Genomic DNA, 144,179 nt, shown 5'->3' on the forward strand with positions numbered 1-144,179 from the left:
TGAATATATACTATTTCAGGTTTGTCAGTCAAAGTGTTTCATGTTCTAGATATATTAATAGATTTGTGTCCCCCACCTCCTAACCCATCCCTGGGGGACGGGTAGGGGCTTGTTCTACCAATTCGTCCGATACTCCACTATGAGTGACGGGTAGGGGCCTACACGTGCTACCAATTCGTCCGATACTCCACTGAGGGCTTTGTTTGACGGGTGGGGGGGGCCTACACGATTATACTTTATATATATATATATTGAACATAGACCGATTTTATTTTGACCACTGTATGTTAAATCATCCATCCATTTAATATATTGAGCTTTAAACAATACGTTTTAAATGCCTTAATAATACATTTTATATTCCTTTGAACCAGTGAATATATTTTGCCTTAATCCTAAGTTTTAAATTCTAAGTTTTAAATTCTTTTAAATATTTTTAATATAAGTTAAACTAATAAGTAATACTAAGCCCAGTCAGGATAAAATATTTCTCATTCCAAAATTAGTTTGTTGCTGAAATATGTATGTTCGGTATGTCTGTGTGTATTAATGAACGATTGTTTTTTTTTTCTCTCTATCTCTCTCTCTCTGTGTGGGTCCGCCAGTGCTGTCTTCTACGGTGTGTGTGGGTACTAGGGAGTGAGAGAGAGTGAAAGTTTTTATCTTTCTCTTATCTTTTCTATGTGTGTGAGTACGAGCGAGTGAGCGAGCGTGAAAGTTTTCTATCTCTGTTTATCTTTCTCTCTTATCTTCTATCTGTGTATGAGCGATTCAGCTATGCAGGCATGCGTGATTGTTTGAATGCGCGTTTGTCTGTCTTGCTCGTTCTCTAACAATCTTAGTCCAAATTTCAGTCATTCTCCAGTCAGTTAAAATTAGTTTGCCACTCTGGTCTCTAAAACTTCAATACCCATAATTCCTTACAGGAAGTGTTAGTTCTCGTAATCCTAACTGCCACGTTGCTTAGCAACGATTGCCCCTACAGCCTCCATTGTTCAACTTCATTCAACCCATCTCAGTTAAATTAACCCTAATACGATTCAATATGTTCTAATATCAATATTGGAAAAAATTAACTATAATATTAAGTTTATTATAAAGTCATTTTGAATTATTTTAAAAGTTTTGAAAATATTTTATCATTTTAACTTAAGATTTTTTTGAGCTGGTAGATCTGCTCTTTTTGGAAAAAAATTAATTTCCATTTATTTTGGTGTACTTTATCTAACTCTAATATACTCTTCAGAACAAAGATGTTTATTCCTTATTTTTCATTGTTATATTTTAATTTTAAATATTTTAATTATAACTTTAAAAAAATGTTTGTCATTTTTTTTTTTTTTTTTTCTTTCTTTTGATTTTCAGTTGGATTTTTTTCTTTCTCATCAACAAATTCGTCCTCTGACACACACTATATTACAGATATATGAGTGTCAAATAGAGGGGAGTTTGATGAATGATTTGATTTAAATGTTTAATATGCTTTGTTTGTGTTTGTTTCATTTTAGAACGAGAATGTAAACCAATTCCTGGACAACAATAAGGTCACAATACCTGCGATTTGTGACATACAGGGCTAAAACTCTAATTTTATATTTTGTTCCAAACTGTTTTAAACTCTGTTTCATACTATAGTCAACTGTAGGTCTCATGCCAAACAGTAAATTTGATTTCCATCTATCTTACAGATTTCAACCAATGTCTTGGATAGATGTTTGATGCCCCCATGCCTACATGATGCAATCTGGAAGTATTTCTTGAGTTTTAAGACCATTCCACGTGAGTTTTTCCCTAAATAAAGTGTAAAGTGATGTAATAAATACAGGTATCAGGAGTGTATTGTTCCATTTTCAAATACTTTGGACCGACAGGTCGACTTGTTAAATAAAGCACATGACCGCAGTTTCACACGAGGAGGGTAACTTTTCCATGGACATGAAAACGTCAGGCTGGTCAGTTTTCTCTCACTCTCAGGCTAAGCTGCCAATGTCATTAACTGTGCTGAAAATTGATCAAATCTAAACATATTTTGAAAAGGTTTGTTTGGGACAGTACATTAGCTGAGTTTTTGAATTATAATAAAGTTATTTGCAAATTGCAAGGGAAAACTTGTGTGGTGTCTTAAAATGTCATGAAATATAACCATGTTTTGCTTCCTAGGTGAATAAATAACCATTATATACAGTCCTTTTGAAGAAGTACAATTTTGAATTAATATCTGAATAAATTATACAGTCCTTTTGAAGAAGTACAAATGTGTATGTTATCTGAATAACTAACCATTTATTTTTGCCCTTAAGTCATTGAAATCTCTGTCACAATGTTAAGTTTGCCTGTCTGTGTCTGATTTGGTTTGAATAATGTCACAAGGTACAAGACCTGATCAGCTTGCCCTTTGACCCTATCCAAATCATGATAAGATGTAGGCTTGATGGAGTTATTTTGATTGATCATAATTTGTCTAGTGCCCTAAAACTGCTTTAAATGTCAAATTAATATAATGCTGTCATATTGGCCTAAACTCTGTCATGTACTATTCTGCTATTTCTCTGTCTATGCAAGGTCAAAGTAGTTACAGGCCTGTCTGTGGTTATCTTTGTTTTAAGAACACTGTATCTCGATGTTCTCCTCTGCGCTAACAATTCCTTCAGCGCCACTGAAGTCATCACTGACCAGTGACAGGTCAGACCCGAGGTCAACGTGTTATCCGAGACATGTGGACGCTGTTTGTTCAAAGATAAACTGTCACACCATCTTCATCATCTTCATCATCTACCATCATCATCCTCATCTGACGACGACGTAATCATCACTATCCACCAATAGTAGGAGGACACCTCTGACGGCTGGACGCTCGATGTATCTTCAATGATGTCATATGTTTATGTTACTGGACGCTGTTAAAGTCCAGTGCTTTCTCTGTTTAACGGCAGAGAGAGGCGACGACCGATGATGCGTGAACCTGCTGATACTGTAACCTTCCATTCTCTCTCTCTCTGAATAATAGACTTTCATTACATCCAATGGCTGCCTGTGTCCTGAGTCTGGTTTTTTTCTTGTCGCCTTTGATGAAAGTTACCGGTACTTATATACATACTGATGTGATGTTTCTGCCATGCATAAGTATCTATACATATGGTTGATAAGGAAAAATAACAGCTCTATCAATAATAATAATAATAATGTAATTATAGAGCAGTAACACACTGAAATAATAAGGGTAATAATAATAATAATAAGGGTAATAATTGAATGTAGAGCAGTAACACACTGGAATAATAATGTAATGTATAGAGCAGTAACACACTGGAATAATAATAATAATAATAATAAGGGTAATAATAATAATAAGGGTAATAATAATAATAATAATAATAATAACATGTGTGAGGAAAGTTATATTGGCGCGTTTGAGCTGAAGAGCTGATAAATAATCCATTGTCCGATTCGGCGCCCCCTAGTGGCCAAGTTATTCTAGAAGGACCGTAACCCTAATTTTCAGAACCACATGTCTGTGTGAGAGGAAATTTATATTGGCGCGTTCGTGCTGAAGAGCTGATAAATAATCCATTGTCCGATCGTGTTCTCGCCCCCTAGTGGCCAAGTTAATCAACAAAGCACGTAACCCTAGCTTTCGCAACCACATGTCCGTGTGAGAGGAAACTTATATTGGCGCGTTCGCGCTGAAGAGCTGATAAATAATCCATTGTCCGATCGTGTTTTCGCCCCCTAGTGGCCAAGTTAATCGAGAAAGCGCGTAACCCTAGCTTTCGCAACCACATGTCCTCGTGTGAGGAAACTTATATTGGCGCGTTTGGGCTGATTAACAGATACGGAATCCGTTGTCCGATTGTGTTTTCGCCCCCTAGTGGCTGAGATAATAGCGAAAAACTGTTCAAAAATAGTAAAAACAAAATCGGACACCAGTATATGCATCAGCGCGCCACCCCGAACGTGCTCGTATAACTGTTCTCGCACACGGCCTTACCGTTCTCCTTAAATGGCTGGGGACTAATCTCAACTTATTTCGCAAAATAACACGACATATCTCCTTAACGATACGTTTTTAGAATCCGTCGTTCGGATATGTTGTACAGCTCGCCGAGACGCACGTATGGATGTCTTGTTTGTCCCGCTACGACACTTCTAACGTTTGCTTCTGACAATGACATAAGGTACATGGAGTCGTAGAACTCCATGTACGACACTTTTTCCATTTACGGCCCGTACATCTACATAAACGTCTAGATTTCAACTATAAAGTGCTTACCCCATGGCCACGGACGTTAAAATTATGTACGATCCCTCAAAAATACCCGTATATTCCGTGTTGTTCAATAAAAAGCATTTTAATCCGATTGGCTGCCATTTTCGTATAGAGTTATAATGTGCAATACACCTCCCAACCGATAGGATCGCATAGTTGAAAGCTGATGAAAAGACGGAGAAAATGGCCGTCGATCGGATTAAAAGGCTTTTTATTGAACAATACTGAAGATATGGGTACTCAAGCTGGAACGTACACCATTTTAACATCCATGGCCTTTAGTTAAGCACTTCATATTTGAAATCTGATCGTTTATGACCTGGACGTTAGCGTTGTAAATGGAGCAATCCCCACCACACCCACCACACCATGTTGAACGTTCCTTTGCACATGCGCAAACCACATAGTCCCGTTTGGACTTTTTAGGGCGTTAGGGATTGATTGATTGAATTGATTGATTGAAATTTTTATTAGGCAAAATAATGTAAAACAACACAGTTACATTTATAATGCTTTTGTCTAAAAGGTCCGGCCAAAAAAGTCCTTGCGGGCTTGTTTCCATTGGGGTCCTTGAATTAATTTCATAGACATATATAGTAGCAACCAAACAGTTCAAAAATCAACATAAGAATACAGAGGGGAGAAAAAAAAAATACCATTATGTACAAAAAAGGTCATGAGAAAATAGTGAAATATATACAAAACAAAACATGATCAAAATACAATAAAAAGTATGTACAAAAAAGGGGGAGGGGGGGGGCAAATAACCAGGGAGAAATAACCAGGACTATATTTATGCTAAATAGTAAAGAAAAAGCCTTGTGATGAATTGCTGTAGCAGTAAAATAGAAACATCAACAGAATGAAGTGGTATAAGTGAAATTAAACTTATTTGAAATTAAACAATGAATTGACTTCATGTGCTAATGCAATGGTTCTCCAACTTTTTCGTGCCAAGGACCCCCAAATAGACACTTATTAGACCGCGGACCCCCATTTCAAAAGATAAGCCAGGGACCCCCATAAGAGAAGATTTTTACGGCTCTCTAGCAGTGATTTCAACATTTTAATTTCAAGGACCCCCAGTTTGACATGCATTAGGCTACGGACCCCCATTTAATGGCATGTAGGTCTCTGGGACCCACATTCATATTGTAAAATCAATGTTAATTTAACTCTGAGAGTGTACAAATGGAACCAAATGGACCTGTTAGGGTCCATTTGGTTACATTTGTACACTCTCAGAGTTACAAACCCATAAGGGTCCATTTGGTCCCTGTCCATCATTTAGCTGGGGACCCCCTGGAACCCCCTCAAGTACCCCTGGGGGTCCCCGGACCCCACTTTGAGAACCAATGTGCTAATGGTTATCAGCGGTAGGCCTGAAAGATGACGGTCATGGACATTCTTCAACCTGGTGTGATGAATTGCTCAATTTACAACTGTAACGTCTACACAAACGTTCAAATTTCAAATATGAAGTGCTTACCTAAATGCCCAGGATGTTATACATGCCGACGTTTCAGCATGAGTACCCATATCTTCCGTATTGTTGGATAAAAAGCATTTTAATCCGATCGTCAGCCATTTTCGCATAGAGTTATAATGTGCAATACACCTCCCGACCGATAGGATCGCATAGTTGAAAGCTGATGAAAAGACGGAGAAAATGGCCGTCGATCGGATTAAAAGGCTTTTTATTGAACAATACGGAAGATATGGGTACTCAAGCTGGAACGTACACAATTATAACATCCGTGGCCTTTAGTTAAGCACTTCATATTTGAAATCTGATCGTTTATGACCTGGACGTTAGCGTTGTAAATGGAGCAATCCACCACACCCACCACAATATGTTGAACGTTCCCGTTTGGACTTTTTAGGGCGTTAGGGAGAAATAACCAGGACTGCAAAATCGGACTTTTAGGGGAACCAGGACCTTCATAATCGGACGTTTAGGGGCTACTGACGGTTCTTCATTAAGTGACTAGTTGGGATTTTTCGTCATTTTTCGTCACCAGCATTTTTTCGTCACCAGCATTTTTCGTCATTTTTCGTCACCAGCATTTATTTTAGGAAAGTTTTACAAAGCATGTTAAACATGAACAAACACATTAACAGACAGTTGTAAATGATGAACTGTCTTCACTTTACTATAGGGCACATAATAACATGTATTAAGGATTTATAGATACTTTAGGAATGTTTAACAAAGCATATGTTAAACATGAACAAGCTACCAATAGCTTGTATATATTATGTAACATCAGTTACAAATGATTTAATAATCATTTACAGATGTATTATACATGTCTTATGTCTTATTAAAAATCACCAGCATTTTTTCGCCACCAGCATTTTTCGTCATTTTTCGTCACCAGCATTTTTTCGTCACCAGCATTTTTCGTCACCAGCATTTTTCGTCATTTTTCGTCACCAGCATTTTTTCGTCACCAGCATTTTTCGTCACCAGCATTTTTTCGTCATTTTTCGTCACCAGCATTTTCTCGTCACCAGCATTTTTCGTCATTTTTCGTCACCAGCATTTTTTCGTCAGGGTTAGGGTTAGGGTCATTTTTCGTCACCAGCATTTTTCGTCATTTTTCGTCACCAGCATTTTTTCGTCACCAGCATTTTTCGTCATTTTTCGTCACCAGCATTTTTTCGTCACCAGCATTTTTCGTCATTTTTCGCCAACAGCATTTTTCGTCATTTTTCGTCACCAGCATTTTTCGTCATTTTTCGTCACCAGCATTTTTTCGTCACCAGCATTTTTCGTCATTTTTCGTCACCAGCATTTTTCGTCATTTTTCGCCACCAGCATTTTTCGTCACCAGCATTTTCTCGTCACCAGCATTTTTCGTCATTTTTCGTCACCAGCATTTTTTCGTCAGGGTTAGGGTTAGGGTCATTTTTCGTCACCAGCATTTTTCGTCATTTTTCGTCACCAGCATTTTTCGTCACCAGCATTTTTCGTCATTTTTTCGTCACCAGCATTTTTCGTCATTTTTTCGTCACCAGCATTTTTCGTCATTTTTCGTCACCAGCATTTTTCGTCATTTTTCGCCACCAGCATTTTTCGTCATTTTTCGCCACCAGCATTTTCTCGTCACCAGCATTTTTTGTCATTTTTCGTCACCAGCATTTTTTCGTCACCAGCATTTTTCGTCATTTTTTGTCACCAGCATTTTTCGTCATTTTTCGTCACCAGCATTTTTTCGTCACCAGCATTTTTCGTCATTTTTCGTCACCAGCATTTTTTCGTCACCAGCATTTTTCGTCATTTTTCGCCACCAGCATTTTTCATCATTTTTCGTCACCAGCATTTTCTCGTCACCAGCATTTTTCGTCATTTTTCGTCACCAGCGTTTTTTCGTCACCAGCATTTTTCGTCATTTTTCGTCACCAGCATTTTACGTCATTTTTCGTCACCAGCATTTTACGTCATTTTTCGTCACCAGCATTCTTTCGTCACCAGCATTTTTCGTCATTTTTCGTCACCAGCGTTTTTTTCGTCACCAGCATTTTTCATCATTTTTCGTCACCAGCATTTTTTCGTCAGGGTTAGGGTTAGGGTCATTTTTCGTCACCAGCATTTTTCGTCACCAGCATTTTTCGTCATTTTTCGCCACTAGCATTTTTCGTCATTTTTCGTCACCAGCATTTTCTCGTCACCAGCATTTTTCGTCATTTTTCGTCACCAGCGTTTTTTCGTCACCAGCATTTTTCGTCATTTTTCGTCACCAGCATTTTTTCGTCACCAGCATTTTTCGTCATTTTTCGTCACCAGCATTTTTTCGTCACCAGTATTTTTCGTCATTTTTCGTCACCAGCATTTTTTCGTCAGGGTTAGGGTTAGGGTCATTTTTCGTCACCAACATTTTTCGTCATTTTTCGTCACCAGCATTTTTTCGTCACCAGCATTTTTTCGCCACCAGCATTTTTCGTCATTTTTCGTCACCAGCATTTTTTCGTCACCAGCATTTTTTGTCACCAGCATTTTTCGTCATTTTTCGTCACCAGCATTTTTTCGTCACCAGCATTTTTCGTCATTTTTCGTCACCAGCATTTTTTCGTCACCAGCATTTTTCGTCATTTTTCGCCACCAGCATTTTTCATCATTTTTCGTCACCAGCATTTTCTCGTCACCAGCATTTTTCGTCATTTTTCGTCAGCAGCGTTTTTTCGTCACCAGCATTTTTCGTCATTTTTCGTCACCAGCATTTTTCGTCATTTTTCGTCACCAGCATTCTTTCGTCACCAGCATTTTTTGTCATTTTTCGTCACCAGCGTTTTTTCGTCACCAGCATTTTTCGTCATTTTTCGTCACCAGCATTTTTTCGTCAGGGTTAGGGTTAGGCTCATTTTTCGTCGCCAGCATTTTTCGTCATTTTTCGTCACCAGCATTTTTTCGTCACCAGCATTTTTCGTCATTTCTCGTCACCAGCATTTTTTCGTCACCAGTATTTTTCGTCATTTTTCGTCACCAGCATTTTTTCGTCATTTTTCGTCACCAGCATTTTTCGTCATTTTTTGTCACCAGCATTTATTTTAGGAATGTTTTACAAAGCATGTTAAACATGAACAAACACATTAACAGACAGTTGTAAATGATGAACTGTCTTCACTTTACTATAGGGCACATAATAACATGTATTAAGGATTTATAGATACTTTAGGAATGTTTAACAAAGCATATGTTACACATGAACAAGCTACCAATAGCTTGTATATATTATGTAACATCAGTTACAAATGATTTAATAATCATTTACAGATGTATTATACATGTCTTATGTCTTATTAAAAATCACCAGCATTTTTTCGTCACCAGCATTTTTCGGCATTTTTCGTCACCAGCATTTTTTCGTCACCAACATTTTTCGTCATTTTTCGTCACCAGCATTTTTTCGTCACCAGCATTTTTCGTCATTTTTCGTCACCATCATTTTCTCGTCACCAGCATTTTTCGTCATTTTTCGTCACCAGCATTTTTTCGTCAAGGTTAGGGTTAGGGTCATTTTTCGTCACCAGCATTTTTCGTAATTTTTCGTCACCAGCATTTTTTCGTCACCAGCATTTTTCGTCATTTTTCGTCACCAGCATTTTTCGTCATTTTTCGTCACCAGCATTTTTCGTCATCAGCATTTTTTCGTCACCAGCATTTTTCGTCATTTTTCGTCACCAGCATTTTTTCGTCATTTTTCGTCACCAGCATTTTTTCGTCACCAGCATTTTCTCGTCACCAGCATTTTTCGTCATTTTTCGTCACCAGCATTTTTTCGTCAGGGTTAGGGTTAGGGTCTTTTTTCGTCACCAGCATTTTTCGTCATTTTTCGTCACCAGCATTTTTTCGTCACCAGCATTTTCCGTCATTTTTTGTCACAAGCATTTTTCGTCATTTTTCGTCACCAGCATTTTTCGTCATTTTTCGTCACCAGCATTTTTTCGTCACCAGCATTTTCTCGTCACCAGCATTTTTCGTCATTTTTCGTCACCAGCATTTTTTCGTCAGGGTTAGGGTTAGGGTCATTTTTCGTCACCAGCATTTTTCGTCATTTTTCGTCACCAGCATTTTTCGTCATTTTTCGTCACCAGCATTTTTTCGTCACCAGCATTTTTCAGCATTTTTCGCCACCAGCATTTTTTGTCATTTTTCGTCACCAGCATTTTTCGTCATTTTTCGTCACCAGCATTTTTTCGTCACCAGCATTTTTCGTAATTTTTCGTCACCAGCATTTTTCGTCATTTTTCGCCACCAGCATTTTTCGTCATTTTTCGTCACCAGCATTTTCTCGTCACCAGCATTTTTTGTCATTTTTCGTCGCCAGCATTTTTTCGTCAGGGTTAGGGTTAGGGTCATTTTTCGTCACCAGCATTTTTCGTCACCAGCATTTTTCGTCATTTTTTCGTCACCAGCATTTTTCGTCATTTTTCGTCACCAGCATTTTTCGTCATTTTTCGCCACCAGCATTTTTCGTCATTTTTCGTCACCAGCATTTTCTCGTCACCAGCATTTTTCGTCACCAGCATTTTTTCGCCACCAGCATTTTTCGTCATTTTTCGTCACCAGCATTTTCTCGTCACCAGCATTTTTCGTCATTTTTCGTCACCAGCATTTTTCGTCATTTTTCGTCACCAGCATTTTTTTGTCACCAGCATTTTACGTCATTTTTCGTCACCAGCATTTTTCGTCATTTTTCGTCACCAGCATTTTTTCGTCACCAGCATTTTTCGTCATTTTTCGTCATTTTTCGTCACCAGCATTTTTTCGTCACCAGCATTTTTCGTCATTTTTCCTCACCATCATTTTTCGACATAAAACATGTATAATACATCTGTAAATGATTATTAAATCATTTGTAACTGATGTTACATAATATATACAAGCTATTGGTAGCTTGTTCATGTTTAACATATGCTTTGTTAAACATTCCTAAAGTATCTATAAATCCTTAATACATGTTATTATGTGCCCTATAGTAAAGTGAAGACAGTTCATCATTTACAACTGTCTGTTAATGTGTTTGTTCATGTTTAACATGCTTTGTAAAACATTCCTAAAATATCTAAGACTATGCATTATTATACTCTACCAGGAAGGCTGTACTTGTCAGCCATCTGTTAGCTCAATGGGTTGAGACGCAGCATTCATGATCCAGAGGCCATGAGTTCAAATCCCATTGATGTCTTTCCTATGATTCTTTCCTTTGCAGACTGGCTTCCAGAAGATCAACTGAAAACTACCAGGAAGGCTATATTTGTCATCCAACTGTTAGCTCAATGGGTTGAGACGCAGTATACATGATCCAGAGGCCATGAGTTCAAATCCCATTGATGTCTTTCCTATGATTCTTTCCTTTGCAGACTGGCTTCCAGAAGATCAACTGAAAACTACCAGGAAGGCTGTACTTGTCAGCCATCTGTTAGCTCAATGGGTTGAGACGCAGTATACATGATCCAGAGGCCATGAGTTCAAATCCCACTGGTGTCTTTACTGTGATGCTTTCCTTTGCAGACTAACTTCTAGAAAAATAAGTTAAAACCACCAGGAAACCTGTAACTCTCAGCCAACAGCATAGCTCGACTGGTAGAGCGTCTGTCCAATAACATGACTTGACTTGACATTAGTGGGTTTGATTCCCACTCGAGTCAAGTGTCCCCGGTATCTTGGGGCAACGGATAAATTGACTGATATCCTTAGTGATGCTTCCCTTTGCAGACTAACTTCTAGAAAACAAGTTAAAACCACCAGGAAACCTGTAACTCTCAGCCAACAGCATAGCTCGACTGGTAGAGCGTCTGTCCAATAACATGACTTGACTTGACTTGAGTGAGTTCGATTCCCACTCGAGTCAAGTTTCCCAGGTAACTTGGGGCAACGGATAAATTGACTGATATCCGTAGAATAACTTGTAGGAGTGTGCTGGTTCAAATCCAGTTCAACCCACACTCCTACAAGTTATTCTACGGATATCAGTCAATTTATCCGTTGCCCCAAGTTACCGGGGACACTTGCCTCGAGTGGGAATCGAACCCACTCAAGTCAAGTCAAGTCATGTTATTGGACAGACGCTCTACCAGTTGAGCTATGCTGTTGGCTGAGAGTTACAGGTTTCCTGGTGGTTTTAACTTTTTTTTCTAGAAGTTATTCTGCAAAGGGAAGCATCACGAAGAATATCAGTCAATTTATCCGTTGCCCCAAGTTACCGGGGACACATGACTCGGAGTGGGAATCGAACCCACTCAAGGAAAGAATCATAGGAAAGACATCAATGGGATTTGAACTCATGGCCTCTGGATCATGAATACTGCGTCTCAACCCATTGAGCTAACAGATGGCTGACAAGTACAGCCTTCCTGGTAGTTTTCAGTTGATCTTCTGGAAGCCAGTCTGCAAAGGAAAGAATCATAGGAAAGACATCAATGGGATTTGAACTCATGGCCTCTGGATCATGTATACTGCGTCTCAACCCATTGAGCTAACAGTTGGATGACAAATATAGCCTTCCTGGTAGTTTTCAGTTGATCTTCTGGAAGCCAGTCTGCAAAGGAAAGACATCAATGGGATTTGAACTCATGGCCTCTGGATCATGAATACTGCGTCTCAACCCATTGAGCTAACAGATGGCAGACAAGTACAGCCTTCCTGGTAGTTTTCAGTTGATCTTCTGGAAGCCAGTCTGCAAAGGAAAGAATCATAGGAAAGACATCAATGGGATTTGAACTCATGGCCTCTGGATCATGTATACTGCGTCTCAACCCATTGAGCTAACAGTTGGATGACAAATATAGCCTTCCTGGTAGTTTTCAGTTGATCTTCTGGAAGCCAGTTTGCAAAGGAAAGAATCATAGGAATGACATCAGTGGGATTTGAACTCATGGCCTCTGGATCATGAATACTGCGTCTCAACCCATTGAGCTAACAGATGGCTGACAAGTACAGCCTTCCTGGTAGATTATAATAATGCATAGTCTTAGATATTTTAGGAATGTTTTACAAAGCATGTTAAACATGAACAAACACATTAACAGACAGTTGTAAATGATGAACTGTCTTCACTTTACTATAGGGCACATAATAACATGTATTAAGGATTTATTATAGATACTTTAGGAATGTTTAACAAAGCATATGTTAAACATGAACAAGCTACCAATAGCTTGTATATATTATGTAACGTCAGTTAAAAATGATTTAATAATCATTTACAGATGTATTATACATGTCTTATTCATGAATAGTCATAAAATACTTTTATAGATGATTTGATACCGTAGTTATAAAGGTTTTAGTAATCATTTACGAATGTCAATAAACAGGTTGTTAATGATTTGTTAATAGTCTACAAACTGCTTATAAACGTTTATAGATGCTTTAGAATGGGTCGTTACAAATGATTTAATAATCTTTTACAGATGTATATGAATGGCTTATTCATGAATAGTTCACTACTTACTAATACTTTATAAATGATTTGTAACTGTAGTTATAAAGGTTTTAGTAATCATTTACGAATGTCAACAAACAGGTTGTTAATGATTTGTTAATAGTCTACAAACTACTTATAAACGTTTATAAATGCTTTATAACGGGTCATTATTGTAAAGTGCTACCCAATTTTTTTTTCGTTTCGGTAGTGACACCATTGTGTCACTACCGAAACGGAAAAAAAAATACTAAGTCCAGAGCTCGATGAATGTTAGGGACAAAAAAAAAGTCACTACCAATCAACTTTAAATTGCCTGAAACGTACTCCTAACAGGTTTTTGGGGGAACATTTTTTTTTTCGTTTCGGTAGTGACACCATTGTCACTACCGAAACGGAAAAAAAATTACTAAGTCCAGAGCTCGATGAATGTTAGGGACCAAAAAAAAAGTCACTACCAATCAACTTTAAATTGCCTGAAACGTACTCCTAAGTCTTCATCATGTCAGTCCACATCACACATGACCATAGGCCCTGTATGTGATGTGGATTTATGTGTTGTCATTTGCGGGTAAAGCTTCATTATTCACGCCGGTCAATAGGCGTGGCACTGACGATGGTCCTTTGACCCAAACGTGGGCTGCTGCACTTTTCACCTTTAGCACATAGAGCACTTTATGAGAATGAAAAAATAAAACACTAATATATTTGCTTAGTCTCGGTCTAAGGAGTTTTCCTTTAAGGTTTTTGGGGAGTGAAAACATGGCTACCTATTTATGGTCTGTTCATGAATTTTCCATGGCCGTCATTTGGGATCAATATAAGTAGGAAAAAAGGCTGTTATTTTAGTCAGGACTTGTCCTTTAACATGGCAGCCGTGTTAAGTGGTTAAACTAAATTGGTAAATGGATGAACTGTGACGGGATATATGAGGGAGGTCAGCAAGAGTTTTTTTTTTTGCAAATATTAATTTGAATATCTGTTTTATGATCTGTTGTATCCATTATCTGTGTTTTGTTTTAGTTTTCCTCCTTTTTTATTGTTGTACTGTTAATTATTGACATGTATTTTGTGGTATTGTTTTCCTGTTTTCTTCTTGGTCGTCATGACTTCATAGGACTGTCAAAATTACATAACAGCGTTAGTCTTTATTTTTTTTTAATTTTTATTTATTTTGTTCTCTTTTTTTTATAAAAGGAGCCATATCACTAAACATTACCGTATCTAATCTCATAGGCTCATTATCTGTAACTGTACAGCTGTGCTGCTTCAGTAGTACTTGTAGTGGAGTAAAAGTACAATATTTGCCTCTGAGATGGATGGTGGAGTAGAAGTAAAAGTACTGAAAATTGGAAATACTCCAGTAAAGTAAAACAGAAATCAGATGCTGGGTTCATTTGTTGACCTGGCATCCTATAGGTTCTATGTACTGTTATTATTTTATTATACTGTTTAGACTGATGCTAGGTTCTTGGTTTACCTGTGATCCTAGTCTACTGAGATACTACACTGTCTCTGCATTCTATGTATGTGTTTACCTTGTTTATTGTAAGTCACTCTGGATAAAGAGTTTACCCTTTTGGCAGTACTTTTGGCTGAGGGGGCGGAGCCAAAAGTACACCGTGCGTATGTCACTGATCACATGACCTCAATCAATTACCCTTTTCTAGGCAACATAGAAGGGGGGGGGACTTTTTTCTTATTTCCACACAACAGCTCTAAGGTGTATTAAAGACATAGTTCAATGTTGAAAATGAGTGGTCTTCCCCTTCAAGGGGTCTATAGATGCATGAGACAGTTGAAACAAGAATAGTAGCCTGCTATCAAATTAAAAAGCAAAAATCAGAAATGATGGGACACAAGTACATAGTATGGAGTCAAAACATTTCTACAATGTCCCTTTACTGTAGAGAAGGAAAATGCCACACAAAGACCTTTATCCAATTTATTGAACAGTTATTGTGATCAGACATGTCTGAGGTACATTATGTGATTGTATTGTGGTGGTAGAAAAGGGAGTGTGGCATAAAAAAAACTGGCAGTCCCACATCCTCTCTCGACACATGAACATGAACAATAATGAATGCATGAACAATTCATTAACAATTTACTTCTGGTGACTAAAACGTAGACTAAAATGGGTACCTCACACAAAAAAAAGATCAATGTTTCACTTAATCCAATGCACTACTCTTAAAAATGGCAAATTCTAAGTAGGAAAAGAAAAACAATAATATAGATGTTTTCTGTCTTTGAAATACAAACGATATACACTGTATAGCCTGTCTCTGATTTAGCACCAGATGAGACATGAAAAACAATTTTGTAGGATAGTCACTAATGAGTGATCACTTGAATCTGTTTGATTCAAAGGAGGTGCATCATGCCTCTCATCCAGGAAAATAACATAACCCGTCCCAACAAATTCAGAGTCAAGAGATGACCCCCGCTCCCAGAAGAAAACAAAAAACAAAACAAAAACTGCCCAGTTGTGATGAGGTAATGGCAAGATGGAATCTCGCTCTTTCTGTCCAATGAACCTGAGGTACACAAACAACACAGGAAGCAGCAAGAATATCAGATAATAGGAATATAACATAGACAAGAGAATAAACATGCTATTCAAAAAGGTCTGCAAACACAAGTGCTTCCAGTCCCAGACAAAACCTCTTGTTACTTGCCCTCCAGTACGCATAAGGCAGAAAAGCAAGGAGAACGTTACATTTTCAAAATGTCATAATATAGCAGCACACTCAAGTGAATCACAATAAGGCAATGTCATCTTTGTGTAAGACTAGAAAAAGAAAAGCTTAATAGCAGCAAGAGGAAGATGTCTATAATATAAACACTTTGGAATTATATCTTTCAAATTGTTCACAAAAATAAAACTTTAAAAGCATCAACAATGTTAATGTTTAAAGCAGGTGTGTTTTTTTCTTATACAAAATGTTTTTGGCTTTTTGCACCACTAAACATGCGAGAAAATAATAAAATAAAGTAAATTTCTGTCATAAATGTCAAACCGAGTATATCCTCTCATGGAAAATTTGGTTATATATTGAAGAGAAATTTTCATATCAACCCCTGCCCATGACTTTAAAGATGATGGAATCTTGAGGCATTTCTTTTTTCTTTTAGTTTTTTAACTCAGTTTGGAGAACATCTTACATAAACAAGCAAAACACGTACAAGAAAGTAATATTTAGGACACAGAATGTATGCAATTCTTTCAAAGAACCATCGCAAAGTTTGGCTATGAATTAGGCAAACCAAAAATTCAAGTAAGGTTAAATGAATGAATGTTATAAAAAATAAAGCTTAATTTATACTTCTTCACACAACGCTTTAAACAAGCGTTTTGTTTTTTTTACAAAAATGACGCTAAAAAAAGAAAAAAAAATACAATTTTGTCATTTTTGTCAAGCGCCACGGTCGTATGACGAAATATAAATTAGCCTTAAGTCTATACGTGACTTGGCTTTCGTAGGTTTGCATTGCAACTGATTTGGTTCCATAGTTCAACACAACTATAAAATGGAAAACCACATCTAACCTGTCGTGGGATAGCTTTCAATACAATGTGCATCACCCCAATTGGGAATCCAGCCCACAGAAAAAAAAGAATAACTTAAGAGAAAAACAAAACATAACATAACCCTAATACCCCACCTGAATCTCCTCAACTACCATCCCCTTTCTATTCTTAAGGAGTGTTTTAAAAGTGCATTTAGATTGATCCGAGCCCCTTCCCCGCAAACAACCACTTAATTTAGTTTTCTTCTAATCAATGGTTAGATTGATACCGGAGAAAATGATGGGTTAAACTCTGTGCACTAGTGATGCTAATCTTGGGGGGACGACCCGCTTATTTGTGAATAAATTGACCCGCCCCGCTAAAAAAGTGAAATTGTCTGACTCGACCCGCGGGTTACGGGCCAACCCTTGCATCACTACCGTGCACCCAAACTGTGTACTGCACCCTCTTCATCAGAAGGTATCAGACAATGGCAGACACCAGGGAACTTGTTATGGTGTGCTGCTCAAGTATCGTGCAGCATTTGAATAACTAAATAGATTAAGATAACGCTCCGCTCAACTGTCTGTTAATCATTCAGCACTATCTCCCATTTTCTTACACTTTCTGTATACTTTCCTTCTCAAACCTCCTGATATCTCTCACAAACATTTAACCACTTATCTCTATTCTCTATATGCTTTGTTGTACGTCAATAGTGACGATAGAAGATCTAAAAGCTCACAAGCTTGTAGATCTGCTATCATCATGGAATGTTCGCCGGATGTTCATAATGACATGCCCACTAAAGGGACTCTAGGGTTCCTGTGGTTAAACCTGCTTCCCGTTCATCTCTCTACCGTCCAACCATGGCCAAACCTGCAACACTACTTAGCACGACAAAAACTGTCCCCCAATCAGTACAGTTAAACTACTGTATACACCCAATCTCTTTCTAATTAACATATAGGAGCTACACTGAGAACAAGGAACAACCGTTATTAAGAGTCTAGGGGTCAAATGCAAATACAATAAGGTGAATATTGGCCTGTTGACTTGTTGACATGGCAGTGAAATCAAGACCTCAATAAACAATGCTGATCTTGATGATATTAAGCACCCCCCCCCCCCCCGCCCAAATCCCTCTCTTGAGTGGGCCCAGCCCACTTCTGGCCAGCACAGATGAGCATAAATAGCAAGCAGTGCTAAGAGGTGCACAATACACTAAATAGCAGGAGTCACTACTGTATCTAGCACTCCCCCTATTGGACAACAGCTTGGTTTAAATGCCATGTATAATCAGCACATCATTTATATGCACGCACACGTGCACACAGACACACACAACTACTAGACATGTTTCCTGTACATTGGAAACTGAATACAAATCACAGTTGAGAAGAAACTGTGAAAATGATAAATGCTTATTCAAGATAAATGCAACTAAGTCATATCTTAACTGTAATAATAACGAATACATTATTTATGATACATTTATTTCTTGTTATGCTAGATGTTATGAAAAGAAATATGTATATATCATATAATAATGCTTTTTTTTCAAGTAAGAAAATATATTTAGGTTTCCATTCTGGCAACCTAAGGAACTATCAAGTTTTCAAAAATGTACTGTTTTAAATAGGCTGTGTGATTATATGTGGCCCATATAACAGGTCAAAGTATGACCACTCAGTACTAAAGGGGAAAAGGGAGAAAAACAAAACCTATCTTCACTGTCATTTCAAAAAGTTATCAGTTGCTGGTTCAGCAAGCTCAAAGACTGTTACACCGTCCATTGTGGGAGCCAACATAATGTAATTGCTGAATCACTGGAGCTTATAGGTTGACTTGACATCTTTAATGGCAGCTCATGACTTGATGTTTACGCCACGTTGCTGCCGCAAGCTCTTTGTTCAGCAGGGCGATTGGCAGGGCGAGTTCATAGGTTCACGTCGCGTACATCTGTAGGGGTGCTTGCCTGGTCTTGCTGCTCCATTGCTTTGTTGCCTGCTCGGACACTGCTCTCCTGCCTCTGCTGTTGGTCCTCCCGCAGAGTGCTGGCCAGCACGCGCTCGATTTGCTCCTGGCACTCCCTCAGGCAATCCTAGAACAAAAGGGTCAAAGGTTATTATTTGTTATTAACATACACGCGTGTCGCTCCACATGTACAGATTAATAAATGATCTGATGCATACACTCTGGACATTTGCACACACAACTGAACGGCTTTGGTCACATGCATGGCATACCAACAGGGAATTATGAGTCTTAAGGTAGGTGGTCCCGTCTGTGTAATGAGCGGAACAATGGGTACCAGCACACTCCCAATACCAATGACACGGTGCACCTAGTCACTTGGTGGGCACAAGAATCCTCTCTAACATGGGGGAGGTGGGGGGGAAACATTCCTGATAGATCTAATATGGAGGTCAGTACCAGAGCTCAAAAGTGTTGCATCCGCAACATGTTGTAAACTTGTAGATCGGCTATTTTCGGTGTGCGACCATGTATAAATTCGGCTTTATATGTCAGTTGAATACTTCACAGGCCGCGGTTGAAAGTGATTAGCCTATGCTGCCCGCACAAAGTTTACAATGGCTCTTTTACTGATACAAAATTAAAATAATGACAATACTTCCAAATGTTGAAAGTATGCATGTGTACATGGCTAAGGTTTTGAGCCACATTCGGAGTAACACTGATCTGCGCCAGACCCCCGACCTGCAAGTATATTATAACTTTGCGCAATAGCGCATGCTTAAAAAGAACCGATCTACAAGCTAACATTCTGTACTATCAGTGTTGATAGCTTGTAAATCTGTTCTTTTTGCGCATGTGACAACCTTATACTCTGCCGTTTAAATGCGCTGCTCCACGGATCTGCAGCTGCCTGACAACAGACAACTGACAACAAAGTTTTGCAGCGTTACTTGAATCAGTGATACTGTATGTAACCAGTAAGACTCCCTAATCGGGAGATAAGCGACCGTAGGTCACATGTATACAGAAGAGGGCTGTAACGGCGATTAAGCCCCCGAGTTACGGCATTTTATGTGAGCTGCAGTGGCAGGGGGTCCTCCACTGGGGGCGCCACCACTTTTGCATCCGTTCTGGAGCACCAGGAGTGGGTGGTCCCCGGGAATGCCCCGTGAGCAGCCCCGTTGGGGTGGTCATTTGGTAATTTGTCCACATGTGCTCATTTTTTACACTTGGGGGTCCCCGAGGCAGCTGGGGGTCCCTGGAGCTCCGGGGGTCCTTGGAGGGTGTAGTTTGGCAGGTAAGGAGTGTGTGTGCAAAATGTGGCATGGATGGGGGCAATGGGTGCGGAGATATGAGCAGGGCAAAAGTGTGACGTGTGTGACGGAGTGACGGAGTGACGGACGGACACCTCGAGCAGCTTTCTGTAGTAAGTGCGACCTACGGTCGCAATAATATTACTGTTTTGGCAGCTGTAATAAGTTACACTACTCGTTACTGGGTAAAGTCATAATATTACACAACATACAATATTACTAAGTAATGCGTTAATGGCCAGCACTGCTGGTGCATGGTGAGTAATGTTGGCTAGGTGAGCAATTAGCAAATTGAGCTAGACTGGGTGACAACCACGAAGAGAGTGGTGACATCTGGAGAGACAGAGGACGGGCGGAGAGACGGCGACCCCGGGTGGAGTGGGTTGGCAGCCCAAACCACTTCTTCCGTGAGGAAGAACCCAAAAGCTACAGATAAAACCTGCAAGGATGGTTTAAAAATCCACCAAGGCAGAACGAGATGTTCTTGTCTAGCAGCAATGATGAAGATGCAACGCACAGAAGAATGCCCACTTCTGGTCAGACGAAGGAGGAGCCAAGCCCGGAGTCAACCCACAGTGCCTAGAGCCTCCTAGTGTCGCCAACACTTGCTGCTAACATCTCACCTGCCACCCTAAACCCTTACCCCCTAATTAGCACTGTCTCTTACTCCCCTCAAGAGACAGTGGGGGCAGTAGCATGCCACTCGGACACAGGCCGGGGTCTGATCAGTCTTGGTCGGGTCGCCTGGTGGAGGGTGTCTGTTGCAAGATCCAAAACACCCAGTGACTCCAGGAAACAACACTGATGATGTGTCCAAGTCCACCAGTAGATGTGTTTTGTTTACAGCTAATCAGTTAAAAATGTGAGTGAAATGTAAGTGCTATTAATATTAATTATTCATTGTTTTAACAATCATCAATACTCAATTATCAAAATAATGTGTTGCAGCCCTAAAGGGAACCCTCTTTTTCCATGTCCTCCTCCTCTTTCTATTCTCCCTGCCGATCTGGAAGAGATGTGGGAGGTCTGCCTTAGCAAGCCGACAGCGGGGACCTTAAAGAATGTACCGGGGCTCGCAAAGAGGCCAACATTCCTTTGAAATGTACGGATAATTAGAACCTGATGGGCCGCAGTCGGAGCGCCTGTTGTGACGGCTGGGTTGCGGGGCCCATGATGCCATGGCAACATAATAACCACAAGCCAATGGGGGAGTGTTGTTGTTCCTCTGACTGGCTATGGCCTTTATAGACTTTTGGGCTTGCATCAGTCCCTTCCTCCATCAGGTTGTGTAGTAATGCAACAATGCATGATGGAAGATTTTTCTACACACATTTTACACTTACTGTACATTGGTCAACCTGAAGGAGCGTGCAGTATGTAGGTGTGAAGATAACTTTGGAGAGCTTTGTTTATCTCTCCACTGGCCTTTCCCCTGGAAAGATGGCCCTTGGCTTCAATGCATTAGGAACATATTCCTCTACCAGGAGGGGCACACAGCTAAAGTGGGAGAAATTTGAAGGAACTGCCTGTATCCTACCACAAGAATGTGGGCCCAGGGTTCTAAGAAGACATTCCCTCTGCTGTTGCTCTTTATAGCAAGCAGTCATGCTCCCCAGCCAAGAGCCACAGGCTCCCCCTCCCTTTCTCTCTCTCTCTCTCTCTCTCTCTCTATGAAAAGTAAATAGCTTCAATCTGCGACAATGGCAGCCATCAACAGTGTTTACTAGAAAGTTCTCTATGCTCCTAACCTGAGATGTTATGAATACCATTGGTAAAGTACTGCTGTGTATGTAATAATCAACACTGATAAGTAGCAACTATATCAACAGATGTTATATTTCCACACTCCCTATGGTTACTCACCACCTCTGTGTTGGTGATCTTAGCCAGCAGGTCTGTCAGGTTGTCTCGACTCAACGTCTGGTCGGTGTTGTCCAAATGCAGGCCGCAGACGGCCGCTCCCACACTGCCGGTGGCAATCATGGAAGGTGGGTTCATGGCGAAGCGGAAATCTGGTGGGGAGGGAGAACCAACAGAAATACTTTAGTTTATCACATGTCAATCACTGTCATGGTAATAATTCGAGGCAATAGTGCAAGATGATTATCACCATTTCGATCTGTGTGACATAGCATAGTGCAGTTTCACTCAGCCCAAGGGAAGAAAGAGGAGCGGATGATGAGTGCAAAGCATCTGAATCACCTACAAAATGCATCTATCCCAGCTGAACCTGATTTTCCCACAGACTTTTGAGTTTCGACACAACCACACCGGTGTGGAACCTGTGTGGTTTTCTTAACCAAGAGCCTCAGCTGTGATTAGAAAAACAGAGCATGCATCCTCCTACTCAGACTCCCTCTGGTCCCCCGTCCCGGCTCAGAGATTTAAGTGACAACAGGCTTGGATGGAAGAGGAAAAGGAAGCGATTGACCACATTCACATGGCAGCCGTTTTTCTCTTATATCATACTGGGTGGTAGGGGGTGTATGATGTAAGCTGATGATGTCAATTCACCTAGTTAGTGTCTCTGAATAGCACCATACTGTAGATTGTAGACGCTGTGTACAAAGACCCAGTCAAACATACAAACTATCTAGATCCACCATATACCCAATAAATACCAATACTGGTTCCACAACACAGGCACACTTTTATTAAGTGCTGGATTACTGCAATCCCCAAGGCCCTACACAAGCCAACCCAGTGAATAACAATAGTCAGAACATTGGCTTGGCTAACTCCTACCTTCAAAGAGGATATGACCGATAGCTCTGGCTAGCTCCTGGAGAGTAGCCCGCCACACTATGCTTATCCTCTCCTCCAAGGCCCAGCTGTCCATAGGAGGAGCTCTATCTATGTTAAGAATAACATCTCGACTCCATATAAAACTCCAAACATTTACGTTACAGCACAACCACCGCAGGCCTTGCTTTTTTTTCTCTCCCTGCGGCTGTTTTGTGCTGGGGTATAACCAGCTGCTTATGAATAGCGGAGGCGACCACTGAAAAACACCCAAATAAATAAATAAATAAAATAAGACTAAAGTGACACAAACCCTAAACGCATTCATCAACCAAAATTTTGTCTTGTGAGTCTAGGTGGCGGTGCGCTATATACACTTTCTAGGATATAAAAACATGTTAATGGAATTTAAATACCAGGCAAAGGGGAGCCACAGAAGGGAAGATGCAGGGGACATCTGAATTTGTGCTGCAGAGCCAAAATAGTTTGTTTTAGAAATGCACACAAAGGCAGTGAAGGAAGGAAGGAAGGAAGGAAGATCGCTGGCCCGCTGCCCTGACTATTTAAACCTGCTAGCTTCTCTGTCAACAAACAATACAGAGAGAGCAGCCCTGAAAATCAGCTGCACCTGAGTCATAGTGCACTGCTTGTGCATGGGTGTGTGTGTGTGTGTGTGCGTGTGTGCGCATGTGTGTGTCATCTGAGTGGGTGGCTAATCTAAACACTGCACTGCAACAATTCTCCCAGGCTCTTTGGAATGAGGGCTCCTGCTATGTCCACTGAGCAAAGCAAATGTTTCATTGGCTAAGTACATTTGCACATACCTCTGCGTTTAACCGATCCGAACTATTAGGAGCAGTGGACGGCTGCTGAACAGTCAGTTAGTGCGTAGTTCAAGAACACTTTGACACGATACTTGGGAGGAGCCAGGAACAAACAGGGGGAACCTTTCCGATTCCCCCTGCAACCGCTCTACCCCCTGAGCAACTGCTGTACACCGCCTACTGTAAGCTCTAAAACACAGCTTTTAGCAGCTGTTCCATAGCTAAGACAATCCACACTAAAAGATAGGCTCTGGTGTGGAGACTGAGACCCGCAAAGAGGATGGGGTAAGCCCAGCCAGAAGACCTTGTTCAGAAAAGGAAGAGGTCAGCAGCGTCATCATCACAGATGACTCACAGTGGGAAAATGTGCGTGGTGAATGTGGGAACAAAAGCAAGTAAAAGAGCAAGCGTGTGAGCGAGTAAGAAAGTAGAAGAAAATAAAATGATATGTGAAATGATACATGGCTGTTTTACCTGTGGCACAGAGGGCAATGAATGTGTGTGTGTGCTTGCGGACCACATCCAGCTTGTCTTTGGGCAGGGGAAGTCTGCGAATGATGTGCTCCACAAAGTCATTTGGAATGACCGAGGCCATGTTCCACTTCAATTTCCCCAGCACCACCAACTCCCATTCCTGCAAGACAAGGACAGAGAAGAAGGCAATTTAATGGAAAAACACTCAAAGTATTAAGAGAAACATCTTGTGTATTAAGTAGGCTATAATGGTCAGTCAGTATAGAGCTAACTCTATTGGTTTGTGATATGTACTAAATCAGAGGGTGAAATGACATGATGCCATGCATTCACCATTAAAGTTCACAGTCCAACCCCATTTTCAGAGGAAATGACTCTGTAATAAGAGTAACATTTCTCCCTCTTTATCTCTCCTTGCTGTCTCTCATTATCTGCATGCCTTTCTCATTCCTCTCATCCTTTGTCCTCATACTGCCGGCATGTGATGAGCTGCTTAGAGTCTCTGCCAAACAGACAGCTAGCCACTTACTTCCTGTCACAAGCCTCAACCAGCTAAAATGGCTTTTGCACCAACTTAAGTAGCTGTGGGGAGCCAGTTTTGCAAATAAGCCCCAAAACCCTAGAGGAAATGGTACTGCCAGTTATTTAGTGTTTCTAACACTAACCCCATAAATCATAAGTAATCCATCCCTGATGTGTTCATCTTAGCATCCTTTAACCATGTACTATCAACACCTGATGTGGCACACTACAACATGGTTTAAAATATGTTCTTCCTCCAGTGAATGCACTCAATAGAAAGGATAAGGTAAATGGCATGCCTTAGGATCCATATCGTAATAACCAGAATTACATTTTTAAATCAGCCACTGATTGTGTATAGTTGATTTTCTGATATTGCTATAAAAGTGAATAAATAAAGATTTGTGTGTTATAACTCTATACTGATAGAACTGCGTGTGTAATCAAATTTTACAGGTGCAGAAAGAAATACTTGGGGTAATCATTTTGTGAAGGCTACATCCTCGGCCTTCACCAAAGTTAATTAAAAAGTAAAAAAAATAGCACATCTGGACACATACAGACATACTCCCTTTTGAACAGAGATTAAGAAGCTCCTTCATAGAATACGAGCTCAAGGTCTCTTAGATATGGAGAGAAACTTTATGAAACGCATGCCTGTTATTCACTCTCAACATGGATAAAAGTGTTATTCAGGTGGGGGTCAATTCTCTATTTGGACATTATAGTCCAGTGCTTCTCAAACTTTTAAATACCCAGTTAGGTATGCAAATTTAGGTCATAGAGACCCCCAAATGAGTGTACAAATCCATTTGGTTCCATTCGTACACTCTGCGTTTGCCGGGCCAGATATCACTGGCGGGCCCATTTAGGCCCTTTTAACGGCACATTACCGCAGCTACAGTGGGATAATGTTACTTTTTTTTTTTTAAATATATACAATTTTAACTATTATTCTAACTTATAGCATTATTAACTAATTTGTTGTATCAGAAAATCAATGCACTTCCCTGCTCTGGTATGCAGGGCAGGGTTGCAATGCATTTCTTGACATGAGATACATTCTAATCATTACTGAACAGAACATTTCTGGATGAGATTATAATCTCTTTCTGCATTTCTCTTTTGATGAAGTGGCGTCTCGCTCCAAGGCATGAGTTCTCGCCTAATGGTATGAAGAGCATGGCATTGATGTTAGCCATGTGCTAGGGGTTTCTCAATCACCAGATATGATCCCCATTGACATTTATGAAACATTCTGGCACAGTGTCCAATACATCAGTTCCTCATCATTATAAAGACAGACAACCAAAGTATCACTGTATTACTCGTGATTAGCATGGACCTTGCCTTCTAACAGATGACTGGGTTTGAACTATGCCAGACAAACATGACTGACGGAAAATACTTTTATTTTGGCCCATTTAGTGTGTGTGTGTGTGTGTGTGTGTGTGTGTGTGTGTGTGTGTGTGTGTGTGTGTGTGTGTTGTGTGTATATGTATATGTATATGTATATGTATATGTATATATATATATATATAAGTTTCACTTCATTGGAAATTATCATGTACTTGCAAATGCAACTGTTAAAAGGGCCTAAATTGGCCCGCCAGTGATATCTGGCCCGGCAAACGCCGAGTGTACGAATGGAACCAAATGGATTTGTACACTCATTTGGGGGTCTCTATGACCTAAATTTGCATACCTAACTGGGTATTTAAAAGTTTGAGAAGCACTGGACTATAATGTCCAAATAGAGAATTGACCCCCACCTGAAGAACGCTTTTATCCATGTTGAGAGTGAATAACAGGCATGCGTTTCATAAAGTTTCTCTCCATATCTAAGAGACCTTGAGCTCGTATTCTATGAAGGAGCTTCTTAATCTCTGTTCAAAAGGAAGTATGTCTGTATGTGTCCAGATGTTCTTTTTTTAAACTTTTTAATTAACTTTTGTGAAGGCCGAGGATGTAGCCTTCACAAAATGATTACCCCAAGTATTTCTTTCTGCACCTGTAAAATTTGATTACACACGCAGTTCTATCAGTATAGAGTTATAACACACAAATCTTTATTTATTCACTTTTATAGCAATATCAGAATGCCTTTGAATGTGTTCTGGCCTATCATCTAATGCCTTAGAAAGAAATTGGCCAAACTTACTTAGTGACCCCTGCTCTAGACTAAGTGAAGCGAACCCGAGTTGGATCTTTTTGTGACGCGTTGTGAGCTTGTAGATTGGCTATTTTGTTGTTCCCCCCGGAATATTGAAGCTGGGATTCAAGTAGTTAATGAATTCATTGTATAACATTAGTAGAAGAGGGTTCTGGTTAGGGTGAAGGTGTCAGTTTTTTTCTCCCCTTCTCACAGTGATACGGAAACAGTGACTAATTCAACTTCTCATTGGTTTCCTCTTTTTGGAGATGTGTCAGCCAAAAACACCCAAAACCCAAGGCTGGGAGGGACGTCCCCCCATGCCCGCCTCTCATACGGGGCAGTCCAGGACACAGAACGAGGTGATGTTCACACACAGTGAACCCATGTGACTCTCAGTCATTCATTATGGGCTTCCTACTTACCTCACCTACCACACATATGCTAACATTTAACCTCTGCTAGCCCCTGTGGAGAATCTTAAAACTAAAAGACGAGTAGGGTGGAGGACCAAGTTGCTGGGCTCGCTTCCTGGCTAGCTGCCCCCACCACCCGGAACCCTTGCGTTCCAGCTGTAGCACCGGCAGCGATGGTGGTTATTTGAGAGGAACTACCACTGTGTCTTCCCAGCGACTATATGCATCCTGTGAGGACATCCTGGAATCTAAAACATTACGATGTATAGCATCAAACAGACTGAACATTTCCCCCTCCCCCCAAAAAAGCTGGAGTTAAGAGGAGAGGATGTATGGTTCCTCAGGAACCATTAGGTCTGATGAATACAATCTCATTGTCTCTCTGTGCAAGAAATGCATAAATACAAACCATTATTGTGTAATCCATGTAGGATCAGATAGGAGAAGACGGAGATAATGACATAATGGTCCGATAAAACTAGTCCCTTTTCTCCAAAACAACTAGCAGTTACTGACAAGGACAACTTTAGTGAGCTGACAAGATCATATATTATATTATGATGACAATCATAATTGCCACTAGATGGCATCACAGGCCACTTCAGTTCACATAAGTCATTTTAGTTCTGTTCAAAGAAGGGATGTTGCCTGAATTGTATGCAGTTTAACTTATTAATGAAAATGGGACACTTCCTGTTAACCAATTCAGTTATTATCAAATAATGTATAGGAATGGTACTGCAATTTACGCCATCATTAATATGGCCATTGAAACATAAGCCTGTATACTTCTTACCAGCAATTCCCGTGGTGTGATGGAGTTGTCTGTGTACATGCATAGCTTTTCTGCTGATAGTGGCCGACTCTCCTTTAATTTGAAGGCAAGGAACATGCAGACTGCTGCCAGAAGTTGTAAATAACACTTTCTGGTGGGCATCACAGCTAAAAATCTGTCCAAATAATTAATGGCCAAAGGAAAGACATCCTCTTCACTCTTCTCCACTTCGCACACCTATCAAAACAGGGAGAGAGACAGAGAAAAATAAATCATTGCACCATTATTGCATAGGCCAACCTTGGCAAAACTAACCTCAAAACTTGCCTTAGATTAGGCCTTGAAGCAAAGGACAGGTTTAACATGCGGCTGATGGTCAAAGTTTAAATCACATCACAATTATTCGAAATGTCTTTGGTCAAACAGGCAAAGTAAGACACGGCGCAAAACAAAACTCATCAGCCGGTGTGTAATAGGAAGTGGTGCCATTGGCCTCTTACACCCACGCTATTCACCTCGCCTGCACCATCTTTTTCAAAAAATGATTATAATTATAAATAAATTATCTAAAAGTCGGGAATTGCGTGCAAAATGTCAACGTGTTATTCAAGAACCGTTTCCAACAGTTGCAAAGACTGTCGGACAACATTTAGGCTGATGTTTATCTCCTCAAAAATGAAAGTGGTTTTGCATGGCATGCTGTTAGGAGGCTCGCGTTTTCAGAAATTCACTATAATTATTGGGAACGGAGAATATGCATCATTATTTGACGTAAATTAACCTCAACCCCTCTTCTATCATACAAGTAAACCAGTTCAACAAATCCCCCCAGATGTCTAGCTTAAATCTATAATGTAAATAGGCCTAATAACCGGAAAACTCGCCCCAAAACACGCTCTCCCCCATTTTTTTTCGCGGACCGCTCACTTCCAGTTCTTGTATTCTTGTATTTGTTTTACTGAGGATAACGTTAGAAATAAGTTCAGGGTTAGGCATAGTTTTACTGAGGTTACGTTTAGGAATACAGTTAGTTTGTGACACCGTTTTACTGAGGTCACGTTTAGGAATAAGGTTAGGCTTTAGGCATAGTTTACTGAGGTTACGTTTTTGGAATAAGGTTAGCTTTAGGCATAGTTTTACGTTTAGGAATAAGGTTAGGTATTAGTCATAGTTTATTGAGGTTACGTTTAGGAATACCAGGTGGCGACCGTTCCGAGGTCGCCGGATTTGCCCCGGGGCGACTGTGTTTTGGGGCGAGCGTTTTGGTATTCGACTTTGAAGCTCAGTATGTTCACCATGGTGGAATTTCCGACGCTCCCACGCCTTTGGGTGAGTCATTTTCATTCAATGGTTAAAACACAAGTTGTGACAGTTGTGCACTAAACTTCACTGCACTAAAACAACGTAATGCCCATATAGACCCCCAACATTATGTGTATGGTTTAACACAGGTTCTCAAAGTGGGGTCCCAGGGGTCCTGGGGGGGGGGGGGGGGGGGGTACCAACTACCAGGGGGTTCCCAGCAAAGTGAGTTCATTTTGCATTCATTTCAGTTTAACCACTTGAGCCCTGTATATACATTGGCTATATGACAATAGCCGATCTACAAGATTACAACGCGTTGCGATGCAATTGTGAGCTTGTAGATCTGCCTGTTGGAATATTTTTATATTTTAACACAAAACTTGTGTGTTGTGGGGGTCCCTGCTACAAAATGTTTTCAGATGGGGGGAGGGGGGTCCGCGGCCAAATACATCAATGTGGGGGTCCTTGACATGGAAAAAGTTTGAGAACCACTGGTTTAACATGCAAAATGTCCCAAAACAGTCCCTGGTCCAATTCCATTTCAGTTATTAGGCATTCAACGTGATCAGTGCATTAAAACGGCCAACAACAAACCTCTTGCATCCACCCCGCAACCATTCGTCTCATAAAAGGCTCGATGTCCTTCTGGACACACTTGAAGTAGGAGCACTGCGGTAAGAACCTGTCCTCGATTGTTAGTAAACTTTGCAACACTCTCTCGTCATAGTAGATGTTGGGGTCGGCCTGGCCTCTCCTAACCGCTGTGTCCGACTCGAAGCAAAGCAGTTCCATGGTGGTGGTTCTCTTGCTTGATCTTCTCCTCTGCGACAAATAATAAAGTACAAAATAAGTTAACACGACAACGATGTCGCCAGGATCATGGGGACAACAGTGTGCACGGGGAGGAGAGGTGGCTGCTGGAACGCAGCATTACATGAGGAGATCTGCAGGGTTGTTCCAGCCTCTAGCTTTCAGCCTCTTCCTCTAGTCGTCAGCAAACATAGACACTCTGCAACGTGCTGCTTTCCTCTCGTTGGACCAGGGCTCCACTCTTTGAAGGGAGAGCCTCTTTCTTTGGTGTTTCGACCGGGTGGGAGTGGTTTTGAGGCATGGTTTAGTGAGGGTTATGGCATATAACCACGCCCACCTGGGCGAAACACCAAAGAAAGAGGGAGTCCCCTACTTTGAATCCAGCGTTGCCAGATTCTGCGACAGAAATAAGCAACCAGGTCTATGAAAAAAACAAACCCAAAAGAAGCGAGTAGGCAACAACAAAAATAGCAGATCTACAAGCTTGTAGATCTGCTATTTTCAAAAAGAGAAAAAAATATTCTTGGAGAAAAAGAAAAGACGTAGCCTAATTTTGGAACATTTTTGAAACATTTTAACAACACAAATCTTGTATGGGGTCCCTCCTTGGTATAACATATTTTCAGATTGTGGGTCCTTCACATGAAAATGTTTAAGAACCACTGGTTTAAACGACATTAGGAAACAAGCCCAAATAAGCAACCACACTTTAGTGCTTTTATGAGCGATCCAGTTTAGAGGACCTATTGTAAATTGTACTTCCATGTACTGTTTCCATGTCTTTCTAAATAAAGTGCTTCAATCAATCAATCAGAAACAAGCCCGCAAACTACCAATATTATTTACAAGCGACTTAAAAATAAGAAAAATAAGCCCAAAGTCGCTTAGAATAAGCGGACATGGCAACCTTGTTTGAAGCGTGCACCAACGCTGGATGTGACGCAGGCATTCTGTCCCAACAGTTGGCTTTAGTGTTAAGTTTGAACATTCGGCGACAGCAACACTGACATATTATGTAGTTATCCACTCGCTGTATGGAGAAGAGCGAACCCGGATGAATGCCACCTCACTGAGCTACGAACAGTGGTGGAAAAAGTACTCACATTTTTTACTTAAGTAAAAGTATCAATACTGCAATGTAGAAATACTCAAGTACTCAATTACAAGTAAAAGTCCGGAATTCAAAATTTACTTGAGTGAAAGTAAAAAAGGACTGGTATCAAAATGTACCAAAAGTAGAAAGTACTGGTAGGCCTACTCATTATGCATAATGTCCCAATTCATATGTATAAAAATCTTTTGAAAATAGCAGATCTACAAGCTCACAATGCCTGCATCAATGTGTGCTTGTAGATCGGCTATTTTCAAATGGCCGGAATGTATAGGGCTGAAGTGAGTAATGTATGTTTTGTAATAATAATCAAAAACTTGTGTCTAAAGTTTTCAAATAATTGTAGTGGAGTAAAAGTATAATATTTGCCTCTGAGATGTAGTGGAGTAGAAGTAAAAGTACTGAACATTGGAAATACTCCAGTAAAGTAAAAATACCTCAAAATTGTACTTAAGTAAATATACTTGTTACTTTACACCACTGGCTAAGAAGCAGCCCTTTGTACTTTATCTCCACCCCAGCTGGCCCCACGCACACATGCGCCGATGATGCAAGCAAATGCACAACTGGAAGAGTGTCTGCATGAGCTTGTTTAGTTGCTATTATGAATAAACCAGAGAGTCTCAACCTTTAAAAATGTAAGGGCCCCCGGTTTGAGATGCTTTAGGCCTCGGCTCGGACCCCCAGATACGATTTTGATATCTGCAGGGACCCCAATTTGCACTGTTAAAAACTCAGTGTTCATCACTCTTAAACCAAATGAGTATGGGTCCATTTGCTTCCATGTTCATTTGGTTTCTCCATTTAGACCAGAGGAGATTTCTGAAAAACGTCAAAATCTGGATTGAAAGATGTATAGGTTAAACACTTAATCCTTTAGCTATGGGACACACTGGGACACCCTCCTCAAGGCCCCCTGGAGGTCCCCAGACCCCACATTGAGAAGCAGTGCAATAAACGCCACAGCATGTAGCCTAGTCCAATGCAAATGCGCCACACAGTTTATATATTTGTCATATTTTTTATTAGTTAATAAAAGGTGTGAGTCATCATGGCCAATATTGTCAATCCTAAAAGGCTATCTGCTTTACAATATTATTTGATCAACTGAAGCTAAATGCAACACTGCATGCTCTTCATTCAATGACATTTCAATTACAGCTTCACCTTCTCATTTGCGTTACTAACTTTAGGAAGCCTGCACATGCAATACATTTTCTTTAGTGTTATACAGGTGCATAGGAGGTGAATGTGTGAAGAACTAATGATTGTAGGTGCATTAGGCTACTCTATACGGTAAGCATACTGCACATGTGCGTGAAGTGTAAACATTTACCCATAAACAGTCTGGAAATGAACACTCCAGATATTACTGTGTGGCATTCAGCATTTAATTTCTTCATTCCTTTCCCAGATCACAGTTGGGCATGAAGCCACAGGACATGGCATGATATTCGCAGACATCCTCACAAAATGCTGTAGGTGTGGAGGGTGGTTTTCCATAAAGGATGTCTTCTGGCATTCCACCGTCCATCGTCCATGAGCATCGACACGCAAGTCAAGAGGGAATACTTTGCGATCTGCCTAGGATGTCTGTGAGTGTGTGTTACATTTTCCTCCCAAGTAAAGAGCTAATCTATAGTATGATTATCCTGGAACAGTGAGCCATGAGGCTGTCGATTATAACCTACCAATCACACTGGGCCTCTGCAGGCCAGAGTTCACTTCCTTGGTTCTCCGTGCCACTCCTTGAGCTAACTTCCTCAATAAATACATAAAAATACATAAGAAGATAAGGACATTGGATATCATTGTTCTGAAATGTTTTGGTTATCAGAATTAAACTTTCTGTAAAGCTGCATGCTTAGAACACAATCTCACACTGTTACACGTGGATCTAAATCTCAGTGGAACAGCTACACAAACTTCCCTTTTCACAAAGACTGGCCAAACAGCTGAATGAAAGGTGCAGTTTCATTGAGAAAAATGTAAATAAAAGTGCTGCAGAGTTGTTCTGTTAGCAGATTGTGAAGTGAGAGTGAGAACTGTCTCCAAGGGAATGTCAAGGTTAGCCTTATTAGTTCTACTTCTAAGTGGGGGGATGTTTGAATGCTTTCATTTCAGTTTTCATGTCAGTGGGCTCTCCCATTGACCCCCATACAGAGACGTTTATAAAACCCTGGCCCCAATGTTGGCGTCCAGAGAGGGTCTCTTGTCTCTCTGTGACCAAAGGATCCTGCCATACCAGACAGGCAAAGTCTGACACTTGAGGGAAACAGAGGTGTGAGCTAGATAAAGCTGCCTTGCCCTGTCGCTGCTGTTTGTGCATGTGTCCAATGATAACACATGTCAGCCACTATCACACACTCCGAGTCGCACAGAGGTAACAGAAAGCGCCCAAAGCCCTGGGAAAACGTGGAGGAGCGTGAAATCACCTTGATCCAAAGATTCCTGCCGCATACCAGTCCACTGAACCCACCAGAGCACAGGGGCCCTGAGATGGGCAGCCTGCACACTACAGGGCCACAGGTCGGGAAATAGAGAACAGACACACAGAGACGAGACAAGAAAGAGAAAAGGGTTAGCGTGAAGCTTAAAATCGACTTATGTGTTTCCTGCACAAGAGCAGGTAAATCATTTCTTGAGGGTGGGGGGGCTCTCCGGGGATATATACACAGGATTTACTTTGACATGCCACTTTCAAGGCCAGACTTGATTACAGGTTGCCCATGTGCTGTGAGTCAGGCCTGCCTGTTTGGGTTTACTGACAGTAGAAGAGGATGCTATGGCTGGAATGCTGTGGTGTGAACAGTGGTGAACACTCCTCCCAGTGCTGAGTGATAGCTGGTGTGCTTCAGCCAGCGAGCAGATAAAGTGGCCTCTGTGTGTCACATGGCAGCATACTGTATGCTTTCACATCAACTGATTACACCCTATTGCCCTGCGAAACCCAGAGTGTCAGTTTAGCTCAGATTGTAAAAATTCACCCGCAAGAGTACATTTTTACACTCCGGGGTAAAATGTACACTCAGGAATTTACAGTGTGGAAGGAGGCGAGATGTCCATTCCCAAACATGAAATGTAGGCTACATACATAGATCATGGGTGGTTCTTGCCCTTTCACATGCTATTCTTGTCATGCTATCAGCATCGCGGAGCAGGCCTCTATCAAGAGTGTCACACATCAAAGCTAGCCTGTCAGTGCCACTTCACCACACTGTGGCTAAGCAGAAGTGGGAAAGAAGGTGTTTTTCAAGAGAATATGGCTACACACATGTAGATGGTCAGACAGAGAAAATGCTCGCACATGTCCCCTCAGAGTCTTGTTGATCATCTGATAATTTGATAATGAATTATTGGGTTACCAACACGACACAAATAGCACTGAAGTTTAGAAGTGACATTAGGGTTAACCAGTCTTAAGGGTTATGGAATACATGGACAGTAAACATTCCACTTGAGCAATCCCAACTCCTTACAAGCATAATATAAGAAAGAGTGCAAGATAAATGTACCATTAGCTGCAATACACCAGGGTGCAGTTATTTGCCTTTTGTTCATTTAGTTGTCGACTGTCTGTTGTTGTATTATTTGCTGTTTGCATGTCTATGTCTTTATACTACAGTAACCCCTGCCATTGCATCTTGGAATGTAATCATGAGAGTACTGCGGTGCAAACAGTTAATTCGCAGCAAAACTGCAGAGCTAGATCGGAAAACAAATGGAAAGTCATCGAATCGGCACAGGAAAACGAGGGTGTTTCCCCACACTGTGCCATTGGAATGTTTTGGCTAAAGTGAAAGCCATCATTCAAACCCAAATGCCAACATTTGAAGAGACAATGAAGGGACAGATAGAGACATCCGGGCCTGGTCTTTAGTCTGGGTCTGGAACACAAGTGCGTTTCTTCTCTGTATCTTGGGCCTGGGTCAATGGCTCAGTACCCCCCTGCCTCCCACCCCATCCCATCCCCCACCCCCCCTCCCCTCCTCCCCAGGTCGGTATACAAGTCGTTCGGGAGCTTGCATCTCTCACTCCTAGCAGAGCTTCAGAGAACATTTTGCCCCATTCTCTTCTTGAATGCTTAGGAGTGAGAAAAAGGAGAGAAGACCCAGACAAATTAATGGTGAGGGAAGGGAAGAGGGGAGGAGTGTAATGAGTGTGTGTGTGTGTGTGTGTGTGTGTGTGTGTGTGTGTGTGTGTGTGTGTGTGTGTGTGTGTGTGTGTGTGTGTGTGTGTGTGTGTGTGTGTGTGTGTGTGTGTGTGTGTGTGTGTGTGGGGGGGGGTCATTTAGCACAAAGGGGAAGCCTGGATTAAGTCATGAGCTGTGAGAGACATAGGTTGGATTTTTAGTGGGTGAGGTCACATCCTCTCTGTTGAACAGCAGACAAACTCATCCTTCTCACGTGTCGAAAAGAGTGCACTCTGATGAAAAATATGATCTCTGGCGGTTAATTTAACTGTATGTGTACTGTATGTTGACACCGGGGGGCCACTTGTTCTGCCCCAGCAGTCGGCTCTGAAGTTTCCCTATACTGTAGCTTTCCTTCCTTCATTTGCCTAACACTGCGCAGATGGCACGTTGTGAGCTTGTAGATCGCTATTTTCTATTTGCGACACCATCATACGACAAAGTATGAATCAGGCTTCAAGGCGGTGGAGGACAGAGGGACTCTGGGCCTGGGCCAAGAGGCAGCGTCTGCCTGTCACAAGTGAGTGAGTGTGTGCGGTCAGAGATTAGGGAAGGAAAGGACCCAAACACCAAATTCCGGTGGAGGCGCTCCTGTAGCAGCTGTGGCTTTCTGAGTGGGGAAGGATGCCGGACAGCTGGAGGGACCCGATTGGCTGGCGAGGCTGTGGAGAGGGCGTGTCCCTGGCCATGGCCATGGCTTCTTCTCTGTGAAGTCTTAAATGAGACGAGTGACAATTCATCAGGGACAGGATGTCCAATAGGAAGACGGACCCCTAGGGGTAGATGGAGGGGCCTTGCAGCTGGCCACACGGTGACCTTGGTATCAAACCAAAGCTGAGTCGTTCCCTTTCTCCCTCTTTTTCTCTCTATCCCTTTCTCATAAGCACACTGTGCCTATAGAAAAGAAAGAAAAAAAGGCATTAATCAGCAGGAGAGAGCAGAGCAGTTTCCAGTAAGTCATTTTCTGTACGTTTATTTTAAGGCGACGGGGCCTCGCCGGTCCACAAATAACATTGCTTTCTTCGTCTCTCGACTTCCCCCGGTCTTTGCAACATTTCCTCTGCAGCACACTTTACATTTCCCTCCTGAGAGAGAAGAGGAAACGGGGGCCCTCGCCATGTGAAGGAAAGTGCTTTGAAAGCGGCTCGAGCAGTGCCATACGCTCCTTATAAACGGCGAGCAGGGGAGGATTCAGAGGCAGACTTGCCAGGGGCCCCAGTCTGTCTGGGAGCTGCCTGCAGCTTTCCTGTGTGTGATGCATGCACACCACTGGGCCTCCTCAGCTTCAACGAGCAGCATAAAGAGGCCTCTGTGAGGCTGACTCAGCTCTACTCTTAATTCACCTTATTGGTCTCATTGCTTGATTCAATTCAGAGGGAAGGCTCAAGAGCGACTGGTCCCTCAGGGACCGCAGCCCCCCCCCCCCCCCCCCCCCCCCCCCCCGTCAACAGAAGCCCTATCCATTCAACCAGAAGGATGGAAAATGTCCTGTCATTGGCATGGAACTTGGAACCCGCCTCAATAAACAGCCCCTGTGTAGCTATTACAATTAGAGTGACCATCCATGACCTGTCCTGTAGCCATGGCAAATACAGTAAAAAGTTGTGTTCATTTAACTAAACTCTGTGAGTATGAAAAGTGTACCCAAATGGACTGGGAGGGTTGAACACATAAGGGTCCAACCCTTGGGTTTTTATTTATTTTACATTAACACTCAGGATTTTACTGTGAACCGATAATTCAATAAAGCTACATAAATGTAGTGTCTCCCTGAGGTAATTGCTTTTTCTGGCTCCACAAAATGTCATTGTCTTGAAATTGAAACCATTCTAGGAATCTTGGCTGACTACAGTACAGCGTTGCGGCACAGACTACGTTTACAGAATATGGAGGGCAGAGCGGAGGAACGTCCGAAATGTGGGCAGCCGGGCCTATTCAGCGCCACATTGTACTGCACTGACCCACAAACCACTAACCAATTCTTTACCAAATGCATGCCACTTGATCTCACCACTAGCATGCTAGAAAGGCAAACAAACTCTCTGGGTGATGGTGAAATCAAACAGATTCCCTTGTGCGTTGCGTAATTTAGCATTCCAAAAGAGCCCCAAAAGAAAAGCAAGGCAAAAAGCAGGGCATACTGGCCTTATCTGGAGGAAATGCCATGATAGGAATTAGAGCGATGACGGTGTGGCTGGCATTGCGACGGCATCGCTCTCCTCCGCGTTCCCCTGGCTCATAGCCCGGCTTTGATCTTCTCGTGCCAGGAGGCCTCCGTGGAGGTCCAGTGGCACAGAGGTGTGGTCTCAGTAGGGCTCCAGACCTGCTTGTCAGCCTGGTAAGCTACATCAGTACGGGGCTGTATCTGGGCCGTGCTTCGCTTTGACCAGTCGAGGGACTTCGTATACTGCCCACCATTACTGTTATCAGCTCATCTGTAAAGCTAAGTGGGCATTATGACACACAACACGCCTACAACGGAGCCAGTATGAGGTTAGCTGTTGCCCCATCCCCAGATATAAAGATTAAGTCTGTGTTCTTCATGAATCCTCCCCCTAAAAAAATACTAAAAGTTTTCTTTTGGCCATAGTTGGCTCTGTGTCTCTTCAAAACAATATGGTGGTCACCATTTCCCTTGTCTTTTTCCCATGACACATTACTTTGGGTGCAGCCCTTTTTTAGCTCAGAGAGCTTAAAATCCTGTTCAACGGGCTGAGCCTTAGAAAAGGAGAGGGAGCAAAAAGTACTTTGGCGGTAGTGAAAACCAGTTTGAATCCAAGCCTGGAGATTAGTCTTAATCAAATGACAACCTTGAAGGACTAGATACTTGTGTTTCATTATTGAGCTAAGGGTCCCCCCAAGCTACGAGAGGTGGATTAGGGTGACACATGACACAACTTGCTATGCACCAACTATGCATGCACACAGACACACACACACACACACACACACACACACACACACACACACACACACACACACACACACACACACACACACACACACACACACACACACACACACACACAATTACACAATTACACGATTCACTTCACACTCAAGCGATACACACGATATACAATACGATCCATCTAAAATATTCCCACAAGGACTGCCCTGTTCAGTCTATCAGGCCTATTAATAACAGATACCTCCCAGAAGAAAACTTTTTCCTCTTGCCTGAGGTCAGTGAAGAGGAAGTCATCAATTCTTCCCACCGAAACTCTGGGAGGAGTGGGACCCATTCTTTCCAACTCATTCTAATCGTTGTTATTCAGATGTCAGCCTTGAGCCAGCCCACACCGGTCCACTTGTGTGAGATCAGGGAGAGGGGGGTTCACAGTACTTCTGGCCCTGGGCTGCGATGCTCAGGCTGATCCTAGGCCAGAGCTTCCCAGGCTCAAGGCCTTGTCCCTGGGGAGCGCTCGTGCAGTTCCGGCCATGTCGCTCTGAATCCTCCGCAGCCTCCAAAGTGGGAATGTAGCCAAATTATAGAGACCCACATACAGCATCCATCCAGAGGATGTGCATCTAAAATGTCAAACATATAGCCAAGAAAAAAGTTTAGGTCGACTGTCTGGATGTACATGGATCAGACTCATAACAGACCTACAAGGTTTGTGATCAAAGTATATTTTAACTGCTTTATAACCTGATGAGAGTGTACACATAGTGGGGTGTCTCCCACCTGGATTATCTGTTGAATTAGCACCCTGTAAATTTATATATCCAGTAACAACTGTACCTACAGTATAATAAACTATAAACTGGCTATGAGCAGAGACGTCACTCTTCAGTGTGGCTATATGTTTTGAAACACTCAGCAATGGCATTCTCATGGAAATGGAAGCACCCGGTCAGACTGATTCTACGACAACCTTGGATGTCTTTTGTTTCCGTTGCTTATGTAATTGTTGATAACAGGAAGTACAGAGGCATATGTTATGGTTGGAGCTCCGGCCTGAGCTCAAGTCCTTGGTCAGGATTCCCACTGTCACTGAGGAAATGAAAGCAAAGGGAGGATCTCTTTATGGTTAGCCCATGAAGACATAAATACTCACTGGGAGAAGCAAGACTTTCAATGGGCCTGCCGGAAAACTGATGAACAGGCAAAGAACATATTGCACAAGATGAGAGAGCTTGTCGCAGGCATTGAAACCTCTCAAAGCACACAGGGACACAAATGTTGCATTTGATTCATTGTCCTCCAGTTGTGCTGTTGACCTGATACAAAAAAAAAAGGAAAGAAAGCAAACATGCTTGAGGAATCTATGAAATGCAGAGCGTGGGAGGAGTGGCTTGACACATGTGGCTAGACATGAAAACAACCAGAGCTTTCAAGGTGCGGCTTCTCTCATACAGCCTGTTGCAGTCTCGCCTGTCAGTCTGATATGCGCTCTCAGATGTGACGGAACTGAGTATGTTTGTATTCCATAGGGTTTCCAGAGTTCAGTCTGTGCCCCCGGGGCATGCAGATATGGGTAACTGTGAGGGGCCATTGGAAGTCCCTCGTTCCCACACACAGTCGGCTGCAAGACATCACATCTTTTATTCACGATCATGACGCTATGGGACTCTCATGTCAGTTGCTACATCGATTGCAGCACATGTACAAACAATATGGAGGAATGCCATTCTTTTTCTCAAGCACACAGGTTAATATTCAGAGGACCAGCCAGGCGCGAGTGTGCACTTTGTATGAAAGCCCATGCATGCTCCTAAACACACGGGAAAACAGATTGACAGTACCATCAAGACGCAAATAAATTGAGGGAGACAGGCAGACAGACAGACAGTGAGTTAAACAATGTGCAGTGAACAAACAGGGTGGTATAGAGATAGGCAGCTGAGGTCATGCATGCAGCCTCTATTGCATTCCGCAGAGAGGAACAACAAAGGTGTCAATGACCAACAACAGCTGGGTCTGCTTCCTCAAGAGAAGAGAGTGGTGTCTGCTGCATGGGGAACATGATACAGTCCTTTCCCTCTGTGCACTGACTACAACAGCTTTCATGACATCTGATATTGCAACGCACATGGCCACGTCCAGTCCGATCGTCTTGACATGACATCAGGAAGCACTCAAATCTAGACGGACAGAGGACATATGTTGCTCTCGCCCAAGTCGCAAAAAATGTGCTTCTTCTCATCTGGCAGATAAGAAACACAAATACATGACATGCAGTGGTAGAGAGAGCTTGTATCTACGGGAAGGGAGAGAGAGAAAGTGATAACACATTCTCTCATGCTACAATCATTTCCTCCCTCCGGCATCATGGTTTCTGCCTCGACAGCGAGCTCACCAGCTGAGAGGAGGATGTGCTGGTGAATATGCCTCGGCAGCAACATACAGTAAATGGAAGATAAGCGACACTGGAATTTTTTCCAGTATAGCCAGTGTAGCCTGTCAAAGGCTGCGTGATCAAACCGTCCACCGGAGGTTGCAACGTCATCCGTTTTGTTCAAGCTGAACATTAGTGTAGGAAGTGAAGATGCAGGGTCATCTAAATCATCACAGTGGGTTTCACAGTATAATAAGCAACAGCTACTGTACTTGACACTTCACTCTATACTTCACACCACAGACTCAACATCCGAGTTAAACATTCACACCACACAAGTCCACAGCCCTGTCAGTGTGCTACCATAGAACCTATCACAGGGTCTCACAGATCGTAGATACCATATACAGTAGAGGTGCAATTGATTATATACTTTCGTTTTTTTTATACCAAAAATGGCAGGTCTACAAGCTCACGACGTGTCACATTGCGTGCTCGTACTTGTAAATTGGCTATTTTTGCACAACACAGTTGTATGATGAAGTATAAAATAAGGCTTACGTCGTTAATCAGAATAATGGATATAGATTATAAAAATCTATAAAATATTTTTGCGTTGTCTCGTTGATCTACTTACTGTATACATATACATACATCAAATTATTATCCAAAAAAACTTGCTTCTCGATTATTCTATTAATCTAAAAAGTAATAAAAAGAATAATAGACAAAATCTGCCATTGCAAAAAACAATTGCCCTCGGCAGATTAGGTCTGACCCCTCTCAATAGAGATTGTATTTCTCTGCCTCCAAAGTTGTGAGGGACCAATCGGGGCCCAGCATGCAAATATGGGACGGGTTTATCACCAGAGGCATTTTTGGAATTTGCCCCTCGGAAATGCAGGTTCCACACATCGATTCCAGACTAATATCTACGCAGTGATATTAGTCTGGCCATGCCAGGCTAGTTTCTATGACTGCGGTGATCGCTCAGCTCTTAGTTTGCCCACAGACGCTGACTTATGACTGGGTCAGGAACTCTGATGTTCTCAGCCACCTATATGTTCTCCTTTGACCTCTGTTCACCGCTGAGACCCAGCTCTCTCTCCGAAATGAGGTGACGACGGCAAACGGGCACGTGCCAACACGTCCAGCTCTTTGCCCTCTCCTCTCATCATACCGAGCATGTTTTCTCACTCAGGCTTTAGGCACCGAACATGTTCTCACAACTTCTTCTTTCAGATGATAATAGAGATTTGCTAAGTTTTATGTAACCCCTTGCCCTCCGAGGAAGAATATATCGGAAAATCATCATCCCTCCAGTGTTATGTACAAGTTCAACCACATAGCAGGAGACATGGTGGCATGACTGAGCAGCCTTTCTATAAAACATATAAATGCCTTGCTTTATGAGAAGAGAGGTATCCAACATGTCTACCCGGGCCCATATGCTGGCTGTGTGTGTGTGTGTGTGTGTGTGTGTGTGTGTGTGTGTGTGTGTGTGTGTGTGTGTGTGTGTGTGCGTGTGTGCGTGTGTGTGTCTGTGTAGACTGGCCACAGGGTAGACCCCATGCTTCAGTCAAAGATATATTGAAGCCAATTAAGCTTCACTCATGTTGCCACATCAAATGGCTGCTCCCCAAGTTAATGGGACCAGTTGTTTTTGCATGTTATTGTCCCGCCGATGTGATTTAAGTCTGAAAGACACACATCTGAACCTGTAGAGGTTTAATCTTATTTCCAGATGTTTCATCCTCTGGCCATCGCTCACATGTGCAAAGAATTTCAGAGAGCATGCCTTGTGGAGCTTTACATCATCTGACATAGGAAATGCATTCATGTTGCAAGGCATATGAGCCACTTCAAAACTGAAAGCTGATGTGAATATTGCATACAATCACTGGCTGTGGCTCCTCGGCAGCCCAGAGGTGCTGCAGTTCAGTCTGACTGTAATGGAAAACTGTGTGGGCCGAGGGCTTATTGACGTCGCATCTCAGAGAGTGTCCAAGAACACATGAAAATGCTTTTTGCAATGTCATAACACGGAGAAGAGGGACTGCTATGCCGTCGACTACAGCAGCGGATTGTGCTGCAGATCAAACGGGCCTGGCCTGGGGCACGTTATATCAGATTTCATTTTGGGTTGAGGCCCTTCATTCATTTCTGACATTTACAGTTGGATCAGTGAGCCCCTCTTCGAGGCCTCTTGGCTCTCACTCTGCACTGAGGCCCCATCAGCCACTCTGGAAAAACCCAGTGCATCTGATTCACATTGCCTGGCTCCTCTTGTGTGTTCCGTTTGGCCCGTGCCGCTGGAGGAGGAGAGCGGGCCAATTACCAGCCGCCACTCCGAGACGACCATGATGTCATCCTCCCCTCTCCGCCATAACAGGCTGCAGATGAGAAGGCGGCTTCTCCCAGCCCTGTGAGCTTAAGTAAAGCAGAAGACGGATAAAAATGGCATTGAATATCTACGAACAATTGCATCTTTCGGAATCTGCTCTCAATTATTGCCAATTACAGCGGTCCCTGATGCGTTACAGCCTGCTAACAGTGCAGCACTCGTCCTAAAGTCGGTGTGGATAATATCATGTCATTTATCTCATGAGAGAGAGAGAAAGAAAAAAACACTTAAGATTGATAACAGCCCAAGAGAAAGTAATGTGAGAGAAGGCTCACATTAAGGCTTTTAAGGCCTGTTGATGTCATAGTTGTGGGACAGAAGTGAAGCCACTAAGGCAGGACCTCCGTATGGTGTAAATGGGGCCACGCCCACGAGTACAAAACACCTGTGTGATGTAGTGTGGCCCTCTGGCCTCCTACACTGCCCAAACTGACACACCTTCATTGTGTGGAAAGCCACAGTCAGCCAACTGTGTCCTCAGATATCAAAGGGGAGGTCTTGACAATGATGCTGGGAGTGGCGCTCACAAACACTGTGTTATACACACACACACACACACACACACACACACACACACACACACACACACACACACACACACACACACACACACACACACACACACACACAGACAGACAGACACACAAATCCCAATACGGGAAAACACACGCACGCTCTAATGACACATGGGCATACACACACGTGCACCCTTCAGTGAACGTCTTAAGTACAATCCCAGAAGGCCTTGCATTTTCGAGGAAACGAGCGTGGAAGCCACATCAGTGGATCTCTCTCCTCCCTGCAGGGACCTGTGGGCTGTGACAGACCTCCTCTCATTTCCCTATGTAATCTATCTCAAACGCCCCACAACCACATACTTCATATAGACTGGGCTTCTGCAGAGGACAGCTATCCTGAATTTGTCAGTATAGATTCAATAAGGAGCGAATCTCCCACGTAAATTTATAGTTGCATGAGGCTGTGATTATGTTCCGCGTAAATAAAATCTTACAATAAGTCCTCATATAAATGTTTTGTGAATGTTGATTTTATCACCCGAGAGTGCTGTCGACCACCGGCAATTGTTTTTTATTTGATGTAGAAGCAAAGATTGTGTCAAAATGTGGGAAAACGATAAGTGAACCCTATGTCAGACGTGAAAATTATAGGTTCATACAGATGGTATTCCTACACAGTATGCTGAGCAGAAGTCTTACATTTCACAAAGTGACACCAGGTGAAGTCCACTGCCAGCTGACAGATGTCCGAGGTGTATTTTGTGTTTTGCGTTTTGCAGTTGCTCTCAAGAGCAGCCAAAGTCAATTAGTGAAGTCAACAGATGCACTGAATAAATAGAAATACAATCTCATTCTGCAGAGGATGTGATGAAGAGAAGAAATGTACAGTTTAATTGAGCTGATGGGCGCAATCTCGAGTCCCCCCGCACACGCAACTGAATATGCATTATCAAGAGTGCACAGCCTTTGCTGTGGGAGAGGAAAGAGCTTTGATGGTAAATTCCTCTCTAAATCTTCACAAGCCATGGTTCAGTTATAGCTCAGGGGAGGGTCGGTGAAGTGGGGTCAGGCACCCAACCTCAAGTCACATACTGGAGCAGGTTGCATGAAAGGAGGCCCCTCCCTTTATGTATAAGGCAAAAAGTACATGCTTATGTATAATACTTAATTATAATAAGGTAAGTTAGCTCTAATTGTGTCCATTTTCAGCTGAAAGTGCTGACATTACAGAGCAAAGCCAGAGGAGAGTCTTGGGTTCAAGAGGAAATGACCACAGCTTCAGCCTGGAAAACATGCCCAAGTCTCGTCAACCATGCCTGTTGAACGGATGGTTAACTATCTGTTGGTACAGTAAACACCCATGGAACAATACATTTCTCTCAATGAGCTCTGTATCATGTTCTTTTCTGTGGCGTAGCGGCTCACTCCATAAAACCGCGTCACCCACAAAATGTTGACACATCACGTCAAATTAGGCTTTACTCTGCACTCTAAGAGGATCTGAATCTTGTCAATGTGTCTTTGGGGCTGTGTCATACAGACTGCGTGAGCTATGCCCTGTTTCGCATTCCTCTGCCATCCAACCTCTGTCCTGCCTGGACTTTCCCACAGAACCCTAAACCCTGTGAATGAGAGTGGGCCTTTGTTTCAGGCATTTTTTATCCTGATCCCAGCAACTTCCCCATGGTGGAATGCAATAGGAATGCCAGCGCCAGCTACCTGGCATTAGAGAGTCTTTGTCCGGAAATAGGAGAGGCTGAAGCAGAGAACAGGTCAAAGAGGTTTGACAATGGATAGCTCACTCTCAAGGTGCCCAGCCCATATTACTGTGCAAATGAACAGCACAACCCGGGTCAATTTCTGAAACATGGCAAGGTGCACCATGGAGAAGCTAAAAAAGCACTTTGTCTGCAACTAGGCCAGTTTCCCTAAGAGCTCACTGCAGTACCTGTCACAAGACTTTCTCCCACTGTACAAATCATTAACTGGCTTGCCGGTGTAGCAACTGATTGTTATGCATACACAAGCACAATTGAAAATGTGTGTCGGCCGCAGTTAACAGGTTGCAATGAGCTTATCGCTGGCTGAGAGCTGGAGCAGAAAGGAAGGGGTTAACCTCAAGGTGTAATTCCATTCGTTCCTGTATACTGACACATTGATTTAGTTGTGGGAGGCAAAGGGTTCCACAACAGGGATTTTGTATGACACTGATCAGAGTATTAGTGTAGTGTTATATATTTTGCATCAATGTGAAGAAAAGGCCCGCACATAGCCACACTCATCCCATAGTCAGGGATCCCTAAAGACCTTTCCAGGTCGAAATGTTGGTATTCCTTTTTATAAATTATCCTGCATCATGGATATGAGTGTGCAGCCTTTTCTTCACTTTTAAACTTATTTACCAAGGTCATCAGCACCTCATCAATACCGGTGTGCGCCCTTCTCCTGTTTGTTTGCCATATGTTTTGCATCAGCCATAATTTGTGATGTATCATCCGAGCTTGGTGACATCATAGCAGATATGTGGGTTATTAACCACTTAAGCCCTAAATACGTTGTCATACAACAAATAATGAAAATAGCTAGTCTAAAAGCTCACAATGCATGGCATTCTATTCCACATTTTTCACATTTGTGATTTTCTTTTTCTTTCAAAATGTTTGGCCTATAATAACATGTCCAAAATAGGGATGCCAGGTTGAACGTGGTTAAATGACCATATACCCTCAGGCTATACGGTCAGTTACAAACCAGGATTTTACCAAAACACAATACAAAACGAATCTGCTGTAAGCGTGGGAACAAGCAAATGGCGGTCTACATGTCAGAGCAGGATTTTGCTTTGTGGCGGTATGCACCGACAGACAGTTAACTGGGCCCGTCAGTAAAGCCATTTCAGCTGTAATGTGAGCAGGCCTATCTCTGAGACTAGGGCTGATCTTGCCTGAGTCCCACAGTCTGATGATGAGGACCTGAGATAAGGTGCTGAGGGGTAACGACAGGCTCAAGCAGACATGGCTGGGACATCAGGTCACAAATTCTTACATGTATTGGCTGCAGTTACCAAACAGCCTCACTTCCTGGGAGAACCACCAGAGAGAAAGCTATTACCTTTGCCAACTGGTCAGTTCAGTCCCCTGGATCAAATACATTTGTTTGTTCAAACAAATCAAGACACACATTTTAAGTAAAACAAAACTGAAAGATAAAGGACTCTTCAATTATTAACAATTGAATTACTGTTTCACTTGATATTTGTATTAACCATTGAATTACTGTTTCACCTGATATTTTGGATTGATTTAACGGAAGGTGTGGGTGAATACGTTGAGGGTGAATAGACCTAAACACTGACCAAAACTCAACCAAATCTGAACCACGCTTTTCCTTTAGTGTTGTAATTTAGCTATGGCAGTTGGACTGCAACTTGCTCCCTAGAAAACCCAGCAGATGTGCTCTTTATTACCCACAGGCCGCCTAGAGTCCAAGGGAGTTGAAGTGAACAAGGGAAGAGAGTCTGTCGTCCAGGCTCTCTCGTTCTCTCCAGAGAGGAAATTTATGAACTCAGTGGGAAAAGATAAGGCCAGTTCCTCGACATGACAGCCCATAAGGGTAGATAAAGAATTCCGCCGAATTCCACACCAGTTAAGTATATCCATAGACAACAGCACTTTTTTGCCGTCTGAAATTCCCAGCCTATCATGGAAACACTAGCCTGCATTCAGGCCAGCTGGTGCTGGCCTGAATATGAACTGAGGTTGACCATCTTGAAAGTAATGACATAGCCATGAGGTCACCAATCAAAGTACATCATAGTCATGCCTTCCAATACTACCATAAGGTTGCAACACCTGACTGCACGGCTGAAGTTGAGATGAAGTTATAATGGGTAGAAATGTATAATTGGCCAATGTTTACCCCTAGTAGACCATATAGAATTAGGTCATTCCAATCAAGGATTTTCATTTTATGAGCAAACACATATAACTGCATTCTATTATCTGATTGACCAATTCTTTGACTAAAGGAGGAAAAATCTAAGTCATGCTGCAGACATTTGCCTTCAGTTCTTGTTTGCTATTTACAACGACTTCGACTTCACCATGGTCACCAGGCCTTCAGAGAGCGTGCAGAGAGAATCATTTCCTATTCGAAACTACATTATGCAACTACAGGACGAACATACAGTATGAGCTGGTTTGCCACCCCCAAGCATCCAGAGATCTTCTGATAGATAGGTTGTGCAGGATTAAAGTAGATTAGGACAGTCATGACAGGGCTTGTTAGTGTATCTTGGGGGGTAAGTCAGTCTCAGCATTAAAGCGGGACATCTTCCCCTCCTTACTGATCTCATAAATACAACTGAAGGAGCATTCATCAATTCATCCACATCAAACAGGCAAGTCTATCTTCCATTCAAAACTGCTGTTCTGAACGGAAGAAACGGAGGCTGCTTGGGGAACAACAAACAAGTGTATTTCCTTTCTATTGTTGTGAGAACAAAAAGAGAATGTGGAAGAACTCTTCTGAACTAGACAAGCAAAAGCAATAATATAAGGCCTCTGACTATTCCTGGGCAAGTGGAAACAAAATGAGATTTTGAAAAGACATTATCTAACACAAACTCCACTTTCGGGGGGCTGGAACGTTGGCTGGTTAAGAGATATGTCACTCATATTCAAGTCTCTCAAAGTTAAGCACAGCCATTGATCTAGGCCTTAAAATCCACAACGTAAAAGTGGGAAAATATAAGAGTTGTTCTCAAATAGCCGAATCCCATTTTCTCCAAGACGCATCATGGCTTATACTCACATAGTAACTGGTAAACACACATCAACAAAACTCTAAAAAGTATTAATGGCCCTCCAAACTTTTATCCAAATAAAACAGGGGGATTCTTAAGTGTTGCCACATTGCTACTTCTATGGAATATCTGCCAAGCTACTCGCCTACATGCCTCCTGTCTCTACGATCTCAAAGGGACACCACATAACCACTTGGAATGTAGTTGTCTTTACCTCACTTTTTCTCTGTCAATCCCTGCCGCTACTGAGCAAATGGCATGCCCCAAGGTGCATTGAGGTGCCTTAATGCTTAGGTAGCCAACACTAAAAGCTTCTGCAAAGACTGTTATTGACCATCCATACAGTGTTCATATCCAGGGGTCAGACCTGAAGATCACACAATAGAAGTGCAGACATCAGGCAGCTGTGACTTATACAAACTAAGATGTCCCTTCAGTCAGGCTTTAAGCGTAGCCTCAAGGTGTGCTACCTGTATCATGTGTGTGTCTGCGTTGTGCCAACGTGTGGCTAGACAGCTGGCCATCTAAACTGTGGCACATGCCTGCCATCTCCAATAATAAAAGAAAATCACATTGTAACACTTGGTTAGTGTTTCAGCCATTGATAAAAGGCCGTGAATAATTAATAAACACCCACAGAATCAGTTATTGTATCCAACTGAATTCAATGTTGTAAGTATATTGTCCTTGGGCTGTGCTTTGTGTTAAGATCATTGTTTAAAGTTTCAGCTTCATAATATAGGGCAGTCTCTCTGGTTCCTGAAGGCATACACCAGCTGGGTCCCTTACAAAGATACGTATTTTGTTTATATGGACCTTCTGAACATCTGGCCATCTTACTTGCATGATGAAAAATACATGAACTTCGCATAGATCTGGGTAGCGTATTGTGTTTTCACCATTTTCAGGATACATTTTATTTTTGTACTAATAAGAGACAACATAATCAGAGACTTGGGAATAAGGTGACCTCATGCCAAAAGCCAAATGTACAAATGTGCCTAACAATGACCCTGAACCAAATTTAGCGTTAAGTTGTCTTGTCCATATACAGTATTGTCCATCATCTTTGTCCGTTGCGTCTGTGATCGAGGTACCGGAAGTAGTGATGCCATGTACTCATATTGGATGGTGAAACAGGACTAAAAAAAGCACACTTTTAGCACAATGCCATCAAAGTAGACTTAATTTGGGCAAAGTGAAATAGCTGAATTGATTATGTATAACCCCTGGCAGAAGTTCTCTAGTGCAACAATTTATGGATTACCAATATCACTGTAATTGTAGTTCAACGTCACTGTAATACTGTAGCATCTGTCAGACCAGTTCCTATTTCACCCAGCAGAACCAGTGCTGCACAGTAAACATGTCAGAAGGAGTTAACCACTTAAACCAAAAACTTAGTTGATCTGGGTTCCCCAGGTGTGTATAATTGTACCCTCCTCCCCCGTAAAAAACAAATATCTTCATCGAAAATAATCTACAAGGTCATAATGTGTTGCACTGTGACACGTTGTGAGTTTGTAGATTGGCTATTTTTGCTGAACGTTTGTCCCCAGAATAGGGACACAAGTGATGAGGATTTTTACTGTGTGCATTCCACAGGACATAAATGTATATATATGCAGTCGCACCACTTTAGTTTGACTCTGGGAGGGATATACCCCTATAGAGCAAGCAGTGCTTGTGCTTAATGGCATCAGGATGACTAAGCATGAGGCCCACTGCCTGTGGCAGCGTGCAGACATGTTCCATTCTGTCAGTGCCCCAGCAGCACACAGGCACCATCTAACATGGTCCCCCAACTCTTGGCTAGGAGAGTGGGAACAATCAGCAAAATCCTTGTGAAACTCTTCTGCAAACAAAGTCCCAAGCATCCACTGTGGCTGTAGCCTAATCTGTCCCTTTACTCTGTAAATCTGTGTTAGTTCGTTTTTTTTGCATTCACATTTGGTGCCATGTGGCTGTTGGCGCAATGGTGTCAGAGGGCCGAATTATCAATAGCAGACCAATGATCATGTGACATATCTCTGCTGTTTTCTGCCAGCTCCAACTCCAAAATGTTCATTTTTCAGGAAATGAAAAAAACAAAACAAAAAGTGGAGGTTTTGTTCATCATTGATACAGGAACAGCTGAATGGACCTCCAAGCTCACAATGAGGTTGGAGGTCAAAAGGGGTTGGAGCCTGGAGTCAGCAAAACCAGCTAACTCCACCCCCTTTGCTGGAGTTCGCTGGTTTAGCAGAAAGTTTGAGGATCCAATGGAGTTAGCTGGTTTTGTAAGAAGCACTTTTAAATGCTTTTCGTTGATTCAATATTAGTTTAACCAACACAAAGACGTAAAGGGTGTACAATAGCACTGATTTATGGGAAAAAAATGCAAAAGCGGGAAAATGGAGTTGGCTGGTTCCTGCCGGACAGCAACGATATATAGTATAAACACTGTAAACGCGCGCGCGCGCGCGCGCGCACACACACGCACACACACACACACACACACACACACACACACACGGGCTAATGGTCTTGCAGCATGTGAGAAATAACTGCACTGGGAGATCTTTTTTTTTATTGCTTTGCCAGCAAAAATGGACATAATTTGTTTTCCAAAGTGTGTCATATTTCCCATCAGTGTCAGGAAAATGTACTGAGTCAATGTCTTCCTGCAGGTATTTCCACCCAAAACAATGAATATCTAAGCTAAGCATTCTACTCAAACCATTCAAACCAACTCCCAGTATCATACAGTGGTTTCACAATGTGTGTGGTCTGGTCTCCGAGAGAAGCCGTCACCAGTGCTTTTGAATCTTTACCTCCACCTAGTGGGCTTTGCTAGAAGAACATTAACTTACAATAACCCTTGCTTAGGTTTGGCCTGCAAAATCTCAATGTGAAGAATGTAAAATAAAACAACAAACTCACAAACTTTGAAGCTGAAGACCCAAATTGAATAAAAGTCTAAATCAAAATACAGTACATTCAAATTCAATTAACCATTTTGAGTTAATCTGTTTTCCTATTGGGATCAAGTACAGTACATCGGCACTGTGTCAACCCTGTAGTGACTGAGTGGTGAACCCTTGTCTTTGTACACTATAGACCACTGAAGCGTGATGCACATTTTCCACCTAATTAAGGGATTCTGGTTCCATCACCTTGCCAGACTAATGGGGAAATTAATAGGGGTATAAGATGATTGCCTTCAACTACATCCGGCAACAGCACTATTTTGCAAGATCTTTTGGTTTAATATGGATGTGTTTTATTTTTTAACGTAGTATGGAGATGTTTTATGTTTATCTTCTGCTTGTCCTGCAAACTGAAGAATGCAGGACAAATGGCTTCCTTATCTATGGAACAGTTTTGGACCTGTAGTTAAGTAGATGTATTACATAGCCAAGCATTTCGGCCCCAAAATGACAACACTTCAGTGGTCTATTCATGTAATTCATGCATCAAACTGGAACCAAAAGTTAGATAAAACGCATTGAACGTTAATAATAACAAATAATATTTCAAAATGATTCAATGTCATATAATCGGTTCAGGAACATAAAAGAAGATATATCTCACAATGTTTTCTGATCACTTGTTTTTCGATGTGCGCAATATGTAATTTTATTGAGGTATCTAAACAGCACCAGCTATCGTTTCTGTCTCGGCAGTATCACGAGAATTGGTTGACAGGCTGTCAAAGATTGACAGTCTCGCGATAACAGCCCATTATTGCTGCACATTCAGAAACGTACTCTGGGTTATTATATACCTCAATGAAATCATATAGTGTGCACATCGGAAAACGAGCCAGCGGAAAACAACGTGTGATAAGTCTTCTTTTACTATCCTGAACAGATTGCCAAAAGAAAGACTTTATTCATAAGCTTTTCCACATGGCTCTCATTGACTTCAATAACTTCATAAGCTCCAACTTCTCCGAGATGTAGTGCTGTGATATCATGTAAACAAGCACAAGAATCAACATGGCAACATTCATAGTGTAATATCCAAACAAGAGCATGAAAGCATGTTTCATGCTTTTAAGCAGAATTTCAAGTTTATGTTTACGCAAAAATAAATAGTGGGATAAAGTTAACAAGCGCAAGTTTCTTTCAGGTATCAGTTATTTTCCGACCTCAACCACTCGAGCGCTCTGAGGTGGGAAGCAGGAAGTTCCAAGTCGGAAACTTCCCAGTTCCCACTTGGCATGAACGCACCATATTCCATGACTCCAGTATGTCCATTCATCAGCCTGAACACTGGGGCTGCTCTTCTTCTTCTCTGGTACTTCTTCTATACAGTAACATGTAGGCTGTGTCACTGTTGAAAAGTTTTTAAAGGCTTTTTTTAAATGATACTTTTGACATTAAAGGTAGTGTGTGACTGTGAAGTGATCTGTTTTGGTTAAAACAAAAGGTTAAAGCTCTATATTCAGATAGTTATAATTGCTAAAGAGTCCTTGTACAACAGCAGGGGTCTCCCTGTCTCTCCATCTCTTTAATAAAATGTATCAACTTTTTTTGTGTTCCAATTCAAAATTTGTCTTCTAAATTCTTTGTTTCACAACTTCCACATTCTCTCTCCTGATTGGATAAAATTGGTATCCCGACATGAAAATACATTTTCTGTTTACGTAAGAACTGGAGAGACAGGGTGACCTCTGTTACTGAACAAACACTATAGCAATTACTGTTATCATCAGCATACAGTATACAGCTATTCAACACTTATTTTAACAAAAGAAAATCACTTACTGCATCTTTAAAATAATAGCAACTGAAATATTTCAGGGTGAGTAATTTACCTGTGTCCTCCATATGAGCTCTGTACCTCCTCCCAGCTGGCCTAGTTAGTTAAACATTAATCAGAGAATAAGAAAGAAATCAGACAAATAATTATATACATACTGTACATACACACGCACGCACGCACACACAGACACATACACATACACACATACATATATATATATACTGAGTTACTTAAAGGCCAGAGAACAAATGAGTTTATAATAGAGATATGAAAACATCAATTTACTGGGCAGCTTTGATATGTAGGGGCAAGCTGTTCCAGAGCCTAGGGGCGGCCGCCACAAAAGCTCGGTCAACCAGCAAATGGTTGGCCGACCTCAGAGCTCTGGATGGGCTGTGGTTACAAACAAGTTCTACAAGGGATGGAGGGGCCAACTCATTTTGAATTTTATAAACAAACATTAAAAGCTTAAAATCTATTCAGAAGCTGAAGAACCAACCTGTTTTACATGGCTGTCATCTGCATAGTGCCAGTTATGGTCCCCCTTGTGACGAACATAAGCAGTGTAGTGTCCACACATTACACTACCAGAGTGCACTATTACCGCATACAAACTATATCTGCCTTCAGTCTGAAAGAACACCAAAAAAATTATAATAATGATGCAAAAAAGGTAACACCACACTGTACATACAATCTCCAGGTTGCACACCCGCCCACTGTGCATATCTTATTAACTAGGCCACTACTAATCTATATACTTAGTTGACCGGGGTCCCCCAGGGCCCTATACTAGCCTACTACTACTACTCAGAAAATAGCTGATCTAGTAAGCTCACAATGCGTCACAACAACGCAACAGGTTGTGAGCTTGTAGATCGGCTATTTTCAGCAAATGTTCACCCCAGAACAGGGGCACTAGGGTTCATGTGGTTAAGTACCTTGATAAAGTTCCTCGAAAATACCTCTTCTGTCAGGATCTGCAAACAGTCAAAGGTTTCCGGAAAACTAACTCTGCAGTGAAGTTTTGTAATGTTGCCACGAAAATGACGAAATCTCTTCAGGTGCACACACAGAACAGAGGGCATGGAGAGCAGTCTGAGACCCTAAAGAGACAAGTGTTGTTTGAGCATGCTAGTCAATAATTATATGGCTACACAGTACAATCCTGAGTGTTCATTTAACTCTGAGAGCTCTCAAGAGTTACAGGCCGATCTGGTTCCATTTGTAGACTCTTTGAGTACTTTCCCCACCCTTTAAATTTAGAGTAGCCAATTAAATTACCCCGTCATTATGCCAATTAATTCCTCCCACTGCCCACGGCTCACCTGTCAGTGAGGAGCCCCGAACCGTAAAGACGTAGAGCCTTCGTCCTGCTCCTTGCGTTAAACATTCCCCACTGACAGGCGCCGCCCTAGCCCGTACTAGGAGTACGTGCAGTGAAAAATATCAGACTCCCCACCCTGGAATCTGCAGTGATGGGCAGGTACTTTACCCCTGCTGCACCCGAGCGGCCCTCAGAGTTAAATTAGCACTCAGGATTTTACATTTTATCAATGGAAAAGAACGCACCTGTTTAGATGGAGTCTTTTTTGCACACTGTGCACAATAGCAAATGTTACTTCCCCGAAGCTCCTGGAGTTTGAAGAAAGATGCCATGCAGCTTTCCTGAAAATGTTAGGCAAGACGTCAGGAATAGTCCCAGCTGAAAAAGGTATTAAGTGAATTATGGCTAAATCAACTGAATCCCAGTCATATATGTAAAAAATAATGGTCTCACCAGGGTGTTGTGACCCTCACTTATGTGCAGAGGGAGACTGAGGAGGTAGCTGGCCTCAGACTGGATGTGACTGCATTCTAAACACTGAAGGTGATTTTCAACTGAAATCTTGTATAGACTCTGGATATCAAGAGCCTAGAGAAGAGCAGATAAAGTTAAATACAGGGGGTATAGTAAGCTAATGCTAATTAATAGCAGTTGCTAAATGTAAATTAACAGGGATATATGTCATAATAAAAAATAAAAAAAACAACCAACCACTGCTTCATCCATCTGTTGATGCATTAAGTTCAGAATAGCGAGGAACACCTCATCAGCATCATGCTGGATATAAACTACAAAGTAAAAATGTTGATAAATGTAAACCTTAAATAGCAAAAGCCACACTATGCGACAATGACAAGCAATATACTTTATATACCCAAGTAGATATATATATACAGTAGATAAGTGCTCATACGTCGAATGTGGTTTTTGTCTAGGCAGCGCAGGAAATCTGCATGAGGAGTAGGCTGAGACTGGTCACTCTGCAAGGCTCGAAGGACTCTCTTTAGTTGTTGGGGGACATTATCACCGTCCCCTTCAGTGTCCCCTGGTACCCACCTTGTAGGATATGAAATTAATTATCATATCTATGATGATGATGTCTCTGTTACATACTGTATAGCCCTGTGTTTGTTATTGTCTAATTATCCAGGACCATTCTGGTCTGAGGATGGGGATATTGTGAAGATCTGTGGACTTACTTGTCTAGTATGTGTGTCAGTTCCCAGGTGGCAGAGAAAGACTGCAGTAAAGCGTTCACACAACAGGACAGACCATAGTTCCCGAGACCTCGTATCCCTGCAATTTCACATGTCAGTAATAATAATAATAGTCAGTGCATCTTTCGTCTAGATAGTATTCTAGACAAATCATTTCAAGGTATCGAGTGGATACCTTGAAACACTGCATTTTATTCCAAAACACAGTATATTACATTATTCTTTGACCAGATCAAATTATATTTTCTGACTGAACATCAACATAACATTAAGTTATTAAGTTAAGGTAGGGTAAGTGATTTTCTTTGGTAAGTGTTAAATAGATATATTCTGATAGTACTCATTGCTATAGAGTGTTTGTTCAGTAACCAGGGTCTCCATGTCTCATAGCTCTATATTAAACAGAAAATGCATTTTCAGGTCAGGGTACCAATTTTATCCAAACAGGATTGAGAACTCAGACAGGATACAGATTAAACAAGTGAAATTCGAAGTGATGACAAGAAATTAGCAAACACATTTGGAACTGGAACTCTATTAACATTAAGCTGATAAATGGGTACTCTCTCCTGCATTGGCTGAAGTTTTGCAGCTTCCCTGAACATGTATTTTCTGTTTATTGAAGAGCTGGAGACACAGGTTGCTGAACAAACACTCTATAGCAATGATTACTATCAGAATATAGTGCTTTAACCTTTTAACACAAGAAGTTTAGTTTTAACCAAAGAATATCACTGACCCTACATTTAAATGGTTAAAGCACTATAATCTGATTGTAATCATTGCTGTAGAATGTTTGTTCAGTAAATATGGGTCTCCCCTAACCTGGTAAACCCCTCCCTCCGGATATCTCATTTCCATTTGATATGAAATCAAATGCAAATGAGATTTCAGCTCATTTATTTGTGTGATCACTTCCAATTTCACTTGTTTAATATGTATTCTGTGTGAGTTCTCTCTCCTGAATCCTGATTGGATCAAATTGGTATCTTGACCTGAAAAAGCATTTTCTGTTTAGAGTTGGAGAGACAGAGATCCGTCACTGAACAAACACTCAATGATTGTTATCAACTTATCAGCAGAATGTAGTGTTATTTAACATTTATTCTAACAAAGCAATATGACTTTAATAGGCTACCTAAGCCTATTGGTTCTATAGCCATAGCCTTGGTTCTAGCCAGTGGTGTAAAGTAAGTGAGTACATTTACTCAAGTACTGAACTTAAGTACAATTTTGAGGTATTTTTTTTACTTTACTGGAGTATTTCCAATTTTCACTTTCCTACTCCACTACATCTCAGAGGCTAATATTGTACTTTTACTCCACTACAACTATTTGAAAACTTTAGTTAGTTACTTTGTAGATTTTAATTATTATTACAAAATATATATAATAAAATTGAATTCCGGACTTTCACTTGTAACAGAGTATTTATACATTACAGAATTGTACTTTTTCCACCACTGTTTATTCTAACAAAGCAATATCACTTAAGTTAGGATACCTATTAAGCCCATTAGTTCTAGCTAGAATCGCACATTCAATAAAGGAAAAGACAACATTACCAGAAGATCTATAGTATCGACCAGGATCATACGTTGAAGAGCCACTTCCTCCCATTATAGTATAGTATGAATACCAACGTGACATGTCACTGACAACGAAGAGCAGGCAGCTAGTGTAGAGCTGCAGCAACACTAAGTTCACTTTCAGTTTCTATTCTGTTTGTTGCCAATATCCCGAGCTTCCCTGTAAACGAAACTTACCAACGAGAGGAGGATGAGACCATATATACAGATAAAGGCTTTCTTTTATATATATATATATATATATATATATATATATATATATATATATATATATATATATATATATATATATATATATATATATATATATATATATATATATATGTGTGTGTGTGTGTGTGTGTGTGTATGTATATGTATATGTAGATACAGGCATGCAAACAGCCCCGAGGTGAAAAAAGTGACATGTTGTTTTCTTTCGGGTCAGGTGTCACACAATTGCCGTATTTCGGTTCAAAAAGGTGACTGTAGCTGAAAAGTGACACTTTTGCATGTCTGAGATAGATAGATAGATAGATTTTTATTATAGTGTCCTGCACCACATGATGCCCAGCCCGCACGGGCTTATAAGACACTCACACAATGTACATATACACCAAGATACACCACAGACAGAATACATAAACATTTTGATTGTCCAAGTTACGGGTACATCGTCCTCCATCTCAACTGCCATGCTTTCTCTATGAATTTTCCTAAAACAAAAACTTCCTTATTGAACAGCCAACTTAACATATAACATTCATACATCCAAAACAAATCTGGATTCTTATCCTGCATTTTTTCAAATAAAGAATTTCGTACATCATTGTACAGTGGACAGTGAAAAACAAAATGAACCTCATCCTCCACAACTCCCAGGTCACACAGAACACACAATCGCTGCTCCTCAGGAATGCCAGTATATCTACCCACCTCAACTGCCAGAGGCAATGCACCAGATCTTAACTGGGCACAGAGAGACCTCTGTCCTCTCTTTAGATTGAATGCAACATAAGGTTCAGTGATATAATTCTCTTTATATTGAACATAATTTCTTAACTTTGCTTTTTTCCAAATGTCCACCCTCCATTGCTCCTGATGTAATATTGATAATTTATGTTTGACAGTATTTATGTTACAATGAAGGTTGTTCATAAAATATGCATTTAAATCAGAGAGTGAAAATATTGAAGAGACCTCTCTTGTCCATGGATGATTACATCTTCTATTCCAATTAAATATACTTTTCGTAAGCCTCTCTTCTGGCAGTTGGGTAAGGCGGTTCCACAGTCTAATCATTTCACATCTCTGCCTTATGAGGCAGCTTTCCCAACCTGTGTCACCTTCAATGGCCAACTTAGTGGTATACTTGTGCACCCCGAGAAAACACCTTAAAGCTCTACTCTGAATATTTTTACATTCGGTGGCCTCCTCAAAGCCCCATACACCTGCTGCATAAAATAAAATGGAAGAAACCATAGAGTCAAAAAGCTTGGTAAATGTAGCAAAACCTAAATCAGGGCACATTTTCACTTTACTTAATATGGCACCTAATGCTCTACCTGCTGAGTCAGCCATATGTATATGTATATGTATATGTATATATATATATATATATGAGACTGAGGTGCAATCGGATAGAAAAGGCGCTGATCGTTGTCGTAATGCTGGATCCAGATGCAGGATAGTATTAACAAAAAGGGCACCCTGTACAGTGGTTCTCAACCTGTGGGTCGGACCCCCAGGCGGGTCCCCACAAGATTTTGGGGGGTCCCCAGATGATAGTAGAGTGACAATTTAAAGACTTTTTAATATCTAAAAGGGGGAGGGAGACCATTACTGCATCGAAAGTAATCATCAAACTATACCATAAAAACTGGTAAAACACTGCCCAAATTGTCAAATAATGTAAGAAAGCAAACATTGTGAAAATAGCCGATCTACAAGTTCACAACACCTCACGTTGCTTGCGAGCTTGTAGATCTGCTATTTTCACAATATTTATCTGTGTAACCGAGTCAAAATGCCTTGTCAGGCATGCTTGTCAGGGTTGGGGGTCCCCAGTTCAAATATATGATTATTTAGGGGGTCACAGCAATAAATAGTAATAAATTAATTCTGGACCAAATTACATATCATATCAGATCAGACCAAATCATGTCTACAAATGTTCTTACTTTTTTGGGTCCCAATAAAGTAAAAATACCAAATGGGGGTCTATGGGTTAATGCAAATAAAAATGTGTGTGCTTGAAATAGAGGTTGAAATTCACTGGTAGGCCTATAGACAAATAAAACATTAGTCACAAATTATCCGGTATTAGGCTACTTATTTCCATAACCAACAGCTGTATCTTTTTAACACTTGTATTTTTAAAAAAAGAGAGAGAGAAATAAAGACATGTTACAATATCAATGTGAATAGACTGCATAAGGCAAGCCAATTAATCCTCTCTTCATCACATCCGTTTCACAGTTTTAACCAAGTTATGAAAAGGAGCATTCAACTGAGCAAGGGAAAGGCAGTTTCCATCTGGTTTACTGCATTGTAAACACATTTTTCTTGGGGAGGGAATCATAACCCCTCCAAGGGATTATGACAAATGGAACACTTCCTAACTCACTTTGTTGCTATTGAATAGAATGGCAGCCAAACACTCGACATAAACTACACATGTAATATCTCAAATAGGATAAGTGGTGCTATGAAGTTTCATATGCTCTGATTCAGAACTGAACAGGTCTTGCCTGGCACATTAAAATTCACACCTATGACAAAAAGAGAAGGGATGTTGGCAACACGATGTAGTGAGAACATTCTCAAGAACTAATTGGGAAAGATGGAAGATTACTGCGATCGAACTGGCAGCAAGGAATTTCTCATATTATGGACCAACTCCTAAAACAGAACAAAGCTTATGTTTGTGGCCCACAAATCCATCTCCCATTCGCTGTCGAGGAGCCCGATATACAAACTGATGCCACAACCATTACTAAAGCTCTAATGGCTTCTAGGCTTTCAGAGAGATCAACAATACTTTAGATTGTTTTAATAAAAATGATTAAACATGACTGATATTTGTGCAAAGTGGAGTATGCATATTCTCACACACCAGTTTACAGAGTTTTAACGTACTTCATAAAACAATATACAAAATTGGTTATTAAAATAAACAACATACTTATGATTTTGAAATGTATTTTACAATTTCTTTTGGTGAGTAACAGCCTGATAGTATGGGGCAAACACGGCATTCCACATCTGTTTAAGTAGTTGCAGAAGTTTGGAAATCCAGAGGAAAGAGGAAGGAAGAGCTGTGGGCAAAGAAGAAAATACAATTACTCTATTGTTTCCAACGAAATATTTAGCTCTTCAACAGAACTGTATTCAGGCCAAGTATGGCCTCAGACACACTGAATAATTTGACTAACCTGGATCCAGTCGAACAAGAAGCATGTAGAGAAGGACAATAGCCAAAAATAATTTTCTGAGAGGGAATGACTTGACACTGGCCGTTGAGAGTTTTGTGTGCAAAAACCTTAGTATTGCTTTGAGTTTGTTGATCACAGCACCTGAAAAACACCATCAAATACAGCAACATTGGTACTGCAATCTTTATTTAGATTATTTCAAAGGATTTATTAATGTGTGGTTACATAACTATGTGTAAGCCATAGTTAGCGTTATATATTGAGATTTGTGACCTTGTGGTGTGGTTGTGAGTTCGGTGGTCTCTGGGACATGGCTGGGACTTGGGGGTGGTTCTAGAATTTGATGCTCTTTTTCCGCTATAAAATCCAGCGCTGTCTGCCTCTGCACCTCTGTGAATGCAACATTTCCCACCTCGCCTAAGATCAACTCTCGTGCCTCTTCCATGTGTCTAAGAGGCACAAGGACATGCACCAGGTACAGCTCTGTAACTGATCCAAACTCTGCTAATCTTCTGTTGGAAGGGCAGTGAATCCAAAGCCTTGATGCCTCAAGCATTGAATCTTGATCACCCACTTTGGTATAGAGAAATATGCTATAAAAATAAGAAATTGGGAATTAAGAAAGGGATTATTTTTGTTATTCTAAATGAGTGTGCAAGGTAGGGCTGGGCAATGTGCAATATACATACTATATCCATATTGTGATATATGGTCTGGGATTTTGAATATTGTGATATTGTAATATGTGTGTTGTCTTTTCCTGGTTTTAATCACTTAAGCCCTAGTTTAGTCTAGTGGATATGCTATTTCTTTCACTATTTTTTAAAACAAATTGAAAAAAGGAAAAGCAAAGTCTTTTACACACCGTGTCAGTTTAGGGAGTAGCAGACGTGTAGAATAAAATAGAATGGCCCACACACTGCATGAAGAAGGTGACTGATACGTTGCCTTTATAATAAATGCTTTCTTTATTGTGCAAGTGTAGACAGTGTGCTGGTCATTCTATTTTATTCTATACAAAAAAAAATGGTAGCAATTATGAAGTATTATAATACTTGAGATTATAAGTCATTATAAAATGCTGTATAATGTGTTATGATTGCATTATACGTTGTTATGAATATTTATAACTGCAATCATCACTTGTTATAAGCATAATGCAATGCATTTATACTTGAACTTATAAGTCATTATAATAAGCTTTATAATGTGTTATGGTTATGGTTATAAAGCATTATGATTATTTATAAGCTCTTATAAATATGATTATAAAGGATTATGATCAGATTACAATGCCACAAGTATGTGTATAATGTGTTATACACATGGGATGCATAGCAAGTGCTACCAAAAAAATAATTGATATTGATATTATCATCACAATATTGATATTGAGGTATTTGGTGAAAAAATATCATGATATTTTAATTTTGTCCATATCGCCCAGCCCTAGTGCAAGAAAACATAACCATGTGTCTCACCACAGCTGCATTATTTTAGCAGGTATCTTCTCTGGGCACTCATAGTGCTTGAGGATCCAAGAGAGTACATATCGCCACTGATTAAGCTCAGCCAGTGCTTGCATCCCAATAATGCAGAGGCCTGCTTTAAACTCTCCATGCCTGGGGAAAAGCAAAAGTTAAAGCTAGACTTAGTAATGCTAAAATAGTTATTTCTTTACACACAAGTCCATTTGGTTCCGTTTGTACACTCTCAGTTAAAGTAATTGAAGATTGATGATAATGATGATGATATTTTGATTATATTTATTGATCCCCAAAGGGGTCAGTTCAGCCCATCTAAGAGTGTAGCCAGTCCTAAAAAATAAAATAATCACAAGACCATCAGCACAGTCTAACAAATTCAGTGGTGAAAAGTAACAACGTACATTTACTAGTAAGTACTTTACTTAAGTATACTTCTACTCCACTACCATCTCAGAGGCAAATATTGTACATTTTACTCCACTATAATTATTTGAAAACTTTAGTTACTTTGTAGATATTGATTCTAATTACAAAACACACATTAACGACTTCAGCCCTACATACTTTGGCTACTTGAAAATAGCCGATCTACAAGCTCATAAAATGTCGCATTTTCAAAGGATCTTCTTTTTTTTATTACACATTCTACAAAAATGTGCAAACCTGTGAAATTGGCCATTCTGCATAATGAGTACTTTTACTTTTGGTACTTTTAGTACATTTTGATGCCAAAACTTTTGTACTTTTACTCAAGTAAATTTTGAATTACAAACTTTTACTTGCAACAGACTATTTTTACATTGTGGTATTGGAACTTTTACTTGAGTAAAGAATGTGAGGAGTACTTCTTCCACCACTGAACAAATTAGTGTAACTCACCTGCTGCTGTCCTCTGGCTCGATGCTGGCCAGAGTCAGACTGTCCAGCCCTCCTTGGCATGTGTCGAAAGCTGCTTGGAAGTCTCTATGGACACACAGTTGTTCTGCAGCTGTGTCCAACGCGTTGGTGGTTTGTGCTAAATAAGACATGAGTGGTGGGCTGTGATCATGATGGACTGACCCACAGTGGCGAGGATCACAGGATGCTGATGAAGTTGAGGCGTTGAACTTGTTCATCATCTCTTCCACCTTTGATGATAACTACAATAATGTTATATTAATATATTACTTGAGTATTTCCAATTGTCTAACCACTTGAGCCCTATTTTATACATAGGCTATTTGAAAATAGCCGATCTACAAGCTCACAATGCGTCGCATCGCGACGGGTTGTGAGCTATGTAGATCTGCTATTTTCAAATATTTTTGTACTTTTACTTTTGGTACTTTAAGTACTTTTTGATACCAATACTTTTGTACTTTTACTCAAGTACGTTTTGAATTTCGGACTTTTACTTGTAACACCTCTACATCGCAGTATTGATACTTTCACTTAAGTAAACATTTAGGGACTTTTTCCAACACTGCTTGAAAATAGACAACTAAGTTAAAGCTCATAAACAACAACAGGACTTACTACTGACAACAACTAACGTTACACAGTTATGGTTACCTTGATCACTTCTGATTGGCTGAATGTTTTGAATGGTTCGCTCGCTGCAGCAGCAGAAGATCCTCACATGTATTTATTTAATCTCCTCAGCATTTTGTTTATACTTCTTTGTTTACTCTGATGAGAGTGAACGTCGACCTTCCGGGTTTGGACGTGACATCCAATCAGATTATTGCGTCTTGGGCAAACATCAACCAAGCCAATCAGCTTACTGCTTCTTCCTCTGCGTCACAATCAGTGTTGCCATGTCGGTTTATTATAAGCTTCTTTTTCTGTCCAGTTTGATTAATTAATTGAATACTTTATTAACAGTTAACAAAGAAAGCACTGAAAGTACAGTTCAATACACGGTCTGCTTACTCTGCTAAAAGGATTAAACCCAAGAAAGCACTATGGCTTGTTTCCATTGGGGTCCTGTGTATTCAGGGTTGGGGCTTATTTCTAAAGTGTAGCTGCTTTAAATGGCTTGCTTTACATTTTTTTAAATTATCTAAACCAGCGGTTCTTAAATATTTTCATGTCAAGGACCCCCAAATTAATTTGTCCCCTAATCCCCATCTGAAAATGTTGTGTGCCAGGGAGCCCTGAGCCCTGTACCAGATTTGTGGTGTTAGAATGTTTTTAAAAAATCTTCCAAATATTCCACATTTATTTCAAGATTTTTTGAAAATAGCAGATCTTGTAGATTGGCTATTTTCATATAGAAGATGTATATATAGAAATAAAGTGCTAATGGCCTAATGTAGTGGTTCTCAACCTTTTCAGGCCGCGACCCCCCAAAACAATCATTTTGAACCAGGGACCCTCCAAAAAGATCTTATTGGAACTGGGGACCCCCCACCCTGACAACCACTTGGAAATGTAGGAGTTGAGGCATTACATTTAGTTTGACTCGGTTCCACAGATAAACATTGTGAAAATAGCAGATCTACAAGCTCACAACGCCTCCCAACGTGAGGCGTTGTGAGCTTGTAGATCTATTTTCTATTGGCTATTTTCTAGCCAATATTTTTTCTATGGCTATTTTCAAAATGTTTGCCTCTTTCTTACATTTTTGGACAATTTGGCCAATGTTTGACCAGTTTGTATAGTACAGTTTGTTGATTACTTTTGATCAGTGGTGGAATTTAAAGTAACTAAGAACATTTACTGTACTTGAGTACAATTTTGACTTCTACTCCACTACATCTCAGAGGCAAATGTTGTACTTTTACTCCACTACAATTATTTGCAAACTTTAGTTAGTTACTTTGCAAATATAATGACTACATTATAAAACATACATTAACCACTTTAGCCCTATATTATACAGAGGCTATTTTCAAACATTTTAGTACTTTTACTTTTGGTGCTTTAGTACATTTTGATACCAATACTTTTGTATTTTTACTTGTAGAGTGCTTCTACATTGCAGTATTGATACTTTTACTTAAGTAAAGAATGTGAGTACGTTTTCCACCACTGCAATAAGCATACAAACCAAATCTCAACTAAGGTGTCCTTTTGCTTTAAGTCATGGGTCTTCAACGTTTTCAGGCCAAGGCCCCCTAGCTGAGAGAGAGATGAAGCAGGGACCCCCTCTATATTGTAAAAAATTGTGTTTTTTTTTTACTTGGTCTGCTCTTTTTTCCCTCTACACCTATATACCTCTTTCACAATGCCTCACACTGTGAGGCTTAAGCTTGTAGATCTGCTATTTTTGCCTAAAGTTCTCCTCAGAAAAAGCGACGCTAGGGTTCAAGTGGTTAAGGTAAAAAAAAAAATTCATAGCACTCAAAGATTTGGCGGACCCCCTGTAGTAACTCTGAGGACCCCCTAGGGGTCCCGGGCCCCCTGTTGAAGACCCCTGCTTTAAGTGGTTAATGTCGTAGTTGAAGGCAATCAATGAGTTCAGTATCAGGTGTGTGCTTGAAGCTGCCTAAAGTAATTTTCCCTCTGAAGCTGTGGTTCACAAACTGGTTTCCTTGGAGCTTCCCTTCTTACATGATCGGACTAAGCTGAGACACGCACGTTTTCCAGGCATTGTAACCACTTTTTTTTCTTTTTCAAACTACGTTAGTGTGCTGTGTGCAACATGTGGGAGTACGCTTGCATCATCATTGTACTCTTCATCATCATCATCCTCATAATCGTCGTCATCATCATCTTCGTCGTCGTGTATGGTTGTGGGTGATGCAAGGTGAGCAGGGCGACGCCACAGCAGTGGTGGAAAGTACATTTACTTAAGTACAATTTGGAGGTTTTTGTACTGAACTTGAGTATTTCCAATTCCCAAAACTATTACTTTTACTCCACTACAATAATTTGAACACTTTAGTTACTAGTTACTTTTAAGATATAAATTATGATATTATAAAACATACATTAACCACTTTAGCCCTATTTTATATTTGAAAATAACCGATCTACAAGCTCACAACGCATCCTGTGAGCTTTTAGATCTGCTATTTTCTAATATTTTAGTACTTTTACTTTTGGTACTTTAAGTACATTTTGATGCTAATACTTTTGTACTTTTACTTTAAATTTTGAATTCTGGACTTTTAACAGAGTACTTCTACATTGCAGCATTGATACTTTTACTTAAAGGACGACTTCACCACTTTTCAACCTATCTTCATATAATAGGTCCTCACCAATGCTCATGATAAAATTATACAATTTTTTTCTACTTGGTCTGTGTCTCATAGACCAATTATTTGTTTACTAACATTGAGCCTGGACGCACAGGTGATTGTTTCACGCAATCAATTCCCAACCTGTTTCGGGGTGCACTGGTTTCAGCACACCCCAACCCCCTCTTGTGTGTGTTGGCTAGTGAGACGCGTCCTAACAAGACCTGATATAATGGGTTTCGTTGCGCGCATACTGGCTGCACGCAGCCAGTATGACGTCGTCTGTTAAGGGGTCTATAGGAGGGCTGTGGACAGTCCAGAAACCCGTCTACCAGTGACATCATCGTTAGGCAGGATTTTCCCCCCAAAAAAGATTACAGTTTTTTTTTTTATTCAGATTTTTATTGAGGGGAGAACAATGGGATCTATTATTGCATTGCAACTTTCCAGGAATACAAAGCCTGCAGTTTCTATTAGCTTGGATTCCCCATCGATGATGTCACTGGTAGACAGGTTTCTGAACTGTTCACAGCCCTCCTCTGAGACACAGACTGATTAGATTATTTTTTTTACCATTTTATCATGAGCATTAGTGAGGACCTATTAGGCCTATATGAAGATATGTTGAAAAGTGGTGAAGTCGTCCTTTAAGTAAAACATTTGAGTACTTTTTACACCACTGCTTTTTGATGCAGTAATGTCTTTTTACATTTTTTTTGTTGAGGTGTTAAAAGGTCTTAAAAGTCCTTAAATTGTCACTTCACTATCATCTGGGGACCCCCTCAAAATCATGTGGGGACGCCCCTGAGAACCACTGGCCTAGAGCCCTTTAGTTGCTGATTTCGGATTTGTGTTGCTAGACCTGGTTGCTTATTTCTCTCACAAAACCTGGCAACATTGGTTTTGTCTGCGTCTGCGTCATGATGCTTTCACGTTGTAAACACGTGTGCACTGTGCAGACTGGTACAGTGAACTGTATGTGTGTGACGGAACATTTCAACAAGGATCATTATTACTTGTAAGTTATAATCCGACGTTTTTACGTCATCTTTACAGTCGGCATGATGATGGTGTTAATATGCGCAAAACAGTGACTTACACCTTTAGACCTTCAATCGGATTGTCTGATGAATAGTGGGTCAGTTGGGTATAGCTAACAAGCTAAGCTCGCTAACGTTTAATAGACATTCCTTTTATAGCGTCCATGCGATTAATTAAGGCTAATGTTAACCGCAACTATACATACAAGTTTATATTTAGTGCTAATATAAAGATCTGTATACGTAAAGATAGTATACCCCCAACCCCCTTCAAATAATAATCTAACCTGGATATCGTCATCATGCCACCATGTGTTATGTTGTTACACTAGTGTTACACTAGTGCTACACTAGCTCTAGTGAGGCTGTGATATACATACATTTCATGCAGTGGTGGAAAGTAACTAAGTACATGTACTCAAGTAATGTACTTGAGTAACGTTGAGATATTTTTTACTTTACTGGAGTATTGCCACTTTTCAGTACTTTTACTTCTACTCCATCTCTGAGGCATATATTGTAATTTTACTCCACTACAATTATTTGAAAACTTTAGTTACTTTTGTAGATTTTGATTATTATTACAAAACATACATTTAACCACTTCGATCCTATGTACATTTTGGCCATTTGAAAATAGCCTATCTACAAGCTCACAATGCATCCCATTGGGAGCTTGTAGATCTGGAATTTTCAAAAGATTTGAAAAGTGAAATGGGATATATTCTGCATAATTACTTTTGGTACTTTTAAGTACATTTTGATACCAATACTTATGTACTTTTACTTGTAACAGAGTATTTCTATTTTTTTTTTTTGCAGTATTGGTACTTTTACTTAAGTAAAAAATTTGAGTACTTTTTCCACCACTGCTTTCATGTATACACAGCCATTGATCACTCCCATACTCCCGTGACAAATAAACCTTCTTGTATGTTCTTCAGCACATCCCTGAAATGGCAAAAAGCTTAAGAAGCAAGAGGAAGAGGAAGATGCGAGCGGAGAAGAGGAAGAAGAACGCTCCAAAGGAACTGGCCCGTTTGAAGCAAGCTCTAGGTAACGATGTGAAGGGAGAGGCCATCATGAGTGACATCCAGGAGGTCGCCACAGTGGTGTCAGCAAAGAAACTAAAGGAGAAGCTGGTGGATGTTCCCATGGCGGAAACGGAGGGTGATGGTGAGTGAGAGCATTTTTCAGGAATCCAGGAAGTCTTTCAAATCTAAGTCAGGCTGATTCTACAAATGTTTTCTAAATCCCAACAGTTTTCTAAAAAAACCTATGTTGTCAGTCGTCCTCAAACCTTTTCATTTCAAGCACCCCCAACATTATATGTATTGGGCCACGGACCCCCATCTCAAATTATTTTGTTCCAGGGACCCCAGAAACGAAGATTGGAGTTGAAAATGTTCGCTTTAAAAAAATTATTTATTCAATTCAAAGATTTGCAAAAAAATTCGCGATAAAAAAAAAATAGGAGATCTACAAGCTTGTAGCGCGGGCGCCATATGCTTGTAGCCTGATATTTCTGAATAGCCAAAGTATAAAAGAATGCTTTTCTTTTCAAATCTAAAATAACACGGCTGGTTTCCTGGTCTTAATGGGTAACAAACAAAAAAAAAACTTAAGGATTTGATTTAAATGCCCAGACAAGAACTTGGTAATACTGTTGTTGACATGGTAGAATAATACACCCAGTTACACTTCTAACCAACGTTATCTCCCTTGTTCCCTTTACCTAAGACAATTGTTGCATTTCTATTGCAGAGGGGAAAATGGATTTGGACAGCACACGCAGCAAGACCACTCTAATGAACGAACATGGACAATACCCTGCATGGATGAACCAAAGGCAGATCAAGAAAATGAAAGCTAAACGTTTGGCAAAGAAAGGACAAGCTCCTAAGAAGAAAAAGCACATTGCCTGGTAAAACAAAAGACCCCCAAAGGACCTTTTACTACTTAAGTTAATATCTTCTGACACAGATGCATATGATAATGTCATATATTACTTTCAGTGTGTATACACAATAATAACCGTGAACTTGCAATTGAACCCTTTTTGTTCTTGATCTTGGTTGGAGAAAAGTCTATTCACGGGCGTACCACAGAATTTATGTCTGAAAAGCAGTTCACTAGAGAGAAGCTGTTGTGTTCAAATGGAACAGGGATGCCTTTTTGATACTTTCTTTTTTTTATTAAAAGAACGTCAGACTCTTGTAAATACATACATGTGGCCTCAGAGTGGGTTGTGACATTGTGGCAGTTAACATGTAATATTTGACTCAATAGAAATGTATGAGTAAATAGATGCATAGTATTCCCAGGGATTGATCTAATATTCCACCATGTGCTCTCTCTATTATTATTTTGTTCAGTTACAGTATGCTTGGTCATTGACGGACCATTATAAGTTGTCAGTGATGGAGGACATTAAAGCAATGTATTGATTGATGCAAGTGTGATTAATTGAATCTGTATTTTATTGACTCCATCAGTTAGATGCAATTATACGTGTAATCCTTATGAAATATGAATATGACGTTGACAATAGTGATTGCACAAATCTGAAAAGAACAAGAGACAATATAAGGCATCAATTGCCTTCATACATAATGGAGTATAGCCACGTAAATGACCTAATCATTCAAAGACTTTTTATCCTACTTTGACATTTATTCTTCTATAATATCTTATTGATCCTCCAGATTTTTTTTTTTAAATTGTATAGATGCGCAACTTATGTGCACTATATAGGCAATATGTGTTAAAAAAAAAAATTACAAATGGGTCCCAACCCAGTGTTTGGAACCACTGAGGAAAAGCCTGATCCTGGCACTCACTGCATCTTCACAAAGGCAGCAGGGAACAGACCGAAGTCTCCATGGCAATGTCCCTTCCACCAGCCCTCATCCACCATCTCTATGTTGGTAATGACATCACCTTGGTTGAAGGAGACCTCATCATCATCCCCTGGATGAAGGGAGGAATAAAGAAAGAATGTCCTTAAAAGTGAGAGGAAGGCAATTTGATGGGGAAGGAAGTAAAAAAAGAGTATCCAAATAAATGAGCTGTATACAGCGTTTTATCCATACCTCCTTCATAGTCATAAAGTGCCACTGCAGTCTGGCCACCTGACAGGTCCTCATAATCATTGTCTGTATCTACTTCTAAACAAAAAAAGGACATTTTGGAAATCTAAATATTCATATGCTGACTTTGTATAATTTTTATAATATAATAATCAATAAAATATATGTAATAAAAAAGTGATGCTAGTTGAACCAGTGCTACAACCAGACCTGGTGGTGGAGGAGGTATTACTCCGATGTCTTCATACTCTGACTCCTCTGTGATGTCCACATACTCTCCACCATCTTCGATGTTCTCATACACTTCACCAGGTTCCTCTATCTGTGGTGCAAATGCCTGTGGCTCATCTAGCTCTTCGAGGTCATCTGAACGTGGGGGTAAGGATGGAGGCTCTTCATACACGGGTTCCTCCTGGAGAAATCAAACAAGATTGTGGTTTCATAAGCACTCTGTTCTCCAAGTCTTTGGAGATGAGCAATAATTATCTGGTCTTAATCCAGAGAGGAGATATCACTTATTGAATGATTCCCAAAAATCTGAATTTGATTGACTATTATGAATCAGAGGCATGTACTGTACATCTTGATCAGGTTCCTCTGCTGGTGGCTCAGGGAGCGGTCGGAAGACTGCTGTTTTCCTACTGTCCTCTGCATCCATGTTTGGAACGGGTGGAGGACACACCGTTTCCTCCCTATTGTCCTCCTCCTGGAAGAAATGAAACGGATGATGGATTGGCATGGGAAATAGTCAAACATGGCCAGCACACAGAAAGCCGAATTATCTGCCTGTACACAAGTTGTCGGCAGGTTGCATGTGTTGTGGATATGTGTTACCTCTTGTCTGTGTCTGGCCTCCTCCCGTTCTCTGTTCTCTCTGGCCTCCTCCCGTTCTCTGTTCTCTCTGGCCTCCTCCCGTTCTCTGTTCTCTCTGGCCTCCTCCCGTTCTCTGTTCTCTCTGGCCTCCTCCCGTTCTCTGTTCTCTCTGGCCTGCCTCCTAGATCTCTCCTCTTCTGCTTTCTTTTTGTTGTCTTCATCTGACGCCTTAGCCATATTCTCAAAACGAGCCCTTAATTTCCCTGCACCTGCACTGGCTGTATGTGTACAGAAAATACAGGAAGAAAAGTATTGTATAGACATCTGGTCTATATGCAATTCTTACACACAATTAAACAAATACACCTGGAGATCCCACACCAACATATCTTGTTTTCGTGATATGATCAATTACGTATGTATGCTAATTGTAAACTTTTACTTTGATTGGGACCTTGACCAATCAACCCAAAAGTTTCATTCATTCTCGAGTTATTTTGCTCATAGTCACACCGTCAGGAGTGATTACAACACCTAACTGCCACACATAGCTGCTGGCAGGGTAATGACATAGCCTCCTTTTTTTTTTTACATTAAAACAGGAAAACAGTCCAGTTTTCATGTATTAAATTACTAGCCTAGTGCCTTGACTCTCATGATAAAACAGTAAAACTTACAAGCCTCCAGTGGCTGTGTTTTTTCATAAGCAGATGTAGGAGATTCCATGTCTTTGAAGTCAACAGCACTCTAGAGGAAATCAGTAAGAGGGAAAGGGTATTTATTAACCACTTGAACCCTAGCATCCCTATTCAGGGGGGAATATTTGCCATAAATAGCTGATCTGTGAGCTTGTAGATCGGCTATTTTTGAGAGATTTGGTGTGGAGGGAAAAAAGTGAGTACAGAGAAAGTATAGAGGGTTTAAGTGGTTAATAAAAATGCATACAAACAATTTTTCATCATCATCAGTCTTTCAATACTAACCTTATCCATGCGATCTTCCTGAACCCCATAGCGCCCTCCAAAACCTTTCGAGTAATCTGTACAGAGAGATCATCACTTTAATCCAGGGCCTTGTAATAAACCTCAATGTCAATTTATGGGCATTCGCTCACCTTTTTGTGACTGATGCTTCTCAGTCTCTCCTTTATAATCGTAGCCTACGGCAGCTTTATCGACTTTCTCCTTCTCAACTCCAAACTTGCCACCAAATCCCTTTGAGTAATCTGTTGGAGTGATGATCAAAAGATTTAGCATAGATCGACTAGAATATTGACATACATGTTGACAACATTTCATATATTGTCAGAACGAAGTATGAAATGCAGTTAATACTCTGATCTGAACTCACCTTTCTGAGACTGGTGTTTCTCCGTTTCTCCTTTATAGTCATAACCCAATGCAGTCTTGTCCACCTTTTCTTTCTCCACCCCATACTTTCCACCAAATCCTTTGGCATAATCTAAAACAGTTAAGCAGCAGGTTTAGATACTATGCTGCAGAAAAGCATGACAATTTTGTTATGTAGCTTCTAGTAAGAGTGAACAGGGCTTTTTTCTGCCTACCTTTCTGAGAGGAATGTTGTGCCACTTCCCCCTTGTATTGAAAACCCACAGCCGACTACACACACAAAACATTATGTGTAAGGTTTGAGTGACTTTAGGAAACTTTATTTCTTAACGGTGGTCTGAGGACTGAAACATTACATTTTCTCTAATAAATGTTTTGTAATCTACTAACAAGTAGATTTCCCTTTTCTCACCTTATCGACACGGTCTGTCTGAACACCAAATTTGCCACCAAAACCTTGAGCTGCGTCTTTCTGAGAAGAATGTTGCTCCACGTGTGCCACATAGTCATGCCCCTTGGCCACCTGAGTTGTACACAAGCATACATCCTCAAACACACTACAAGAGCTACTGTATGGATTACTGTCACTGGTTTTGGAGACAAGGAGCACTGACTTTCATTTTATTGACTTAAACCCTATTAAATAATCTTAATCTTCAACATTAGGCAATCTACATGTTGCCTATTGCCTAATGAGCTTGTAGATCGGCTAATTTAGAAAATATTGGAAGATATTTTCGCCTATGACAAAATTGGGATGCTGGGGTGAAAATGGATCCATAAAGTAAAGTAAAGAGTAAAAGCAAAGACTCATTTGAGACATTAGAATAAGGCATTGGAATAAGGGTTATGACATAAACATAAGATAACATTTAGAAATAATATTATTGATTGTTGTTCGTCAACCTTGTCCATGCGGTCTTTCTCCACTCCAAACTTCCCTCCGTACCCGTAGGAGGCTTTGGGAGCCTGGGAGAGTTCCTTCTGCTTCACTGTGTCATGCTCCTGAGACACCTTCTGTCTAAGCTCTGCAATACTGGAAGGTTACACAGAATTCAAATCATACTATTAGGCCCATAACAGCAATGATAATGTGTTGGCACTAGGGCTGATACAAGGTATTGGCATGAGTTTGATTAATTGAGAAATACTATCTGATGACTCATCAATTACATTTAAAAGATTTGATTGACCTTTACAGCATGTTGTGCAGCCTATTGGTTTAATATACCGGTACTCGTCATCTTCCCATATTGCCCATATTAGGAAACACACAGGGCTTGATACCCTGCACACTTAGTTTCACTTCCTTTTCCTCTTTCTACACAGCACTGTCTTGTCACGGTATGACCTGGTCTCTATTTGCAGCTTGATGCTGTTGCATTCTCTTCAATTAGCTATTCCTTAGTAGTCATTCATGTACAGAAACAATATAATTGAAAAGTAATAGTCACCTGATGGGCGCTTGGTGCCCTGACCCCTCAATGGTCTTGGCACCCCACCTCTGTTCCTGTTCTGAAACGTCATTCTGAAACACAGAACACAAAGCCTGCTCTGAAAAACCAAGTGAGCTATACAATAAACAAAAGCAGAAAGACTGTGTTTCAGTGCCAAGTAGGCTACACAGTAAAATCCTCAGTGTTCAATCAATCATTTGTAACTTTGAATATGTACAAACCCTTACAGGTCCATTTTATTACATTTGGACACACTCAAGAGTTAAAATACAGACGTGACATGACATAATGTAGGCTACTAGATAAATAAGCGTTTTATCTGATCTCGTTAGGAGGAACTGGAAGTGATGAGTGGTGAATGGTCTCCACAGTCGAGTGCCTGATGGGGAAAGGCCTACACTGATTTTGACACTCCTGAATTCATACCTCAAAGTCAGGGTCCGTCTCCCAGTCATCGCCCTCAGCAGCCACCTTCATGCTCACATCGTGCCCCACCACCGACTTCCACATCTGGGGAATGGCACAACACATAAGCAATGTTTATATCTATTAAAGGATCTCCATTAGAAACACGTGAATGTGCATCCAGAATCCCTGGGGTCCTGAACATCATAACCACATACAGACATGCAAAAAAGTACAAGACACATTAAAATATAAAACAATGAAAATGTAAACATAACATAACATAACACACACACACACACACACACACACGCACACGCACACGCACACGCACACGCACACGCACACGCACACACACACGCACACACACACACACACACACACACACACACACACCAGAAATCAGGTTAAACAGATAGGATGAGATAAGAAATTAAGGATAAAGTAGCGACCGACACCACATTACAATTATGAATTAAATGACTGCAAAAAAATAAAAACAGAGGCAGTTATATATCTGTGAAAATAGACATTTAACATATAAAATTACATAATAGAGAAGAATGGTAGCCTAATAACAGCAAAGTATGTAAGCATGATGATCAGTGCATATTTGACCAGTGTTAAGTGGATGTAGGCTACATGTTTGTTTGCTAGGTTTATTTTTTAGGTCACGGAAATAAGAAAAAAAAGGTGCAGAACCACAAGCCCTATAGTGACAGTCAAAAATAGCAGTGGTGTAAAGTAACTAAGTACATTTACTCAATTACTGTAATTAAGTACAATTTTGAGGTATTTTTTACTTTACTGGAGTTTTCCAAATGTATTTACTTTTACTCCACTACATCTCAGAGGCAAATATTATACATTTCTCCACTACAATTATTTGAACACTTTAGTTACTAGTTACTTTGTAGATTTTGATTATTATTACAAAACATAACCACTTCAGCCCTATATACATTTTGGCCATTTGAAAATAGCCATCTGCAAGCTCTCAATGCTGCCACCATTGAGCTTGTAGATCTGCTATTTTCAAAAGGTTCTTATACATTTGAAAACTTGTGAAATGCCACATTCTGCATAATGAGTACTTTCTACTTTTGGTACTTTAAGTACATTTTGATACCAATACTTTTGTTCTTTTACTCAAGTAAATTTTGAATTCCGGACTTTTACTTGTGACAGAGTATTTCCACATTGCAGTATTGTATTGATACTTTTACTGCGAGTACTTTTTTCCACCACTGAAAAATAGGAAGTCAACAGAAGTTATTTGCAGCACTGCATTTCCTGCACCATAAAAACACTATCCTCTCAAAGTGAATTTAATATAGAAGTAAAACTAAATAAATCATGATAGGATAGAAAACATTTCATAATGTAGGCCATAACCCTCTTTAGAAATATACCAACACTAATGCCATTTTGTTTATCTTGAAACGGATAATAAACCCAAAATAATGTAATTACTATTATGATTAAAAGTTATTAAAAGTTTAAACATCTATCTAGCCAATTTATTCTGGTCTTGAAACACTGAACATAAAGATTAAAGATTAAGTGCACAAGTCCTTACACTGTAAACTCGTAGAGTTAAACAACTTCCTTAAAGGAAAAACTAAACTAAACACATAGATCATGGCAAAATAAGAAAACTAAATCAGAAAAACAAATAGTTTAAAGAGGAATGAACTTACCTTGAAATGGTTTAATGTGTTTCCAAGATATTTAAGTCGAAATGTTCTTCTTTGGAAATGAGATGCATGCGACAGACGGCAGGGAACCTGTTGTGGGACCCGCTATACGATACAGCAGGCGTGTGTACGGGGATGTAAATGTATCACTATGCTTAACCCTGATACATGGATGAACTTCAACCTGGCTTTTGCACTTTCTCTATTTTTGGTCCGCACATCTACATTGACGTTCACATTTCAAATATAAAGTGCTTACCCCATGGCCATGGATGTTACAATTCTGTACGGGCCCTCAGAAGTACCCGTATCCTCCATATTGTTCAATAAAAAGCATTTTAATCCAATTGGTGGTCATTTTTTCATAGTTATAATGTATCAAAGTGCAGTACACCTACCAACCAATAGGGTCGCGTAGTTGAAAGCACATGGAGGAAATACGGTGAAAATGGCCACCGATCAGATTAAAATGCTTTTTATTGAACAATACGGAAGATACGGGTACTTCTGAGGGTGTTCAGTGTTACTTCTGATTGTAACATCCGTGGCCATGGGGTAAGCTCTTTATATTTGAAATCTGAACGTTTATGTTGATGTACAATGGAGAAAGTGCAAACATCAGGTAGAAGTTCATCCATGACACATGTCACGTACGTGGTGCATAGTCGACTAGTTATAGTTAGTGAACAATGTAATACTACACGTTGAACACTTGAGGGCAGGCTGACAAAGCATATCTTACCACGAGATGAGTTATTAGTAATCATCAACTAGCGTTTATGATTCTCTTTAACAGCTAGGCGTCAGTCAATATGATATAATCACTTCAGTCATATACTATTTTTTGATGATTTATTTTGCCTCGCCCCCCTCCCACCACTCCCCTTGCCTGCCCATTGATTTATTGGATAAGTTTCACATCCACCAACTAGGCTGCTATCTGCCTGTCTAGTGTCTACCAATGGAAACACAAAATTAATTTTAAAAAAACTTTTAAAAAGTCAGGCAATTCTACACCATTACAAACTTCATTACTTTATTTTTATACAGCCCTTATACAAGGTATTTTACATTAAACTTTACTTCAGTGAAGCCAAATTACAAGATAATGTGTTTAAGAATAATGTCATTAAACAAAGTGATTCATTAAAGATAACACAGAGGACGGTCTGACAGAAGACATTTAACCATTTTAACTTTGGGTAATAAATTAGGCTGAAGAATCAACACAAAGGACAAAATGACAAGAAAAAGTTTTTTGTTTTCTCTAAGGAACTGGAATGGATCCACACTGGTAAAATTCCACCTACTGGAACCAGTCAACCATAATAAAAGCAACCAACCTAAACGTGTGCAACAAAAGCATGGATAAGAAACCTGACTGGATAGAGAAAATTAAATTAAAGCCTAAGATATACTAGTGAGTGTGTGTGTGTGTGTGTGTGTGTGTGTGTGTGTGTGTGTGTGTGTGTGTGTGTGTGTGTGTGTGTGTGTGTGTGTGTGTGTGTGTGTGTGTGTGTGTATGAAGTATCACATTTTTATGTTGAAAATCAGTTATTTTCAATGAGCAACACGGTCATACAACAATGTATAAATGAGGCTTAAGTCCACATACATACAGAAATACAAACTGTAAAACAGCTGTAGAACCTCACACTCCTTATGAGCCCATCATCATGTCAACAATAATCTTTTTGAACTATTTGCAAAGGAAAGTAAAAGAAAATAAATTATGGTCGGAATGTTGTTAGTCTAAAAAGGAAAATTGCACTGTGCTCAAGTGTTGTGCATTACACACGAGTAAAAGAGAAAAGGATGGGTGCAATTTCAACCACATCCTAAACCTCAAGCCATCTAAGTATATTAATTGACCCCTTTCCATCCGAATGCAATGGCACATGGAAAACGCTGTTGGCCAAAACACTAGACCAGATTGTAAATCTAAACATTATCACACACGTTAAAGCTATATCCCTTTATAGCATAAAACAAACATCTTTTCAGGCTCATAACTGCACCTTGTACAGTATGCTAAGAAATTATTGACAACTGCGCTCAGCTATCTCTGCAAATCTACACACTTTGGTTAAAAGTTTAGGACACATTTCCTGTAGTGTATAAAAAAAGTGCATCACTTGTGTTTAGAATGTCATCCCTTTTGTTACTATGTTTACTATGTAACGTATGATATGGTGATGGCTTGGGTTTAGTCTATGTCATTTTCATGTTCTCTCTTTGTGTGTGTGTGTGTGTGTGTGTGTGTGTGTGTGTGTGTGTGTGTGTGTGTGTGTGTGTGTGGTCTCATAGGTAACCTCCCAGGCACAGCAGCAGTAGGACGTGCACAGTGAGCAGGTATAGGGAGAAAAGGAGAGGAGTGCGTTGGCGGGAACAGAAGGCCACGCGGAGCATCCGCATCAGTCCTGGGCCACCTCTCCGACTCTGTGAAAGGACAAGTTGAGGGTGATGTTACAGGGAATATTTAAAACATACACCGTTATCACAAGAGCAGGGGTTCTCAATGTGTGGCCCATAGACCAATGAAAAAAAAACATTTTAGTGCGGCTCATATTACGTCCATGTGAAAATAAATATTTTATTAGAAATAAATAAGAAATTAATATTTTAATGTATACTGTACTTTCCCTTTAAATCAGAGGTTCTCAAAAGAGAGACATGAGACATGTTTGTCAAACAGCTTTTTAATTCTGCCTTCCCTCCAATGTAGGCTCCTCAAATTGGCCCTCAGTCACCAAAACTTTGAGAACCCCTGTACTAAAAGTGGTGACAACATCACAGAGATATAAAAAATGACTGGTCCTTACTCGAGTGACCACTCCCTCTGGTGGCTCTATGAGGACAGCTGTTTCTGAGTGCTGTCCTTCATGTGCAGCTTGCCATTCACCTTGGGTATAACTGATGACATCAAACAGACACAGTCATAAATGTCCTATTATAAATGTGTGTTTAGACAGATAATTGACTATATTCACACAGTGGCTGTTTCACTCTTGGGGTGCCCCAGTATGAAGTAAAAGCAAAATGGCTGCTGTGTGAATACGGCCAACAGAAAAATCTGAGAGCAACACAGGATATGGGGGGCATAAGTTGCAGAAGAGAGAACACTGGGTTTATCTGACGTAAAATGATGGCCTCATACCGCTTTAGAAGATCCTGTGAGGCCATCAGTTGCTCCTCGATTAACATCCTCTGTTGCGTCTCCTCATCCAGCCTGACAGAGGAAAGTTTAACGTTTACTTTGTTTCTAAGAGAGCACATGCAAATGTTAAGTCAAATGTGACTACATGGTAGTAGGACTCGTACTGCTAGCTACTACCTAGTCCATCCTCCTTAATGATCAATTACCTCCTCTGCAGCTCTTTCACCTCAGCTATGTAGGTATGGCCCTCTAGGGAGCTACTGCGCTCCTGTGGGGCCCCAGGAGCGCTGTCCACTTCCTCTGTCCCCTGGAGGAAAATTATAACAGGAATCAGGCTTCACAAATTCATCTCAATTTCAACCCGATTTTGCCAACACCGTCAAGTTTCCTGCGTTCGGCCTGAATATGAAGGCTGGGAACGACAAGTGTGCGTCTTTACCTCTTGTATTGTGACCAGCGATGTGGCATCTGCAACGTCCCGCGACATCACGACAAAAACGTCTAGCATGTAAGATTTTTAGCGGCGCTAGCCGCTCTATACCTTTAGGTATAGAGCGGATCCTGCTCTATACCTGACTTTGTCCGTGTTCACCGTCAACGTTCTGATTGGTCAGACCCGTCAACGTTCTGATTGGTTAGACCCGTCAACGTTCTGATTGGTCAGACCCGTCATTTTTAGCGGCGCTAGCCGCTCTGTACCTTTAGGTATAGAGCGGATCCTGCTCTATACCTGACTTTGTCCGTGTTCACCGTCAACGTTCTGATTGGTCAGACCCGTCAACGTTCTGATTGGTCAGACCCGTCAACGTTCTGATTGGTCAGACCCGTCATTTTTAGCGGCGCCTCCTGCTCTATACCTGACTTTGTCCGTGTTCACCGTCAACGTTCTGATTGGTCAGACCCGTCAACAAAGTGATTGGTCAAGCTTCACGTGACACGTGGCTATAAACACATTATAAACACATATCGATGACAAAATGTATCAAAGGCGCCGCTACCTTCACACAGGGTGTGATTTTTTATTTTATTGCCTAGCTGCCCTAGCATGACGACTACGTGTATTGGTCATTCTATTGTGTTTACCAATAGAATGACAGCTCTCTGGTGCACATAATAATCACAGTGAAAGAGAAGAGAATGGGGGATGCTCCTGCTGCCGTCATAGGCTACTTAACACCAGTGTGCTCTTAAAACCAACATTAACTGTAGGTTTTGATTACAACATTACCATCCACAATGAAATAATGGCAAATAAGCAGGCTGCGCTATACACAGTCATAAACACCACTCTGAAACAGGCCTCTGAATGGCAACATCCTTACTCAAGACTTATTTATTTTCCCTGGCTTTTAATTACATCTGAGGTTTTTTTTCCACTTTACTTGAATTATTTTATGTTATTTATGTGTATGTCAAGTGCATGTGAGTGCAGTGCACTTGCTTGTGTTCTTGTTGATGCTCAATTGTTTCTGTGCAGCACTTTGGTCAACAGTTGTTGTTTTTGTGCTATATAAATAAAGTTTGATTTGATTTAAAAGCATGAAATGCAAGCAAGGCTAAACCAAAGTGAAGATGTCTTTTGCCTATCTGACAGTTTTTATCCTTGTTTCTTTTGTTCTTTCTTTCAATCTCTATTCTTCTTACCTTTCCTGAAAACTACAAATAGTGCTTGTATGAAAAAAAATTTGACACACTTCTTTACACCTGAAAACCTGTCAAGTGACATAGTTGATTCTGAATTCTATCTCTCCTCATTCCTCACACAAGCACGCACATCGCACGTGCATAAAGAATATAAAATCTATTTTAAAAATAGGTGTTTTTATACATGTACTCACAGTCCATGGACAATTGTTTTGATGCTTACCTGTCTCTGGTAGTGCTCCTGTAGGAGTTTGGGCTTAGGAGCCTGAGCTTCCTCCAGCATGGCAGTAAGTTGGCGTAGCTGTTGGTCACGCTCTGAGAGGGTGGCAAGGGTCTGTTGCTTCAGCTGTTCTGCCTGAGCCATCCAGTCAATACGCTCCAGCCTGCAATGAGAAGAACACACAGTATCCCACGTCAAACATTTCCTTGACATGCTGCTTTGTTAGCGACATAATGATAGCATTGTTTCTCACTGGAGCGTTTCGATGTCCTGCTTGCCCATCTCCACCATGTCCTCCAGTTGCTTTATGATACTCAGTGTTTCCTCAGCTTTTGTCCTCTCCTCAAATAACTCCTGGCTGACTTTAATCAGTTCTCCCGCTCCCAGTCGAGCCAGCTCTAACTTCTTCCTCTGGAGCTCAGAGGTTTGTTGCTGTAGTTGTTCCAGCTGCAAGTTAAAACACACAGAAAAAAAAGCCCCGCGAAAAAACGTTAAAATTAATGTAAGCAGCTATGTCGACATGAACTGTATCAGTAGAGTTGCTATGAATGTAGTGAATTTGACCCAAAGCAGGCATTTAAAGTTCAGAACACGTCTCTTACCAGTCTTTCCCTATCATTCTGCAGGGCTTGTAGTGCATTCTTCAGGCCCCACACTTCTCCGGTGGAGCCTCCCGGGCTGCTAAGTGCTGGTAGGGCCACTGCCTTGCTCATCTCATCCAGCCGAAGGCTCAGTTCCTGGGCCTTATTTACCGCCTGGTCCCTGCTGTCCTGAAGGGAGGCCATGGCCTTCCCAAACGACTGGTTCTCTGCCCTCAGTTCAGCCGTCACTTCCTTCTCCTCTACCAGCTTCTGCTCAATCACCATCAGGTCTCGAGCCAACTCTGCCACCCTCTCCTGGGCACTCTCCGACTCTGTCCGCATCACGCCTCCCTCCCAGCGCAACTCAGCAAGTTCTTTGGCCTTGGAGGCCTGCTCCTCCCTCTGGTGCTGCACGTTGTACTCCAGGGCCTCCGCCTGCTCCCTGGCAGCCTGTAGCTGCTCCCTCAGCTTCTCAACCTCTGCCCCGGGGGCGTCTCTCGTCTGCTGGACCCTGACGCTGTCACTGGTTTGACTGAGGGTCTCCCTCTCCACCCTGCCTAGTACAGCCCCTGCCTCTACCTCCCTGTCTCCGCTGAGGTTCTTTACTTGAGTCTCCAGGGCATCACACTCACTCTCCAGGGAGGTGATGCGCTCTCGCTGTGCAGCCAGGAGCTTCCTGTGCTGCGACTCCTTCATGCTGAGGACTTGGTTGAGTTCTTCGCGGTAGCCGTGAAGCTGGGCCGCCAGCTTGGCCTTTTCGGCGTACAGGTCATCTCTCTGGACGAGCAGTGAGCGCAGCTCCTCCTTCAGGCTGTTGTTCTCCCCTGCGGCCTCCTGGATCAGAGCATCCTTCTCCATCATTACCTGAGAGTGCAAAAGACTGAGTTGACAACATTGCCGACCCTAAAGAAATTCAGCAATGCGGAGGCTAATTACCTCTGCAGTTTGCCTCCGTAGAGTGCATTATATTTTGATTATCCCACTTATACTATGCTCACTTACCAACTATTAAGATATTTGTCAACCACTTCAGGGCATAACAGTGGCGGCCATTTTGTGGTGCCGCAGACAGAAACCCCATTCATTTTTCCCATAGAGATTTCCGAAAATGTTTATATAAATTACTGGTGAATCATGACCATAAAACATTTGATTCTCTGTCAAAAAATATTTCTCGACACAGAATCAAATATTGTATGGTCATGATTCACCAGGAGCCTGGATGGCTTGGTTAAAATAATTAAAACAATTAATATAAATATTTTCGAAAATCTCTATGGGAAATATTGATGGGTTTTCTATCTGTGGCACCACAAAATGGGCGCCACTGCTATGCCCTATATTCATGGTATAAACATTGCCTTACTTGGCAACTGAGACAGTCAGGTGACAATAGACATACTTTAGGCTTTTACCACAATATCAACACATACAGTTAGTTGTACTGTACATACATTTACGTTCAGGTGTTCTAGTATAAAAATACATGTTTTTAAGGATGGCTTGTAGCTAATATTAGCTTAAATTACGGTTAATACAATACACTTCATTAATTTAGAACAGCATTCGGCTTATCAGAATCAAGTATTATGTGTGGCCATGGAATAATACACTATAGAACATACTGTAGTGTATGTAGTGTAACATTTTTATTATCCATATTTTACCTGCAGGTGTTTCTCTTCCAGCTGTTTGTACATGTTGAGAACACGGTCTCTATCATCCTGCAAAGAGCCCATGGCCTTTGTAAAGGAGTCCAGTCTGGCTTTACTGTGGTTGCCGTCTTCCTTCGCCTTCTGTAGTTTAGCTTCCAGATCTCGCAGTTCCTCTCTTCTCTGCTCCAACTCTGTTTCTGCTTCCTGTGCCCTGCTGTCAGCCTCTCTTCTAGCCTCTTCTGCAGCCTGAGGGAATCAAACGCAAACTGTGAGGAACAAACTGTGACGAACAGTTGCTGCAGCAATATCATTGCAAAAATAACATCGTACATGTTGCAAATAAAGTACCTGAGTGACAGCCTGCTCCTTCTCTCCAAGCAACTCCACCTCTCTCCTCTCCTTCTCACTCAGCTCTGTCTGCAGGCTCTCTGTCAGGGCCTTGGATGAACGTAGGTCCGTCTCCAGCTGCTCCACAGTTAGACACAGCCTCCTCTCCTCGGCTTCCCTCTCCCTCAGCTCTGTCCTGGCCTGGTCAGCTTCACCCTGAAGCCTCCCAACAGCCTCCTCCAGTGCTCGGACCCTGTTACGGAGCCCCTCCACCTCACTTTCCAGGGTGCTGGCTTCAGCCTGTGTGCTCTGTATTTGGGCCATAGCTTGCTCGAGCTTCCCCTTCTTCTCCTCCAGCACAGCCATAGTTTCTCTTAATTTCTTTTCCTCCTCGTCCATTCTAAGCACCCAATCTTTGTCTACTTTCAGCAGTCTATAATGAAAGATGTCAATCAATGTCAACATTTGAAATTCATGTTCTCACGCACACACACACACACACACGTAAACTAAACAAAGTAATTCATCAATTCACAAAACAGAGAATCCTTACCTGTCCACTGAAAGCTGTAGTTCCTCCCTCTGGGTAGTTTCTTTCTGCAGCTGTTCAGCCAGCTCCTTGACTCGTGTCTCAGCCTCACGTACTTCAGACTCCTTCCCCTGAAGAGTGCTGTTAAAGCGGGTCTCCCACTGCCGGGTTTCATCCAATACCCGGTCCCGGTCATCCTGCAGTGAGGACATGCAGCGTGAAAAGGCGGCCAGTCTAGCCAGGGATTCATCTAGTCGAGCCTGCATTTCCTGGGCCCGTTTCTCAGCGCTCGCTGCCATGTTCCTGGCCTCCAACGTGGCCTCCTCTTCTTTTTCCCTCTCTCTGTAAGCATCCTCCAACCTCAGTTCCACCTGCTTGAGCTCAGCCCCCAGCCTGAATCTTACAGAGTCTAAGGTCTGCTCCGCCTCAGCTTTTATGGACGCCTCCCTTTGCAGCGCCGCCTGTTCAGAAACCGTCTTCTCCGATAGGGCCTGGCTGGCTTGTTTTTGGGCATCCTCCAGTTGGGATTTGCAGCCCACCAGGTCAGATTCAGTCCTCTTCATTTCCTCCAGGGTCTTAGAGGTTTCTGCATGGGAAAATTCCAACTCTCGGTGGAGCTCGTCATGGGCTAGCTGCAGTGCCTTGGCTTCCCTGCCCAGTTCACTGATCCTCTCCTGGTATTTGATACAGTCCCTTTGCATCTGACGTACTTCCAGTTGCTTTTCCCTCAGAAGTTCCTCCAGCTGACGTGTTCGGCTCTGGCTGCCCTCTTTGACCCTCTGAGCCGACTTGAGCTGTTGCTCCAACTCTCTTTGCTTGCCAGACTGTGCTTCTGCCTCGTCCCTCTCTCTCTGTGCCTGCCTCTTGTCCTCTTCTAGTCGGGCTGCTCTGTCCTTTTCACTCAGCGTCTCGGCCTCCAGCTCAGCACGCTCTGTCTCCAACCCCTCCACTTCCCTTTGGAGCTCAGCCATGCGCTCTCGGCTGTCTGTTGACTCTTGCTGGTAGCCAGCGATGCTGCCATTGAGTTGGGCCAATTGGTTCATCAGACGCTCCTCCAGGTCATCTTTCTCACCCTCAAGGCTACTGCGGAGCTCTTTAAAATGGGCTTCCCGTTTAGACATTTCCTCCATGAAGCTCTGTTCTTTGTCTTTGCTCTCTTGGAGGCACTGTTGTAGAGAGTTCACAAGGCTTTGCTCCGTCTCTTTACATTCCTGGAGTTGCTTTTGTAGTGAGCCCAGCTCAGCCTTGAGTGTGGCCTCCTGTTCTTGCCTAAGCTCTCTCTCTGCACCAAGTTCTGCCTCCATCTCCCTGATTTTACCCTCCAAAACAATCTGGTTATCTTTATTTGTTTCCATTGACCTCTCCTCAGTAGACTGTAATTGTGTTTCGGGTGCAGATAGTGAAACTACTTCCTCAGATGGTGCTTGCTCTATAGCCTCAGGCTGTTCTTCAGAATTACTCTCACGTTCATCTTGGGAGGTTTCAGCCATGACACTGCATGTTTGCTGGGCAACGACAGACTCTTCCACAACAACTTCAGAGCTTGAGGATGTAGGTGAAATTTGACTCCTTTTTTCTACCTTGTGGGCAAGTTCTTCCTTCAACTCGGCAACCTGTTGCTGTAAACAGTCCCTTTCAGCTTTTATAGAATCCAAATCAGCATTAAAATTTCCCAGCTCTTCCTGAAGTCTTTCAAGCTCAGCTTTCAGTGCCCTGTCGTCTCTTCTGACTGTCTTCTTTTCCTCCACTTCCCTAAGCCTCTCATTCTCCTCCTCCAACTCCAATATTTTCTGCTGCTTCGTTTTAGCGAACTTTCTCATTTTATCTTTAATAGAATCCACTTCTTTCTGTGCCTCCTCTGCCTGCTGTTGTGCTTCCTGCCTAGCCACCTCATGAGCCCTCACTCTGGCTGCAAGCTCCTGTCTCTCCTGTCTGGCGGCTTCAAGGACGCGTCTCACACGCTCTGCTTCGTCGCTCACATTTTCATAGGACTTGAGCAGAGTCTCATACTCATCCTTCATACCTTGAACCTTATCCTCATATTCTCTGCAGTTCCTGGCAGCTTCTTCCTTGGCAAACTCAGCTTCTCTCTTACAAGCATCTTTCTCCGTTATTATACCTTCCATTGCCAACTTGAGGCTTTCACAGGACGACCCTAGGCTTTGGTTCTCAAGTAAGGTACGATCAACCTCCTCAATCAACCTAACTCTCTCTACCCTCAACTTCTCTAGCTCACACTCCTTAAGATCCACATTCTGCTGCAGCTCAGCTATGAGTTTCTCCGTAGAGGCCAGTGCCTCTTTCTGGGCCTTGCTTTCTTTGAGGGCCTCTTTGCGGGATATCAGAGCAGCCTGAAGTTTCCGCTGAAGCTGCTGGATCTTGGCCTCATTGTCCTTTTCTCCCTTTTGTTTCTGAGGAACCACAGCCTCGAGTCTCTGCACCTTTTCCTGCTCAGCCATCAGACCTTCCTGTAGGGAAGCTATTAGTTGGTCCTTCTCAAACACTGTGTCCTGCATGGAACGAAGGAGTGTGTTCTGCTCACTGAGCTGCTGACTTAGCTCAATTATCTCTCTGTTCTTGTTGTCGAGGAACTGTTTGAATTCCTCCATTTCAGCCTGCAGACTTACAACAGAGGCCTCTGCAGACATTGCCCCAGCTGCAGCCTCCACCTCCTTTTTCAAGGTTTCTGCATAAGACTCTGCCTGGCGACACTTCTCCCTTAGAGAGTCCATCTCCTCCAAAAGAACGTCAATCTGCTGTTCCTTTGCTTTCTGGGAATCCAACTCCTTGCCCAAGTTGATAAGCTCAGTTTCCTTCAGCGAGAGACTGGCCTGGGTCTGCTGCAACTGGAACTCCAACTGTTTGCACGTCATCTGCACAGCCTGATCCTCCTCTGTGAGAGTTTGCAGACACCCATTTTTTTCTGCAGAGGGGCCTAGGGGCTGCTCCACGGGAGGCCCAATGGGTTTATCACACTGCTGATGTGCTGAATCGCTTTCACTGAAATCCACCCAGTCCTCTTGGACCCAGTCACCTGCTGCTGGCTTCTCTTGTGTTTCAGTGAGAGCCACTGTCTCTTGATGAGGTAAAACCTCTTTCTCTGTGATTACATCTCTCTGTGCCTGCTGTTCCTCTAATTCTCTCAGTTTAGTTACAAGAAATTCCCGCTCACCATCCTGCTTCTCAAAACGTTCCAAAAGCTCATTGTATTCTTCCTTCTGCTGTTTTAGCTGTTCCCGGTGGTGCCTGTCTTTCTCTTTGGCTTTGCGAATGGTTTCCTTGCGAGCTTGCTGGGCTTCGAGTAGTTTTTTCTGTAGTGTTTCACACTCTGCCTCTAGAGAGGCCACGTGGGATTGTAACTCAGTCATTTCTGTATTGTCAGTCTGCTGAGCTTCTTCACTTAGCTTTTTGTTCTGAACAAGGGTTTCAGACAGAATCTGTTCCTGTTCGCCGATTCTCTGCTCAAGACTCCTGACTGCTTCTTCTTTGGACCTCAAAGTTTGCCTTACTTCCTCGAGAACAGTTTCCATTTCCTGAATTTCCTTTGCTCTCGGTTTTTCTACCTCAGGTATATTCACGGGAGTCTCCACTGTTGCTTTGCCATCTTGCCCTTTCCATTTCTTGGCCTCCTCCTCAAAATCAGCCACTTTCTTCATGAGTTCTTTGCGTTGGACAAGTGCTGCCTGACATTTCTTCTTCAAGTTTGCAAGCTGGGTTGTAAGTTCCTCCTTGTCCTTTCTCAAAGTAGCAAGCTCATCATAAACATCTACTAAGCCCTCGTCCTTCACTTCCTGTTGCCCTGATCTGACATTCTCTAGTTCCGATATTTGCTCCTTCAGCTTCTTGACCTCACTGCTAATCATAAACTTCTCCTCTCCTGCTTGGAGAAGCTTGGCAGACATGCCGTCATTCAACTCCATCATCTCTTGATCTTTCTGCATCACACGAAGCTGCAGCTCACTGATCTCAGAGTTCTTCTCTGACAAAGAAGTGTTGTTCAGGTCTGTTGTCTGGGAGTATTCCAGCAGGCTATTCTCCATATCTTGGAGCTTACGCTCCAGGTCAGAGGAGAGCAACTCCCTGTCCTCCAGCTGTGCACTCAGCATCCTAGCGTGGCCCTCCTGTTCAGAAAGGGCTTGCTGGACGGCGTCTAGGTCAGTCTGCATTGCCTTGATCCTCTGCTCCTTGGTTTCACTTTCAGCATTCAAGATGTTTAACTGCTCTTCTAAAAGGTGTATTTCAACAACATGTTTCTCCTCTACAGAGCTACACTGTTGGGAGAGTTTATGCATCTCGTCTCTGGCTTCACTGAGCTCCTCCTTAAAGTTCTGGACCATGGATTCCATCTCTTCTTTGACAGCTACCAGCAGCTGCTTTTCTTCTTCAAGGCTATGAATTTTCTCTTGTGACTCAGCCGATGTCTCTCTCAGCCTCTGGAGTTCAGCCAGAAGCTCACTGTACCTCTTCTGGAGTTCGTCTGCTAATGCCTGGGCAAAGACTTGGCCTGGGGGGAAGTTGGAGTCAGTGGTGGAGGCACCCTGCTGAGTCAGCTGAACATGCACAGTTTCTCGGATGACAACAGAGGAAGATGCCACTTGAACGGTGGACGTTTCCTGCTCCATGCTGGTCTCTTCCCACGACTGTAGCTGTAGCTGGCCAAAGTCTTGAATTATGGAGGGCCACTCCTGGCTACTTTCTTGGTTCACTGCTTCCAGCAGGGTCCAGCTACTGTGGGCCACTTCTGAGTCACTGCTGGTGACCATCTCATCTGAGGAGGCCCCTTTAGATTCTCCCGGTGACTCGGACTGGCGTCCAATGAGCTCTGGGCTGCTCTCGTTATCAGCACAAACGGACGTGTCCTCCGCCACCAGGGTCGTCTCCTCTTCTGGGGTGTCCTCCACGAGGTCAGGCAAGGCTAGTGGACTGTCACAGGAGGCCCTGATTGCATCATGATCCTGTTCTGGAGTCTGATCACAAATGTCTTCTGTTGCACCCTCAGAGCTTTGCTCTTTAGCCAGCAAGAGGCATTCTTTCAAGGTAGCCAGCTCATTATCCTTCTCCAACAACCGCTGCTCCAAAGCCAAGATTTGTGCTGAGGAAGTCAACAAAAGAAAAAGAAAACAAATTAAATGCTTTCATGTTCATGTTACCGACACAATAATTAGTGTTTGTTGTGACAAATGAGAATTAGCACTTTTCAATAAACCAGTCTTTCAAGTTTAGTAACAACAGGTAAATGGACTGGATTTGGCAGTAACATGATCACAACCATCTGTTATGTTGTGTATTATAGTCTTCATGCCTTTTAGTCTGACTGGCCTTGGCAAAACAATGTCTTCTAAGGCAGAACAAACACATTAATAGAGGGCGTGCGCTGCTGGCAGGATGCAACACAGATCAAATTCCACATTTATAATTTGGAGGGAGATAAATGCTTCAAAACTTAATTTAAAAAAACGTAAATATTATATTACAGTCAGTATGTACATGATTATGTTTATGTATACATTTTAGTCTGCTGTGACATAAATTCAATCATTGGTAGGAGGAGGATGACATTGCGGACACTGTAATAGTATGCAGGATGTAAGCACTACTAATCAAGTAAAGTGCACTTGCGTGCAAAGGCTTGAACAAACATTCTGTGAGCAAACAATTTCTCCATTCCCTGTCAACGGACCAACTCCAAAAGTGCTGCTTAATGACACAAATATCTAAAGTATTTTCTGTCTTGTTCCCAGAATTGGGGAAGAGTATATATTCACTAAAGTAAGATCAAATAACTTGCATGTATTCGTTCTCTTTCGGGGTACAGTCTCCCTTGAAGTCATATTTCTTACCTTTTGCAGCATCAGATGTTTCCGGCACTGCTGGTTCAATCACATCCTGTCCCAGAGGTTCAGACAACTAGGGAAAAAAGAGATCAAAATGTGAGCTACTTTTGAACACAGAAGCTGTTCACACTATGATTCATCATTCCTCACACTGAAACTTCCTTGTATAGGGTGGACAGAATTGATGATAGGATGGCCGTTTTACAATGTCTGCTGTTACAATGCAAGACCACAGTGTGTCCCAGCACCATACAGTCAGGTGCACAGTGCTGCCTACTAGATCATCTGAGGCTACAGTCCTAACAGGGATTAACGTTTTACTAAAACCGCATTTTCCTTTATCGCTGGGGAGGTCACACAGCATCAGCAGTGACCCAAAGCACTGCCTCTGTCCTTCCGTCTGTCTCCTGACAGACAACAAAGCAGACAAAACTGATCCAGGTCGAAGTGTTGTGGGTGTGCTCAAATAGCCGAATTGACTGTCTGAACAAACTGCGTCTCTTTAACCCCAGGAGGGAATATGGTGTAACAGTGTATAAAGGACACATGAGGGCAATTTAGGAATGTTTTCAGTTGTCGGATGGTATGACTTTATAGTCAGGGAGGGACTATTAATAAACACTGTTCATCATTTTACACTGAGCCCACGGCAATGGCAGCCGAAACATTATCGCCCTATTTAATGCTTTAATTTCCAGTAGCTCCCACATTTAGCTTAATCATGCTAATATAGACAAAGGATTTCAGAAACTCATTATAGAGAAGTTAGGGATTTCAGTTTAGTTTTGCAGAGATGACAAAGACATTTCACTAAGCAGTGGTTCTTAAAGTGGGGTCCCGGGACCCCCAGGGGCCCTTGGGGGGGTTCCAAGGGGTCCCCAGCAATATTAGTTAATATAGCATCCAAATCAGTTTACCCACGTTAACCCTACACACATCGGCTATATCTGAGATTGTAGATTTTAAAAAACTATTTTCAAATGGTCGTCCGCAGCCAAATCATATTAATTGGGGGTCCTTAATTGCTTGCTTACTACTAACCGTTCCAATTTCCTGCTCCAGGTGTTGTATCTTGGCAACGGCCTCCTCACATTCCGATGTACTTCTATTTAGTTGCTCTGAAAAAATAAAAGCTCATTCAACTTAGATGTCACATCACGTTGGCATACGGCTTAAGGGGACTCGACATACTACAGTACAGCAGACATAAAAAATCCAGGTGTGTGGATGATTCTCTTACCCTGAACGACCTCCATGCTATGAGTGACTTGGGCACAGCGCTCCTCATATTTATCCCGCTCTTCTCTCAGCCTCATCAGTTGGGCCTCCAGGGACTGCAGAGTTCCCAGGAAAGGGGAGAGATCGGTTGGGACTGGGCTTTCTTCCTCTGATTCATGAACGTCCTCCAAAGCCAAGGCATGGAGACGTCTCCATACTTCAGCTAAGGTTTCGTCCCTCTTCTGGCTCTTTCCCTGCTCTTCTCTAAGAGAAGCGATCTCGTTCTGCAACGTATCAATTTCCACTATCTCCCTCTCCATGTTCTCCTGGACGGCATGGGCGGCCGCCAGCTCTAACTTCTCATTCACAGACGCGAGCTCTGTTTCAAGCCGAGCGATTTCCATCCCGTCTCTCTCTGTCGCGTCGCGGCTGGCTTGGACAGCTGCAAACTCTGCCTCTTTTACTGAATCAAGCTCACTCTCCAATCTGGCAACTTCTTCCATCATTTCTTTCTCAAAAGCCTCACCTCTAGCGATGAACGCTGCCTGCTCTGCCTCTCTTGTGTTGGTCATATCTCTCAACTGCTCGGCCACCTCTGTTTTCTCTCTGTCTAAGAATTCATTTTCGGCTCTGAGCGTTTCTAGCTCTTCTTCGGTGCGTGTGGCCTGTTGGGCCCACTTCTGCTGGTCCTCCTCCCTCTGCCTGGCACCCTCAGCCAGCTCCTGCTCCATCTGGCGGAACTGAGCAGTTAGGATCTAGAGAGAGAGCAAAGAAATGTGGGCATAAGTGGGTGTGAGATGGGTGGTTGAGCCAAACAATGCTTAAGGCCATCTAGATTGAGAAGTGGGAGCACGCCTGTCTGTATTGATTACAGTCGGCTAGTGTCAAATTCAGCAATTTAATTGTCAACATGGCATCCGGTCGGAATGGGAGCTGCACCTGCTTTTGTTGATCAGCACTGTTGAGCTCCTGCTGAAGCATTTCGAGAACTTGAGAACGCGAGCGAATGGCTTCCTCTAGTTCCTCACACCGCCGCTGGGATGTTTGCAGGGCCTGGGGAAACAAACAAGAGTCTGAATACGATGACATATGATGATGAATAGTGAACATGCATGGAATTGTGTAGTGACGGTTTTGACATTTTTACTTGAGCAGCACATAATTGAATTCTAACTTCTTCATGCGTTCATGAACTGACTCTTAAATCAATCACAAAATGTATTGGGACAACAATAATATTGATCAGCTTCAAATGTTACTGAATGTGGCACCTGCTGGAGCTCAGTGTCACTGTGAGATTGCATGGTGACCCTCAGTAGTTCGTCCTCATGTTTCTGGACCTGCTCCTGGAAACGCACGTCCTTCTCAAACACGACAGTCTGCAGCACTCGCAGCTAAGGGCACAACCACAACACCTCTGTCTGTCAGAACCTTTGAAAACACTTAAAACCTTTGAAAACATATGGAGGTGTCATGACTCATGATTATGATATTACCTGCTCAGCATGAGCCGTTTCTTTATCTTGAAGGAGCTGCTGGGTGGTGTTGAGGTGTTCCTGAAGAGCCCTGCTGTTGGCCTCCTCCTCTAACAACTTGTTTTTCAGCTCCTCCTCTGCAGCGCCACCAGATCCTGTAAAAGAGCTGTCTGGACTCTGATGGAAAGAGGACAGATGTAGAACACACAAGAAACCTTGATATCTACAGCACAAAAAACACAAAGCTGTACATACAAGAGGTTTGGACCCATCAGTTTGCGGTAAACATGTGAGACTTGGGTATTTTATTGCTCAATGGAATAACTTACAGTTATTCCTTCTTGTCCTTTCAACTCAGATATCTGTTTGGTGAGAGAAGCCATCTTGGCTTTGGCCTGCAGTTTCAGTTTGGTGAAGCGAGTCTCTGCTGTTTCTCTTTCATTCTGCGAACATTCAACAAAACCTCATTAAAAAAGAAAACCTCAACAATTTACCACTTAAACCTTTTAAGACCCCCCTTTTTTGGCTCTATCCTTGCCCCCCCCCCCCCCCCCAACACCATAACTATTTGCCAAAAAAAGCCTATCTACAAGCTCACAATGTGGCACATTGTGCGCTTGTAGATCTGCTATTTTAAATGAATGTTTGCAGCAGAATAGAGACGCTAGTAGAAAATGATTGAGAACATGCACAAATTACTTGCCTTGAGCTGTGCATCTTTGCTGACCAGATCAGCATCCTTCTGGGCCAGCTGACCGTCCTTCTCTCTAATGAGCTCTTTCAGCTGGAACACCAGCGGTTCCAGGTGGGCCAGTCTCTCCATGGCTTCCTCGGACACCTGAGTCCCCACTGGGTCCTGCTCCTCCCCTGGAAGTACCTGAGGCACCAGTCCGTCCTGCCAAGGCAACACACACACACACACACACACACACACACACACACACACACACACACACACACACACACACACACACACACACACACACACACACACACACACACACACACACAAAATTATAGCAACTTGAAAAGAGAAAGACTTCAGTCAGAATAACATAACACACAAACAATAATAGATTAATTGTTCCTGGGGGTCCAATTAGAAATTTTATTTTTTTAAAGAATAGACAAAAGGTCTATAGTGCTGCCGAAAGGCTCCGATTGATGGATTCATCTTTCTTAAGAACACTAGAATAAAAACATATTTTGGTCAGTCACGCATATATCCCTAATGGTTAATCGATCCACTTGTGATTATTGAAGGTATTGTGCATTTGGAACCAGACTAGGGTGCACAAGCGTCCAATTAGATCACATCTTGAATTAATACATTCAAATCTGCAACTGACGGGATTAAGATGTCTGATCATTATGGAGGATGTTTGCATGTTGGCTCTCACCTGTGGATCTCCATCTGGGGCCTCTTCTCCAGAGAGCTCCTGGAGTACAGTGGCCAGACGACTCAACATAAATATGCACTGTGGGAGATCAAAACAAAGTTGTTGTTTGAAAAACATTCAAACATTTTTTTCAAAAAACCTTCATACAATAGGGGGAAAAAATCAAAATCTAAGAAATTAAAAAATTAAAAAAGAGCTCAGAATGCCTTGCATCGCGACACGTTGTGAGCTAGATCAGCTCATTTCACTAGTTTGGGTCCCAGGGACTCGAGCATAAAAGACAAACATTTTCAATGATAAGACCCAAAAATAGACAAACTTACAAATGCTTATGAATAACCTTTTCAACAAATCAAAATACAAAATCTTGGGCTGTAGTTTTCTCTGTCTTCCAACAGCCAACTTCAACCTGGTGTTTGCTTTTTCTCCATTTACGGCTGTACATCTACATAAACAGCCATGACTGCCTGTAATGTGCAATTATGTTGTATATGGTAGGAAGACACAATGGTTGATGTGTGTTGATATGATTTATGAGCAATAGATCATCAACAACAAAAATTGGTTCCTTGTTAATAGATCTAGTAAACAAGTCACTCACTGTACAGTATAGTTATGTACAGTACAGTATATGCCAATGGTTACAGGCAGCCCCTACAAAAGCATAGGGCCTCTATTGGGTCTGTTTATGTTGCTGAAATTCCCCAAAAATAGTTTAGCAGTGAATCCAAACCCACTGGTCGAGTTAAACCGGACAGCAGTAACGACTTGTCCCGAACATCTCGGACACTCGACTGCAGTGGTGGAAAAGGTACTCACATTTTTTATTTAAGTAAGAGTATCAATACTGCAATATAGAAATACTTTAGCTGTTACAAGTAAAAGTGCCGAATTCAAAATGTACTTGAGTAAATTTTACTCAAGTACATTTTGAATTCCGGACTTTTACTTGTAAACTCAGTAAAAGTACTAAAGTATTCGTATCAAAATGTACTTAAAGTACCAAAAGTATAAAGTACTCATGCAGAATGTCCCATTTTTTCAAATGTATACAAATCTTTTGAAAATAGCCGAAATGTGAAGTGGTTAATGTTTTGTAATAATACAAATTTACAAAGCAACTTTTCAAATAATGTAGAGGAGTAAAAGTACAATATTTGCCTCTGAGATGTAGTAGTGGAGTAGAAGTAAAAGTACTGAAATTGGAAATACTCCAGTAAAGTAAAAAAAAATACCTATAACTAAAGTACAGTACTTGAGTAAATATACTTAGTTACTTTACACCACTGCTCGACTGCGGCTGCGTCATTAGTTAGTGTGACGTCCATGTTTATGACCATACCAGCCTAGATTAAAGAATAGCTATCTTTCATAGATAAGATAATAACGACACGTGTGTCTTCAGATACATCCAGCGTGCATAAGGATTCACGAACGTTAATTATGACTTTGTAGGGCAGTGGAGCTACCAAACCCTGGCTAGCTTCTCTTCGTAGCTTGGCTAAACAAGCTACACAACTCGGCAACAACCATAGGACAGCTCACTTCAAACGAACCTGCTGTTTGTTTGTTTGTGTTTTTGTGTCATTGAATTGAATGAAAGCCTTCGAGTACAACTCGGCATGGTGTAACCTTTACAGAAAGAACGTTTGACTAACCTGTACGAGTGCCTGTCCAGTACAAGGATCTGCCTTTTAATATTTTGCTTCAGATGGTTGTCTGTGTGCATACAGCAGCCACATCACCACCAAGCATCCCGGAAACAGAGTCTGCCCTGCAGTGATTGGACTAGCCCTGAAACATGACTGTCATATCATGACAGTCATGGATGAACTTCAACCTGGTGTTTGCTTTTTCTCCATTTACGGGCCGTACTTCTACATAAACGTTCAGATTTCAAATATAAAGTGCTTAACCCATGGCAACAAATGTTAAAATTATGTACGAGCCCACAAAAGTACCGGTATTTTCCGTATTGTTCAATAAAAAGCATTTTAATTCGATTGGTGGCCATTCCCTCCGTATTTTCGCAAAATGCTTTCAGTTACGCGACCCCATTGGTTGGGAGGTGTATTGCACTCTGATCCACTATATCTCTATGAAAAAAATGGCCACCAATTGGATTAAAATGCTTTTCATTGAACAATACAGAACATACGTGTACTAAGAACCCGTACATAATTGCAACATTTATGGCCATGGGGTAAGCACTTTATATTTGAAATTTGAACTTTTATGTAGATGTACGGGCCGTAAATGGAGAAAGTGCAAACACCAGGTCGAAGTTCGTCCATGACGGTCGTCTGTCACGACCGTCGTGTATCCATGGCTATGATTGGACAGGCTAGGGCTGCGTAATGCTAGACTGGGATCAATTCACTTTACATGTTGCGGATCCGGTCTAGATCGGATGCGGAAACGGTCCGTGTGCGTGCATTCATATGCATTTAGACATTACCGGATACAATAGGCGCGCTTCAAACCGGATCTGAGCACTGAGGAGTAAATAGAAACTATACATTTTCTTCCCCCAGAGTAAACGAAGGGACAAGGTTGCCATGTCGGCTTATTATAAGCGACTTTTGGCTTCTTTTTCTGTGAAATTGCTTGTAAAAATGTGTAGTTGCAGGTTGCAGTTTTTTGGACTTGTTTCAAAAGTGTACTTGCTTATTTAGGCTTGCGTCCAAATGTTTTAATTATTATCTAAACCAGTGGTTCTCAAATATTTTCATGAAAATGTTTTGTGCCAGTGAGCATTTGTGGTGTGAGCCTGTCGGCTCATTTTGGGCTTGTTTTCTTAGAAATGGTTGCTTGTTTCTCTCACTACGTCTGGCAACACTGGACCGTGCGCACAAAAGGGGCAACAAACATGTGTACACATACTATTAGCTACAATATTTGACCGCTGAACTTGTATGAGGATGGTGGGACTTGACCAAAGAGTGAATGTGGTGATCAACAGTGTGGGACAGTTGGTAAGGAGTCTGCTGCTGCTGGCCCACTACACCACAGTGACGGTGGTGTTTGTGGGTCGCATGGGACGGTGGATCTGGGAGGCGATCAACTGGATCGAACTGTGTGCGCGCTACACCGTGTCGTTCTTTGACCGCGTCTCCAGATGTTTGCATTGGCTGCGGTTCGCGTTGGGCTGTGGATGGTGGAAGCGATGATGGAGTGATTATCTGGAGCAGGGCCGTGCTTTGCTATAGGCAAGGTTCTCCAGATTCTGGAGATGTTCTGTACTGAAGAGGCAGCCCTGCCAGATGGTCAGAATGACCTAAAGCAGTGGTACTCAAACTCTTTCATCTCAAGGACCCCAAATTGTTATATATATATATATATATATATATATATATATATATATATATATATATATATATATATGGCCACGCCCACGGACCTCATTCTGAAACATTTTTGATATTTTTCAACAACAAAAAAACATCCATAATAGCAGATGTAGACGCGCTGTGAGCTTGTAGATATGCTATTTTTGAGTGGTTAAAATGATTGTGATGCTGCATTATCTACTTTTGCTGGGGACCCCCTGGAAGGAACCCCCTGAAGGACCCCTGGGCTGGGGTCCCCGGACCCCACTTTGAGAAACCTTAAATGTCCAAAATAACAAAAGTGGGTCCATGAGGCGGGCATGATCGAGGACCGCCTGAACCTGATGAAGGAGGGGGTTTGGAGCTTTGTGTGGAACCGATTGCGAAGCTGAAAGAGTGTCTGGTGGGGTGGATTGAATATTACGAGTGCCTTGGAGATCTGAAGTAGGCTAGCTTCTAGCCTTGGATCAAGACTATCATAGATGTATTTAGTCGAGTCTGACTTTCACCTTTTGCCATTCATTGCCAATATCAAAATCGATAGCAGCAGACAGTTCAACTTCTTTTTTGATTGATTGATGTACTTTATTTAGTAAGACATGAGAACATCAGTACATGGAAGTAGAAACATTCACAATACAAGGTCTACTAAACTGGAAGACTCATTAAGCACTAAGCTTGTTTAAGATGAGATCCCCATGCACACAAATCATTATGACATATAAGAGACAGACAGATATACACAAACTTTTAACATATGGCTGTATTATTTGCTAGTCAATCAATTACTGTCTGGGAGCTAGACTGGTGTGCCGATAATTACCATGTCCTGTTTTTATCCTACTGCACCACCACCCTACCCAAAAACTAGACCAAGCTGAAACTTAACAAAATGTTGGAGCACACAGCTAACAGCCCCTTTCGGAACCCTTTTTTGGGTGGTGGAAAAAGTACTCTAATGTCACTTTTACTTAAATAAAAGTATCAGTACTGCAATGCAGAAATATGCTGTTACAAGTAAAAGGCCGGAATTCAAAATGTACTTGAGTAAAAGTACAAAAGTATTGGCATCAAAAGGTACTTAAAGTACAAAAAGTAAAAGTACTCATTGTGCAGAATAAGTTCAAAATAAATGTATAAGAATCTTTTGAAAATAGCAGATCTACATGCTCTCAATGCAGCGCATCCCAATGCATTGTGAGCTTGTAGATATTTTCAAATAGCTGAAATATAGGGCTGAAGTGGTTCATGTTTTTTGATAACAAAATCTGCAAAGTAACTTGTAATTAAAGTTTTCAAATAATGGTAGTGGAGTAAAAGTGCAACATTTGCCTCTGAGATGTAGTGGAGTAGAAGTAAAAGTATTGAAAATGAGAAATACTCCATTAAAGTAATATTTCCTCAAAAGTGTACTTATAAGTGGGCTACAGTAGCCTACTTGAGTAAATGTAATATAGACCCTCCAGAAAAACGCATGCAAAAATCATTGATTATACGGGCTAAAATACTTGATTTTGCGATGAAATACGCAGTTTTTTTTTGCAATTTTATGCGGTGAAATTGCGGGAAGTTGCGAAATATGCGTAAAGTTGTGAAATATGCGGCAATATGCGAAAAGTTGCGAGATATGTGAAAAGTTACGAAACATGCGATGCGAAGCGCATATTATGCGATGTGCATATTATGCGATAGCGCCTTTTTGAAAAAACATTACCCCCGCATAATTATGCGCCATTTTGCTGATTAGTGGTAGATTATGCGATCGCATAATCACATTTTTCTGGAGGGTCTAGTAATAGTTACTGTACACCACTGATTTGGGATGACGGTATCCATCATCCCAAATACAAAAAGATATACAGGTGTTCCGAAAGGGGCTAACAGCTAATTACTACATTTACTTGGTCTTGTTCGTTTTTTATTATGCATGGTATTTTACTTTTGTAAGTAGGCCTACTTTAGTGTTCCTAGCATTATTATTATCGATATGCAACCGCAATAGCTCAAACAAAAATGAGAAATTATGCTGGACACTGAAAAATAGTTGATATTCATCAGCTATAGGCTGTTGATTGATGTGTTTTCCAGGATTACAGTAAACTAGGCTTATGTGACATGCCAACAGGATTGTGCCGTTAGGTTTTTATGCTTGGCCACATGAAGAATTCACCATGCCAAATGTATTTTTTTTTATACATCAATGACAAAGTTGAAGGTTATGTCTATGTATTTTTTTATGATCTAAGCTTTAGGTAAATGTCCCACAGAAGTACCCAATATATCAGTTTGCACTTTGGTATAAGATTACTGTAGTCAGTGGTATTACCTATCATGATGTCATGTGACATTTCATTGCTTTTTGTTTTTGTTTTACCTGCATTTGTTTAGAAAGTATTCTTAGAAAATGCTTTGGCAGAGCCAATATCATTTTAGAAGAACTTCATTCCATGGGCAACTGATATGAGGTGTAGGCATACTATTACATGGAAAGAGAAAAGCTGTACTAATGTGACAAATTGCTTCCATTTATTTTTTCATTCAGAGGCAGATTGGCGGCTGAATGTAACCTATTTTATCAGCTGTAGTAGTCATGTCAAGCCATTTTAGGCTGAAATCAAATGTGTGAAACTATTGTGTCAATATTTGTGTTATGTAACTATGAATGACATAATTTCACTAAGTTGTTAATCAGTTGCCTACTCTTTATAACTACTCTTTTTAAGCCTAACTAATACTTTGTCATGCGACAGTGTCACATTCCCAAAAGTAACAAGATTTTCCAAAATGTTGCAAAGTGGCCTGCATGTTCTTGATCTTTTTTCCATTTTAGTGATTATGCCAATCCCTCTGTCTTTAGTCCCCGTTACTGGTTATCTCCACTGTTTAGCCTTGCGGAGGGTGTAGACTACCACATGTCTATGATATATTCACCTGACAGGAGTTTCATCGTAAGGGCATAATGCATGCAGAGGAACAGGCTATCCAACCAATCTGTAGGAGTCATTAATGCAGAGATCACCCTCAGCAACTGGCTTCCAACCCATGAACACAGAGAGTCCAGCCAAACCCTGCTAATGTTTTTGTGGTACATTATCATTGAGATCAAGTGACTGTGTGTTTGTTAGAATGATACATTAACTTAGAGTATATTGTAATGACAGCTTAAGTCACTCAATGACCCAAGCCTTCATTGTTTGACTATGGTATTTAAATAAAGTCATCTGGAAATATTTTTAATACATAATTTCCTTTGTTTTCTGTGATTCCTATGTATACACAGGATGGGAAATAATGGTTTGTCTAGTATCACAGTCTAAAATTCACCTTTTATATAATCACAACAATGCCATAATCACAAACAATGGTTCTACAAAATAGATAACTATTTTAAGAGCTTGTTGCTCAACGAAGGCCATTCTCAGAACATACACAAACTACACACACACTGAGCAAGATGTATTCCTAAAGTTCACATGCTGAACTGATTTGTTGTAATGCAGTGGTTCTCAAACATTTTTGAGCTCTGGACCACTAGCATATTTCAAACCATCCACAAGTACACCCAGACCCCTACTACTACCACCACTACTACTTATTATATAAGCAGGCATAACAGTAATATCTATGTTATTTGTAGTTTTTTTACATTAATGATCTTAAACCTGGATTTATACTTACAGTAGATGTCGTGCCATGAAAATTGTAGATATACAAGCTCAGTGTGACGTGTTGTGAGCTCGTAGATCTGATATTTTAGGTGTGCAACACCGTGTGCAACTAAGCATATCAAGCCGTTAACAGTAATTATAACATTTTGCTACATTTATCAAAGGTACAATATATAGATTTGAAACAGTCTAAAACATTTTCCAATGGGCCACCTTTTAATTGTGCCAGGGACCATTAGTGGTCCGTGGACCACTGGCTGAAAAACAGGGTTTTAATGTATCCATCTCCTCGAGTGAGGGGGATGAAACATGAAAGGCAGCAGATGGCTACACCCGGGTAGGGCTGCTGTAGCTTAGTAGGTAGAGAGGCCTTAATGAGGCTGTCAGGTAATCAAAGGGTCACCTGTTTGCTTCCCGGCCCCTGTTTGTGTTGAAGTGTTCCTGAATAAGACCTTTGGAGGTCAGACCATTGGAGGTCACAAGGGGCATGTTCTGACACCTTAACTGGAAGCAGGTTACAGTTAACCAAAACTAAGGGGGTCCCCAGATGACAGTGAAGTTACAATTTAATAGCCTTTTAAGACCTTTTTAATACCTAAAAAAATGAAAGAAAGAAAAAAGACCATTACTGCATCAAAAGTACTCAACAAACTATACTATAACAATGTATCAAACATTGGACAAATTGTCAAATAATATATGAAAATAGCAAACATTTTGAAAATAGCTCACAACACCTCGCGTTGCGAGGCGTCGTGAGCTTGTACAGTAGATCTGCTCTTTTCACAATATTTATCTGTGGAACAGAGTCAAACAAATGTAATGCCTCAACTCCTACAATTCCAAGTGCTTGTCAGGATGGGGGGTCCCCAGTTCAAATATGATTATTTTGGAAGGTTGCGGCCTAAAAAGGTTGAGAACCAGCCTGGACCTCTCTGCATCTAGGCTCCATTGCAGCCTTACAGTGCGATGCGAGTTTGAGTCCCGATCCCGAAGACCTTTGCTGCATGTCACTCCCCGTCTCTCTCTTTCCCCATTTCCTGTCTATGTACTGTACACTATCAATTAAGGCCGAAAAAGCAAAAAAAAATAAAAATGAGAACAGCGTCTCTAGCAGTCTCATACACACAAAATCAGTTATTTCACAGAGGATGCCCTGCAGACTTTGAAGATGCACCTCTGGTAAACTTAAAGGAAGCTGAACTTCATGACAGAGTGCCAGCTCACCATGCAGGAGTTTAAACAGTTCTTTGGGATGCGGGTCTTGGACCCAGGCAAAAGTCTACATAGAGCAGATGTCCACTGCAGTATTTGCATATTTAGCCTATTCAAACCAAAGTACTTGTCATGTGGCTTCCTGCCAGTAACAGGCTCACAATCCAATTTGAGCCTTGAATCTGTTTTAATAAACATTGGCTTAAATGAACAGAAAGGGTCATTACAGGATGTGTCTGGAACCGTAATTATCTACACAGCATCTATATTTAGTAGCCCTGTCAGCTTCAATTACAGGGGTGAAAATCGTAATGCATGATTTAATTTTGAGATGATCTCTTCAAGACAAAGCCTTGATGCCAAGTTTCGTGTCTGTGCTTATGCCTGTCTGAAAATCCTGTCCGTCACCTCATGGACTGAATAAAGAGGATGACTTGAGGTGTTTTCTGTAATGCACTTCTCTATTTATTGGATATTTAGAATAAGTCATGTATGATGTTCAGCAAGAGCTGAGGATGAACTTTATCCGTCAGTTCATGCAATATAAATATACTAAAAATAAATTGATTTGTTTTTTAATATTTGCTTGGTCAAAACAGGTGGTATATGTGGTATGAGACGATATGGCCCTTGCCACTTTTAAGTGACTGGCTGTAATTCCTGTCAATGTTTAAGAGCTTTGATTCGCGGAAGGCATCTTGATTGTTTTTCTCACCCTAATTTCTAATCTCCATCTGATGTTTTACAAGCCAGTAAAAATCTCAGCAGTGATTTATGATTTGTAAGTCTGGATGGAATGTGGGAGAGGCTGAAGTGGAGCAACAAGCGAGAGAAACATAGAGACAGACAGACTGACAGAAATGCATCTGGAGCTTGAGTGTGCAATACAGTCTACTTCCAGTGATCAGCACCTCACTTTTGGAGGGCATTACTTATTATACACATTAAAATATGCCTATAATTCACACGGCAAGACTAATATAATTCAGTTTCATTGCCACAGTGATGACAGCTGACTCTCTCGTATAGTTCTGAATGGATCAAAACAGAAGATCCTGTGAGATACAGTCTGGGCTACTTTGCTACATTCACCCCACTTTTATATCTGGAAACCTGGCATGGGTCACGGCACCAATGTAAACACCTGGATTCGAACCCAGGTATCCCCTATGGGAAACCAAACATCTACCACTCATCCAAAAAGTAATCCCTCCTGGTCATGGGAGATATCAAAGCTTCTGGGCTACAGGCAGGGCTACTCTGCTACACAAAAGTTAATTCTAGAGCCAGCTTAATTCCGCATGTTTGCCTCTCGTCGGACTGTTGAGTTGCACAGCTCTCAGACCGGTAAGAGGCGTGTCCGCTCAGATTCTGAGCGTAAATTACGTCCCGTCCACAAATACTAGGGCTCTGGCCCAGAAGTTTCCATGCGCCTCCCGTTTGTATGCGAGAGCTGGCGAAAACTTCTGGGAACTCAGATTACTAAATGCCTAAATTGTATATTGTAAATTGTAGGTCTGTTTTGCAAACCATACAGTATGGTATTGCACAGGCTTATGAAAGAGCTTTTTTCACTTTATGGGAGAAAACTGAAGACAAAAGATTAAAAAAAAAGAGAAGTATGACTAAATTACAGAAGTGTTCAATTTTATCACCAACTTCATGTCATGGGTGGACTGGAAACAAAAGTCAGCCTGGCAAAATTCATTACAGCGGCCCTCATATTTGTAATTAAAGAAATAATAATAATGAAAGTAGTGAAAGCTCATCTGTCAATCAAATAAATACAATAAAATAAATACAAATTAAAGGGCCCCAGCATGATAATCTATAGGGGAGGAACCCTACGGTCTTTTTCACAAACAAGTATTATACTGCACATGGCTTATGAAACTCAATCTCATATTTTGACACTACTTGCCTTTTTTTTTACGTTATGGGAGGAAACTCATTACAAAAAGATAAAATAAGAGATAAGTGAGCAATTTCATCATCAACTTTGTTGAAATTTGTGGACCAGTAGATCATATCTCACACTAGATATACTGTAAATGGTGCTAAACAGCAGTAAAAGTGGTTCTCTGGCTGTGTGTGCGTGTGCGCGCGCGCGTCCACTATGCAGAAACAAGAAGAAACGTAGAAGGAGGGATGGCTGGTACAGTATCAATAGTGCAGCAAATGTGTTGCAAATATTCAGATGTATTGAAAAATGTATTTGTGACAACACTAAAACTGCAGACTAGAAACAAATGTATGAACATTTTCCACTGAAAAATTAATACATTCATATTATTTTTATGATTATTATTGTATGATAAATGGACTGCATTTAAAGGTTTGTCTGTCTGTCTGTCTGGCCATTCAAATGTGCTTTATAATGTAACATAACTGCAACAACAGTGCAACCTCTGTAACATGCAGTGTAACCTGAGTAGCATGCAGTGTAACCTGGGGTTTACGGGACGTCAGAATAATGGACTGTCTGAATAATGACATGGCACCGTCAGCACTCGCTATGCAACACTTTTAATAACACAGCAGCAGAAGGAAATGGACACATGTATCAGACATGTGGGTGTGAACTGTGGTTTACAATATAGGACAATTATTCGAGTCACGCTCAAAAGTGTGGACTTGGTACTGCAATAGGTTCTGCTGACAGGCTTTTTAATGGGTTAAAAAACTGTAAACATGCTTCGGGCTTATTAATAAATCATTATCATTAATTTCTGTAACTTCTATATAAAGTATGTACTGAACTGGGTCTATATTGTTTAACTTCTGTTTTCAAAAGGTTGTACTTTTTGTGACATGACATTGCCACACCCTCTTTTAATCCCATCCTATTAGGGAAACCTCGGTCAGTCAATCAGTCAGTCTGTCCATTAGCATATGCAGACAGTGACGTGGCCTGTTTTTCACCTCCGCCAAATTTAAGCTGTTTATTAACGTTTTGGTGTAAACACCGGAGATTCAGAGTTTGGGCTATGGCATCTGTTGTCATGGTTACATGCGTTTACACCCATGACGCCAGAAAACGGCAGGATAGACAAGACGCTGCCTGAAAACGTATAAAGGACTGTTTTATGAGCGGGACGGCGCTTTAGATATCACATCCATAGCATTAGCACGCAGACTGACACGTGCAATGTTCGAAATCTAGGTTGTGTTATTAGCATGTCGGAATAACGGCGTAAACAGTGTAAACTTCTCATGGTTATGGGTGGCAACAATTCCACGTCAGTCCGTAAATGATCGGGTTGTCTCACACACACACACACACTACACTCCCAACAGGATTAAATCACTGTCCAAAACGTAACTCTATATACCGAGCACATAACCCATAAGTCTGCATATAGTTTGTATGTGCACATCGCGGTGTATGGACTAGTATGTGTGGATTTTTTTTGTGTAAAAATCTGTCTATAACTTTTTGAGATATCTTGCTAAAAGACATTTGATACAGACAGACAGACAGGTTAATGAACAAACAGACAGGAGCAAAAATATCAGCTCATTTGTACTCATCTGAGGGAACATAGGGCTGAGGGAGCATAGGGTCTAATTTGGGAAGTGGTAACATAGGGCTGAGGGAACATAGGGTCTAATTTGGGAAGTTGTAACATAGGGCTGAGGGTGAGTCCATGTATACATGGACTCACCAGCTGGGGTGAGTCCATGTATATGGGTCTAATTTGGGATGGGGGACATAGGGCTGAGGGAACATAGAGCTGAGGGAACTTGAGTATGCTGCTCCCAGTATGTGAAGTGAATGTTTCCCTAGATAAAATGATGCTCTCCCTAGTGGAAAAGGCAGATGAAGAGATGATCTCTCACACACACACACACACACACACACACACACACACACACACACACACACACACACACACACCAAAGTGTGTCACAATGCTCACAGATTCAAGATGTGGAAATAAGCCACAACCCCACCTCCTGGTTGCCATAACAACAATGCAACCATGAATGATTTCTATGGCAACGCCTCCTCACTCCCAAAAAAAATATATTTCAAAGGCAACTAATTAAATCTGAATCCATTTGGACAGAGTTCACATGAGAAAGGGTTTTTGTAACAAATCTACTCAAAGCTAACATCTGTTCAGTCAGAAGAAATGATCACCTCATGATTAGGCTGGCCAATTAACCGATAATATATCGTAACCGATATTTAGAACGAATAACCAACTTAATCTTGCTCATGTAGGTTAATCAAATAACCTTAACCATTTTTTTCCTTACATAGTTAATAAAACTGATGCACAAACTTGGACACATCATCAGTGTTGGTACCTGGAGTCACTGGGTGTTTCGGGTCTTGCAACAGACACCCTCCTCCAGGCGACCCGCCCAAGGCTGATCAGACACCAGCACTGTCTCTTGGAGGTAGTTAGAGACAGTGCTAATTAGGGGTTAGGGTTAGCCTGGCACTAGCCAGACCGACTACCCAGATCCACGCATGCTACAGCTACAGTCTGCTACAGCCTGTCTCCACGCCATCAGTACGGCCGATGCCAGGCCAGGTTAGTTGAGATGTTGCAGCTGGTGTCGACACTAGGAGGCTCTATGCACTGTGGGTTGCCTCCGGGCCTGGCACCTCCTTTGTCTGACCAGAAGTAGGGGCAGCACTGCATAATGTTTGGTGCTAATCCCTACAGCTATTCATCATCCTAAAAAATAATCCTGAACTCCACTTAAGTCTCTCTAGTGTATTGGTTTCCATGGTCATCATGAACATAACAGTCGTTGAAAATAGTGACGTGGGAAACACTTCAGTCTCTTTATTTTTTTTTCAGAACTGCCACAAAAATATTGACAGAGGAAATGATATCCTTAAAGAATGATGTCCATAATCGATGTGCAGCAGTGACGCATTTCTGTCATAAAAGAGTGCAAAAGAGACTGCATTTTGCCACACACAGGTTCTCCATAAAAACAGCATTACTGGTCAGCCACAAGGGGGCAGCAATAAGTAACCAGAATGTGCTTTCTAGTCATCCAGAGCATCTCCTCACCTTTGCCTCAATGGCAACATCCACAGATGTTCTTCAGTACAAATTCTATCGTGTTATCGTTCCTTTATGCAGACTTATAGAAAGTCATACAGGTACTTCACAATGTCGAAATTCACAGTTCTGTAATGAAAACCATAAAAAAAGAAAAGAAATGTTCAGCACCAGAGAGTTGCAAATGATCCATGTGAAATGCTTCAAGCCATGTATTATTAAGCATGTAGAACACAAAGCAGACACCTGGATATGGCCCTGATGAAGTCCAGACAGACGGCACATTTATACTTGGGTGCATCCAGCTGGTCATCGTGACCCACCTGAGTCAACAGCTGGAGGGTCACCAGAGAGGAGATCTGGAAGGAGAAAAAGGAAACATCACTCACTGTCCAACTTTTTCCAACTAATACTACTTTTTTTTTTCTTACAACTCTATTTATAGGATTTTCAAGTATAAAGACATACAACCCCTTTTAACCACTTATAACCCCTTCAACCCTAGTGATCCTATTCTGGGCATGTCATAGTAGGCACAAATAGACAGTCTACAACTCTACATACACGCACATGATGCTCCCTGTTGTGAGCTTGCAGATCTATTTTCGCTTAAGAGATTTGGTGTAGAGGGAAAAAAGGAGGGTCCCAAGTATAGACCAAGTCCCCTGGGGGAGCCAGGGCAACGATGTATATTGGATATATTGTGGTTAATGCAGACACAAAATGTGATCCGACCTACATGCAGTGTAGTGGCTCAAGCCTAAACGCATTTCATGCCAAGTGGCAAAAACAGACAGGCATCTCATTTAGTATCCAATCTAAGGATACCCAAGTACATACTAATGCAGTCTCCATCATCAGCTAACTTATTGTTTTATTCAATACCAAATGGTATTATATTACTGTCTAGAAATGGGAAATTATGTTATTCAGAAACCTGTGTGTTTTTTTCTCAGTTTTCTGTGGCCCACTGTAACCCACTGTGACAACCACTGTCATAGAGAACCATTAAAACCTCTGATGGAATACCGTACATAATCACACAGAACTTTAGTTCAACGAAGACATCAATTATAGTTATGGGTCACTGGGGGGCTATGACGATGATAGCTAATTACCAGCAAAACAAAATGATGAGAGTACATGCTGGACTAATTAATTTCTTATCCAATTAAACGTGTTTTATTTTTTTCTTACATTGTGGTTACTGCTTTGTGTATGTTATGATTTCTTATGGTTATTATTTTTATATTCCGCACCTGTTCCACTGAAACAAAAAACTAAAACAAAACTAAAACATTGCATATTTATTCTAGGTTCATCTTAGTGTTAAGTCTAAAACATTCTTTATCATTTCAAGGGATCTGTAATCCAAGTGACCTCAAATTAAACTAATGTCAATGAAAGCTACTCTAACATACAGTATATGCATCTTATCTTAGAAGCATCTTAACCATGTTGAGCTGCTATGATTGATGACTGAACAGTAACAGCCTTCGGGGATCGAACCTGGGAGAAGATGCTGGCAGATGGAGCCACTCTACTGTCCACCACACTGTAAAAGATGGCCAAGAGACGGTCCAGGGGGAAGGGCTTGGGCCCTAGCAGGTGGTTACTGGTCTAAAAGACATGGAGGACCACATTAAAAAGCTTTGTTGTACAGAAACATAAATTATGCACGCAGGTACAATCCCAACCTTGTGAACAAAAAATTGCTCTATGAATGCTTATTTATATCTATATAGTTGGCCTATTTGGCAAGTGTTGCACAACAAATATGATGTATTTTCACTTGGAAAACTGTCGCTTGACAGATTTCAGCTGAAAAGACAACTTTTTCAGTTGACACTTTGTCGAACGGGTTGTGTATTATGTAGAAAATGAATAAGCCACATGTTAAATACATCACCTTTTCATGTTTCTTCAAAAAGTTTTTTGTTTTCTTTATTTTGCCGTGGTGCTGTTGAAGAGAGTCAAAAGGAAGAGGAAAGTCAATAAATAATGTATATACAAACAAATACAATGAAACAAGTCTTTGGTGGACTTAAACTGAGGAGGTTTGTCCGCTACCTTGACGAAGAAGCGTTTGTCTGTGCGGGCAGGGTTGTAGGACGCCAGGTAAGCAGCAATCAACAGGAACTTAGAATAATATGGGAGCTCCACATGAGCATGAGCAGACAAGCCTTGGTAGGCAAAAGATAATACATGTCATGAATTGAACACATTCCTTTACACAACACAATGCACGTAATGTAAAGAGACACTGTAATAGCAATACTAAGTTAGCCAATAACAGCAAAACCTTTTTCATGACATATACTCAGATGCCATCTAATCTATAGTTAAACTTGTAATGAGGAAGTTGCAACAACTGCAACAATTTCATTATGGGATACTGGCAACATCAAGACTAAAGCCTGAAACATACTCCACACAAGTATGTGAAGGCTACACTCCTTCAAGCTACACAAGACACGTCATTGCGTTCTGGAATATGTCACCAGAAAAATCATACGTAATGTGGGCAAGCAGGGGCCCACATTACTATAACAAGCAAGAACAGAATGAAGTAGTCTTCTTGGATTTGTGTTCACTTCCGTTCTGTCTTTCATAGAAGCTATAGTTTCAAATGTAAATATGTGGGTTTACTGCCTCCACCGGTGCATAAGAGCAGAGCACAGGTAGAGTGCAGTGTGTTTGCGCCAACTGGGTCAGGCATTGTGTTTGCGTACTTGCATGGAATATGTTTCAGGCTTAAGCACGGATACAGTGCGGGCAAGCTGAAGGAGGCTTGCTGTGTATGTTCAGATACCTCTCATTGCTCCAGTCTCCTTCTCCTCCATTTGCTGAAGTTGCTCCCACTGAACACTGAACAGGGGAAAGAAGGACAATATGGTCAGAAAAAGAAACAGGCCCATGTTATGCCAGAGCCACGAGGACTGTGATCTACTGCACCACATTCAACTTCAACGTCATCGTCACATCACAAGTTAGCAGGTGTAATATATATATATATATATATATAGCCAGTTTTCAAGACAATAATTACAAGGGCAGTGCTGGCAAATGGTACCAAAATGCTGTCCTCAGTGCTTGGCTAACTATCGGCGAGTTTGATCACTTAGCCTCAGTAAATTCATGAAAGATGGGCAACATACAGACCTGGACACTTCCCGAAGGTACACAGTCTGCATGGCCTTTTTCAAATGAGGCTCAATGTTTCTCCAAAGCTTGGGCGTGTCGCTTTCTTTCACTGAAGAGAAGAAATTGATAACCATTACTTTAAAAAGATGAATACACAATCTGTTGCCTACACAAGGACCACAAAACGGCAGGGGAAAGTACATAAACAATAAACAGTCATTTTCTATTGCAATTGTATTGTATATAAATATTTTCAGTTAAATATACTAATAATTACTTCATTACTGTTCGTGCACTTTGACTGCATTTATATCGATACCTGTTAAAAGATTCTACACCACACTAATCCCAGACAGTACAAGTGCAGTGAGAATATGGGCTTTAGTTCTGTAGTATAGCCAAATCTCTTGGTTTCTTGTAATGTATTCATTATCCCTGTGTGTTACTACAGCGTATTATTATTAATGCTACTCTTTACTCCTAGCTGTATCTCTTTTTATGTATCTGTATATGTTATGTGTTTCATAACTTTGGTACTGCCATGACAACTGTTTTTTAAATTATATTATATCTCAACATAAAAAGGAAAACAAATTGTCAGATAAAAACATGGAAGCAAATTGATTAGAGAAGGAATTGCATCCTATATTAAAATTGCCTAATGGGTGGACGGTGGATGTCACAAACTAACATCCGGACATGTGAGGTGCCACGTGTTCCGATGCACCAAACTTGCCACAAACAGTCACTGTTCAGGGGTCTGCCATGACAACAGTCACACCAGGGGCCATGTGTGGGGAGCCACAGGCTCCAATCTGCACCAAACACTGTTTAGAGGTCTGCCATGACAATAGTCACACCAGGGACCACAGGCGCACAGATGCTCCAATCTGCACCAAACTTGGCACAAACATTGTTCAGGAGTCTGGCATGACAATAGTCACACCAAAACAACTACATTGCACACATATGGGGCACTACAGCAGGGTTACAGGCTTACAGCAGTGTGTAAATGGTCATAACACGGCCACCATTGCTCTGGTCAGCACGATATAGGACTAGATTTAAAGGCTATGTAGCAGCTTGATAATCTAGTATTAAAAATGGACAAAGGAACTGTCTAATGAACCAACTCTTACCTTTTCCTTCCTCCAAGGGCTCACAGAACTTTGAGAAGTTAAGAGCTGCCTAATAGGGCAGAAATATAACATTAGATCAACAGGAAAACAAACACGCATCTAATTGTGTGTGTGTGTGTGTGTGTGTGTGTGTGTGTGTGTGTGTAGGTGTGTGTAGGTGTGTGTACTGTGTGTGTGTGTGTGTGTGTGTGTGTGTGTGTGTGTGTGTGTGTGTGTGTGTGTGTGTGTGTGTGTGTGTGTGTGTGTGTGTGTGTGTGTCTCTGACCAGATGACGGAGTTCTCGTAGGTCTCTGCAGACAGAATAGAAGACGCCCAGCAGGATGTTGATGAAGGATGAATACAAATCTGGAGAATAAGATGGATGGCTGTCCTGGGACAAGATCTGCTGAAGCTCACCTGAAGGCAAAGCCACACAGTGTCAACAAAACCATAAGACGCGCCATTCACTTCAAGTTAGTGAGGCTTTTAAAAACAGTTATCAGTCAGAACTCATACAGTACATCTACACAGAAAAATGTGTTCCTTCAAAGTGTTCCAGAGGCTTTTTTTTTGCATTTAAAGTGTTAAAATCACAAGTACATTGTCATCTCACGCCGCATCTGTAAGTGTCTGATGGATGTTCGTGAGGCTGAATGATATATATGCTGTTTGCCTAGGATTAATGGTACCTTTACTGTAGTCAGGGAAATGGAGCAGTAGGGGCTCGAAGCAGCCAGTGTTGGGTCTGAACTTGTCCCAGACAATTTCACTCAGCAGAATCACGGTCACGTTGTCGTCGACCTATAAATAACCAATTGTAAATTAACTGCTATGGTTCGTATTATTAGAAACAAACTACCGTAATGTTATTGTGATGGAGCACAAGTCAAGCTGCTGCACAGTGCACACGTCATAAATTAGTGAAACCTTGCCGTTATATGTTGACTTACCAATACATAAGAGGCCACAGAGCAATCCATAAACCTCTCTTGCCATCAGCCACGCACACACCTAAATCTGCCACCTCATTATCACTTCACAAGCCTCAGTTCTGACACTGAAGCTGCACAGCATGCCAATGACACATTGCTCTTTAACACCCGTGCAATCCAGAGACCCACACTTCAAGCAAACAATTAGCTTCCACAATGGGCCAAGAAAATAAAAAAATAACCAAGTCTGCCTCTGATGTCTGTAATTAAAATGCAGTGAGAGAATGCCATGCTCACATTAAGACTCTTTCACAATGGAAGGCCTCCTCAAAGCGCTCATATTCAAGGTCACTCATTATCAAGGGAGCACTTACTGTAGTTCTAGCACTACATTATCTCCCACCAAGAGAAAGATAAATCTAATAAAAGAGGAACCAGTAAGAAGTTTGAGTGATTATGGGGAAATTCTTGGAGGAATTTTAGGATTAGAGTATGGTTATTTTGATTATTTATTTTATCTGTTGAAGAGAAATTATTACTAAACTATCCTAGTAAAACAAGTCCATCATCTGAGCATGTCTTGGAAACATTTGTTGAATGCTGTGATGTTTACAAACAGCAGACTTTCTAAACATCCTGTGCCAGAGGTGAACAACTCCCTGGACTTGGGCGAAGAAGTCTGCGTAATAGCCCCATATATCCAGTGGGCATTCAACAAAATGTGATATCATGGTCTGATGGCATAACTCTACCCGAAAGAGGCATCTAGAAACCCACTTCCATTGATCCAAAGCTACCTCTTAAACAGATTAAACCGAGTTGTCCCGTAAGGCCAGGCATCAGAACCCTGCTCTCAATGCTTCAGTACCACACGGCTTAATCCTCTGTCTCCTCCTATTCTCCATCTTCATCGATGACCTGGTTAGGTATGTGAAAACAAGCTGTACAAGAACACAGACGACTCAACCGTCCATGCCTGATCCATCACAGTGTATCCACATTCATTGACATAAGTGCTTTGAACATCTTGGCGGTGGCACTTGTCCAATGTCATTCTGATTGTGCTTGTGCATGTACATTCTGGTACAATAGCATCCCTAAGAACCTAAAAAGGAAATTGCTGACCTCCCAAAATGAATTAGTTAGGTTGATTCTAACAATGTCGGGTCTCTGCTCTATAGGTTGATTCTAACAATGTTAAGTGTCTTGCCACAACTTGTTGTGATTTGGCACTATAATAAGAATTGAATTGATCCTTAATCTCCATCCCAGAACTCATCTCCTCCCTGCTCACTTTTCCATCCTTGGATGGCTGGAGAAATGTGTATGGTTCACAGGATTCTAAACAAGGTTGCTCCCAAATACTTATGCAATTACTTTTCCAGGGGTCAATGATGTTCACAACTACCCCACCAGAGGTAGCTCCATAAACCTTGTGCCATTCAAGTTTAAAACGTATAAGGGAAGAGACTCCTTTTTATACTCTGCAGCAGTTATTTTGAATGGTTTGCCTGCATGCATGAAGTCAATCAACACCATGGTTTGCATGCCATTAAGACCCCCTAAAGAGGCTGCTGAATACCAGTTCCTAATCATAATTTATTTCATGTCTTTTAGATGAAAATGATCCTCACATTGCTTTTCTATGCATCTACAATTGTGCTCACTTCTGTTGCACAGATTATTATTATTATGTGACCCCTGGAAATTGTATTTATTTTGGGCACAATACTTTTGGTTTGGATGTCGTTTGTGTGTTGTTGGTGTTTTTGTACTGCACGTCTTAAAAACTCTGCTACCCAATGTAAAAAAATAATGCTAAAATACAGTTCATACAGCCCAGTCTCACCAGTTCTTGAAAGCGCAGAAAAGTGGGTAGGAGGTTGGCATCCATGTCTCTCAGAAGCTCTGCCTTCTCCATGACCTGTGAAGTTCACAGTGCAAAGTTCAAAGTGCCATTGGCTTGGCTGACAATACTTTATGTACAGTGCCATGACACTCCCCGTCTTGGGAGAAAGTTCAGGTGCAAATACAAAACTATCAATGTGAACCAAAAAGTATTAATATAGGCTCTGTCTGGCTGAAGATCACATACAGTGCATTTTATCCACGTTATAGCATTTGGATCTATTTGCCTCCACAACTAAAACGATCAAGCAAAAGATTCAAACAACAATTCCATGTGATGTGGATTTCTCAGCATTTCCACTGACATAAACACCATGTTTGGTTTATGATTTGTGGTTATTACAATACGCATGACAGGGGAGGAATATCCAGGTGAGGATCATGTATACTCACAATGTATCGTGTTTGCTCAGCAGGGCACAATGAACATTGTTGCCTGTAGACGCGAACAAAGTCAGACAGGGAAGGACTGCGGGGAAGCAAGGAGGCAGCTTCAGAGCCGAACAGGGATAACAGCACTTGTTCAAACAACAGAGCCACAGAGACGCATTCCACACAGCTGACTGTGGCATGAGGCAACTGCAAGGGGGGAGTGGGGGGACAAAAAGAAAGAAGCACCTGATTAACAACTTTTTTTAACCACTATTTCTCCCCAATTTAGTCATTTTACCAATTATTTCCTCCCCACACACATGATGTCACTGCTGTTGTATGCTACTGGCTCACCTGCCAGTGAGGAGCCCCCGCCGGGAGGACGTAGACTCTACGTCCTCCCGGCGGGGGCTCCTCACTGGCTCACATACGGAGGCTCTACGTCGTAGAGGCCTCCGTCCTACTCCTCCCGCCCAACACTCCCTGCTGATAGGGGCCGCCCCAGCCTGTATTAGTAGTACGTGACTACGGGCAGTGACAAATATCACGGCTTCCCTCCCCTGCCCTCCCCTGAACACGGGCCAATTGTGTTCATGTAGACGCTCGACAAAGTCGAACCCCAAAACTTCACGGTGGTGGGTAGACACTTTACCACTGTACCACCCGAGTGTCCAGTGATTAAACAACTTAGGCCGTATTTTCAGAAATGTTTTTTCGCCTATGACATGGCACATTTTTTCAAAAAGATTTAATCTACAATCTCATTGTAGATGTGCTATTTTCATAAAGTTTGAATACATTTTTGAACTTTAAAAAAAGAACATGCCCAAAGTAGGGATCCCCAGGGTTAGGGTGTGTTCAAACTTTATGACACAGGAATATTATGAGATAAAACGTCATTGATCATCAGAGCAGCATGTCGCATTGTCGACTTACCTCCAGCTCTGTCAACAAGATCTGTATCACGTGGCTCTTCCCCGTGGCACGATGACCATAGATGAAAATAGAGGGGAAGCTATACTGACCTGGCTGTGCAGACAGATAAATGATCACATGAGTTCTCCGTCATCCTATCACAATACCAGCTAAATGCAAACCATAACTTTTTAAAGGACAACTTTAGTTTTTTACAACCAAGGTTTATATTTTAGCTTGTAATTAAAGTAAATAAAAGATGAGTGTTATTTTTTTTAAATTTACTGCTTTCTACAGTTTTGGCAATTTTTGTGATATTTTTTACAGTGGGCGGGGGCATTCTGTCCGGTGGCTAAATATGCCTTTTTTACACAATAAAAAAGGTACGGTGGTCTTTGATGGCCAGATGTGAGTTATTGGGGGCTAGAAGAGCTACTGTAAATAATAATAAAGAAAACACCGGGCTATTGTGTAAAAAAAGACATATTTAGCCACCGGACAGAATGCCCCCGCCCACTGTAAAAAGGATCGCGAAAATTGCTAAAACTATAGAAAGCGGTACATTTAAACATTTTAACACTCATATTTTATTTACTTTAATTACAATCTAAAACATAAACCTTGGTTGTAAAAAACTAAAGTTGTCCTTTAAGTCCATTTTTATGACTTGTAGTTAATGCAGTGGTTCTCAACCTTTTCAGGCTGTGACACCCCCCCCCCCCCCACGAGTCAATCTTGTTTGACTCGGTTCCATAGATAAATATTGTGAAAACTGTTGTTGTTGAGGTATCAAAAAAAAGTTACGACCACCAGTTAATGGACAGTGTTGCATGTCATATAACACAAACCTCTCCCATTAGTGACAACAGCATGCCTGCTTGGATATCTCTGCAAGGCAACTTCTCCGCAACCCGTAGCAATCTCCCCTCTTCATAGCCGGAATGCTGAAGAAGTCCAGACATCCTTGTCTTTGTTCAAAGTAGGAATGAGTGTCCCGTCTTCTGAGCCTACCATACAGCTGAAAGATAATCATGAGCAGTGGTGTAAAGTATTTAAGTACATTAACTCAAGTACTGTACTTAAGTACAATTTTGAGGTATTTTTTACTTTTCCAATTTTCAGTACTTTTACTTCTACTCCACGACATCATCTCAAGAGGCAAATATTGTACTTTTACTCCACTACATTTTTATATTACCAATATTTTGGTACTTTTACTCAAGTAAATTATTTATTCCGGACTTTTACTTGTAACAGCGTATTTCTACAAGGCAGTATTGATACTTTTACTTAATTAAAAAGTGTGAGTACTTTTTCCACCACTAGTTAGAACACTGCTATCGATGGTTAACCTAGCGTGGGTTACGCACTTATATGCAACAAATAGGAGAGCACGCAAAGATCTGAAGTATCTGATGAACACACACACAGACATAGGCCTACCTGAAAACTCAAATGTCCAAACACTCAAAACGATCATGAGGAGAGGAATTGTGTGAAAACATTAGCCTACTGTTGCTGAGTGCTCAGTCAGGGCTGACAGTTTGGCGCGCGCTCTCATATTACGTCACAATGTTGTCCTTCGCGGTGAGCCAATCCCCAACAAGGTAAGGGTGATGGGTAATGTAGTTTCTAGATGTGGGACATCCCCCTTGTTTCTAAACGGGTTTCTAGTGATAGGCCTACAGGATAGGTGGGCACCTCGAAAATGTAAAAAAATAAAATAATAATAATGGTCCTAAGTAGGCCTAATGTAAAGTATACATGATGTGAACATGCACGGTAGGCTACATCATTATCAGAATTAATTGCACCCTTCAACTTCTTGTTTTAACCCCAAAATGATTTTTTTTAGCAATTGTAGAAATATTAGACCTTAGTTGTCGAATGTTTAAGCATGTTCTAATCATGTATACTTTACTTTACTTAAAAATATGTTCCAAATATTTTATTTTGTAACATTTTGGACAAAATAGCCAATTTCACATCGAGGTCGCCAGATGTGCCCATCTATCCTGTTACCGTTAGCGGACATGCATTGTTTATTACCAGTTTATCTTATAAACCAGTAATAAGAAACCCCAATAGGCCTACTAGAAACAAATGCATTTTCATCGAACAAATATGTGACCCACACACACACACACGCACACGCACACGCACACGCACACGCACACGCACACACATGCGCCCTGATCTGACCAGTTGCATGCATATAGAGTAGACAGTCTGTCACAGCCCCTGTAAAAAGTCAATGCCTACCCCCCCCCCCCCTCTTTTTCTTTATTTCTGTTTATATGATGTTTTGCATAGTATTGTATATTTGGCTGTCATTAAATGTTTCGATGAATTGAGTAGGGGCCTACAAAGGACCCCAATGGAAACAAGCCATAGGCTTTCTTGAGTTTAAAATCCTCTTAGCAGACCTGATATACTGTACTTTCCTGTGTCTTTTTGGAAAAATGCTAATAAAGTATTCAATCAATCAATCAATCAATCAATCAATCAAACAAACCATTTTATGTGGCTATGATGAGACTCGTATTTGTTCAAGATTTCGCGCGTCTATCAGTCAAGTAACACGTGAGACGGAGGATTAGGGGCTGTGGGTTGGCACTACAATCCCGTTGAGCCTAACCTCCGACAGTCCAATGAAATCCATATACCTACTACGGCTATCGGTGCTCCGTCCGCGACGAGCAGGTGCAGCCTATTAAATCTGGAGGACACGCTCTAGGAGACAAACAGTTGTGCCACACTGCACACACCATAGTATTAGTCGGCTATGTTGCAGAACTGAGCATCCTTCGGTTTAGACTGCCTGCTTTATCAAATAGGCTAGATTTCTACGGATCAGGTAGGGGGCTTTGTTGTGCGTTTTGGTCTTTGGGTGGGATTGTAGCATAAACGCATCGGGGTTATGAATGAGACGGCAAGGCTCATATCGCCTGCGTTGTGTTCTTGAGCGCATGTCTCACTGTCTGATGTGTGTTGTATTGTAATGTAGGAATGAATGGTCGCACAGAGGATCAGATCAGGCGGTGCCGTTTAGATGCGAGAGTGCAGTGATGATGATGATGATGTGGCAGCAGCTGGGACCACATTGGCTGGACATCAGTAAAAAGCAGAGATTTTCAAAGACAGCTACACTACACTGCGCTGCAGCAGCACAAGAACTAACTGTAAACAACGACATTTTATAGGATTCGGATTTGAATCGACACCACTGACAGTATCGTGTTTCTTTTTTTTTTTTTTTTTTACAATTTTGTATTGAGTTTTTCCCCATTTTAAAAATACAGTGTCCTTTTTCTTTTCTTTTTTACATTTTTTTATTGAGTTTTAAATACGGTATCGTTTTTCTGACATCTTTAGATATACAAACCATTTATTATAGACTAAACACTATGGTGCCCGGAGCTCCCACAACAACCATGCTGCCGGCGTCAGAGGCAGCCAAGATCTACCAGACCAACTACGTGCGGAACTCCCGTGCCATAGGCGTCCTCTGGGCCATATTCACCATCCTGTTCGCCATCGTCAACGTGGTGTGCTTCATCCAGCCCTACTGGATCGGGGACGGCGTAGACACGCCGCAGGCGGGCTACTTCGGTCTGTTCCACTACTGCATAGGCAACGGACTGTCCCGGGAACTGACGTGCCAGGGCAGCTTCACCGAGTTCGGCACCATCGCCTCGGGTGCGTTCAAAGCCGCGTCCTTTTTCATCGGGATGTCCATGGTGCTGGTGCTCACCTGCATCGGCTGCTTCGCCCTGTTCTTCTTCTGCAGCACTGGCACGGTGTATAAGATCTGCGGATGGATGCAGTTGGCTGCAGGTAAGCGTCTCTCCACAGGTGGACGTTCACAAGTTAGTTTAGGACTCTGCCCAACAGGTTATATAGAGTTATTATGCAGTCATTATTCAGACTCAAGTTTGTCCTCATGGTGTCTGTGTTCATACACACACACACACACACACACACACACACACACACACACACACACACACACACACACACACACACACACACACACACACACACACACACACACACATATATATATATATTAGGGATTAGGGATGTTAAGATCGATTGAAAGTTGACTTGATTTTCGACTTGTTGCTCCTGTCGATTCTAAAAATAGAATCATCTAAATCATGTTTCCAAAATATAAAAAATGATAAAATGTTTTCCAATTGGGAGAGGAACGGTGTGTGTGTGTCTGTGTCATAGAGTTAGGTCTATGTGTGTGGTGCCCTAGTGCATGTCTGGTCTGCTTCACATAAGAGTGTTGTATGGGAAGCGTGCCATGGGATGGTGAACACAAGTATGCGTATCACTCTTCGTCAACAACATCAGTGATGTCAAATCACATTAAAGCGAGAAACCTGGTCCCAAAGCCTTCACCCAAGAAAGCAGAATGGCAGACTTCGCGTGAAACCTCACCATTGTGATGACCGGCGTGCAGAAGAGATACAGATTAAACAGCCAAGATGATAGCTGAAGATATTATGCTTACTATTAGCGTTGTCAAGGGGAAAGGCTTCCGTGAGCTGATGGCATTTCCAGAATACACCGTGCCCTGTCGCCAAACAATGACGAAGAGAGAGAGAACGTACGCTGAGGTAACCGGAACGATCTCCCCAAAACACACTCGCCCCCATTTTTTACTAGGGGCTAGCATCCGGTTTGTAAATTGAGGCTATATAGGACGTGACAGTTTCACCCCTGCTGGTGTCAGAAGAAATTAGGCTCTATTCAAGCAGATGGATTTTTGCCGAACTTTACACTTGATTTTATTACCTTAATAAACATTGTCATAAATACTATATGCTTCCAGTCGCTAGTTTAAAGTCTTCTATCAATCACCATGATATGGGTTTTGGTCAATTATGGTCCCATTTATTTTAAAATTAATGCTAAAGTTGGGTATGCTGCAGGAGGTGCGTGGCTACCTTGTGATGCTTTTGATTGACAAGCTACACAACCAATAGGATTAATTCCCCCCCCCCGGCCCCCCCTTACCCCCGCTCTGGTCCCAACCAATAGCATTAATTTCTGGGGCCTTTTTTCGTATCGGATATAGAAAGAGGGCGGATTTGAAATCGATGAAAAATAGGCTTCATTTACGGTCTGTAGAAACCAGGGGCATGATGATGTCCATAAGTAGGCCTTGTTAGTTATCCGCTGCTGTAGCCTACGGATTAAACAAGTGTTCTGTGTTACCAAACACACCTTTACTAAATAAAGTCTAATTTTTATTATCATTAGGGCTTTGATGCAAATTCTAAACATGAAGGCTGCAGTTGTGGTGCTGAAAGGAAAGCACAGTTTGATCTCCTCTCAACTGCTCAGCAAAAACAAAAAGAAAGAAAAAAAGAAAAATCGATCGACACATTGATAAATGCCCCCGACACGTCGACACGCAAAATATGAGTCATTTCCCAACCCTGATACTGTGTAGTTTTTTCGGGCACACACTCATTTATCCCTGTCCAAGGCTGGTGAGATCAACCAGTGCAAGAGTGAAAACCACCATTACTTTGATGTCTTATGTCTTATTATAGGTTGCTTACAATAATACAAGCATAGAATAAGTCAATCATTTAATAATACAACCTAACCCCTGCTCCCTGAGCATTGTACTAATAGCGCTCGCTGCTCCTAATAATTAGGATAGGTAAATGCAGAGGACCAATTTCATATGTGCAAATATACAGTGATAAAAAATACCCCAAAGTTATTCTTATTACTATGCAAATTCTGATTAATTAACAGACCTGAGCCATATGCTACAGAACATTTTATTGTGCACAGATAACAATCAGGGGATAAGAAAAACAAAACATAACATAACAAAATGAAACAAAACAAAAAATTGTACTGGTGGATCTGACATTGGCCTGACCTTGACTGTATATTTAGAGGAGATTAAAGATTGTTAATTGAGAGGAACCAGTGCCCAGTCTCCATTTTTATTACCTATTAGTAGCTTTTATATAACAATATTTTACTTTCATACTGTTCCTACACTAAGTATGCAGATGAAGCAGTTCTCCGTTCTGTGTTATGATTCCAATGTACTGATCGTAGGAGAAACATACGAATTGATTGAATAGGTGACTCATACAGAACCCAAGAGGATTTTCTGTATTCATTATTGAATTTGAAGTCAATAGCTTAATAAATGTAAATAATGTCTCTGTCTGTGTCTGTGTGTGTGTGTGTGTGTGTGTGTGTGTGTGTGTGTGTGTGTGTGTGTGTGTGTGTGTGTGTGTGTGTGTGTGTGTGTGTGTGTGTGTGTTTATGTATAATATAATACTTTATTCTTGAACTCAGACAGTTTCTCATTCATTCTTATGCATATATATGCATTTAAATAAATGTCTCTTTTATAGCTATTTTCATCGCTAGACCAATATGGAATCAAATGTCCTAATCTATGACAATCAAGCCTATTTACCCTTATCTATCCTTTTACTTTTTACATGAGAAAAGACAAAGTTTACAAACATCTGTCCTTTAAATTGGGATTTGTCTCAGAGTAACCAGAATTTCATCATTGTTGAACTTTTAACCCAACAACGTTAAGTTTGACCCCGCTGGGCTGGCACTACAGCCCTCAATAGAAATGGAGGTCAGTAGCGCCATCGGCCAGATGTGAGGCCTCTATACACTCCATTAAGGATTCACACACATTGCTACATATTTACCCCACAGCTCAAAGCCTAGCAGCTGTGAGATGGATTATCTTGAGTACTGTTAGGCGGAGCAGTATCACAAGCCCATCTAATGAGCAGCATAGCCTGAGCCTAGATGTTTGCATCCTTTGCACCCCCCTCCCCCTGTTCAAAGCCTGCTTCGTATTCTTCAGAGTCACATGATCGTCTTCCCCAATTTTCTCACTTCGTCAAGGGAAAAAGAAGAAGAAGAGTGAGGTGAAGCGTGTTATTTTTAAATGCTGAGGTTTATATCTTCATCTTCTCATATCTTGTGAATGTCGGTTCAGAATCAGCACTGACAATGACAGCGAAGGCTCTGAGTTGACTGCTGAGCTGTTATTGATCATCACTGAGCCGTCCTTATAGTGTTCAGGCACGAGAGCATTCACCCCCATCGCCATTCGTGCAATTCACATCTATTCCTCAAAACCCTACTCTCTCCTCTGGCTCACCCGCTTCCAAAATGCTGTGTCGAGGCCACTGTGAAATTGGCTATCAACAGATGCCAGGGGAGCTGTAATTGGCAATATCAAGGAGTTTTCTCTGCCTTAGCAGTTTAAAATCCAAATGTGATCCGGATCCTCCCCAAGGCTTTATGCCATCAGATGTCATTTCAGGCGGTATTGACCACTGTGATATGCCAGCAAAGATTGCACACATGGCCCGGAGGCAAACCTTTTTAAAGGAGCAGGGTAGGCCGAATATACTCTTTGATGAAAGAGGAATCCACAGGTAAATAAACACAAGATGTCAAAGATGTGTCTAATAATAGCGATATAACTGCAATTCATTCTAAAATTAAAAATGTTATACAAGTTTGACCTCACCAGTTCTTTGATGATAATACTTGGTCATTGAAGGTGAAAACAAAGGTAGCTGTCAGTGCAATAGAAATGGAGGTAAACGGGCGGGATTACAGAGAAAAACAGATCTTTCACCCAGCTGGGCATGGTTTTGCAGGCGCAGCAGTGCACACTAATGAAGAATGTGGACCATGTCAACTCAATAAGGCAGGTATAGTGACAGATTAGCAGGCTTGAGTCCCGCGATGCGCGCCCAAGTAAGGCTGAAGCAGAGCAAGTGCACGCACTAGCAATGCGATGGCCGTGCTTTCGACTCAGCACTGATCTGCATATCGATAGGGTGGTTATAATTAGTAGACCGGGGCACCGGTCTGGTAAAACAGGTAGCAATATTGTCCTATGGCTGGTGAAGTAGCACTTAAATGGCAGCAACCGCACATTTTCCGCAGCAGAGAGTTGCAGAGGTATGGCCTCAGAAACATAAGGTGGGCTACTCACAGTGCCACTGAAGCATTTACGAGTAGACGATCCATTTCCCGGGTTGTTTGGCCACCAAGTTTCAGTAAGTGGCTCACCTTGCACTGCAGTTCCAACTAAATGGTCCTCTGGAGGGCGAGGCAGGCATTAGCAGCACAAAAAAAAGAAGAAGGAAAAAAAGAGCCCATTTTGTTGTTAGAGGTTTATTGATCCATATGTATCTCCGGAGCATCATGGACCGCTCTAATGGGGACAGCCACAGCCAGTGTTTGGCCTTTCCTGCTCACAGCCAGCACTGTTTGTAATGGGGGGGGGGGGGGGTTGTATAAATGTTTAGCTGCATGTGTGTGTGTGTGTGTGTGTGTGTGTGTGTGTGTGTGTGTGTGTGTGTGTGTGTGTGTGTGTGTGTGTGTGTGTGTGTGCGTGTGCGTGCGTACGTACGTGACATGCCACAATGGCCTGCTTGATATATTATCACATGTCTCATCTCAATTTTTCAGTCCATCATCTCACGTCCTTATGTTTGATGCATGACAACATGATTTGATGACTGAGCGCATTGTGTGCGGTATCCAATTTCACACCTCTTCAGAGAACTGGCAAGTGGAACTGGGAACCACTCTTATCACCATTGAATTGTATTGAAAAAAATTAGGGATAAGAGAATGGGGTGGTGATTGACGTTGCATTACAGCAAGACTGGGGAATGGTAGAAATGTAGATAAACTAGAGGTTCGGGCTGCTATGCAGCCCTCACATCTACTAGCCTGGCCCCCACATCTAGTAGGCTATATACTATTATTATGGGCCGACGATTTAAAATATATGTCCTGACTGTCTGTCCTACCTTGGCTCCAGATCATTTCTGTCCCTCAACCATCCATCTGACTGAGGTAACTCCAGAGGAGGTGCCTACTCTACATTGATTCACATCACATCTTCACAAGCAACATGGGTCTAATAATGGCCTGGCATACCTGTGAATCTCTGACGACATATTGTCTTTCCTAAATGGAATTCAGTGAGATGGCACAAAACAATATTTACAAAATGTAGAAAAAATATTGGTGGCCTATATTCCCGCAAAACAATGCTGACAGTGAAAAGTATTGGGGGATTGGCTTCCTTGGCCTACTGACAGCGTTGTACAACTAGAATATTGATTCCTTGTTGGTGGTCAACCAATCAAAGGGTTTCTAATATATCAGTAGGAGCTTCACCACTTAAGTTCACCACTTAAGCCCTATATACTTTGTCATAATGATGAATAGAAAAAAAATGCTGATATACAAGCTCACAATGTGTTGAATCATGAGGCTTGTAGATCTGTTATTTTTGATTGTGAAAAGTTTGCATTTCTTTGAATTGTTTGCAGAATGTGTTTGAAGATCTTCATCTATAATGACACGACCAAAATAGAGACACCAAGTTTAAAGTGGTTAAACTGTCACTAACTCGTATCTGTTTAACATGCTCTGCAGGGGGCAATGGCTGTGTGATTGAGAAACACTGCACTTAAAGCCAGTATGACATCAATCAGCTCTTTTCCTGTCTGTCACGATACTTCTGAGAGGATGAGTCTGAGAGTCTTAGAGTGATGATGTAACAGGACCTCTTGAGAGCGTTAAGATGTAGCCGCACGCACGCACGCACGCACGCACGCACGCACGCACGCACGCACGCACGCACGCACGCACGCACGCACGCACGCACGCACGCACGCACGCTCGCTCTCTAGTGTCCCGTTTAATCTCCCTCTTGTCAACCCATTGGCACAGTTCACAGAGAGGAACACACCTTCTGCTCTGCCCCTCATTCTTCTGCTCATTTCCTACTCTTCATTCAGTAAAATGCTCAGTTGGTCGTACCAATGGCAACAACACCTGATCATTGTGAATTCAAGTGTTAAGTAAGTCTCACAACAGTTATCCATAACAGGCATCTCTCCTGGTTCTGTAGGTGTACGTCCCTGTAGTGTAGAGTAGACCACGTGCAAGTGCTACAGAATCAAGCAGTAGTCTGTAATCCCAAAGAACAAAAAAACAGTGCAGGTTTTAAGTATATGTTCTCTTATGGGGGATCAAGTGGTTGGTTGTAGAGCCTGATGGTTACTTCAAGGATCTTGTATGTGTCCACCATTTCTGCCTCCTCCCCTCCGATAGTGATTGGAGTTGGGTCTCTTCTTGCTCCGCCAGTACTCCACCACCAGCTCCATGGTCTTTCCAATGTTGAGCTCACTCTGAAGCAGAGTGAATGAACTAGCTCAAACACCAGCCAAAAAAAGCCACGTTTTCACTACAGAGCCAGAATCTTTTGTTGAAACTAGAATAGAATGAGGATCAAGTCTGTGGAAACGAATTCTTAGCTTTCAATTTCACAACACTCTATGTGTCTTGGATTACTGATGAAGAGCTTGGTATTATACAAAAGAAGTCAAGGGGGGCGCGCTGCAGCAAGGAGCTCCATTTAATGTTAATGTAATAAAGTCATTACAAGCGTACAGAGGAAACCTTTATTCCTCAGTGGATTTGTGTAGATTTGTGTTGTACACCCAACAGAAAGCCATGAAATTATCAACAACAACAAAAGATCTCTTCACAGACGATCAGTTCAGTACATGGTCGAGCTGTTAGCCTGAGGATAAATCATGCCATGGTGTGTGTGTGTGTGTGTGTGTGTGTGTGTGTGTGTGTGTGTGTGTGTGTGTGTGTGTGTGTGTGTGTGTGTGTGTGTGTGTGTGTGTGTGTGTCTGTGCGTTCGTTCGTTCGTTCGTGTGCGTGTGTTAGAGAGAGAGAGAAAGAGAGAGAGAGACAGGAGGTGTCACAATGTCACAAAGGCCTAAAGTGTTTTATGGGATGTGGTCCCCACAGAATAAAGATGCGAGGTGAATCTGTTGAGGACGGCCTGCATGCATCAGCCAGTCATGTGCTTGTCAGCTGCCCACAAATCAACCTGAGGAAGAGTGTGGGACTTTATGACTGGATATCATAACAGCATAGGGAATGTCATGCTTCTGTGCCTCCATGAATGAGTGGTTGATTATGACTTGAGTCTCGTATGGTTTATCTATATTGTTACTGCGTACACCTCAATTTGTGTTATTATAATAAGATACTCTAAATGAAGTCGGTAGCGTTGTCGCCTCACAGCTAGAAGGTCCTGGGTTCTATTCCCACCAGGGACGCTGAGGGCGCTGGGGGCGTGTTCTCTCCTCCGCGTCATCAGTGCCCATACCCTAGGTGGGGTTGGCGAAAGGGCCTTTCTGATGGAAGGGAAAGGAAGTGGTTGGAATAACGTGTTCCTTCCACACGCTACGTGTTACCGGGAAACTCCCCCCTGTCAGGTGATAAGAAGCAGCCTGCTCACTTGTCATGCATTGAAGGAAGCATGAGCTCAGTTCGGGGATCTCCCCAGGCTGGCAGAGGGAGAGTAGCGCCCAGGATTACAGCTTACAGGCTTACAAAAATTGTGGTATAAAAATTTAAGAAAAAAAAAAAGATACTCAAAATGAACGATGAGTGATTCTGTTGCATGTGATTCGTCAAGGGCATGTTAATTCCACCTACAAATAACTTGTCAGCCTGTGGCTATAATAAGTTTCTTAATTTCTCAAGCCAAAGTGGCTCCGAAATTGAACTAAAGCATCATGGACAGATGTGACTGTGGGTCGGCTCAGGTGTGTTTGAGGTAAAGCAAGAGTGGCGTGCCTGATTGCGGAGTCACAAGGTATTTAGACACTTAAGTGTGACTGACAGTTATGATTGCGGAGTAGTTAGGTGCTGGAATGAGGAGAGAGATAGAGATTAGATAAGAAAAGTAGAAGAGGCTAGCAGAGCTGCTAAACACTTGAACCTGGTATCCAGATTCACTGTTCTTTAGAGTGTCTGTGAATCTTATTAGGTTCCACAAAAATGGTTACTACTTAAGACTAAATTGCCCTAGAAATGAACAGAGATGATGCTCAATGGTATGTGAGAGGCAGAAAAAAAGTTAACCATGAAATTACAAAATGGATGTCAATTGACTGACATGAAAAGTCAGATTTTCATTGTTTCGAATGATGATGTCGTGGCATTGACCCCAAAGAGTGACTGGAATGGCACATGACAGTTTTAATACAATCGATTATGGAGCCAGCTCGCCACAGGTACTTTACGGTCACAACTTGCATTTGGAGAGATCTCACAGGCTCCATTATCTATCTAGTCATTAAAACCAAGTTTGAGGAAGCTGGTTTTATGTAAATGCTCTGAGATGCTGAAGGCATTTCATCATATTAAACCCTTGAACAGCCGAGCTGCTAATTACATCCACAATTTGCTGGATAAGAGAAAAAAAAGAAAAAGAAAAAAAGATAAGAAAAAAATATTTCCAACACAATTCCTGAAGAGCAGTGTCTTTCTCGGGGGCCTGCCTAGTGGTGGTTGATTCATGTTTCATAAGGCCGGTTCCATCACATACACGGTGGTTGTGTGTAGAGTAGAGGGTGGGGGAGGGATTCTGGAAGTCTGCTGGCATTTTCCCAATGCTGCTGCCCTTTAAATTGCTCGGATGATGGGATTATGGCCGGACGTCTGATAAGACCCACCGGTGTGGCTGATGGGAAGATAACAAGGTATTTGCAGCACATAGATGTGCTCTGTGATGCAATGTATCCACCGCTACAGTATAGTGCTCAATAGCACTGCTAATCGTGTGCTGTGGGAGGGCTAGCGGTGGGGGTCAGGTGGGGGATGGGGGTAAGGATTCACAAGAATGATTGGTATCCTGGTTTGACATTCACAGTGTTGCTGTGAAATGATGTGGTGATGATCATTGGTGTGTGTGTGTGTGTGTGTGTGTGTGTGTGTGTGTGTGTGTGTGTGTGTGTGTGTGTGTGTGTGTGTGTGTGTGTGTGTGTGTGTGTGTGTGTGTGTGTGTGTGTGTGTGTGTGTGTGTGTGTGTGTGAGAGAGAGAGTGAGTGAGAGTACGGTTATAACACTGTACATCAATGCAGCTGTATTTTTTTCCTCCCTGCAAAAGGAAATCTTCTTACTCCACTGTTATATTATCCTGTTGTGTTATGCATCCCCAAAGGGATGTCACTAAATAGCCCCACTCCACACTGCACAAGGGATCAGTGACAAATCCCCCAGTGGGGGAAAGTGCTAATCTCAACGAGCATAAGCTCGTCTCAGAGCAGAACAAAATGCTGTCTGCCTATCTATTGTCAGCCTTTTTATTTTTTTTCTGTAGCTCTTGCGGGTAACTAACGATAACTTTTTAAGAGTTAGCCTTATGTCCCTCTATACAGGATCATGTAGTAGATCATCCGCAAAGGACCAGAGTATGTTTGGTGGAGTACATAACCCTATGCTCAGAGTCATATCTCACTGTATTTCTCATCTGTTCGGCCTATTAGATGCTCTCTGTACACTGCTACAATGCGGCCACAACTTCTCTTGATTTCACTCAAGGCGGTGGATCACACACCTCTGGTGGCACACTGTGGCAGGTGCATGTCATGTCAAGAACAATGCTGAAGTTTTCCACGGTTCATTACGTTTTGATCAGCCCATCTCCCCAGAAGTCATGTAATTAGTGTTTTGCGAAGGGGCGACGAGGGATGGGGGAGGTGAGCATGATCGTATCCCTGCCCTGCTAACCTAGCCTGAGGCTCTTATCCCCTTGTGCACTTACAGACCTACCATATCAACAACTTAATCCTCTGCCAGTTAACACCAGCTGGCCAATGTCTTCTTATGACAGCAAATGACTGGAGTCTGTACGAGTCTGATACTACGAGAGCTATAAACAGGAAAGGGCTTTGAGCCTCATCTTATACTTTGATGGAATGTGACTATAGAGTGAATATAGGGAGCATGACCAAGCTTGAAGATGTTACAGATGTCCAAAGTAGTGGATCTGAGCAGAGAAAGAGCTCATTGTGGGGATATTTTGGATTCTACAGTCAACTGAAATTACCTTGGAGACATGGAAGATTGAATAGACATTAAAGCAACTGTTGTTTGTTTTAAAGTTTTTCACTTTAATATGCATCATACATAAAAGCATATAACTGCTGGTTTATCAAATTAATTTAGACTTGAAAGCCTATGAGGATGTTTTGAATTTATGATTCTCTCCAGGATTTCAGGCTATTGTCAAATGCAATCATGAATCTCACTTATAAAGGTAAACCTCATTTGGATTGCAATCAGGGGATAACTGTGATAGCTATTGTGACTTTCCTATTCTCAAAACAGCAAAAGAATGCAAGTGAATCTCTGTTACTCTTCTGGCATCACATAGTAAAGCAGACATGAACCTGCACACTGCAGTAAAAATGTATCGCCATCTTCCTTCATTTGGCCTTGAACAAGCTCTTCTCTTCCTGCCTTCATAATTAAGAGAGGAGGCAAGTTGAACTGTGCTTAATTAGGACCGGAGGGTAAAAGGGTACATTTCTCCACATAATTAATTTCATCCCAGAAGGTGATGAAAGGGTAGTGTGTTAACACAAAAAAACAGGGATATAAATATCAACAAGCAGCCATGTTTTCATAAACGTGTTTAGCATCTTGGGTAATGCACCTTTTAGAGCACCGTCTATGAGCACTCTGTCAAGGTTTAAGTTTCAAAAGTCCTCTGATTTTGCCTACTGTATAGACTTAACAGTAAAATACAAACAATACTAGTCCAATACTTGCCACACAGTTCCTTATCCTGGTGAATCAATGTAGTACCTAATGTGTACTTTTAATGTGGTTTTGAATCAAGTTCATGACATTTGCCACATGTGCCATATTATTCTCCCTCTCAACTAGGGCTGCAACTATCGATTATGTTTTTAGCGATTATTTTATCGATAACATTTTTGATTAATCGCATAATCGGGAAGTGCGGTTTATTTGTTTTATACATCAACAAATCGATTAACCACTTAAGGGTTGTTTTATACTTGGTCGCACAATATGGTGACATGAAAAAATCACATTGTTACATGTTGTGATTACACAATTTGGATTTTTTTTTGGAAACCTTTCGCCTGTACTAACATTGATTACTAATAGATTATTTTATTAAATGATCACATTTTTTATAATCAATTAAATAGATTAGTTTGATTAAATGTTGCACCCCTACTCTCAACTGCATATCATCTGTTGTGGCAATTTTATATAATTATGTAGCATGCCATGAACAGAAAGAGAAACAGAAAGAAGCTGTTTTCTGCTCCTTACAGGTGCGCTGGAAGTCATTTATTCCAAGGGGGGCTGGGCTGGGGACTTTTTTTTAAACATTTTTTCGCGTTTTTTTCCCACCTTTTTCAGCAAATATTTTATTCCCCAATGTTAAATACATCATTGTTCTAATATATATGTGTGTGTATTGACTTTTTTTTTTTTTGCTTCCCACCACCAGGGGGGCTGCAGCCCCCCCCCCCCCTTCTGGCTCCTTGTAAAAAAAAAGGATCTATTAACAGCATGGCTTCCCTGGAGATTGCTGACGTCATATTGATTATGTTATGGAGGGATGGCGGGACGGTGTATCAAATAAATGTGAAGAATATTCACGCATAAAAAGAAAACACAATATGTGAAAAATATATGCCGCTGCTGATCGGTCCAGTGGTTTGCGAGATTAGCCGTGGACAGACACTCAGACACTCTGCTAGACAGTTCACCCCCTAGGAGCAAGCCGTAATAAACAGCATCCAAATTGAGATTTGTTTGTTTCAAATTCATTTGAGTTGACACGGCATCATCAACACCTCTCTATCTCGCCAGCCTTCACACATCTGAGAGTCCAGAGGAGGAGCAGGCTTTATAGATTTCACATCTGCTCTCGATCCTCTTGATCAGCGGGCCGGAGTGAAGAAGACAGCTGGCTGATTTATTCTCTCTTCTTGAGTGAGGAGGAGGGCACAGACTCACAGTGAGTCGAAAATGAGCAGCGGAGACACAAAGGATATGTGTGTGTGTGTGTGTGTGTGTGTGTGTGTGTGTGTGTGTGTGTGTGTGTGTGTGTGTGTGTGTGTGTGTGTGTGTGTGTGTGTGTGTGTGTGTGTGTGTGTGTGTGTGTGTGTGTGTGTGTGCATGTGCGAGATCAAATGGTTGATGCTTGGTCAATGTGTGTGGGCATTCGAGTTAATGAGTGATGTTGTTGTCTGCCTGCAATGAGGAGATTGACCCACGTAGCCCCTGGATTTAGTCATCATATATCACACTATATACCTGCCTGTCATTGTTTGAGGAATGAGCCCAATTGCCCCCCAAGTCTGAAAAACGGCTCTTAACTTTCAATAACAGTAGAGAGAAAAAGGCTCAGTTTCCCGCAAATGGATTAAGTCTAGACTCCTTGACCTTGACTAAAAACTTTTTTCAATGGTGATCTTCATCTTTTTAGTCTAGGCTTAATCCATGTCTGGGAAAGTGGCTGATAATTTTATAGATCTTTGTCCATCAACGTTTCCACAGCACAGCAGCCACTATAAAATCCCTCAAACTCCTCTCCAACAGCATTCATTTGACATTTTCAACATGAAATGGCGCTCTTAAGCCTAATTTATACTTGCTCTGATTTATAGACGGTGACTGACGGAGAGAGAGAGAGGATCTACAAGCTAAAAACATTGTGAGCTTGTAGAATGGCAATTTTGTGTCACTGACCTCTGCAACAGCCTTTTCAGTCCACTTAATGTGATAATGAGTCAATGCACAAGCTTGACCTATGATTACTGTATATTCTCTCTCTTTCAATCTATCCATTTGTCTTATTCTAGCTCATCTACCTGTATATTGTCTGTAAATCACATTGCAGGTCTGGTTCTAGTTATAACCATATTTCATCTTGGTAAAGTCCAGCCAAGCCTGAATCCATTCCATGCCTCGAAGGAGGACAATAATCTACTTCCCCTTGAATAGCTTTCTCAGCAGGCTGTAAATGTGATGCCCTTTCATCTCCACCGTGGCATCAATCAATATCTTCATTATGGGGGTGGAAGATATTTGACTAGGGCTGACTTGCAGGCCATTAACAGTCATACAGACATGACTTCCAGAATGTATTGCCCTCTTGCATAGTCCGTGGCCTGGACAAACTGCCTCGGAAGAACATTTCAATACAGCCATGACCCCTGAGCTAAGGGAGACATGACAGCAATTTTTAACTAGTCAAATTGCCTTTATCTAAGCAAAGAGGGATGTAATAATAGGAATGTTTGTGCTTCCACTTGTGGAAGAAAAAATCCCTTGGAAATAATATTTTTCAAAAAGCAAAATAGAAATACAAAAAATGAAGAGTCAAGAGAATTAATGCAAATACTTTTGAAACATCATAAATATAAGCCAGGTGGTTTATTTTCTGGTTTAGAAGCATCTAAGGTAAAAGGCATTAATTAGCTGATCATCCATCTAGGGAGGTATCGAGCTAGAAACGAGGAAGTGCACCATGCAGCGTGAAATAAATAAAACATGATTAATGATGTTGATGGAGGGATGGTATGAAAGAAAGCTTAGCGAAGACTGTAGCATACATAGAATACAAATGAGGTCTGAGTTTGAGAGGATATCTAGAGGCCTGAGTACTAGAACAACTGGTAAACTTGGTATGGTGATTTAGGAGCTGTGAGAGGCCTGAGCGCTTACATGTAATTTAAATTCCTTTAATAACAGATTTGTTGCACTGCCCTTGGAGGTATATACATGCTTGCCAGGATTGGGCTTCAGAAGTAAGGCCTTTTTAGGGGATTTGTGGAAAGGCTAACCACACTATTTTACAAATAAGTCAATGAATCAATGGACCATTACATTTCGCACAGAAGCTCTCAGATTGGAGCCATTTATATTTTTGTCAAAAGGGAGGCATTTCTGGCCATTAAAAAGGGAGGCGTGAAAGAAACAAGGGGCGCATCTTTTTTTTGTCCCTTGCATCACATCTATCTTGGCATACGTGGGGGTATGTCCAGCAAACTCAGAACATTACAGTGGGGAGACATAAGAAGAGCACATATGCCATGTACTCAGGGGCATATAGTTTGCTTAGTTTTTCCCCCCCATTGGATTTTCTCTGTGTGTGTGTGTGTGTGTGTGTGTGTGTGTGTGTGTGTGTGTGTGTGTGTGTGTGTGTGTGTGTGTGTGTGTGTGTGTGTGTGTGTGTGTGTGTGTGTGTGTGTGTGTGTGTGTGTGTGTGTGTGTGTGTGTGTGTGTGTTAACAGTCCCAGTGAGGGACATAGTTGGGGTTGCTATGGAAACGACACTGCTGGCTGCATCGTACCTCTCTTTCTCTCCGTGTTAATCAGCTACAGAGACGGCCAGGCAGGAACAGTCAGTGGTAGGGGTGCATGATTATGGCTAAAAAATATCCTCCTGATTAGTTTTGCTTAAAAGTCTATTGACGATTATTAATCACAGTTATTGATAGATGTTTTTTGGTGGAACAAATGGCTGTTGTATGTTTTTTCTAATGTCTTTGTTGCTTAGTGTGCTTATCAGTGCCATATCTTTGCTTTCAATGAATTGCCAAACTTCATGATTCCATATTTTGTGAAACATAAAATCACAATTTCAATAATTATGCAGCCTTAATCATTGGCTCCAAAAAGAAGGCCGTGTGTTGTGCTGGATGGGAGAAGTTTAAAAAAAAACATCATGCATTGAGGGAATCATTGCAATGCGATGGACTTCAAGGAGTCTCCTTAGCAATGAGCTGGACTCGAGCCCCCCTTGGCTGACCGTTCAATCACAATCTCGTTTTTACTCACCATAATAAAAAATAAAAAAAATCTTACAGCTTGTCGACGGGACGCGGGATAACCCCACGTTTGCAACTATTTTCGCCTGCGCACTTCACTGGGTATGGACTAGTATAATAGGTAGCACTTTACAATAATGACCCGTTATAAAGCATTTATAAACGTTTATAAGTAGTTTGTAGACTATTAACAAATCATTAACAACCTGTTTGTTGACATTCGTAAATGATTACTAAAACCTTTATAACTGCAGTTACAAATCATTTGTAAAGTATTAGTAAGTAGTGAACTATTCATGAATAAGCCATTTATATACATCTGTAAAAGATTATTAAATCATTTGTAACGACCCATTCTAAAGCATTTATAAACGTTTATAAGCAGTTTGTAGACTATTAACAAATCATTAACAACCTGTTTATTGACATTCGTAAATGATTACTAAAACCTTTATAACTATGATTACAAATCATCTATAAAGGTATTAGTAACTATTCACGAATAAGCCATGTATAATACATCTGTAAATGATGATTAAATCATTTGTAACTGATGTTACATAATATATACAAGCTATTGGTAGCTTGTTCATGTTTAACATATGCTTTGTTAAACATTCCTAAAGTATCTATAAATCCTTAGTACATGTTATTATGTGCCCTATAGTAAAGTGAAGACAGTTCATCATTTACAACTGTCTGTTAATGTGTTTGTTCATGTTTAACATGCTATGTAAAACATTCCTAAAATATCTATAAATCCTTTGTACATGTTATTATGTGCCCTACAGTAAAGTGAAGACAGTTCATCATTTATGACTGTCTGTTAATGTGGACTTTCTCCTTACCTGTTGCAAACTACCTGGCTTTCATGAATGCAGACACCAAACAATTACCAGAATTATCATTCATGTTAAGCAAATGATGCGTAAGACATTCGTAAAGAGTATGTAAACCATTTGTGGTGTTAGGGACCAAAAAAGTCACTACAAAGTACTACCAATCAACTCTAAATTGCCTGAAACGTACTCCTAACAGGTTTTTGGGGGGACGATTTTGGCCTCCACACTTAGTGATTATTTCGGATTTAACTTTCGTTTCGGTGGTGACCAACTTTCGTTTCGGTAGTTTGATTACAAAATGTAAGTTGTGTAAAAAATAATCTGACTATACTAAGTTGTTATTTGTTTAGCCTGTATAGCCTGTTTAAGTCAGGCTATACTCTACTCAGAGTCATAAGTTTACAAAATGTACTAAAGTACAGTGAACGTCTGTGCGGTTTGTCTTCATCACTGAAAATAACGTACATGTAAACTGATGTCATGTGCAGTTGGGGTGAAGAAACACAACCATTTCACTCCTAATAATACCTATTTGATTTGATATCCTGACTTGCTGCTGTAGCTGAGGCTTGAACCTGTTATCTGCGGCTCACTAGTCAGTGACTCTATCCATTCACCTACAGCTGTTTCCTTGGAATCTGTGGTTCTGAAACGTTTTGTTGTCAACCCCCCAAATTGACATGTATTTGGGCAGTGGACCCCAATGTGAAAAGATGTAGTGTCAGGGCCCCCCATGAAAAAGATTTATATTTATGCTGTAACACATTTTTTAAAAGTTATTTGTCTTGTTTGTTGTTCAAGTCAAAGCACCAGGAAGGCTGCACTTGTCAGCCATCTGTTAGCTCAATGGGTTGAGATGCAGTATTCATGATCCAGAGGCCATGAGTTCAAATCCCATTGATGTCTTTCCTATGATTCTTTCCTTTGCAGACTGGCTTCCAGAGGATCAACTGAAAACTACCAGGAAGGCTATATTTGTCATCCAACTGTTAGCTCAATGGGTTGAGACGCAGTATACATGATCCAGAGGCCATGAGTTCAAATCCCATTGATGTCTTTCCTATGATTCTTTCCTTTGCAGACTGGCTTCCAGAAGATCAACTGAAAACTACCAGGAAGGCTGTACTTGTCAGCCATCTGTTAGCTCAATGGGTTGAGACGCAGTATTCATGATCCAGAGGCCATGAGTTCAAATCCCATTGATGTCTTTCCTATGATTCTTTCCTTTGCAGACTGGCTTCCAGAAGATCAACTGAAAACTACCAGGAAGGCTGTACTTGTCAGCCATCTGTGAGCTCAATGGGTTGAGACGCAGTATTCATGATCCAGAGGCCATGAGTTCAAATCCCATTGATGTCTTTCATATGATTCTTTCCTTTGCAGACTGGCTTCCAGAAGATCAACTGAAAACTACCAGGAAGGCTGTACTTGTCAGCCATCTGTTAGCTCAATGGGTTGAGACGCAGTATACATGATCCAGAGGCCATGAGTTCAAATCCCACTGGTGTCTTTACTGTGATGCTTTCCTTTGCAGACTAACTTCTAGAAAAACAAGTTAAAACCACCAGGAAACCTGTAACTCTCAGCCAACAGCTTAGCTCAACTGGTAGAGCGTCTGTCCAATAACATGACTTGACTTGAGTGGGTTCGATTCCCACTCGAGTCAAGTGTCCCCGGTAACTTGGGGCAACGGATAAATTGACTGATATCCTTAGTGATGCTTCCCTTTGCAGACTAACTTCTAGAAAAACAAGTTAAAACCACCAAAAAACCTGTAACTCTCAGCCAACAGCATAGCTCAACTGGTAGAGCGTCTGTCCAATAACATGACTTGACTTGAGTGGGTTCGATTCCCACTCGAGTCAAGTGTCCCCGGTAACTTGGGGCAATGGATAAATTGACTGATATCCTTAGTGATACTTCCCTTTGCAGACTAACTTCTAGAAAAACAAGTTAAAACCACCAGGAAACCTGTAACTCTCAGCCAATAGCTTAGCTCAACTGGTAGAGCGTCTGTCCAATAACATGACTTGACTTGACTTAAGTGGGTTCGATTCCCACTCGAGTCAAGTGTCCCCGGTAACTTGGGGCAACGGATAAATTGACTGATATCCTTAGTGATGCTTCCCTTTGCAGACTAACTTCTAGAAAAACAAGTTAAAACCACCAAAAAACCTGTAACTCTCAGCCAACAGCATAGCTCAACTGGTAGAGCGTCTGTCCAATAACATGACTTGACTTGACTTGAGTGGGTTCGATTCCCACTCGAGTCAAGTGTCCCCGGTAACTTGGGGCAACGGATAAATTGACTGATATCCTTAGTGATACTTCCCTTTGCAGACTAACTTCTAGAAAAACAAGTTAAAACCACCAGGAAACCTGTAACTCTCAGCCTACAGCATAGCTCAACTGGTAGAGCGTCTGTCCAATAACATGACTTGACTTGACTTAAGTGGGTTCGATTCCCACTCGAGTCAAGTGTCCCCGGTATCTTGGGGCAACGGATAAATTGACTGATATCCTTAGTGATGCTTCCCTTTGCAGACTAACTTCTAGAAAACAAGTTAAACCCACCAGGAAACCTGTAACTCTCAGCCAACAGCATAGCTCGACTGGTAGAGCGTCTGTCCAATAACATGACTTGACTTGACTTGAGTGGGTTCGATTCCCACTCGAGTCAAGTGTCCCAGGTAACTTGGGGCAACGGATAAATTGACTGATATCCGTAGAATAACTTGTAGGAGTGTGCTGGTTAAAATCCAGTACAAACCAGGACCGAGCGGTCCTGGGTTCGATTCCCACTAACGTCAAGTCCCCGGTAAATTGGGGCAGCGGATAAATTGACTGATATCCGTAGAATAACTTGTAGGAGTGTCCTGGTTCAAATCCAGTCAACACCTTAGTAACTGAAACCAAATCTGGCCAATTCGGTCTCAGTTACTGAGATAGATAGAGGGTGTGTAGAGTAGGCGGAGTAGAGTAGTGAGTAGAGTAAAGAGGGAATATAGTCGGGGAGTAGGGGGAGGAGTAGGTCCCAGAAGGGCCCAGAGTAGGGGGAGGAGTAGATCTTCTGGAAGCCAGTCTGCAAAGGAAAGACATCAATGGGATTTGAACTCATGGCCTCTGGATCATGAATACTGCGTCTCAACCCATTGAGCTAACAGATGGCTGACAAGTACAGCCTTCCTGGTAGTTTTCAGTTGATCTTCTGGAAGCCAGTCTGCAAAGGAAAGAATCATAGGAAAGACATCAATGGGATTTGAACTCATGGCCTCTGGATCATGTATACTGCGTCTCAACCCATTGAGCTAACAGTTGGATGACAAATATAGCCTTCCTGGTAGTTTTCAGTTGATCTTCTGGAAGCCAGTCTGCAAAGGAAAGAATCATAGGAAAGACATCAATGGGATTTGAACTCATGGCCTCTGGATCATGAATACTGCGTCTCAACCCATTGAGCTAACAGATGGCTGACAAGTGCAGCCTTCCTGGTGCTTTGACTTGAACAACAAACAAGACAAATAACTTTTAAAAAATGTGTTACAGCATAAATATAAATCTTTTTCATGGGGGGCCCTGACACTACATCTTTTCACATTGGGGTCCACTGCCCAAATACATGTCAATTTGGGGGGTTGACAACAAAACGTTTCAGAACCACAGATTCCAAGGAAACAGCTGTAGGTGAATGGATAGAGTCACTGACTAGTGAGCCGCAGGTAACAGGTTCAAGCCTCAGTTACAGCAGCAAGTCAGGATGTCAAATCAAATATGTATTATTAGGAGTGAAATGGTTGTGTTTCTTCACCCCAACTGCACATGACATCAGTTTACATGTACGTTATTTTCAGTGATGAAGACAAACCGCACAGACGTTCACTGTACTTTAGTACATTTTGTAAACTTACTAGAGGGTCGGGGCGCTGCGCGCCCCTCCCCCCTAGCCGCTGCGCGGTGCTTTGTGTTTGTTGGTCTCTATAATATTTAAAGCCATAATAGGAGATGTTCCCAATGGAGCTATGCCCAAATATGGAGTGTGTTGTCTGACCTCACTTGGGTCTTGTTGGGCGGTTATATAAAGCCATAATAGGAGATGTTCCCAATGGAGCTATGCCCAAATATGGAGTGTGTTGTCTGACCTCACTTGGGTCTCGTTGGGCGGTGGTCGGCGATGACGCTAAGGAACAACATGGCCGACTGTAATGTTGTGAGTTTGTGTTGGCCGCAATTAATTATGCTGCGAGGGGGCAGATGTGTGCTGAGCAGTATGAAGTGGCCTACAGACTGCGCGTAGTAATTCTGCACGTTGTGGCGTGTCTTGTTAGTGACATTGATATGTTGTTTTTGTGGTTAGTCCCACACAGTGGCAGGGTTTTTTTGGGGGGTTTTGGGTTTAGAAATGTATATATAGATAGATAGATAATTCTAGTAATTGTTTGGTGTCTGCATTCATGAAAGCCAGGTAGTTTGCAACAGGTAAGGAGAAAGTCCACATTAACAGACAGTCATAAATGATGAACTGTCTTCACTTTACTGTAGGGCACATAATAACATGTACAAAGGATTTATAGATATTTTAGGAATGTTTTACAAAGCATGTTAAACATGAACAAACACATTAACAGACAGTTGTAAATGATGAACTGTCTTCACTTTACTATAGGGCACATAATACCATGTACTAAGGATTTATAGATACTTTAGGAATGTTTAACAAAGCATATGTTAAACATGAACAAGCTACCAATAGCTTGTATATATTATGTAACATCAGTTACAAATGATTTAATAATCATTTACAGATGTATTATACATGGCTTATTCATGAATAGTTACTAATACCTTTATAGATGATTTGTAACCGTAGTTATAAAGGTTTTAGTAATCATTTACGAATGTCAATAAACAGGTTGTTAATGATTTGTTAATAGTCTACAAACTGCTTATAAACGTTTATAAATGCTTTAGAATGGGTCGTTACAAATGATTTAATAATCTTTTACAGATGTATATAAATGGCTTATTCATGAATAGTTCACTACTTACTAATACTTTACAAATGATTTGTAACTGTAGTTATAAAGGTTTTAGTAATCATTTACGAATGTCAATGTTGTTAATGATTTGTTAATAGTCTACAAACTACTTATAAACGTTTATAAATGCTTTATAACGGGTCATTATTGTAAAGTGCTACCGTATAATAGATCTACAAGCTCATGGTGCCTTTCACAAATTAAGCATAACAGCATGCCAGAGGCCGCATGCCACTGAAAATGTGCAAATATGGCCTCTAAGAGTGACAGCACTAAGTTCATACTGTTTCCAGTTTGACATTTTGCAGCGATTAGTTGTCAAAGTATTTCCACATCATTCCCTTGCTATCGTGACTCCAGTGCTGCATTAATGCCAAATTTAAATTGTCTTGATCTCTTCACATCATAAGAGAGAGATGGCGAAAGCGTTAACCTACAGTAGCATCGCTATTCTGGGGAGAACATTTGGCGAAAGTAACAGATGCCATGGTAAAAAGAGGGAAAAAAGGAGGGGGCTTAGCCTAGACTACTGGGGGACTCCAGTCAGTATATAGGGAATAAGTGGTTAAAGGAAGAGTCTCATGCACACCGCAGTGGAGAGGATCGCAGAATTACTGAGAAATATTTTAACCACTGAGCTGAAATGGAACAATGTCATTAGCGTCAAACTTCAAAGGCGAATGATTTCCAGAGAAGATACTATAAAACTATAAGACATTCAAAAGATCTGCCAAAGCTGCTTGCCACTTTCAGAAAACTGTCACAACAAATGCAGAGGTTGAGAGATATATAGAGAAAAACGAAGCATTTAGATTCATTGTCAATTCAGCTACAATAAAATGTTTTAAGTACCTGGCCTCAGTCTGTGGAGTTCAACCACAACCAAGCGTCCTTTCATCTAAGTAGCAGCATAAGATACAGTGATTTAATTGATATAAATACGTTTTGACCCTGAAGCTTTTTTCAGTTTATCTGTGAAGCTTCTCCAGTCTCCAACTGAGAAAATGAAACAGCTTTTCTATTGCTTCCCATCACGCCACTCACCCCATATGGCCAGATAGCTGGTAGCTGACACGTAGCTGGTGTATGTCCATCCAAATAGGCTTATCCTGGTCATGGAAGTGCTTCAAAAACATTATTACTGTAGGGCGATTTGAGCTTTGCTGACAGTGAGTACATAAGGCTTAACACATGTCTGTCTGTGAGGCAGCCCCGCTCATTACAGTACTGCCGATCCTCACTTGGCAGAAGCTCCTTTACTCTGCAGGTTTGGTGTTAATTAATCAGAACACCTGTTCCAAATCCTGGATTCTGCCCCCGCCCCAACACACACACACCCACCCACCCACCCACCCACCCACCCACCCCCACACACACACACACACACACACACACACACACACACACACACACACACACACACACACACACACACACACACACACACACACACACACACACACACACACACACACACACACACACACACACACACACACACACACACACACACTTCTTCTTTAGATGATTGATTTGTCCAGCACTTGATTACAAAGTTTCATATATTATCTGTGAGTTGATTCCTTTGAGGTTTGGGGCAAATGGAAAGACTTGCTCTGCTCAGATAGAAAATCTAAAGGTAGATAATGAACTTGGAAGATATTTTTTTTCCCCCCCCTATTTTTCTTATTTAGAGTAGCCAATTATTTTTACCCCAACTTAGTCGTTATGCCAATTAATTCCTCCTCACACACATTTCTGTGTGTCGTCACTGCTGTTGATATATCCTACTTGCTCACCTACCAGTGAGGAGCCCCCACCGGGGGATGCAGCGCCTCCGGACTACTCCTCCCGACCGACACTCCCTGCTGACAGGTGCCGTCCCAGCCTGTAGGAGTTTGCAGTGACAAATATCACCCTCCTTGCCTGGCTTCCCTCCTCCGGACACGGCCCAATTGTGTTCATATAGACACGCTACAAAGCCAGGTGCACCGCGCTGGATTCGAACCCATAGACTCTTCGGTGGTGGGCAGGTACTTTAACACTGTGCCACCCGAGAGCTAGATTTCAGTTTTGAGTATTAGGGTGTTTGTTATCTTGACTGCCGGCAGTGTGTGTGTGAGTGTGGGGGATGAACACTCCTGTTTCCAGTTGTACGAACATGTGTTCATCCTGGCTCAGCGCTGGAAGGAGCAACATGCATCCATTCACACAGGCCATTCTGCCTGGCCTGAGTGTACAAGCTCACAATGCCTCTCATAAATTAAGCCTAACAGCATGCCAGAGGCCGCATGCCACTGAAAATGAGCAAATATGGCCTCTAACCTATAGTGGTTCTCAAAGTGTGGTTCAGGGACGCCCAGGGCGGGGTCCTTGAGGGGGTTCCAGGGGGTCCCCAACAAAATTACTTAATACAGCTGCATCACAATCAGTTTAACCATTTTAAACCTATATAGATCGATCTACAAGCTCACAACGTGTCACAATGCGACGCATTGTGAGCTTATAGATTTTGTAGATCTGTAAGCTTGTAGAATTAACAAAAAAAGTGGAATATATTTTAAACATTTTAACATCACAAATATTGTATCCCTGGCACAAATATTAATGGGGGGTCCGCACTATGTTCCAGTTGTACGCATCCATGTGTTCATCCTGCTCAACGCTGGAAGGAAGGACCAACACGCATCACTGACCCAGTGGCAGGAGGCGGCTTGTCACCATGGCAATGCAGCAGCTACGGTTCTGACCATGGATGACAGGTGTAGTGACTGATGGCTTGTGTTCGGTGGAATAACGGAAAAATTTGCTTGCTCTTTTGGCCAAAGGTTCAAAGGTTTCTTGTAAGCCAAGATCAAACTACACCGATGAGGACTTTGAATCAACTGATGCAATGAGGCCTGATCCTGCGAGTTTGGGATACAACTTCTTCCTCTATGTGAAATCCTGTCAATTCCTCTTTAGTCAGCGGGAGTCTTCTTGCATGAGAGAAGGTATCTAAAAATGGAAGACAATTCCCCTGCCCATGAGGATTACCATAATAATTTATATGCAGAACTATTTCCCTCATTGCAATGGTTCAGTAAATAGGCCATTTGAAGCATTTTAACATAATGTTGCCTCGGCGAAGATTGTGTGTAAAGATTAGGAAGTAGTTGTGAGCAAAGGTGATGCATGGTGCGCAAATTGTCATCACACTTGCTGATCAACTGCATTCACTTGTTTCTGTTTACAATGAACATGGAGGGAGTAGTTATGTGTATGCCGTTGTGTTATGACCACATTTGATTGAAATACAGGTGTGAATAACCTTGAACCGAGGTTGGATGTTTCCTCTGAGAACATGATGAAGACTTAATAAGGCTATAACTCTCTGGCCGTTCTGCCTGGCCTGTGTGTGATAGGGACCTGGGCTGGACGCTTATATGCCTGCTTCAGCAGGGGGAATTATTGGACTGTAAATTCTGGTGTCAATCAATTTTATGGCAAGCAAGGGACCATCCTCAAAGCATCTTATCTTAGGAACAATGTGAAATTGTTATGTTTCTTTCAAAGACACAACATCAGGGCAGTCAATAGTCAAGCAAAGTCGTCGTGGCCAGCATTGCCCTGGCTTGACAGAAGTCTCTGCTTATGTGTTTAAAGTGTGTTTTTTATATTAAAAGAAAGTTACTGGATGACGTTGGGTGACGGCAAAGCGCTCTATGTGCATCACTGCAGCCCCAGTGGGTGTTTCACTTGAGCTACTTTGGGATTCCAAT

General features: G+C 41.5%; 8 protein-coding genes across 12 annotated transcripts in view; 2 read left to right on the forward strand and 6 right to left on the reverse strand.

Annotated features, from left to right (window-relative positions):
- Nucleotides 1-15,128: 15,128 nt before the first annotated feature.
- LOC311040203 (G1/S-specific cyclin-D2-like) lies at nt 15,129-30,232 on the reverse strand. Of its 2 annotated transcripts, XM_084050324.1 has the most exons (6): nt 29,809-30,232; nt 27,931-28,146; nt 24,045-24,204; nt 21,868-22,016; nt 18,690-18,815; nt 15,129-15,737 (listed from the first exon to the last, which is right to left on the reverse strand). In XM_084050324.1, the coding sequence occupies exons 1-6, from the start codon at nt 30,004-30,006 to the stop codon at nt 15,630-15,632; spliced, it is 957 nt and encodes a 318-aa protein (XP_083906450.1). In that variant the 5' UTR covers nt 30,007-30,232; the 3' UTR covers nt 15,129-15,629. The 2 variants fall into 2 exon arrangements, with proteins under 2 accessions (XP_083906450.1, XP_083906451.1); XM_084050325.1 differs by having other exon boundaries at nt 15,129-18,815; nt 29,809-30,230.
- Nucleotides 30,233-50,856: 20,624 nt separating this feature from the next.
- On the reverse strand, nt 50,857-57,303 carry usp18 (ubiquitin specific peptidase 18). 2 transcript variants are annotated; one of them, XM_084049875.1, is made up of 10 exons: nt 57,194-57,303; nt 55,611-55,707; nt 55,325-55,467; nt 55,123-55,199; nt 54,865-54,999; nt 54,657-54,752; nt 54,050-54,190; nt 53,584-53,715; nt 53,137-53,177; nt 50,857-52,652 (listed from the first exon to the last, which is right to left on the reverse strand). In XM_084049875.1, the coding sequence occupies exons 1-10, from the start codon at nt 57,276-57,278 to the stop codon at nt 52,580-52,582; spliced, it is 1,020 nt and encodes a 339-aa protein (XP_083906001.1). In that variant the 5' UTR covers nt 57,279-57,303; the 3' UTR covers nt 50,857-52,579. The 2 variants fall into 2 exon arrangements, with proteins under 2 accessions (XP_083906001.1, XP_083906000.1); XM_084049874.1 differs by having other exon boundaries at nt 54,026-54,190.
- A 2,930-nt stretch (nt 57,304-60,233) lies between these two features.
- Nucleotides 60,234-63,800, reverse strand: pex26 (peroxisomal biogenesis factor 26). Of its 3 annotated transcripts, none has more exons than XM_084050520.1 (6): nt 63,669-63,800; nt 62,997-63,256; nt 62,112-62,252; nt 60,904-61,223; nt 60,631-60,771; nt 60,234-60,513 (listed from the first exon to the last, which is right to left on the reverse strand). In XM_084050520.1, the coding sequence occupies exons 2-6, from the start codon at nt 63,233-63,235 to the stop codon at nt 60,401-60,403; spliced, it is 954 nt and encodes a 317-aa protein (XP_083906646.1). In that variant the 5' UTR covers nt 63,236-63,256; nt 63,669-63,800; the 3' UTR covers nt 60,234-60,400. The 3 variants fall into 3 exon arrangements, with proteins under 3 accessions (XP_083906646.1, XP_083906645.1, XP_083906647.1); XM_084050519.1 differs by having other exon boundaries at nt 62,997-63,244; nt 63,669-63,795; XM_084050521.1 differs by having other exon boundaries at nt 63,655-63,789.
- Nucleotides 63,801-67,207: 3,407 nt separating this feature from the next.
- On the forward strand, nt 67,208-69,774 carry llph (LLP homolog, long-term synaptic facilitation factor). The gene is made up of 3 exons (XM_084049836.1): nt 67,208-67,301; nt 68,268-68,499; nt 69,088-69,774. The coding sequence occupies exons 2-3, from the start codon at nt 68,280-68,282 to the stop codon at nt 69,249-69,251; spliced, it is 384 nt and encodes a 127-aa protein (XP_083905962.1). The 5' UTR covers nt 67,208-67,301; nt 68,268-68,279; the 3' UTR covers nt 69,252-69,774.
- On the reverse strand, nt 69,506-76,235 carry hcls1 (hematopoietic cell-specific Lyn substrate 1). The gene is made up of 15 exons (XM_084049835.1): nt 76,137-76,235; nt 74,458-74,541; nt 74,029-74,102; nt 73,481-73,610; nt 72,987-73,097; nt 72,790-72,844; nt 72,576-72,686; nt 72,340-72,450; nt 72,209-72,264; nt 71,903-71,972; nt 71,247-71,503; nt 70,993-71,118; nt 70,623-70,824; nt 70,416-70,490; nt 69,506-70,293 (listed from the first exon to the last, which is right to left on the reverse strand). The coding sequence occupies exons 2-15, from the start codon at nt 74,539-74,541 to the stop codon at nt 70,160-70,162; spliced, it is 1,596 nt and encodes a 531-aa protein (XP_083905961.1). The 5' UTR covers nt 76,137-76,235; the 3' UTR covers nt 69,506-70,159.
- A 917-nt stretch (nt 76,236-77,152) lies between these two features.
- golgb1 (golgin B1) lies at nt 77,153-95,920 on the reverse strand. The gene is made up of 20 exons (XM_084049964.1): nt 95,832-95,920; nt 94,174-94,251; nt 93,477-93,668; nt 93,103-93,216; nt 92,795-92,950; nt 92,570-92,692; nt 92,238-92,351; nt 91,321-92,053; nt 91,122-91,198; nt 90,087-90,153; nt 84,271-89,338; nt 83,739-84,150; nt 83,403-83,636; nt 81,757-82,599; nt 81,408-81,601; nt 81,158-81,317; nt 79,497-79,597; nt 79,291-79,362; nt 78,956-79,046; nt 77,153-78,572 (listed from the first exon to the last, which is right to left on the reverse strand). The coding sequence occupies exons 2-20, from the start codon at nt 94,240-94,242 to the stop codon at nt 78,435-78,437; spliced, it is 8,958 nt and encodes a 2,985-aa protein (XP_083906090.1). The 5' UTR covers nt 94,243-94,251; nt 95,832-95,920; the 3' UTR covers nt 77,153-78,434.
- Nucleotides 95,921-107,214: 11,294 nt separating this feature from the next.
- Nucleotides 107,215-117,363, reverse strand: orc5 (origin recognition complex, subunit 5). The gene is made up of 15 exons (XM_084050000.1): nt 117,245-117,363; nt 116,650-116,819; nt 115,823-115,915; nt 114,908-115,093; nt 114,456-114,530; nt 112,364-112,475; nt 111,961-112,091; nt 111,696-111,744; nt 110,575-110,665; nt 110,225-110,280; nt 109,483-109,595; nt 109,322-109,372; nt 108,922-109,032; nt 107,659-107,771; nt 107,215-107,541 (listed from the first exon to the last, which is right to left on the reverse strand). The coding sequence occupies exons 2-15, from the start codon at nt 116,761-116,763 to the stop codon at nt 107,496-107,498; spliced, it is 1,341 nt and encodes a 446-aa protein (XP_083906126.1). The 5' UTR covers nt 116,764-116,819; nt 117,245-117,363; the 3' UTR covers nt 107,215-107,495.
- A 1,845-nt stretch (nt 117,364-119,208) lies between these two features.
- The window catches only part of lhfpl3 (LHFPL tetraspan subfamily member 3), a gene marked incomplete at both ends in the record, with an annotated part of 40,091 nt that continues 15,120 nt past the window's right edge, over nt 119,209-144,179 (forward strand). Inside the window, one exon of the mRNA XM_084049539.1 lies at nt 119,209-119,638. Coding sequence (XP_083905665.1) covers nt 119,209-119,638 — 430 coding nt within the window. The remainder of the gene's footprint in view (nt 119,639-144,179) is intronic.

This window comes from Gymnoscopelus microlampas (genome assembly GCF_963454915.1).
Source record: "Gymnoscopelus microlampas genome assembly, chromosome: 23".
NCBI lineage: Eukaryota > Metazoa > Chordata > Actinopteri > Myctophiformes > Myctophidae > Gymnoscopelus > Gymnoscopelus microlampas.

Excerpts from the sequence above, each read along its gene's own strand:
- LOC311040203 (XM_084050324.1), bottom strand. The coding sequence starts at position 30,006 with ATGGAACTGCTTTGCTTCGAGTCGGACACAGCGGTTAGGAGAGGCCAG. Across the intron at positions 22,017-24,044 it reads CATTGCCCTCTGTGCCACAG|ATTTCCGCTTCGCCATGAAC; the intron begins GTAAAACAGCCA and ends CCTCCCCACCAG. Across the intron at positions 18,816-21,867 it reads AGATCACCAACACAGAGGTG|GATTGCCTGAGGGAGTGCCA; the intron begins GTGAGTAACCAT and ends CTTTTGTTCTAG.
- usp18 (XM_084049874.1), bottom strand. The coding sequence starts at position 57,278 with ATGTCACGTTGGTATTCATACTATACTATAATGGGAGGAAGTGGCTCT. Across the intron at positions 55,708-57,193 it reads TCGATACTATAGATCTTCTG|GGATACGAGGTCTCGGGAAC; the intron begins GTAATGTTGTCT and ends GTGAAATTGCAG. Across the intron at positions 55,000-55,122 it reads AACAGATGGATGAAGCAGTG|GCTCTTGATATCCAGAGTCT; the intron begins GTTGGTTGTTTT and ends GCTCTTCTCTAG.
- pex26 (XM_084050520.1), bottom strand. The coding sequence starts at position 63,235 with ATGATGAACAAGTTCAACGCCTCAACTTCATCAGCATCCTGTGATCCT. Across the intron at positions 62,253-62,996 it reads GAGCCAGAGGACAGCAGCAG|GCATGGAGAGTTTAAAGCAG; the intron begins GTGAGTTACACT and ends GCTTTTCCCCAG. Across the intron at positions 61,224-62,111 it reads GCTAAAATAATGCAGCTGTG|CATATTTCTCTATACCAAAG; the intron begins GTGAGACACATG and ends TTATTTTTATAG.
- llph (XM_084049836.1), top strand. The coding sequence starts at position 68,280 with ATGGCAAAAAGCTTAAGAAGCAAGAGGAAGAGGAAGATGCGAGCGGAG. Across the intron at positions 68,500-69,087 it reads GGCGGAAACGGAGGGTGATG|AGGGGAAAATGGATTTGGAC; the intron begins GTGAGTGAGAGC and ends TTTCTATTGCAG.
- hcls1 (XM_084049835.1), bottom strand. The coding sequence starts at position 74,541 with ATGTGGAAGTCGGTGGTGGGGCACGATGTGAGCATGAAGGTGGCTGCT. Across the intron at positions 70,491-70,622 it reads AATACCTCCTCCACCACCAG|AAGTAGATACAGACAATGAT; the intron begins GTCTGGTTGTAG and ends TTTTTTGTTTAG. Across the intron at positions 70,294-70,415 it reads ACTTTATGACTATGAAGGAG|GGGATGATGATGAGGTCTCC; the intron begins GTATGGATAAAA and ends CCCTTCATCCAG.
- golgb1 (XM_084049964.1), bottom strand. The coding sequence starts at position 94,242 with ATGTTGAGTCGTCTGGCCACTGTACTCCAGGAGCTCTCTGGAGAAGAG. Across the intron at positions 82,600-83,402 it reads TGGAAGAGAAACACCTGCAG|GTAATGATGGAGAAGGATGC; the intron begins GTAAAATATGGA and ends TTGCACTCTCAG. Across the intron at positions 79,047-79,290 it reads TCACAGGATCTTCTAAAGCG|TTATACCCAAGGTGAATGGC; the intron begins GTATGAGGCCAT and ends TGATGTCATCAG.
- orc5 (XM_084050000.1), bottom strand. The coding sequence starts at position 116,763 with ATGTCTGGACTTCTTCAGCATTCCGGCTATGAAGAGGGGAGATTGCTA. Across the intron at positions 111,745-111,960 it reads TACGAGAACTCCGTCATCTG|GCAGCTCTTAACTTCTCAAA; the intron begins GTCAGAGACACA and ends CTGCCCTATTAG. Across the intron at positions 109,596-110,224 it reads GGAGACTGGAGCAATGAGAG|GCTTGTCTGCTCATGCTCAT; the intron begins GTATCTGAACAT and ends TTGCCTACCAAG.